The sequence below is a fragment of the Athene noctua genome, chromosome 13 (assembly GCF_965140245.1).
Source record: "Athene noctua chromosome 13, bAthNoc1.hap1.1, whole genome shotgun sequence".
In the NCBI taxonomy this organism is placed as follows: domain Eukaryota; kingdom Metazoa; phylum Chordata; class Aves; order Strigiformes; family Strigidae; genus Athene; species Athene noctua.
The window spans coordinates 1271613-1399064 of record NC_134049.1 but is presented as its reverse complement, the minus strand read 5'-3'; the positions used below and the strand labels follow the sequence as shown (position 1 = coordinate 1399064).

At 42.8% G+C, this 127452-nt stretch overlaps 3 protein-coding genes across 11 annotated transcripts; 1 reads left to right on the top strand and 2 right to left on the bottom strand.

Annotated features, from left to right (window-relative positions):
* Nucleotides 1-8662: 8662 nt before the first annotated feature.
* RFX7 (regulatory factor X7) lies at nt 8663-60630 on the bottom strand. Its single transcript, XM_074916764.1, has 9 exons — nt 60243-60630; nt 38292-38325; nt 30150-30232; nt 29188-29310; nt 23002-23118; nt 20703-20787; nt 19837-20044; nt 16864-17159; nt 8663-15925 (listed from the first exon to the last, which is right to left on the bottom strand). Exons 1-9 carry the CDS (start codon nt 60386-60388, stop codon nt 12611-12613), a joined length of 4407 nt encoding a protein of 1468 aa, XP_074772865.1. The 5' UTR covers nt 60389-60630; the 3' UTR covers nt 8663-12610.
* On the top strand, nt 59319-111062 carry TEX9 (testis expressed 9). 9 transcript variants are annotated; one of them, XM_074916766.1, is made up of 12 exons: nt 86506-86671; nt 86723-86802; nt 87718-87781; nt 89309-89379; nt 92896-92944; nt 93968-94053; nt 95557-95735; nt 99547-99629; nt 102002-102175; nt 106396-106530; nt 107015-107149; nt 110926-111062. In XM_074916766.1, the coding sequence occupies exons 1-12, from the start codon at nt 86621-86623 to the stop codon at nt 111001-111003; spliced, it is 1185 nt and encodes a 394-aa protein (XP_074772867.1). In that variant the 5' UTR covers nt 86506-86620; the 3' UTR covers nt 111004-111062. The 9 variants fall into 9 exon arrangements, with proteins under 9 accessions (XP_074772872.1, XP_074772873.1, XP_074772875.1 ...); XM_074916774.1 differs by having other exon boundaries at nt 86392-86802; XM_074916771.1 differs by lacking the exons at nt 86506-86671; nt 86723-86802; nt 92896-92944; nt 93968-94053 and adding exons at nt 59319-59875; nt 85764-86002.
* Nucleotides 111063-112212: 1150 nt separating this feature from the next.
* Nucleotides 112213-120404, bottom strand: MNS1 (meiosis specific nuclear structural 1). Its single transcript, XM_074916765.1, has 10 exons — nt 120355-120404; nt 120148-120261; nt 119832-119959; nt 118839-118941; nt 117793-118022; nt 116837-117053; nt 116650-116757; nt 114947-115204; nt 113933-114058; nt 112213-112354 (listed from the first exon to the last, which is right to left on the bottom strand). Exons 1-10 carry the CDS (start codon nt 120355-120357, stop codon nt 112256-112258), a joined length of 1386 nt encoding a protein of 461 aa, XP_074772866.1. The 5' UTR covers nt 120358-120404; the 3' UTR covers nt 112213-112255.
* Between the last annotated feature and the right edge of the window lie 7048 nt (nt 120405-127452).

Genomic DNA, 127452 nt, shown 5'->3' with positions numbered 1-127452 from the left:
AGCTAGCAGGAGGCTCTGAGGAAAGGGAAGCTCAACAGCAGCATCAATTGGTGCATGTCCCTGAATATATGTAGGAAATCATCTATGAAGGATCGGGTGAGTGTCTGAGAAACTAAGTGCCACTCGGGCAAGTGTCTTCATAGTCCTGTTCGGCTATGAATGTGAACGGGTAGATTGATGTGAGGAAATGTCTTTTATTAGACCAACTGACTAAGTTTTGAAAAAAAGAGCCAGATAAAGTTTTGGGTAATTCAAAAGAAACAGCCCCCTTCTGTTTCTGGACTGAGCCTCTGGACACCCAATGTTTCTCTCCAGTTCCCTTCACCCAGCCTCCCCTGCAGCACTCTCCCAGCAGGAGTTTAGAGGCTCATCCACATTTAAGTGGGAGGTTCCTGGGTGACAGCCAAGCAAGGAAAACCCGTCTTAAATTACAGCAGGCACAATTTCCAGGTCCAGTTACTTTGTGAAGCACTTGTTTCTGTGATTGAGCCTAACGTTGATTAGTAAATTGTTCCTACAGCTTGCTAGAAAAAGCATGTGGGTTTGTGGCTGTCGAGCACGAGTATCTAGTTTTGCAGTGCTGCCTCTTACACTCTGCTACCATGTACAAAACATGTCAGACAGAAAGCATCAGACCCCCAAAAGCTTACGTTAGATTTTTTACAAAATCATATTTGTTAGTCTAATCAATTATACTGGTTTATTTCTCCCTATAAATCTCTCACTACAACGTTACGGTCACTTGCCTGAACTCAGCTCATTGTTTTTTCCTGTCTCAGCTTTTCTGTACACGAGAAGGCTGTGAGAAGCAACACGCTCAAGTATCCTGAAGTCCTGTTTAAAAAAGGTTTTGTTTGTGAATATTTTATTATCACATTATTTATTGGCCTTTTTTGTAAGATATCATAACTCAGATATTAAATTCTGAGTAATATGTCACTTCAATAACTCTGAAATAATGCACTTTGAAATTTACAGCAGGGCAACAGCATGCTCAATTTGTCATATTACATTTTTTGAGTAGCAGGGTGTAACGTAGCCCCAAATAAGATCTCACTGATTAATTTTTTGTGTGGAAAGACTACTGACTGTCCAGAACAGGAGTTACCACACTGTCAAATCCCAAATCCATAAGTAGGTGACCTGCTGTCAGCAAGGCTTGTGTGGGTTTGTTACCCAGAGGCATCCATATGCGAAGATGAAGTCTCTGCATTTTCAGGTGGATCAATAATTATCTTCAATATTCCAGCAAGACATCTAGCAGTTCACAAAAAATAGAAGAATTTTTAATTATTCTTTTACTTAAAAACAGGGGGAAATAAACCACAATCTGTTTGTTAACAAACATTCAGTTCTTATGTAAGATATATATCTCCAGCACTTAGTATTTTATGGTCTTATGCAATTAGAGACTAATAGCAGAAGAGAGCTCTTCGAGAGCTCTTCCTTTTTCTGCAAATAATTGATTTTCAGTTGCAGAGAATAACCTGCATCTGAATCATCTGAGTGCAATGGAACTGTATATCAAGACCATTAAAAACATATTAATATTTTATCTCATTACTCCATCCCAGTTGTGAGTTCTCATCTGGTAACAAAGAGGTTTGACTTCTCTTGCCATGTAAATCAACCTTCAGTCCCATGAAAGATGGGAAAATTACAAATGTTAAAAATATTTTCCATCTTTTACATGATGGTCTGCAGCCTGATAGACCCAATTTGTGGTCTGAATTGTATATACATTTACAATACTTGGTTTGCATCTTTATCATAAATGTTTTACAAGCTGAAGAGAATTCATACACTATAATATTGAGCTGCTTTGAAAAAAACAAAGTCATGTTTGTTCTTAAAGGAGGAAATAATGTGGAAAAAGGGGATTTGTTTCAGAATTCCAAGGTGTTATGATAATAAAATAATCTTCATTTTAAGAATATACATTAACTACAGTAATGGTTAAGTTACAAAAGCTAGCACATCAAGTGACATCAAAGTATGCTTTATCTTATTAAATATAGGATACACTTTTGCTACAGAGGATTTTAAATCAAATTGGATAAATTATCTTCACTATTCTTCCTCTAAACCAAAGGAGTCAGAAGTCATTTTAACTGAAATTAAACAAAAAATCTGGATTCAAATGACACCGAAAGATTTTTGTCCTATTGTCTTCTGTTCTACTGAGTCATACAACAGAAAATGTTATGATGAACCACTCACACTGTCACAGTGGCAGGTAAATGGAAAACTACTCACAAAAAAGAATTAATAGAAAAAAAATACATTGCTAGTGAGTCATTGCTATGACTAAGAGAAGTAAATACCTATTGATAGCCTAGTAATCTAATTTCTCTACTACCATGGCAATGAGTCACTAATGAAACTAATGCCAGAGATACAGCTAAGAGCCCAAGAATCAACACTCTCCTTGGCTCTGCAGTTACGTGCAAATACATGCTAGATCCTGGCGCTTAATACCGGATTTCAAACACCACGGTAACAAGGTGCAGAACTGACACAAAGATGACAGTTTACATTCTGCTGGTAAAAGTCCCCCCAGACCCACTCTTGTCTGCATTGCATTGCAACTGGACAACCGTTTGCTCACACTCGGGTTTTCGCCAGCCCCTGACTGCTCCTTTTTCTTAGTTCTCTAAAGTCCCTGGTTCTTTTTCCCTCCAATTTTCTTCTTTTCGTGCAAAGCATCATGTCTTCTGGACACACGTTGCTTTCTGCATTACCCGCTGCCAAGGCTCTGCCTTCAGCTCTCTCAGACCTTGCAGCCCTGCTTGTCCCTGCGGGATGACGGCAAGGGGTGACCTCACCCAGGGACACTCACCAGGTGTGAGCCACTGAAGTAGCTGTTTTCAGGGCAGCCTGCAGATAAAATTGAACAGTGCTCTCGAAGCGTGGGTGTCTGTTCTCAGGCACTCACACCTGTCCCTGGGCCTGCTCCCTCTGCCCCTTGCCCCGTAGAGATCCCCGTCCCCCAGGAAACCTGCGGAGATCGCCAGCTCTCACAGGGGGAGGCTGTGAGAAGGGGAAGATGTAAGAAATGTTTTTCCTAATTTCTATGACTAGTATAACAGTTTACAAGCAATTTCTTTTGGAAATGTCTTTGGCTTGATGAGCAAACCTGCATAGTAAGAAGAGCAACTGTGGTGGAGGTGGAGAGTCACACTCATTTTGTGCATATGCATTTGAATGAAGTGGTAAACACTTGACTGAATCACCACCACTCAGATGTCATCTTTCTTTCCCTATTTTCAGCTTGAGGGGGAGGAGAGCTGCCAGAACAGAAATTCGGAGATGCTGAGCTCCAGTCAACTGCTGTCACACTATTCCCAGCTTAATTCACCACCAGTGATCCCATGGTTAACACAGTCATTGTGGAGATCTCTGCTAACAGCTCAACCCATCGCAATATTACAGAAGTAAGATCTTTCTGAGAATAATGTTTCTGGGCTTGTCTTCTTTAAATACCTTGAGATTATCATTCTCCATATATGTATGAAGTAGTATGTGCTAGATGCTGTTCGCCAGTGCCTAAAACATTGCTAAGACCAGAGGAAGCTAATCCTCTGACTCGGCCCGTGACTTAGGCGCACTCATGCACTCCTGTCTTTGTGCCTCTCATTTTCACACAAGACCCTCCTTCTCATAACATATTATCCCTTATTCCGATAGGAAAATGGGAATAGTAAGTAATTGCCATTTTAAATTGGTTTTAATTACCTGTGAGATTTTTTCAGTGTTACTTTTGAGTACACAGATTTTCAGTGTGTTGTCCTTGGACTGCTGATTGGTTTCCAATGAACTTGAAAGTGTTGCCACTGGGAATTAATTACCAATAAAGCCAAGCTAGACATAACAGCACACCATCCAAGAAGCGTCCACACATCTTCAGGTCTGGCTGGCATAGAAAGTAATCCCACAACAAAGTACTCCTAAAGAGCAGGGTGACTGACGGGGATGTAGAGCTTTGTACATGCTGTAAGGGGATCTCTATTGGTGAGAAGACTGTCACCTCTGCCAAACAAAGGGAAATGCAAATCTCCTGTATTACGTGGCTACCTTTGGTAAATGTTATTTATAAAAAAATGCGACTTCAGATAATTCCTAAAGCAGCAAAACGTTTCTGAATTTATGTGCAGCATAACAGGTCTTCAGCAATTCCTTATTAGTAAGCACTGAGATGCCCTATTTTGTTCCTGCAGAAACAGCCATTTTAGGCCCCAGCATTTGTTTTGCTTTCCACAAGTAATCCTTGTCAGAGCAGATTTTAGTTATGCCACTGGCACAAGAACCTCTGAGCACGGGCTCTTGGACACGGGCACTTCATCTCCCCTCTCATCTATATATACGTAGCAGGAGAGATTGTTCTGATTTTCAAAGCAGTTTGAAATAGAATCAAATAGCATTTTGTTCCAGCCTGAAATAATCATTGTTTATACACAGCTTTTTAAACAGCACATTTCAAAATGCCTCTTCTTGTCTCAGAGCAAGGAGGAATTGGGCTGGATCTCTCTGGAAACTGATTATCACAGCCCTTGGAACAAGCAGCCTGGTGAAGCACTGATACGGAGCAGGCAAATTGAACACTCAAGGGTATTTTTGATAGAGAAGGGAGATGAGTGAGTCCTAATCAGTTAGTTTATAATGTAATACAGTTATACAGCTGTGTTTTCTCATCCGTACTAAAAACCGGAGAAGACTATTTGAGAAGAGGGAGCCCAATAGCTCTCTAAAGTAAGGATATGGAGAAGCACAGATTTGCAGTGATGTGTAGGTCTGCTGCCTGAGGATTCTTGATTCCTACTAACCACCCAGCTCCACAGAGTGCTCAGAAATCCTGAGGCTACAGCTGGACTCAGCCACAGCAGCAGCCAGGTAATGCCCTGCTGAATTTAATCTTCACAAAAATCCACTAGCACCAAGTTAATAACTGGATATAAAACTATCAACTCCTGAATAAATTAAGACTTATTTTCGACTCCTTTTTCCTATCTTCAAGGTACATAAAGGCTTTAAAAACAAGTTTAGAATATTTGGTATAATTCCTGTACTACTTTGAAAATATTTCTACCAAAACTGTATGTGTAGGTAGGTTAAAATGCAGCCTTCTCACAAGCTCTGAGACTCATTTCCATCCTTGGACCAATTTTTCAAGTACAATTTTAACATTTGTGTCAAAAAAACCCACATATGCAACAGAATATGCTCCAGATCAGCAGCATACTGATAAGATAATTTGAATATTATTTGAAACAGCAGTTTGAGATCCACTGAAAATTAGATTCTATTAAGCATCATCTAATTAGGTAGTGTGGATAGGCAAAGTTCCAATGATACGCAACTTATCATCATCCATACGAAAGCAGTTTATTAAAAGGAAGCTGACAACAGAGGAAAGATGAGCCACAGGGACAAAAATGGACCTTTTTAATGATTGCAGAGCTGAGGCATTACCAGATATAGAAAACTGGTAGGCAGGCCCAGGAAGAACAGACTCAGGAGGAGCCACGACAAAGCCGCTGGAGAATAGATATGCAAATGTTGCAAAGCAACACATCTCAAGTATTTACATCACTAGTAGGGTAGCTCCTACATATTCAAAGCACATAGCAGGAATGTTATGATCTATCAGGAAAAAAAAAATCACTTGGTTATAGATTCTGCATTATATCAAGGTGGTCTTCTGGTTTGGGTGTTTGAACACTGCAGTCTGCAGAATGAAACTGTCATCTCTTTAGTGCTGTGTGTTTCCCAAGCAAATCTCTCCATGTTCTCAGTTCACTTTCGACTTGATTGATCTGGCCTTGCTTAGTTCATATTTTACCCCTCTTTTCTTTAAGAGGTTGAGCAGAAAAAGCAAGAGAGACTAAAATATTTGCAATTTTATGAGGTAACGTTAATTATAGACTAGGAGGTGCTGGCTTGTTATGATAGCGGTAACAAAGGCACTCAGATTCACTGAAGGACTGCTTCAAAAGCCACTTGCTAGAGCTAGCACTAGAGAGAGGACAGCACAGTCAGTCTTACAGCCTTTAAGATCCCTCAGCTACGCAGCACTGAACAGGCTTCTCAAGCACATGCAGATCCTGTCAGGGGAAAGGTCACCTCATTTCGGTTATTTGAGCTATCTTAGGATTTCTTTACAAGAAAACAACTCTGTTCAACATTTCTACTGTCAAGCAGAAGGGACGTTCACACAAGAACTTCTTGCTGCACTTTCAGATAAAGGTGAGGCCACACCAGTGGCATAATGGCCGGCACTGAGTGGGAGGTGCCTGCAGTCCTGGCCAACCTTACCCTGCAGCCTGGGGACAAGCACAGCCCAGCACAGGGACAGCACAGCGCTGCAGGCCCGGGCCTATTCAGGTTAATTGTTAACTGTTACGTGGATCACTAATGCCTCGATGCTTAATGGTCTTCTGGTCTGGGTGACTGCAGGTAACTATTAGAAATACTATGCAGATTGAAAGTTTTACATGAACCACTAAGCTGGCAAGTTTTATTGCACTCCCTTACAAGCATTACTCGAATATCTTAAGTGTACCATCAGGTCACTGCTCATTTCTTAAGTTTGGAATCACTTTCCAGAGCTATTCCACAATTTGTAAGCCTCACTATACATTTTTCTTTTATTTCCTCTCCTTATCCAAGCTTAACTCGCACCGTTTGTAAGAGGGGGAGAAGGGCAGCAAAATCCAAGCATTGGTTATCTCTGACTTACGTATCAGAGGAGGCCTAGATGATTAAAAATTTGCTGTCAAATGAATGTGATAATCATCAAGTATTATCCATAAACTTTACCTGAGTGAGAGCAGCCATGCTACAGAGTCAGACCCAGCTGGGTTACTGAACTCTCCAGCCTTGATGCACACGCTGACAAAGTGAGGCTGGAAGGGAGCTCCAGAGGTCGCCTGGTCCACTCCCCCAGCTCTAACGCCTTGGGTTCGGATTGATCTTCCAGCTCTTGCCTCTAGGAGAGCAGCTTGCGCAGAGGCAATTTATTCCGCGACCACCTAATAATGCAGGGCTTTTTCCTCTGGAGAAGACAGCAGCTATGTCTCCAGAGACACTTGTATAGACTACACGAACCACCGGCTAACTCAACACAGCAGTCCTTAGGACCCTGGAGGGGGAATTGTTTACCAGAACACCAGCTACATTCACACATGGGGATTTACATTTCTGAAGATGTAAAAACAATTCTAAGCAGTTGTTTAGAATTTACTCTTGATGATTCAGTAAATATAGAAACACCTATAGAGGCACTTAGTCTTTTTGAAACCTACAAACCTCATGGCTTCCACATTCTGAGGTATTTGGATCATGCGTTTAGTTTCGACATTTCCACCTTAAGTCTTTCTTGTTAGGTCATTTCCATTAAGTCAGATTTGTTTGTTCTTGTGACCCTTTTTATTAACCATTAAGGCCAATTTTTTCCAGTCTACAGCTGAAAGGTTCTGATTAAAACCCATTATTACTTCAGATGAACTACTGATTTCTAAAATAGCCTTCTGTATCTCCTACACTATATTCCATTTCATTCCTTGGGAATTTTTAATTTGCATTTTTTATGACTGTGGAATATGGAGAAAGCGTGTCTGTAAATAGTTCACTGAGAACTCTTTTTAGAGCACCTGAATTTAGAAGCCAGTGAGATACATTAATAGCATTCCCTCCAATGTCATGTTCTGATGCTCTTTCATTCATGTTGTCTCATTTATGTCTCCCCAATGGTTCTTTTTCTTTGTTGACAAACGTAAGTGATTTTGTACCACCATCAAATCTTGCCCCCTGCCAGCTCATCTCAGCACCTCTGTAGTCTGGGATGGAGTCTGTAAACCAGCGCTCTTTCTGGCAGGAAAACCTGAGTGTTTTCTCGTAGCCAGTTTCTGCTTTGTGGCAATACTTTTCCATCATGTTCACGTAGACTGTGCTGGGAACACTGCTGGGTTTATGTGCAATTCTACAACCCAAATAAAGGACTCCATAGATCAAACCAGAGCATTTTCCCCTTTAGAGCAGCGTGCCAAGCTGTGCTGTAAACTACCCTGTAAGAGTGCTTCACTGGCATCCAAGAGCAAACTGAGCCAAGCACGGCCGCTGCGGATGGCTGCACCTGCAAGGGGACGCTGTACGTCCCACCAGCAAGAGCCACCTCCCAGACATGAAACGAACACTTTGACCAGCACCCACGCCAGGATGAATGCAGCACAGAGGAGCTGCACGTGACAACAACTCTAACCAGCACAACTACCACTACCATGTTCTGAAGTACAGCCTCAGCCAATGCACGGTTTGAGCGTCTGATGGCAAACTGGAACTGTCAGGTTCAACTGCAGGCTGCAGCTGCTTTTATCTCCCAGATGTAATAGTCTCACCGCACAAGTACTTTCCATGTAAAAGGGATACCTAGAGAAAGGGAATATAAAGTGAATGGTCAGAAGCCCACTACCACTAAGGTCTCTCAAGAGCCCCCCCTGAGAGCAGAGGCTGACCAAGGCATGCCAGCCAGGAAGATTCACCTTCTTGCTCAGCTTTAGGCGTATAACTGGGGTCTGTCTTTGCACAAATCAGAAAGCTCTGTATTTTAGGTCAACCTTAACACACGTTTTTCCATATGAAGAAATAAACTCCAGAAGTAATTTTAATATAAAATGTTTTTATTGTTTTTGAAAACATTTAAAAAACAATTTTTGAGCACTTTCAATAAAAAAAATAACTGAAATGCTACTGCAATATTCAACTACTGTAGTTTCAGCAGTACAACAGACAACAAAACACTGGGGAAGAGGGGAGAAACTGGATTTCCTGCACTAAATGAAAACGTGGAACAGGGATATTTTTTTTTTTTTTCCTTACGGTGCAGTAAATAAAGCACAGTATAGTACAAGACTATTATATGAACCTCAGATGCACTGCACAAGAAACGCTTTCCTTCTTTTCAGTTCAGAAGTCAGTGCTTATTGCAATTATTTGCAAATTATTTACTTCATGAATTCTTATCATGATAAAATGATGCAAAAATGATTTTCAACACCAGAACAATAAAAAATAATCCAAGAAAGGAACATATTCAACAATAACTAAGCTGAATTAGTTAACATAAAAAAGTAAATAACTTGTGAATAACTATGCTCACCTGGTTAACACTGAACCAGTTTCAATACAGCAAAAGAATAAAAAAAATAAAAGTGGTTACAGGAATATATCTAGTACTGTACAAGATTAAGTCATTAACACTCATGCACGTTTTGTGATCATGTATTAACATGGTGAAGCAAACTAAACTTAATTTTTCCTGCTGTAATATTCTCATGTAAGAGAATAAGAAATAGAAATATCTCATTGAGATCAATGCACATTGCTACATAAGACAATTTCACCTGTCACTTTTAATGACATTTTGCCTTTTAATAATGAAACACATTAAAAAGTTTTTTTTTGTTTTGCCTTTTTTTCTTCTTAATCTGTGGGCCGTATTTGTTGCATTTATCCTAAGGAATGTGCCTGCCACAGGTTCAACAGAATTTTAGTGCAATATATGAACCCAGAAAGTTTGCTGGACTAACCAACCAACCAAATTTAAGGTGTTTGCTGCAATACTGTACACACAGTACAAATTCACTAGTTTGTGTACTTTAGCAAAAACTGCTATCAAAATAATTTATTTCTCATGTTAGTAGGAAGCCAATAATGTAAACAAGGGGTCAGAACTGTCTCAAATTCTTAGTTTTGGAGTATCTGACACAGACAGGCTTCCATTTGTTAGAATCACAGAATTTTCCTTTGGGTATTGCATACTTTGGTGTGCAGTAGTGCTCCGTCTCAATGTATAGTGAAGAACTAACTAGCACTAAGTACAGGGACCTAACATTATTCATTATAACACCAACACACAAACACCTCTAAAATAATACATACCAATGTACAAAGCTGTGCCTGTGCCTTGGCTTTTGGGATTTTACTTGAAACAATCCTTATCGAATTTAACACCTCTTAAATTAAACATATATTTGCCTTAAATCCACTGATTATAGAATATTTCCGCTAATTAAGTCACGTCAGGCCCAATGTAACACTTGTCTTTAAAAATAATTTTAAACACACTTTTAAAAACCTTTGGTGACGGCTGCATAATTTAGAACGCATCAGCTTTAAATCGACTCTTTTCTAAGAAATGTTCTTAAAACCCCCGTGGGAGTCAGGCAGAATCTTCTCTCCCCCAGGCTCACCCCGGTCTGGGTGTCTGCAGAGGCACAGGCTGCTGCCTGGCGCGTGGCCTCCCACAGTGCCAGCGCTCACCCCCTCCCCGCCACTCTCCATCGAAGGAGGTTCCACCCAGTCACAGGAGTGCTGGCACTTCACACGGGGGCAGGGAGGAGAGGTGCTGAGTGTCTCTCAGACCCTGTGAAGTCAAACAAGAAAGAGGATGTTCAGCACATCCCTGCCAAAAGGCCTCAGGCAGGTACAGAACTCGAGCCCTGCTTTCAGCAACTTCAGTCTACAAGAAAAATGGTTCAAGCCTCACTGACAGACACCTGGCAAGGTAACAAGAAGGCTACCATGCAGCTCTTAATCGCCTCCCCATTTCCTTAACAAAACCTAAAAGGGTCAGTTGGTCTTAAACGAAGCAAAGCAAACTATTGCACGTCCACACGCTTCAGTGAGGGATCTGAACTCTCCAAGTTTGTTCCTGACGAAGTGGTAAAACTTCTAATGCAAGCACAGTGAAATCAGGCCCCCATAAGGTGCTACAGCTTGGCACAACTGTTTGTCCCTGCAGAAGAGGCCACAGACTGGTGATGAATGGGGGCAAGAGCAAGAGAAGCCGTGGTACAGAAGCACCTCAAGTGCCAATGCAGCAGCGCAAGTTGAATCATCAGCACCGCCAAAAAAATTGACCAGTACTGGGATCTCAAGTCATTAGCAAAAACTAAAGAAACAGAAGACCACCAAGACAAACAAAAAACCACTAATCACTAAAAAAAATCTGAGCATCTTCCCCTTAAGTAAATCTAGGGGGGGCTTATTGTGCCTCTCCCTTCCTAAATTCATGACCGCTCAAAGAAATAACGCAAGAGAGGAAGATGTCTTCTGCTGTTTTCTCATTTGTAAGTGTCAGTTCACAGGAGAAATAATCAATCTTATACTACGCTTGAGGGATGGTATCCTAGCACCCTCAGTGCACCATTCTTTTGTAAAAGCTGCCTCCACAAGTCCTCTTTCCAGTATCCGTGCCACGGCCAGTGAAGTCCCTCTCTCTTTTGACCATTAGAGAGATCCATTCCATGCTGGTAAGACAAAAGGTCTTTTTTGGTTCAAGTGAACTAATGAGGCAGAAGTCTAAACCTTATTTTCCAGAGGGGCAGCTAAGGAACTTCTAAAACAAAATAGATTCACCAGCCCTGGCAAATCACTTCTGAAAATGAAATTCAGTCTTCTAAAAGAGTACGTACTTCTTTTAAAAGAAGCTTTACCAAAAGAAAGATCACATGTCTTACTGTGTATCTGTAAAGTGCCTGGCAGTGTTATGGCTCTATATGAAATATTTTTAGATCAACCACATTTTCTAATATTTTAATTGTCTTTTGTTTGAGAGAAAGAGAGCAAGCAAGAAAGACAGAAAGGCTCAACCTACTGAAATACAGAGAAAAGACATCTTCCTACACCCTCCACTAGGTTAGGAAACTTAAAAACCAAATCTTTAAAAATAGTACTTTAATGAGCTCCAGCAGCTCCTTTATTTAAAAGAGAGGGAAAATATCTCGTTCCTTCTCTAGCATTGATAAATAAACAGTACCTATCACTTCAGAATAGGGTGTTATGCTTAGATTAAATCTCAGTGCTCAAAATCTTTTCACGTGAATTTTACCTAATATAAAAACACTGAAGTGAGAACTAAAATATCAAGTAAGTCACGAATATTAATGGATAAAATAACTACATAGATTTAATTCTCTTAAATAAAAAATCTAGTGCATCTTTCTTTTTCCTTGATCATTCTTGTTAGTTTTTCCTAGAGATGTTAATGGCACCAGTGCTACAGAGACTTCTCACAGTTCACCACTGAGCAGTGCTCAGGACAGCCACGCAACGGTCAGGCACCTGCACGTCACCTCGTTCACCTGTACCCAGTCCCCACCACCGACCTATTTGCAGGCAGCCTGCATTTCAAACCTGAATGGCAAAGGTCAGCAAGGATCATCTAGTAAGAAGTAACAAGCAGGACAAAGTATGGAAAACCTACCAATGAACTTGGCTTAAAACCCTCCCAAAGCCTCAACCATAGCTGTCATTGCTGGCTGGCTATTAACCACTTCATCATTTGCTACAGTAAGAAATGTTGAATGGGAAACACTATAAAATTTTAACTTTAATACTGGCTCTTTGATAGCCCATCACCTTCAGAGATTTGTTTAAAATTGGTAAGACTGCCTTTTCCCTGCTGAAGAATGAGCAACAGGTACAGCAAACTTTTTAAAAAATGCCACAATACATAGCAAGTGTTTCTGCTGCGGGAGGCACTTCCATTAAGACAAATACAATACGTCTGTCTTTTAGATACAGTGTGCTACATACATATTATAAAACAAGATTAACCCAACATTTCAACAGCAGGATGATCTTTACTCTCCATCCACTCAAAACCTGATGTATTCATTGAGTTAATGGATTCATTGCAGATTTGTTGAAACAAGGGGTCATTTTTTAATTCCTCCAGTGTAGCATCATCGTCTTGTCCCTGCTGACGACCTGGATCAAACAGTAGATTTGTGTCTAAAGTGTTCAGATCATTAATGCTGCCTGAGAGCTCGGAAGACAACCTGATGTCGCTGGGAAAGACAGATGCAACATTACTGAGATCTGATGCCACCTGATTCACCAGCTGCTGGTTTGTTGGCAGACTGTCCTCCCCTAAAAGGTCTTTTACAGTGCTGCTGAAATCTAATTGCTGCTCTCCGATGTCTGATTGTGCTTGGTTATCTCCAGAAGAAAAACTGATCTGATCGGTGCTGCTGTTTTTGGTGAGGTAATTTGGTGTTTGGAATTCATAAACCGAAGTGCTGGAATTGATCATACTTTGTGGGTTGGCACTAGGAAAAGCGGCGGATGTCTCTAAAATCTGCGTGAGATTCATCCTGGCTGTGTAATTTGAGGGCATGTTGTTCACTCCCAAACCTCTCACTGCATCATCGCTATCAGAATCGAGTTTGCTTAACAACACATTGGTTATTTTTTTAGTGTTTGTTTGTTTCTGAAGAGACGGGAAGGCCGTCTGCATCATCACAGTCAAGGGGACTGACTGGCTTCTTTGCGCTATGTTATTGGCACTGGTGTCTGCATGGATATTAGCAAATACATTGTGAACTTCGGGAGTCACTGGACTGCCAAAAGGTGTCAGGTTAGAGCGTGGTATATTCGAGACAGGGTAGACAGTGCTTCCGCTGAGATTGCGCTGGCGATGGACAGCAGGGCTCACGCTCCGGCACCTCAGGCTGCTGTTGAGCGAGGAAGCGGTCCCTTTGCTGTCCAGGGGCGCAGGAACAGCAAAGCCCTCCTGCTTGGCGGTGCTGCTCACTGGGGCTGCCTGGTGCTGCACGGGTGACACGGGAGTCACGCGGCCGAAGTGGGTGTCGTGGTGGCGCGGCTGGGACTGGTACGACTGGCCGGGAACGGCGAAAGCGTGGGGCTTCCTGAAGCGATCTTCCACCAGCTCCTGGTAGCTGGTGAGGATGCCGTGGTTGGCAACCGAGGAGTTGCCCACGCCGCCATAGCCGTTGTTCATCCACTCGAGCTTGGTTTTGTCGGGGTGGGTAGCCATAGGCCGCTGCATGGGCTTCACGGGGCTACTCGATATGATGCTGGCGTCGTGGTAAGCCATGCTGGAGCTGATGGGCGTGAAGGCAAAGGGGTTCCGGCACTCCACGGGGCTCGGGGGGACGCTGCTGCTGCAGTTGGAGTGCGGCGTGCCGATGGGCGTGTGCCGGCTGCTCCCCAGGGCGCTGTCCACGGGCGTGGTCTGAGCCAGGCGCGAACACGGGCTCTCCCGGGACACGTTCTGGGAGCCAGCCATCATCTCGGAGGTGGGCGTCGGGGTCGGGGTGGGCGTGGGGGTGGGCGTGGGGGTGGGCGTCGGGGTGTGAATGGGAGTGCTGTTGTTATGGATCGAATGGTAAAAGTGCGCGCTGCCGGGGTGGGATGACACGGGAGCTCCTTGGGCTGCGGCCTGACTCTGGAGAGCCATCCCTAGACAACCACCATACGGGTGGGAATTATTCATGGACATTTGCTCCTCCATGAGCACCAGCTCCTCCACAATGCTGTCCTGAGTGAGGTCATCGTCAAATGAAAAGAAGTTCTCGTTTGACTGCGGGACTGTATGTTCAAACTCCTTCAGCTCAGACTGCAGAGGTAACTGATTTGAGGACTGTGCTTGCATTTGGCCCAGGGAAGACTCCTGGATCTGGCTCTGCAGCTGCTGGCTGTAGGCATCCTGCTGCATCCCTTCACAGTGCACCGGCTCCCATGCCGATTCCTGTAAGTCACTGGAGCCAGGCTGCCCCGCAATAGTCATAACACTGATCTCTTGCTGCTGTTCACAGTTCACAGATGCGAAGTCGGAGGTTTTGGTGATATGGTGCCATGTATTTGGGTTAAAGCTGCCATCAGATTTTGAATCATTTTCTATGATAAACATGTTTCCTTCCAATTTCACTTTTATATCTGGAGATGGTGCTGATGCAAGCTGCTGTCCTAAAGTAGAATCACTGGTATTTAAACTGGTGCTCAAAGAAAGGTCTGTTGCTAAGCTTGCTGCAGCTGCAGAAGGTACAGGGACCTTCACAGGTACGTTGCTGGGTATCTGAGCAAGTGTTGCTGTATTGTCACTGTTAGCTAACGATCCAACCTTTGGAGACTTCTTAACACTGTTTCCTTTTTGACCCTCCACAGCATTACCAGCCGAAAGCTGCTCCACCAGTGGTTTCTTTACAGGTGGTACCTGGGAATCCTGAAGTGTAGAAGGTTGTCGCTTTCTTGGGCTTTTAGTGCATGTCTTCTCTTTAATCGTAGACTCACCAGTAGGAGGTGAACCGATGCTGGTGCTGGACAAGTTCTGACTGGCAACTGAGAGCTTTAGAGTGCTTTGATTATTGCCTGCTGAAGAAACTGGTGTGATCTCAATAGACTGCGTTTTATATTTGGTCCCCGCCTCTTCAGGTTCCTGATCACAGCCCTTAACTGGTTTTACCTCCATGACATCATCAGCTGAAACCTTCAAGGTTGCAACCTCAAAATTAATTAGTTGAGCAGGAGGCACGTCAGGGGTTGCCTTCCTGGATTTAGTCACGTCAGAGCTCTCTTGGCCCTGTACTGAGTTCTCATCCAGCAATGCTTCTGGTTCCATTTTGATCTTGACTGCAGGTGCAGCCACAACAGCGCTAGGCTTGGATCCTGGAGACTGAAGTGAAACAACAGATCCGTTTTTGATCTGTGGACCAGTCCTCCCTTCTTCCGCTGCTCCCGCACTACTGCCAACTGAAGGTGTCTGTCTGACGGGCACACTACTGCTGCTTGGGGCAAGAGATATTGCTGTCATTTTTACCACGTTTAAGGAATTCACATGTGGAGCGGGCACAACAGTCTTGATTGGGCTACTGGTAAAGAGCACTGTCGTGGGAGAGCGGATGGTGAGAGCGCTGGTGTTTGCTGGCTTCGGTAAGATCTGCGGGTAGCGATGCCGGGCAGAGCGGTCACCGACTGGGCTGGCAGGAACGTTCTGGGGAGTCTTTGGTGACTGCTTGACTGATTGCATGTGCTGAGTGACCACCTGAACGTTGAGCGGCAGGACCTTGCTATCAGACGATCCCATAGGACTTGGGGACGTCACCAACTGCCTGGTCCTTGGCACCTGCGGAGAGAGACAAAAGGCATGGTGATGAAGCAGGAGGTCCCCAAAGCCCACAGACCACCCCATCCCCAAGTGTTTCAGAGGTGAAGCACAACACGGCTCAAGACACCAAAGCGAGTGAATGTCAGTTTGAAACAAAACAAGCTCTTCAACCATATACAAGACAATTTCTATTTTCCTGCCTAAGAATTAGTAGACAGATATATGGCCTCAATTTTTAAGGCATGAGGTGCTGGGCTACACACTACTCTGACCCTTTCATTAGCAGAAGAGCAGTCTCATACAATCCTTCACCACATGGACCAAAAAGACAGACATACAAAGGTTAAAGAGGAGAGGATGTGCTCAAAACACTGCTCATTGTTAAGGTTTCAAAAGCGAGTTAAATACAAACTCACTATCCAGGCAGAAAAACTGGCTTACCTATTGAAATCAACACCACAGATAACATCTTAAAAACAAATAACCTTCCCCCCCAGCCCAGTTTTGTATGGCTGAAAGACAAAAGATGTTCCATACTATAGACATTCATGCAAAAATAAAATTGTTGCTGCCACTAAATGTGCTGGGCCAATGAAAGGCAATTTAGATTCCTTATTAGGGGCTCAGTGACCCACAAGACTGCTATGAGCACACTTGTCTGGATAAACTTCATCTCAAGGACAATTATTCCCACACAGAACCTTAATTATTGCTCGCTGAAATCCCACTGTCAGGGACTTCAAAGACAAACTTGGCCTGTGCTATGTGATCAGAATGCTCCCGCCTCTGTATCGATCCTGTAACTCAGGGGTATGTCACAGTCACTGGGACAGAAAACCATCAAGGGACCCGAGCCCTTCAATGAAAACCATTTTTCTGTCCCCCACTACTTAGCTACTGGCAATTTAGAACACATTTTAAGGTGGTTTCTCTAGAGATTTGCTGGAGAACATTACCGGTATTGGGCTGGGGACAGCTGCCACAACAATGCCAATAGGCGGAGGAGACAGAATTGCAGGACTTCCATTAGATATACTGGTCACGCCGTTGGTCGTGGTGCCTTCTGTTTTCTTTGCTGGAGACTCTCCTGGCAAAGGAGACTGCAGTTTCTGCTCTTGCTGCTTCTTCTGGATCTTGCGCTGCAGCTGCTGCTTGGCATCAACAGGAGATGGCAGAGTCTTCACTTGTGGTTGAAAGGAATTACTTTCAGCAGTAGGTATAAAAGCTGAGGGCTGGGGGATCCCTTTTATTCCTGAATATAAAAGTAGTATGACTATATATCTAATAAATTATCTATAACATATATCATTATATATAATTATTATAATCATTATATATAATATATAGTAATAAAAGAGGAAGTGTGAAACCAGACATACCCTGTCTGCCCTAGTGGCACTTCTGTATCTAACCACACAGAATACATGGAAGGGATCTCCACAAGCATTCTGGGAACACCTCCTCCGTGAGGTGCTCCCATCCACTTCATGCTCAAATCTATTCAGTGTTTCAGTTTATTTCCACATTTGTGGAAAAACCTCCATCTGTTAGACAAGCTGGGCATTAGCTGCTAAAATACTATATACGGGCATCTTGTTTCCAGTAATCCCAAACTGCAACTTCTTTGTCAGCAAAATCTAAAAAACAATGCATTTCATTTCACTGACAGTAGAGGGCAGCAGTTATGTTCTAGATGAACCTTCAAAATTCATCATCCGTGTTTTTGTTATTTCTAAGGTAGCTTTAAAAATGAAAAATCCTTCCAGAAAGCTGTGGGTCTGTGTCACAGAGGAGCATCTCTAAGCAGATATTATCTACTAGTCAAGGCATTAAACACAATGCATGTAATATCAGAACGGATCCCAACCTGTGTGAGATCAGGAATAATGGCGAAAGAAGGGCAAGAAGAGAAGTGTTCAGGAAAAAAGAAAAAAAAGGAGAAAAAGGTGAAACAACCCCTATGGAAATTAGAACAGGAGAACATTTTTTACTGGAGACAATGCTTTTTCTCATCACAAGGAAGTGGTACTTCCAGGGAGAACAACATGGAGTTAGTCTCATCTGTGCAGCTGGAACCAATCTCCCTTATAAAAACACATCACATTTATGATCTTTTGTTTATTAACAGTCAAGAGGAGTAGCATGCTCTCAGTGACCAACTGACCCTGCTGAACTGCCCTTCTCAAAATGCTTTAACACCATTTACTTTACACTTTGAAGGTTTCACAGCTTTTAAAATAACTCTTAATTATAAATTAATCAACACAATTTTAGGGGCAAGTATTTGGTTTTAGATACCCAGTACATGCCTAGGAACTGTGGTGTGGGAGCCCAGTCTCTCAGCAGAAGTCAGAGCACTGTGAGAGCCTGAACACTCCAACATGTCTCCACTTGCACAATTCCTTCTTCACAGAGCAGTGAAATACACAAATACATATTGCCATTAACGGAAAACAATCCATCTATGTGGGCTGAATACTGAAGGCAGATTTATGAGAAAAAAGCTCCACAAATTTTTCTTTGAGGGTAAAAGTATGCTTTTTCCTCAGTTAAGACACAGAGACACCGTAGCTCCTCGCAATGAAGAGGAATGGGAATATTTCACCATCTAGAAAGAACCTCTCCTGAAATGACTCCCAAACCAGAGGCGTGCACTGGAAGTAGCTGTCTTTTTCCTTGAAGGAAACCATCTTCTCTTGAAGGAAGTAAAGGGGTGAAGTTATGTGAGTTGAAGACCCGTACATATACCCAGTGTTCCTTCATGGCAAGCAGAATCAACAAAGCCAAGCAACAACAAGTAAAACAGGAGCACACAGGCAGCAAAACTTGCTGCTGCTACCCCTCGGTTCCAAGTTGCAATAAGGGAAAGAGAGCTTGAAGGAGAAAGAACGTGATCCAGAAGGGGATCACCCCAGCCTACAGCCCTGACCACCAGTTTCCATCTGAAACTGCCTGTCTCAACTCAAGAGATTTGCCTTGATCCAAACGCATTCTGCTTGACAGGCCTGGGCAGAACCTCCCAGAGGGAAGCCTGAGGGGCATACTGTGGACCTGCACTTCCCCCCTCATCCGTCATTTTTTTGTAGTTTACTTCATCCACAGCCACAGAAAACCACTTCAAATTATTAAGTGACTGATTTTGAGCATGAAGAGGGAAACAACATAAAAGTAGATGTACAACCAACCACATCAAACGTAAGCTTTCCCAGGGATTGAATAGAACAGGAATTCATCTGATGTAGCAAAACACAAAATAACTCCTGTCTTTACCTCGATCCTTAATGGAGATTTGAAATCGCGTGCTGGAACCTCAGTCACACAACTGCCCCTGGAGAAGGCTCTCCTGTCCCTCTCAATGCTCCTCAAGCTCTTACTTCTAATGTCATCAGTAACTGCAGCAGCTGACGTGCTTGTACTACCTGACACTGACCAAACATCTCAGGAAAATCTGCATCTGACATACCAGAAACGCCTGTAAGAAAATCTGCTCTTGAGAGAAAATTAAGACAGACAATTGTTTCCAAATTAGGGCAAGTTATCAGACAGAAATACAACCACACCAACGGTTTGTCTACAAACCAGCACTGTACTGGCACTAAACTCCTGAGCAAAGCACATAAATCCAGCACAATTACTCACACGGCCTGAAGTGCTTTAAAAGACATGGGTCCTCACTGGAGGGATGGGAGAATCGCAAACGAAACCGGAGAGCACTGCTTATTTTCAGATCCCTCTACCCAGACTACCAGCAAGAAAAGTAATTTGCAACAATGTGGCCTAAAATCACATAAATACATGCTCAGTGCTCAGAGTCAGCATTTAACATTTGCCCTGAAGTGCTTCCCCAAAGAAAGATGTTATTACTCTTTACAAAAAAAAAAAAATAATAAAAAAATCTGTATTTCATTGATTCAGCGTTATCTCATTACCTGCTGGTGCCCCTGCCATTACTGTTAAAGCTGCCATTGACTTGGTACCAATATAGTGACTTTTGACAAGGAAACGAGCCAATTCCAAGACTGTGTCAAAAGGCTGGCTCAGCACTTTCTGGGCCCATTCACAAACAAGCCGGCAGGCCGCAGAGACTACTTCCTCATCAGCACTTTGCAGCTGCCCAGTCGGCTCTGCCCCATCCAACTAAAACAAACAAACAGAGGAGGAAAGGTTACTTCAATTATAACGGGTCATTAAGGCATGAACACAAAAATAGAGAGCAAATGATGATCAGAAACACACAAAAAGTTGAGTACTATGTTCAGTTTTTTCATGAAATACGGAGAATGAGAGATCACAACATAATATAATTCATCAAAATGAAATGTCTTAACATTAATCTACTCAATGTTTCCAAAGGCATTATGGAATAAAATTGTAGAGAGAATCCTAATATCTGGACCACCAACGACTGATGCTCCCTGCATCCAGAGTCTTGTCAACTCAGCTGCCACTGCTACCCCGGAACTGCTTCTTTCACTGGGCTTCCTCTTCCTTAGCATTTACTTTTTAAAAAAATATATATATACAATAAAACCAAACCAGAATCAGAGTGAAAAAGATACAGCTTGTGGGTAGCAACACTGTGAAAGTGCTTCACCTCCTAAATTAGGTTTTTTTAATAGCACTGCAATTTGTTCTGAACTTTACAGGAAAACATCAAACTATGATTCAGAACATAAGTATTGTAAAGAAAACCTTAAAAACTACACAGCTCTTTGTTTTGAAAGCTGCGGACAGAAAAACAACATAAATGTTAATCTGCAGAAATAGATATAAAATAAGCAAATACATATCATACCCCATCTCCAGTTTTATGAAAGTCAAGGTTGGGCAGTGTTGGCATATGCACAAAAGCCTTCTTCCTCAGTCCACTGTAGCAATATGTGAACAAGAATTAAGGTCTAAATCATCTCTGCTTGTTAGCTGGGGGATAGGAAGGAAGGGCAGTAACTCCTCCGATACCCCTCACAGGCTTTGTAAGCAAACTCAACAACTGATCCAAGAGTGACTGTTGCTAACGCAGTCGCACAGCCCGCCAGAATCAGGCGGTTCTGGGGCAGGGCACTGGGCTTTCCATCCATGCAGAGGAGCAAGTGACCCTGGGCACGATGAACTCCACTTGATGGCTTCGGAGAACCACTAAACCACGCCAAGTAATCTCAACTAGCTAGTCAATATTTAAATCACTAACATGAGTTTGGACTAAATTCCCTTCCTAAACCAGGCCTAAAATCAGATGAAGAATGCATTACCAAAAGTTAATTACTATTAAAAAATGTGTTCCCAAATTTAGGTTTTACTTAATCGTGAGTTGTTCTGTTTTGCCTCTTTTTGCTAATTTTCGTAACATTCCCTTCTCCTAAGGGACTTCCACAAAGCGAAGAAGTTCCCCGTGACAGGATAAAATGACTGATGAGGACATTTCTTCCTAAGATTTCACACAATTTCTGTGGCTCTCTCCCCACCTATGATAATTCTTCTGTAAAAATATGGACACAAATAACCAGATTTTTTCCTTACCTTGATCTCATCAAATCAGTATACAGAAATATACTCCCTCCATTACCCTTACTCACTTGTTTATTGGTCTAAAACTCAAACCAGCCTTTTTTTCTCTCCACAGCATTACTCTAGAAGTTCACATACAATGTCTCTTCTCTGTAACAGGCAAATCCTTTTCAGGATCATTAATTTTCCACGTACTGTAAATACGTCTGTATTTCTCTTTCTCAGACCATGGAGTTTGCATTTGCTTGTGCTAACCTGGATGGAGCATAATTACAATAAAATAAATATAAGTAGGCTAGGTATTAAGGTAAGCCTGAGATAAAGCCCATTTTAACCATCCTGAATTAGAAACTTAGGGGACAATTCAAAGAGATGCCCTTGGTCAAGCTACAATTACATCATGTGATTTCTTCCTTAAAATTTCTCTAGCTCTACCTAGAACATCACTACCAAGTTTTGGACTCCACTGCTAGATAATCCAACACTGTATTTTATGAAACAATTTAACTGACACGTAACTTCTCCATTTACTACTGCACGGAAGGTTTTTTCCCCTCTATGGAAGACAAATAATTCTGGGCTACCCGCTAGCCTTTAATTCTCTCTGTAAGTGCAGGCTTCGAGTGAGACCTCAGCAAAGGCCAGTATTACAGCGTGCCCGTATCATTACTGCTACTTCTTTGGAGTGCTTTGTAATTAGAGCCTACGAGCACCTTGATGCCTTTTGCCCTTTTCATGCCCTCCCTTCCCTGCTTACTGCAGTGGCTTTGCCCACTCAGCCCATCAGAGGAGCAGGAGTGGGCCCCGGGGGATGCAGAGGGTATTACACCCCTTGACGATGGTTTCTACCATGAGTGATTCTCCACTTGGAAAAGACAAAATTCTTGCTGATGAAAAAACTTACTTTGAAAATCACTATCAGTTTTTCCTTTTTAATGGAACACGTCAGCACGCTAAAGACTAGACAAACTGCAGCTGAGCCTCAGAAAACCCTGAGAAAAATTCACATCCTTGTAGCCTTTAGATTTTATTACTGCATTCCTTTCTCAGCTGAGCTTCTTGCCTCTACACTGAAGCAGCAGACCCACCAGTGATATGAGCAGACTCTTTTGCATAGCGTTTGCCTCAAGTCCTTCACAGTGGCAGTCTATTAATTGATAAACTAATCTGTCCCAAGATCTGTGTATCGTTCAACTAACTTTTAGATTACTGGTGGGCACAAGTATGATATAAAAGCAAGAAATGTTCTGATAATTCTGAGCTGTACGGCAAATAAAATACTAGTTACTACACATATATAAGGCAAGTTCCTTTATTCCAGCATCTCCCTTTGCACTAGATGATAAAGCTTCTTTGATTCCTCACCGCTGTGACAACTGAGCATCAGAACCTAAATTTAAGTACTTGTTTCCAAAGTTGTATCTTGCAACCTAACACTACGGCAATTAATAATTTTTAAAGAATGTTGGGAAAGTGTCTGCATTTCTTATTTAACATTACTTCTACATTGAGCCGATAGTTAAGCTACAATGACAGATGTTCTCCAGGCAAGTGCAGAAGTTACTGAGAAGAGTTCTAGCAAAGGATATTTTGATTTGCCTCTTGTGCCTAGACGACGGGCCTTCATATTTGGAAAGACATTTTTCATGATCTTTCCAAAGTCAGCAGCACTTAATGGGTGGTAGCCAAGATTGTCACAATAGCTCCTGCAAGAGAGAGAAAGAAAGCGTGAATGGAATCAAAGTCAATACAAGAGGCCAGCCTGCATGCTAGACTCCATCAAAGGTTTTCAAAAGAAAACACTTATATCCATCCATATTTAGAACCACATTTAACATTAATGAAGCTATCCACAACGAATTGAATGCATTAAAAATGTATGAACAGAGCTATTAATACCACGGTTTTTGCCTTGTTCTCTACCGAGTTCAAAGACAAGTCATGTGGAGACATAACAAGTAGTGGCATTATCTAGAGCACAGTTAAGATTTACTCCACAACTTAGTTTGAAGCATATGTTTCAATTCACTTATTTCAGGGCATAATAAAAGCCGAGACATTGTTCTAGCCCAAAATATAGCTTGAGTGTGGTAAGGCCTCAAGTCCTGCAGCAATATTTTGAAGCAGTGGGTAAGAGATTTGTCAGCGTCCAGAGAAACATTCTAACTACACACCTTCTGTTCAACGGTCCTTAACAGAAGTAAATTTATAAAACATACCTTCCCAGGGAATCCGCTTCACCTTTATAGGTGTAACAAACACGTACTGAGGACCTAGTCCTGTTAACACAGCACCACTACTGAACTGCGAGAGCTGCTTAATTATAGACATCCTTATAGGTATTCATTAACAGAACTAAATTAACAGAGATTTCACCTGCCTCCACAAATGTAGATCTTCATGTCACTGGCTACACAACCTGGTGATGTAGGGGAGGGAGCAAAGCAACAAAAGGTAATTATTTTGCTAATTTTACTTATTCTAGAAAAATGGGCACTGTTATCTGTCTTCAGTTCTCAAAAACAGCAGAAGGAATTTTGTTTCAACATCTATTCACATGTTTCAACATCTGAGATATTTTAAAAATATCTCCTTGAGGCAGAGAACAAGAATTGTTGATTTTGCTGCAAAACGTGAATGATCTGGAAAAATCACAAACATGTGAAAGCAGAGGAGAAAACCTGGAACTGTTGTGGAAGATTTACCTACACAGCAAGTGCTTAAGGCTGCACAAAGGTATGAATGCCATGCTGCCTTTTGTTCAAGTGCCTCGTGGTGTTTCACAGATGTTGATGTGCCCAAAACGTTAAAGCCTTCTCATTCAGATTTCCTACAGTCAGAGTCAGCAACAGATAGCAATGATCTCCTTTCCCATGAGAAGTCCCACCAGCAATACACAAAAACAACCTGCCTCCGAAAAGATGATTGTGACTGTACACGACCCTGTGTGGGCATCAGCAGGAGAGCAGAAAAACAATTCATACACCACGTTGCCTGCTACTCTAATCAGGTACATACAGGCAAACAAAGACGGACACAAAGAAAAGACAAAGCAGCATTCCTGAAACAGATGTTTCATTCCCAGCATCACCTAGTAAAAACAGTAACAATTAGCAATGGCATTTGAAGCCAAATAGGTCAGTCAAAATGTCTTCTCTGAAAACTGCAGCTCTATAGAAAGCAGTAAATATTTCCTGAGATACTTCCACTGCATTTATTTCTCTGTAAAAATACTGGTTATTACCCAGCCTTTACCTTGGCTGTATGTAGGTACCCTCCGCTTTGAAAGTACCACCACAAATGTAATGACTTTGATGATGACAAACAGCCAGTTTTATGCTATTTGGTTCTGCCATTCCCCTGCAGAGCTTGTGTACACCCACCTCCCCCAGTTACCCGGCCAAACCAGGAGATGCTGCCCACAGCCTGGTGTACAGCAGCCATTAGTCTGGTTTCTGTACGGGAGGGACATCAAGGTTTTTATCCAATTTACACACAAACATGCTTCATTTCAATGCATCTGTCACAAAATCTGGATTCTGGACGTGTCCGTTTGAAGTTAATACAACGGAACACTTCTGCCTTGCTGCACTCTCTTAGGAATCAGACACCAATTTACATGTAATAGAGATCTCTCTGTGCGTTTTTTTCCCCTTGCATCTTGCCAGGCTCCAATGGATTTTAACTGGACTCTGAAAATTCCTAGAAGGTGGGTCATTGTCACTTGCTGATGCTGATTACAGGCCTTTAAGTCTCAAACAGCATGCAAAGGAGGGCGCTCTGAAATTCTCTGCCACAGTCAGTAGTATCTTTGACTGAAAATCAACATCAGTGAAACAAAAAAAACCAAACAACAGCAAAACAGGATTAGGGACTTACCAATCAACTTTAAAGTTAAAATTATTCCCTCCCTAGGAGAAAATAAATAAAAAAGGAAAAAAAAAAATTCCTCAAGTCTAGCACATCTGTTTCAAGACAATTACTTGCTAGCAGCAAAACACAGTTACATGGTCCCCTCGTACCCACACTGGCAGCTCCTGCAAGCTTGTGATTTCTGAGCTATTATCATGTAATTTCAGTTTTCAGACAGATCATCCCATACGGCCCCTCCTCCTCCTGGCTCGGCTGAGAACCCGCCATGTCCATCTGTGGTCTCTCATTGACTTGACAACACATACCAGGAGTCTCTTCCCTGGAGCTCTTCTCTCTGCTACTTGCACTCTTGGCACATCTCTGAGCCCAGGAGCTGTTTTGCTTATTTGAAGGGTGGGTGGAAAAAAAACAGGGGAGGGAAGGTCTGCACAGAGACAGAAATGACAATGGACATGCGGTTGCTTACGTTCCTTTGTACAGAGCTCCCCTACGTGATAAGAAGAAAAGGCCTTTTTGTTGTTGTTGTTAAGAATTAAAGATACTCAAGACATAAAAATACTTGGGAGTGCACCTGAATTAAACCACAAAAAAATATTAACCAAAAGCCAGTGAAGACAGCCAGGCTATGCAGCCCAGTTTACTGGGCTGTTTTCTTCCTGGGCAGAAAAATCCTGATGAACAGCAAATGATAAAGGACCTATTGCATGAAACAAAACCAAGATCTTGGCTTATCCAATCCAGCAAAACAACTGGTCTCTTAAAATGGGTTAAGGAAACATAGGGAGAGGGAGGCTCTCATTAAGCTGATGAGCAATGCCAGCACAGAAATGAGTCCTAAAAATCGGGTAGGATGGAAACCAGATGTCTGAAAACCATGAGAGAAATGAAATTGCAGGTCACACTCCCAAGAGCAGCAGCAGCAGAGGTGAAAAACAACTAGATAGAGTTTGGTTGGCTTTTAAAAGGAATATATAGGTGGTTGCTTATGAGAGAGAGCTGGACTTTACAACACGATAGGTCCCATCCTTTTCCTGTCAGGGAGTTTTATATAAAAACATTGGTTAAGTGCTATGAAACAACATGAGTATGTATCTTGTGTCTTATTTAACAGACATGGTACTCATACACCTACCACCCTCTCCTGTGCTAGCTTCTGAATATTCTTCTGATTTGTCAGTTAACATTCTTAACACTTAGTGCACATCAACCATGCGTCAGGCGGCACCGAGTGGCCCGGCAGGCAGTAAAGCACAGATTAATGATTTACAGGCTAAAGGGAAGAGATATGGGATGACTCAAAGATCTCCTAATCCATATTAAGCATATCAAGTGAATCTTCAGGGCACCAAACTTAAATATGAATGACTTCTCTTCCCTGCATCACTGCAACAGAAGCGAGATAAGAGGCCCCAAGTGTTTACTGGAGGCTCAACAAACTATTTTGCGGGCAAATGGGGATTTTGTCTGTGTAAGCACTGCAGGATTGCATTTACAGAAACCCTAATTCTCTAAACTCAGGTCATCTACACCTGGCTGACTCCAAGAGGGTGTTTACCAGTAGGGAGAAGATACCCAAGTAAAACTGACTTACAGGAAAACACTGAAAAGATTCGACGGAAGGAGCATCCACTCTCTGCAGGGTAGATAGCACGGTAGGCAGCGCTGCATGAGTTCCCGGATTTTCCAGACTGTATTTGCCCATAACTCCCAGAGGAAGCTGGCAGAAGAACCGTGTGTTCCCAACAGAACACAGCTTCTTACAGCCCAACGTATTCTGTCAGTGCAAGTGGCATCACAACACCAACAAGAGAGGTGAACTAGCTCTCATCTACCTCCTTTCTGAAATTCAGCTGCAAGCTCTCAACCTTCCCAAGTGCTACTGCCTTATATTATGATGCATTTTTCATTCATTTTCTTCCTTTCAAAAGGGAGATGAATCCATTCACTTTTATCCAGTTAGAGATGTGAATTCACAAATTAAATAGAAGAGTAAGAAAACAGAAAGAAGAGTTAATCACTGTGTTGAATAAGCTCAGCAAGAAGAGGCTACTGGAACACGGAAACACCATCAACACTTGCCAGCAGTGGACTTGTGTGGGGTGTAAGCTTCTGTCTTTCCCTCTTCATAGAAATAAAAAAACATGAAAGGTGATGCAGAAGTCCAAGTAGTTTTGCAAGATTTATTTTGACCAAAATTTACAGCAGGAATGGAGATGCTGGTATGATGCAGCACTTCTGAAGCCTGGTAACTTTGATTTATACATGCGGAGTGCACAAGCTTGCTCACTGTGAGCTCACGTAACCTCTATCTTTGCACAGAGGAGAGAAATGCTAACTTGTTAATATGACAGAAGTGAGTTTTGAGAGGTCTTAACACCCTTAGGTAAAGAAAAATGACTTATCAAAACTAACTCTCTTATCTATTTATATGCCTGTTCCCCACCTCCCACTCCAAGACTACTTTTCCTTTGGTGTGCAAGAATAACTCATGAAAATATCCAAAGAAACTGAATGTTTTAAAAAACAGAGCAGATGCTTTCAAAGGAGAACAGATTCCAAACATTTGATATTTTCCTGAATATTTGCTTACCACCCTTATTTTGTTAGGGGAAAAAAAAAAAAATACAATACACAAATACTTGATGCAGCTACATACAAAAGCCATCCAAATTTCACACTCCACAATCTGTAGATGATGATTTTTCCGGGCATCTGCAGCTTGGCACAGCATGGAAGCCAAGCAGATTTGTTGCTGAAGCAGGCCATAAATTATTTAATAAGAAATATATTTAAGAATAACGCTCCCATCTCTCTCCTGCACAGCAGCTGCCGCTGTTGCCGTGTCTGCGCGAGCGGCTGCTGCGCGGGGATTGGCCGCTGCGGCGCGTCCGTGTCATTGGCTGCGCGTCCCGCCTGCGTCACGCTCCAGGCCACGGCCAGATTTCAGAAATAGGTGTGTGCGTGTTTATCAACCCCAGGCAAGAGAATGCCATCATGTTTCAGCTCAGTCAGAGTAAAAAACTTGACCGGAGAGTTAATTAAAAGGAGGTATTCCCAGAAGGCAATCCTGCAGCAGCAGCTACTACGGGCTGAATCCTGTAGGCGCTCAGGGGGGGAAGGGATTCAGCTCGTTGCAAATTACTGTAATCGTTCAGATTATGGAAATATTCATACTAGATCATAAATCTGTTATTCATCTTCAGGCAACTGGGCTGAGGATGATTATTTCCACCCCCTCCACGGGGAACGTTCTGTAAATGAATTCCAGCTTCCGTCAGACAGCTCCCTCTCCCCTCTCCCCTCCCTCTAATCGCTCGCTCCTCACACGGTAGCTCCCGACACCACAACACACCCTCACGGTGCCCGTGGTTACTGTTCTCATACATATTCAGACACTTTGTGTCTCTGCAGAAATCAGGTTTACTGCAGGAAGGTCCAATATTTATGCGTTATTCTGGAAAGAAAGGTGTAATGGGCTAGATTGTAGGGGCAAGACAGCTGCACTTCCAGGGGGAGCAACTGAACTCCTCATCCTCGTTAAGGGAGTCACCTACACGTGTACATACAGTGGGCCAAAAGGGACTGTAAGACAGTAAACTGGTGCTTTTCACCTGTGCCACTCTGTCCACAACAAAAACAATATTCATCCAGGTATTTACTTGTTAAAAAAATACCTGTACCTTTCCTTCAGCCTATGTCTTTCACAGTCTTATTTTCCATGGCAGAAATAACGAACACAGTTCCCCTCACTGTACTCACTGTGTTTCTCAGGGACATTAGTGTACAGGGCCTCGTTCTGCCACATGCACTTGTACATCAGTGGAGTACCTGTAGAGCCAGTATCACAGAACTCTCTCTGCTCACTAAAGCCCTGAGTATGGATCCAGCTTGTGAGCACTCACTTGTATTCATCATAAACCTCCTGCTTGGGAAGGGACGTCTCAGGGTGCTCTTCCAAGGTGTTCCGTATCCAGGAGAAGGCGTGCATCTGCTGGGCACGGCTGGACGACATGGAGAGCTGATCGCTAGGAGGGAAGAAGCAGCACCAGTGAAGATTTCGCTCCACAGCTCCTCCTCAGTTACAAGACTTAGTAACTGTCTGCCCACACAGGTGGAGAGACAACGAGGGCCAGCACCTCACACACATGGCTACTCCTTGAGGTGTGGGCAGCAGTTATCTCCCTCTTCCATCCACAATTTAACAAAGCAACTCCACACTACAGCTCTTGACACGTAGCTGTGAGTAGACAGCGATGGGTCAGAGTTCACCCACTTCCTCTCTGAAATTTGTCGTTCCTTACTGACCACCTCTAAGCTTTTGCCCACTCGCTTTGCCAGTTGCCCTTTGGAGACACCCGACTTCCCCAGCAGATGCTCAGAGTGTTCCCGATGGCACCTGCCTGCCCATAACCACCCTACTGGGATCATGTAGTAATTCTGTGACGTTGTGATCTGCAGGTTGGTTTTCTAGACCTTCCTTCAGTCAAACAAACGTTACCAGAAATACCATTAGTTCCTTCTTTCCCCCACCATCACATTTGTGTTTTTATATTGTCACTTCCTACATAAAAAGTGAAGGAACGATTACACTTAGGCTGCGAAACACTTTCTCTGATGACTCTTGCATTTTAGGTTTATATTTACAAGCTATTCATGCACTAAAGATTCCAAAGTTTAAAAAAAAAAAAACAAAACAAACACCAAAAACCCGATCTTCAGGAATAGAAGACTCCTTAATGTTTAATAAAGGCTGCTTCTGCTACCAAACACATCACGTGAATGGCTCCTCAGCAGCCAAGTGCCACAGGAAGCAAGGTTAAGTTTTCAGTACTAGCTGCTCACATTTACACACTGACACACTTACCTTTTGTCTCCATTGTTGGGACCCGAAGGCAGCTGAAGGTAGAGGTAGAGTTTCTCTAGGTCTGTAAACTTCTCAACTTCTTGCTAGATAACAAAGGTGTTTTGGTTAAAAAAAAAAAAAAAAAAAAAGGGTGGGGGGAGGCAGAGGGAGAAAAAGCAAACAGTAAGAGTTGAGCTTGACAGCTAAAAACTATTACCCAACAGTCTATTCCTAAATAATGTAATTTTAACTGAGAAAATATATACTTATGTGAAAGAATGTGACTATGAGCACTCTGGGACTTGAAGCTTGATTCTTTTTTTTATTTGCACACCATCAGACACTAGAAAGCACTTGTCACCATTACAAAATTCACATGCAATGGAAGCAGAATCTGGAAAAATGTCAGTAACAGATCACTTCTGTAACCAGACATGTAACATGAAAACTTTATCTTTTCAGAGTACACATGAAGCACCTCTGAAAATGCAGCATCAAAACCCAGCTGTGCTGTAACACAACACAGGAGGTCATATCTAATCCTGTGATCTACTATAGATTAATAGTTAAGTGTCACAGACTCCAATGAAGACATTCTTTTAAAATCCATCTATATACATATGTACTTTTTTGTTTCCTTTGGAGGTCACAGTTATTTAACAGATACTGAAGACAAGCCATTCAGTGAACATGAATCTCAAGGCTGCCGGACTCCCTCCTCCTCCAGAGGATACCAGCTGAGGGGAGTTTTACCTGGGTATGCAAACAGTGATTGCTTCATACAAACTAGCTTTTGGTCACCTGAAACCAGCTACATGGCCTTAGAAATACTGGGCAAATCAGTTGTGTCAGTGTGCTCAGGCCTGCTCAGCAGCAGTGCGAGCAAAGCCATGCATGCAGCAAGGAGCAAGCGGGTTCTCCGTCGGGAAGATGCTGCAGAAGCAAGGCAGGGGGTGGGGCAGCATCAGTACCGAGTCAGACTCACTGGATCCCTTTCTAAGTCTGAGTACAGCTTCTGGACCACAGTTCATTCTCTTTCCCTTCACTGGAGTCTCACTGCCAGTGTCACCTCTCCCAGAAGGAACAGAATGCAGAGAGCAGGACCAAGAGGCAGGGAGGGATCCCTGGCTGTTTGCTTCAGCAATGAGCAGAGCAGAGCCCGGGGAAACTAAACACCTAGACTTCACTTCAAACCCGGCTCCCCACCCACCCGAGACTTGTGCGGACCCACCTCACTCAGCTGGCAAATCTAAGAGCAGTAGTGGAGGGAGGGCGCTCCCCCGCCCCGCTCCCTGACCCCAGGGCCGCCGGGCCGGGCTGTCCGGGGAGAGCACGGGGCTGCCAGCCCCCCCGCAAGCCTGCTCCCCACGCCTGGGCCCCCAGCGGTGTGACAGACTCGCAGAGCCAAAAGAAACACCGCCAGCAGCAGCCAGGTAACACTCGGGATTTGTTGCTTTTATAAACTGCAGCAAACCACAACATTTGGGGTTTTTTTACTCTGACAAACGCCTAAAATTTGCTGACACCGATTTCTGCGTGGCAGCTTACACAGCAGCGGTGCTCAGACCACCAAATATCCAGAGAAACACTTCTTAATGGGTGCATTTTGTCAAATTCTCTGTTCTTTCTTTCCTGCATACATTACACCATTTGGACTGGTGGGTTTTCCTTGAACAAAGCCATTATTGAAACACTCTGCAAAGAGAATTTACAGAAAATTGATCATTTATTTCTGAAAAGATAGAAAATTAATTGTAAGAAAATCTGCACTTTTTTATTAGTCCTCCTTTTCTTCGAGGAACTTAATTGCTTTTTGTTTAAATGGCAAATGCCAAAGCAGTACCCAAAGGACGGGTCGGGGTGAGGACACCCCGCATGGCAAACACTAACCCATGTGGCAAATGCATCCCAGGCAAAACAAAAACACCCCCGGTGACTCTGACACTGAGGTGGAAGACAAACTCACACTTCCCAATCTAACGTGCCAGAGTGCAACACAAAACGGGCAAGGTTTTAGAAGGAACATTAAACCTTTCAGCTAAAACCACTCAAGTACTCTCAGTGCCCGCTGCAGGTGAAGCAGCTTCTGCTGTGTCCTGGCAGAGGGAAGGGGCTGGGCGGAGGGGCCCTGCCTGAGCCACAGGGGCTCTGCTACACAGGCCCCATCCACCAAACCGAAACAACAACAAACAGCAAAAAAACCCCAACAATATATGTGCAGAGAAAAAAATTTGACTGGGATTATGTAAGCAGAGCTTTTTCCAAAGGATGCAAGCGATCCAGTGACACTCTCATCAGCAAAACTGCAACCCTAGACCTGAGGCAGCTGAAGATTATGGCTTCCCTCACATCCTCAGCAGAAGCAGCTGGACAGTGCCGTTCTCTGTGTTTTCACTCAAACCCATTCCTCTCCACACCTGGCCCCAGACAGCACTTTTTCCTCAACTCCTCCAGCTTCCAGAGATGGCTGCAGGGAAGCCCTGGGCAGACAGGACCTCCCTGAAACCAGTTAACACCCAGCCAGGAGTCACAGGCAGTTCACAGAGGTAATCCTACCTGGGTGGTAATTAGATAAACCTAAGCTTGTTAGATGAGGCTGAATCTATTTAGAGAAAATAATCTTAAAACTGAAGAAGCAGCAGCGAGGAGATGGAGCATGAGAGTCAGTGCAAGCAGATTCAGGAAGCAACGTACTTACATTTTTAAACTAAACCAAACATAGACTGTTTTATCTATAATTTCTAAAACTCAAAACTTTATAAAGGTTTACAACCTTGGTAAGTACAATCTCTTCTTCAACCTCAGCTGACATCCACTAGTTCAGTGCTAAAGGTCTGGTGAATTCCGCAGTAACTGTTACTGCAACTGCTCAGAGTATCACTTTCAAATGAACTTTCAAATTCCTTACTGCAATCAGAAGAAAATTTGGGAAAGAGGAAGAACACTTCAGCTGGCCTACTGACTACTGACCAAGAAGAAAAAGATTAATTCATCCTGAGTTTTCCTTTGTGCTAAGCTGGATACATATGGAAATGAATAAAAAGAAACAAGAACACAAAATATACCATAAATTTTCTCCACCACCACCCTCCAAATAGGTTAATGGTGTGGAAAAAATAGGTCAATAGAGTGGAAGAAAGTCACAGCATCAAGAGGAAGACTGCAATGCTGACATCATCTTGGACAAATTCCCCTTTGTGCAGCCCATCAAGACTTATGCTACAGTAGTTTTAAAACCCATACAGAAGGTAAAATGTCTGGGGAATCCTTTTCCACTACTTAAACGGATCTAAGTAAAAATTTTGCTTCAAGTTTCCTGACCTTGATTGACTGGTTCTATCAAATCAGATAAAGACTGTCTAATTCTCCAAAGCTATTTATAAACCATATTTCTTGAAGCTGCATTAGAAAAATGCATAAGCATGCTCAAGTGCTTGCAGGACTGAGGTGCAAAGCTATCACAAAGCACCACCTCTCTTACTCTTGGTCTTCACACGTTATATTTATCTCCTGTAATTGGAGCCACATTAAATAAAGGAAGATGCAGTGAAGATGGGGAGCAAGCAGCGTTCAGTTATTTTCACAACTTGACTTCAATTTAGCCAAAAATATATCAAGAACGCAAAATATCTGAGTGATCTTGTATTCTGAGACAGAAAAACTAAGGACAAAGAATTAGAAACCTCACAGCTAAGCAAGGACTTGCAGTAACACATAAAGGAGCAGAAATCTCTTGATATTTTTGTTTTGACAGTTACCAAATATAGATATAAAGAAATGCACCAAGTATGTACCAAACAAATTAAACCGGAGATCCATTTATATCTGTGTTATCAGCGGCCACACAGACCTGCTCCAGATGAGTATGTCCTTATGCTGCCTAAGACAGACACGGAACAAGGATCTCCTAGGAACAGATGCAACTTTCTCATTCTAACAAGCATTCTGATTGAGCAAATAAACAGCTGTGAAATAAACCAGGGTGGCCAAAATGTGTGTGGTTTGGTTTGGGTTTTGGGTGGTTTTTTTTTTTTAAATAGCAGGTTTTGACATCTGGTTCCATTCTGACAGACACTAACTAGACACTGAAACTTTTCGTAGCACAAAAAGACAAGGATCAGTTCACCACAGGCTGTGGTTAAGGACTTAATCCGTGCTACGGGAAACATGAGTTTATTCATGTTCCTTCTTGAAGCAGAGAACCTTGAGATCTGAACGCGGGTCCCCAGAATCACAGAGTATCGTTTAAGGTTTCATGACCTTGGTGGATTGGTTCTCTCTATCTGGGTTTCTCTGACTGCTGATCTACTGTCAGGTCATAAACCTTAGTGACGTTTCATACTAAAGTTGTCGAAAGGGATTACTGTGGGAAAACTCCAGGGAACGTGCTTTTTTTGGATTGTTTTTAAGAAAACAGTATTTTGTCAGGCCAAACTTCAAATAAAATAGAGGAAGAAAATACTAAGGAACAATTAACAGAGTTCCAACTTCTGTAACAAACACAGTGAAAAACAGCATTCAAATCTGAACTATTTCATATTTCCACAATGAAGACAGAATTACAGGTTATTTCTGTCCTTGAGTTCTGCTGAAGGCCAGGGGCACTGCCGCAAATTTTTGCAAGACTACTCTTTTAGGGGACGTGGACTGATCTCTGTATTTCTTTCCACATTTTGAGTATTTATAGATAACTATAATCAAAGGAAAAAAAGGGTATGCCAATGGCAATGTAACTTGCACCTACTGGCAGACTGGTTCTAAAACTTGTCATACTTCAGCAGAACAAACATCTATTATTTAACAACCAGACTAAGAATAGCAACGTAGTCAAGCAATCATCTCCCCACTTTGTGAATAGAGAAACAAGAAGCAAAGGTTAAGTAATTTGCTCAAGGTCGGGTGGTTCATTGGAAATATGATCAAGACAGAAAACAGCTAGGACTTGAAACAGAACCTACTATCCTAAAAAGCTGCCAATAAATGTATTTCACATGCTTTATCTGAATGAACAGAAGCAGAAACATATTTCAGGTGCTAAATATTCCAAACAAGCCCTAAAGCACACGGCAGCTTCGTACTGACAGTGTCCCAAGCACAGCCGCCAAAGCTCCCCGGAGCTCCCGTAGGGCCAGGGAGAGAAGCGCGGAGCTGCCACCTTCCCCGCAGCCAGACCACGCGCGTGTGCAGCTCCTGCACCTGCTCCAGCCACCAGCACCTTCCGTTTCCTCGGCCACTGACCCAGCACGCGCTCACCAGCGCCGGCCTCCTTTCAGAGAGCCAAGGAAACGTTCTTGCTGAGCGATTCTACAGAGCAAACCATTTTAAAAATCGGGTTCAAGAGTTCACTTAGTATGTGGCAACAAATATAACAAGCGAAGTCATAAGAGAATCTACTGCTAGACGTGTTTACTACAGTTAAAAAGATGTTATAATGAATTTTTAATGGCTGTTTGCACCACAATTCTTGCTAATTATCTTTTTTGGATTGCACAGCACACAATGATTTTCCTACTGTCTTCCAGAAACCGACAGCCTGTCGGAACGAGAGCGGTGCGGGGTAACAAACAAAGGGCAGAGAACTTGGGTCTCCTCTGTGAGCAAGTGCAGTCCCCGTGCCCTGATACTCGCCGTTCTCTGCAGTCTGCTGCTGGCTCCACAACAAAGACTGCTGCCATCACCTCTGCTGCTTCTTCCTACTCCTCTCTCCCCTGCTATCCCGTGATGAACGAGGCACTCTGTGTGCGATGCACCTGCGACGCTGCTGCCAAACACTAATGGCAACAACCATAGTCTGACTTTTCTCTCCTGCTGTTTTTTAAGATTGCTAGCAAACTGATCACGTTTAAATGCTTTAAGGTATCACTGGCACCTCCCAACAGAGCTGACAGCTAGTCCCAAATCTCCTCCTTACAGTGAGGAGGGAGACAAGGGACAGACGTTGTCCCTTTATGCTTCACCAGACTGATTCGAAGGCCCTGGAAAGGGTTCTGTCCCAACCAAACCTGCAAGAACAGGCACTTAAAGGAAATGTTGTGACCTGCCCCTAAGTTGGAGTCGGACTCTGCAGGCAGGTGGTACCCCAGTCACAGGGCTGTGCTGACAAACCCATACACGCTCCACCAAAGAGCCAAGCCTCTCATCTCCCTTCTGCAGGACAAAACTGGTCAGGGCTGCAAGGAAGCTCCAAACGAGTTATTCAGAGGTATACAGTCACGGCCATTTAGTTCGACATACTTGTAGGTTCTGTCTTGCAACTCACAGCTTTCCAAAAGCATGTAAAAATGCAGACACCATTTTTCCAGAATTCAGCTTAATTTTTGTTTCCTGAAACTACTCTGACCTTGGATTTTTCTTTCTGAAACTACCTGAACAGCATCAGATGTACCTTTGCTGACCTAGAGGGGCCTTCCCACTGTTGACAGGACTCCTCTGAACAGCAGGACAGACAAGGAGGCACCTGGAACAGAAACCCAGCCCATCCCACACCGCTGCCCTGCTCCCAGTCCGGCTCCGCAGGCTGCTCTGTGTCCACGACCACTGTTCAGGAAAGCAGCTTGTCCACCCAAGGGATGAGACCTACACAAATGAATGGACTCGAACAAACTAAAAATCCCCACCTCAGTATCCTAGATCCACAAATCTGCAGAATTTAATGCAAGAACAGTTCATTTCTTTAAAATGGATTTCCAAGTAGCTGATGACTGGTTACCTCCTATCCACTTCCTCCCTCTCTGACGCTACTTTGGAGCACCTACCCCGCTTCCCATCCCTCACCACAGAAAAGCCTCGTGTTAAAAAGAGTGCAATTCTGCAATTTGCCCTTTTGCCACTGAAGATGACTCACAGACAAAAAATTTAACATCTTCAGACACGTGCTTTGTGTCCACAAATGTCAATGAGGAATAAAGTGGACAAAAAACACATTTTGCATTATTATTTCAGTTGGATGCATCCAGGAATTTTTAAGCACAGGCAAAACTGGGTCCAAAGTTTAATATAACAATACAGCTTAATTTACTATAGTAAGAGGTTTAAAGTAAGACAACATTTTAAGGAAAGAGAATTCAGTGTCACCTGAATTAGTCTTCGATAAAGATACTTTAAGGAGTATTCTTATTTAGCTCAGCCATACAGCTGAACAAATTCTATTTGCTCATATCCAGAGGGCTGTCTATGTCATCTTTTGATCTTACCCACTGGTACTTCTGGATAAAATGACAAAGGTAGAAAGTCAGAATAAGCAGTCCCTTCCAGTCTTCAGATTTATGAATTCAGACTCTGATTTAAAGAAACTTACAATTTGCTCACTATTAAAACAAACAAATTAAACCTCTGAGTTAGTGCTCCATATTTGCTTCCCAGAAATAATCTCTTTGTCATATCACTTTCTAGATCCTGTAATTTTAATGCACAAAGGAAGATGATATTTATGCATTTCAAAGGCTTTACTTCTTCAAAAAATTATTTATCTCTCTGTCCTAAGTAGTACACCAGAGCTAACGGGACCTATAGTGTTGCACACTTCTGGGAAAGTACCTGAGACAGTATACAACAATCCGAGGTTAACAAGATTTAAAAAAACAAAAACAAACCAACAACAAACGAACAAACCAAAACTCTGATAATTCTGACACCTACAAGAATTTCACAGGCCAGGACATTAGTTTGCCAGGTTTTGTGCAAACATGCAGTTCAATCTAGTTCCTTCCTTAAAATGTAGTACTGGCCATGAAGTAACTATTTCAAGGAAACAACAAAACAATCATCATTGTTGTTAACAGCCTAAAGAGCCAGAGAACTTGAAGGTACAGTTAGCTTCTTGCATACTCTGATCCGTGCAATACAGACTCCTGCATTTAATCGATCACGCTTACAGAAGCAGTAAGTCATCTTTCTGTGCGTATCTATACTGACAGTTGTACAAGTGGCAATCGTGGCCACTTGCTGCTGGCCATGAGAAGTCAGTACTGCCACAGAAACAAACACCAAATCCACATTATACATTTTTTTTGGCAACAGGAACTAATTTTGATCACATTTAGTGGTAGTACCTTAAAGCACTTCTAAGGAAAGGTTTCATAATAGCTGTCAAGTCTCCAGAGCCATCTATTTTGGTCTTGAAGTTTATTAAATATTAAAAAGCATTCTGGGAGTTGTACTTACCAAAATGCAGTCCACTTTAGATTGTACAGTTTTGCTAGATGCGAGGGAAGAAAGAGAATAAAAATCTTGAATTAATCTAAACAGCAACAACAAAAATATTACATATTAGAATTTCTATCACTGTACTACAGGCTTAATCTCCTGCTGTTAAATATCCTGCCAGTCTATGGAAGTCTGGATTATTTTTTTTTTGCAGAAACTCACCTCAAGCTTAACCATTTGTTAGAATTCTTGCTGTTCTGCTCTTTTATAAGAACTGTATTTTTAAAAAATGAAATATCACTGCAACTGGGACCTATTATCCCAAGTTGCAAAGCAGGCAGAATGGATGTCACTACTGTTATTGTAAATTCTTCCACAATTCAGATGCATTTTACTTGTTCGTCTGTAAACACAATTAACACTCCCCTCTCCCCACACTTCAGTAAATCCCACCACTTCAAGACATTTATTTATAGCTTTCCAAAGGGCTTCTACAAAGCAGACAATTGGTATCCCACTGGCAACTTAGGAGTTTTCCTCGTTAGTCTCACTACTTTCCTGTTGGCTTATTAAGATGACACTGGGTGGGGACTGAATTAAAGTATGCTATAAATGACCTCAGTACGTGTGCCAAGGGGTGCAAACGGTATGGAACTTATTATACTTCATATAAACACACCCATAAGCAGCTTTTGTGTTTAAGGCTGCTGCATTTCACATGCTCAGTCTGACTGCATTAGCTGAAGGTATTTTATCATTGACCTGAGGAGGGGCAGGAGCTTTAACATGCAAAAAACAATAGTCTTTGCTGCTGGTCATGTACTGAACAAGCACTAAACAACGGGGTTTGGAATTCAGGGAGCAATTCTTTTCCTAGTAGAATAAAACATAATGCACTCTCCTGTTAACACAGCGAAACATCTGACTTATTTTACTTTTGTACAGGTGCTACCTGTACATAGAAAGACCAAGTAAGGTGTCTGATAGATATATTAAAATTGTAAGTAAGAAACAAGCAAGACAAACAGCTCTAGTGCCTGGTGGCAACAGGAACCAAGCTACTGAACCAGCATCTGCTGGTGCATCAGGTGCTCCAAGAGGTCGGAGCCTGGTTGTCCCCCTAGTTACAATACCTTATTTTGAAATCAGTCTAAAAATCTGTTCTGTAGGAACTGCTAATACGAATGCCCCTTCCCATACACGAATTGCATATGCTATAGTGACAGAATACAATAAAAAATTTCATCATGTAAGAATATACGACAAGTTCAGTGAAGTAGATACACCAGCAGACACTCCCTGTGCTGCTGCAGATCTACAGCCTCTCCTACAAAGCAGTGCCCGTGGCAGCAGGCAACAGGGCTCAGGTGTAAGTGCCCATTTTTGTACCTAAACCTTTTCTGTGGCTTCACACGAAAATGCAGAGAAGGAGCATGGAGGATAAGGTGATGCAGGGTACAGGCAGAACAAACTTAGCCCAGATACAGGCTCTACTCCATAGACTTGCAGACGACATTGTGCACGAGGCTTTTCAGGAGGACATGCTCCAGTCAGCATGGTTTCCCATCCTCCTAGGTCTTGCCAAGCTGCACATAAGCATGCCCGTTTGCATTAATATTTTCTTCTTGCAAAGAGAAAGAGGCAAGCTGCCAGGAGGCAGCCGGGCAGGAGATCCCTAGAGCTGTCCTTCTATCTCCAAATATCGGTCTGAGTCAGTAAATGTAAACTCACAAATTTAGTTCAGACTCTTCCAGTTGTGACCTCTGCTCCTGGAATACCAATCAACAGTGTCGAGAAGCTGCAGCAGAAGAGCTATAATGAGGCCAGCAAAGACAGTTTCTCTGTGTTTCCTTTCTGTCAGCTGGTGGCACAGAAAGGATAGTCAAGCTCATGTTCTCCAATCCGCAAGGAGATGTGACATTTTAAAGGGCAAAGGTCTTCAGCAGGGATAAGCGTGTTTTCCATCTCCTGCTCCACAGTATACTGGGAGGATGTCACTAAAATTCCAGAGTGGTAAACTGAGGCTCCTAACCAGAGCACAGGTTGTCAGGGCCCGATTCTGTAAAGCCAGCACCTAGTGATATAAATGCTTCCTATTGACCTTCCAGTGGAGTTGATCCATGTCAAAGTTAAGCAACGCCAACCCTGAGGAACCAGCCCTTTGACTGGGAAGGTGCTGGGACAGTGACCTTCTCACGGTCCTGAGCTCTGCCCAGAAACGCTCCATCTGGTGACACTGCAGGACACATCTCCAGCCAATCAGGAGATAAAAGGACAAGCGGCAAAGAACAACCATCCCAGTCACAATGTATTTGCCACCTGTTTATTTCACCCCACTTCCCTCACTAACAAGACAGATGTGTTTTGAAAGCTGAAATTTCATTTACAAATAAGTAAGTCTGCTTCTGTCCCTGTCAAATACATCCCTTACCCAGTTATTACTGCAATTACAGTAACTGCAACCAGCAATCCCAACAGCAAGGCTGAATCAGGCCTTACACAGAGCCGTTTCGAACTTCTGCAAGCTGCTCCCCACATGCTTTGCTACACATCTCAAAAGAGCTGCAGGAGACCCGTGGGAGTGATAGATGTTCTCCCTAATGAAAATAACCACTCGAATCTATCAGGGACCTGAGCCCATTGGAAAACTCAACTTAGAAACCATACTGTAAGGCAGGAGCCAGCACTGCTGCTCCTGGGGGCTTGCTGTGACTCACCCCCCACCTAGAAGCCCAGCTGACATTACTCTCTTTTGTGGCTCTTCATGCTGACTGTCTGCCTGAAGTTCAACTAGTTCACTTACTTGATCTGAAACTTAATTCAGGCTACTCCAAGCAGTTCCATCCAGTACAAGAAGGTGCCTTTTCTGATTCTGGTGGTAGCTGTCTCTTACCAGTGCTAACAAAGGTGGCTGCTGTTACAGCTGCTTGGATCTACCAGCTTGCACCAGGACACTGAGACACTGACCCACCACAACAACCTGGGAGCACAAAACTGTATCTCAAAACTTCAGAAAAAAAACCAAAACAAAACAAAACAGTGACACTACCACAACCAACGATGAAACTTCTGCTCACTGAATACCACCATGCAGACTGTTTGAAAATTAAGGCACACTGAGTGACTCAAGAGAGGCGCAGTCCTCTTACAGCAAGGCTCCTCCAAAGCGACAACTCTGCCCCAAACACCACCAGTCTGGATCAGCCTGCTCACATCGGAAGAGCTACCATCAGCCACACAAAAAACAAGAACCCAGCCCCTAGTCATCAGTAACACGACAGAGAAAAGGCCGTCTCTTCACCTGTGGTTTAGTGAAGCCTGGCAGGTGGCTCCCTGCGTTTCATGGAGACCCCCAGTGCCCTCTGTCCTCCCAAGGAACATGAGTTGCTGCTCTGGGTCTGCCGCAGACAGCCTCGCTGGAAAGCCTCCAGCCCATCTTAACAGTCCCAGCTTCTGACTTAACCTTTAGGCCCAAGACCTCTGAGAGAACCTTGAAGGTAACTTTCGAGGGCTGCAGCAATTGAAGCTCCTAAATGCTGAAGCCACGTTGACAAACCTGAAAGCATATTGGGGAGGACAGGGAGGGGGGAAATCAGACTAAAGCATTTCCTCAAACTGCTCTTCCATCTTATGCCAAAGTATGCATGTCTGCTTTCACTGACCTATTTTGAGTAGAAATACATAAACAGCCCCATTTTAACAGCCCCAACTTGGCACGGGCAGAATGAGGAGTGTGTTCTTTCCCCAGGTGTGCAGCTGGGTTTACTCTGCACTGAGGGAGAGATGAAGAGAAAAAAGCAAGGGGAGAAGGCAAGGAGATGTAATTTTTTTCAAAGTAGCATAAAACCAGACGCTGCCAAACTTCCTCTAAGCAAGCAGTACTTCACTGTCAGGAACAGGTAGCTGAACTACGCTGAACAATATGGGATTGTCACATTGTAAGAGGTGGTAGAATTCAGCTGCTGTGAGCACACTGAGCATTTCCTTAATGCTGCAAACAGCAGGAGCCATATAACCCCAAGGGATATGAGAAGCCTTATGCCTGTGAGACCAGAAGGAGGAAGGTGGCTGGGAGGGGTAAGAGAAAGCCCTCCAACTGCCCAGCTAACTCTAAGCCTTCTCATGGCCTGCGCAGCCACTGAAGCTAACCCTTAGCAGCTTTCCAACTGCAGCCCCCTGTGAAAGCCAGAGCACAACAAAGCCCGGGGAGCAGCAAACCCACCCGCTGCAGCACCCTCCTGCCCTGGGACACGCTGGGCACGGGAGGATGCCGACGAAGGGGCCGCATCCCCAGGACACTGCGGTTCTGCTCCGGCAAGGGGCCTGCCAGCCCCAAAAGTCACACGGGATGCAGCTCTCACCAGTCAGGCACTAGCAGCAGACTCAATCCTCAAATGGAGGAAGGTATCAGTAACAGCAACAAGTCCGGGTCAGCAGAATTCAAGGGACAAGCGGAGCCACAATTCATTGTGCAAAATGTCATAAAGGTTTGACTAGGGGGCCAAGCCCAGAGCAGTTTTTAAATGGTAACCTTCAAACCATCAGTGAAGCTGCCACAGATACTCTGTATCCCCTTCAGCCCAAGACTGCAAATATTTGCAGAAACTGGAACACCCTCCCGAAAACAGCCTCTGTAGCTGCATTTCGTACATTTTGGACAGCCTAGGGAAAACATTATTTCTGCCAAACCGTAATGCAATTTATGAAAAGGAACCACTTTCCATCGCTGCTAATAGCTGTGCCGTACATCAGGAAGACAGGACACAACTCCTGACCCAACAGCAAGGGCTCCCCCCGCAGGGCTCCCGCTTCCCAGTACTGGTGCATTATGCTACATTATTTCAGGATATACAGGACAGCAAGAAAAGTTGCAACTGGAAAGAAAAAACCCCGGTGTATAGCTACTTATCATTAGCACTGCTAACTAGCTACTATCTCAGATGGTAAACCACCTACCCTCTCAGACAACCAACTGAGAGAGAGAGAAGGTTTATAAAGTTCTAAAATAAGCTTTCTTTGGAGAAGGGGAAAAAACCAAAACCAAACCAAAATAAACCCTAAGTTTTTTCTCTCGAGAGTTCAGCACAAGGCCAGCACCAACTCAGCACAGCTCTGGCAGAGGAGCAGGAGCTGTTCAGGGCCACAGGAAACTGCTCACTCGTAGCCCCCGCGTACGACCCTAACGCTGTATGGCAACACACTGCAGCCCCAGGATTTACACTCAGGTATCTGAAAACAAGCCTTCTGTATGAGAAGGATACCCAGGACAGCAGTTAGAGCTGTCTGCCAAGGAAGAATTATTTTGGCCACATGGCCTTTTAAAAATTACTCAGGTCTGAAAAGCCTTCATTTCCCACTCTATCAATCAACCCCCCATACAATCTCCAAAGGTTGTTTGTGACAACAGGGTCTATGGGTTGGCTGGAGAGGCTGCTTCTATAGGGGGCAATACCACGTGAGCAGCCAGGCCTGCGTCTCCCAGGCACAGGAGGTATTTGGGTGTTGATAGCACCCAGGAGCAATTTTTCTTGTGCAGCATCCTGCTGTCTTTTTGCCTCTTGCAAAAACCCAGTTAGCTCCCAAGGAAAGCAAGTTAGACTCCACTGCTTAATACCAACAGTGACAGTTCTGGCAATCATCTTTCTGAAAGCCATATTAAAATAGAGTCATTATTAAACTGACCACACATCCTTTTGGGAAATTTCACTATCTGTTCCACAACTTTGATGACAGCAGGTGACATTTAAAAAAAAAAAAAAAATCTATTTACCCTGCATGCTGTGAGGAACCACTCAATGAAAGGATTACCAACCCTATTACAGTAAGTGGTACTATCAGGAAGGTACTATTATCACACCCTTACCACCACAAGCACTGTGTCCCAGCGGTGCCTGCAGGATTCAGCCCTTAATCCCTAATCTTACTGAATTAATGCTTCTCTTTCTTAGACTAACAGCTCTAAATATATCTTTATATAACCTTCCATTCAGAAGCACAAAGAAATGTTAAACTGGAGCCAAGGATCATCTAAGGAGAAAATTATGAAACAGCCGCCTATGTGTGCTGCTACTCAATTAACATCTTAACATATGCCATGTTACATTGTCTGGCTTGGCTCACATTGATAAAGAAGTAAAATGGCTGTAAAAGCATTTCAATTAAATATTTAGAAAGCAGAGCTGCAAAAGGTTGAAACATGTTTGAATTAGCGAAATGACAACTATATATACTGCTCAGCTAATGGAGGAAGAGCTGTCGCTAGCAGAGGTGACAGGGGAAAGCACAGCCCAGGCAGGCGCAGGCTGCCCTGGCAGCCCAGGGCCCGGGACTCGCTCCCATGCCACCCCGAGCCCTCTGGCATGCAGGAGCCAAAAATCAGGTGGCTTCTGATGCCACCTAGGGGCTCTCTCCCTGCCTGCACCTCTCCCCGGGGGATAACTCAAGTGCCGTGCCTCGGAGACAAGGCACTTGAACCTAGCGCAAACACAAGCAAACAGAAGCAAAATATTTAATAGAAGACAAATTAAATCTTCCAGTACCCAAATGCTGATATATTCTTCTCCAGATAAAAGCTACAGGGTCCGTAACTGCATCTTGGAAGCACATGAAGTATTATTTCCCTAAAGCTTAAAACTCACCACAGAATTGTGTCCACTGGACATGCAGAAAAGTATCCAACTCTCAGGCCTCAAAGTAAACAAAGCAAGTATTCACCAATTTGTAAATATTGGCTCTTTCAGCTTGAAGGCAGACTCCTCCTCAATCCAAGTCAAACCACTCTTCTCAGAAAAATAAGGAAGCAAAAAGCACAGCAAGCCAGTAGGAGTGCAACAAGGGTGAGCTGCAACCATTTCACCTTCCCTGCAACCTCATCTACCTCCTTCCGCTCGCTGAGGAGAATAACCCAGAGCAGTTTTCCACCAGGCACACGGAGCAATGTTGCATCAGTGCTGGAAACAGTAGTTCAGCCTGCCATGACATTTTAAGTTAGTGCAGGTAAAAAGGGTCAAGCACACGACTTCAAGACTTGTTACTAAAATAAATGCAATTAAAATATTTCATATAGGATAAAAAAATTAATCCCTTCACCATTTCTGACACTATGATGATTTTATGAGTAGTAAATAATGCCAACTATACAAAGAGCTGAACAAAGAAGGAAGATAAGGCTGCTAATGAAACGCCCAAGTCTCAAATGTAGCCCACTGTAATGACCTGCCAAGAAATAATTAGCCGGCAGACATCAGAATACCTACGTCTGAAATTTAGGTCTATAAACATCTCTTTTAGCTCTCTGAAGAAAATTAGCTGTATTCAGCATTAAAGGCCTGTTTTACAATTCTTAAAATAACCGAGAACAACTTGCAACAACCATACGCTGCCAGGTGCTCTATTCCAGCAACAAGACAGTCATTTCAGATCTGGGGTTTTTTTCACGTGTATTTAAATAGACTATTTTGCCACAAGTTACTTTAATGAACTCTCAGAAGAGACAAAGAAAATGCTTTGACACAGCTCTCACCCTGGTTCTTTCAGCACCGCTCTGAATTAAAATCAGTGCATATTGTTATATTCAGCCAGGACTCTCTATTCCAAGAATGCGATGCCCTCCACACATTACGTGGGAAGATAATGACTTCAGAGAAGCTGCATCCTGTATTTATTACTAACCATCTACATGGGGCACTGCAGGGTGGTGTTGTAAGATCGGTCTGCAAGGATCAATTGCCTAGAAAGGCTAAAAACAAAAAAAGCACAGGGTGATCTCAAAGTGACATGAAAAAAAGACTGCTGAAGTAGGAACTTAATCTAAAGTGTGTCCCACTAAAAGCAGAAAGAATGGAGACAGTCACCAGATAGGCAGGTTTGTGGCTAAACAGCAAAGCATCCACTGCAACGGCTCACGTATTTCACAACAAAAACTTCTGGTTTTAAAACCAATTATGCAAAAGCAAATCAATCTTCGGTTGCTTCTGAATTCAGTCTATAGAAAGCCGGAAGATCTGCTGTGGTATCTTCAGCCACGGTCAGCAGAAGCCTAATCACAACATTACTTCTAAAGGCTACTATTTCTAAGGGGTCTGGAGATGTTATAAAACGTGAGGAGAATTTCCTCAAGGCTTTGTTCCACGTGGTTCTAAGAAAGGGTGCCTAGTGAAGCTGAAGGGGTGACACTCCTCAGCAGCACTTCAAAAAAAAACCACAGGAAAAAAAAAAGAAAGCACACCAACAAAACACGTGTGCTCAAAATTGTTTCACTTCCATGTCTGCAGAGCCAAGACGACAAGGAGGAGGAAGGCAGCACCTCACTGTGCATCTCAGCCCACAAGGCACAGACCTGGTCCTCCGCTGCCTTGCCCTTGGGAAAGGGGGGCTACAGAGGGCTCCCAGCACTGCGAAACAACACTCATACGAGAAAACAGGAATGGGCCCACACTCTGCTTACATTTAATACACACCCATAAATGTACAAATCTGTATAGGCCTGTATGACTATTCAGCTGTATTACGCTGAATCCAGCGTAAAAGCTACCAGTGTTAGGAGCTCCACAGCAATGCTTTCCTACCACACACATTTCCCAGCACTGGCACAGGTGCCTGGATGCCAGAATTAAGCCTGCTGATAAAATGTGTGTTGCTTCTTCTTTATTTTTATTATTCCCTTCAACCTTTCCATGACGCACAGCCATCCTTGTTACTTTCTGTTAACAAACAGGTTTGCTAGTGGTTGTACCTCTTCATTACCCTATTAATTTGGTACCCAGGGAGGTATCATCTGGTTCGCAGTGCCATAACCTTGTCCTATCCTCTGTGGCTTTACTCTGAGCAAGCACCAGCCTGCAGAGCGGACCAGACCCTCCTGCACAGCCAAGCCCAGCGCTGAGCCCCACACACTGCTCCAGTGCCACCGAGACAAGCCAGTACTCAGACACCCCAGGCAGCCGTCCCCTCTCCAAAACCTGCAGGTGTCCCGTTGTCAGGCAGGAAAAGAGCCCCAGCGTTCACACCATGCTGTGCGGGGCCAGATACACCCTAGGAAGCAGAGCAATGTTTCAAGGGCTGCAGCGAGGCTGGTTAAGCCCTTTAGAGAGGCTGCACTGAGGAGCTTCAGCTTAACCCGCAGGGCTTTCCCAGCACAGGCTTTGTCCCCCTCCATGCCACTGACATCCATCTCCGCCACACACACTGAACAGCTCACCCATAGGCATCGGACTGTCTTTCTGCAAACAAACCCAACTTTTATCTAGCCCCCTTCTCCCGATGCTGCCTGCAATATTCTATTACCGTCTGCACATCTGAATTCCTCCTCCTCCTCGCTCCCACGACTGTCCACCACCCAGCTCCTCCACGCCCTTTTTTCCACTTGAGGAACCTCTAGCCGAGTGCTGACCCTGGTAACTCCCAGGGAATGCAATCCATGCAATCTCTTAGGTTTCCCTGTGCTGAGTGATGCACTCTCCAAGTGTCTGCCTACTAAAAGGGTCACTTCTTCCATGCTAGTTGGGCATGGCTTCACCGCCACAAGAAAGGCAACATCTCTCCCTGACCTGTGCCACGCTGCTCACTGGCACATCCATCCCATAACCCTACTCCTGTTCTTGACTTTTTTGTAGAAGTGAAAATTTAAAAGCTGACTGTATGCAGGACTGACACAGCACTGCTGCCTGATGGCAACAGCCATACAACCTCCATCTCAAAAAATTCTTCCTTTTTGTTCAGCTGCGACAGGTTCTTTCAGGCCTCCATCCTTCTGAGTGCCCTGGGCTACGAGCTCTGACCCGCTCCAGGCACAGAAACGGTCGGTCTCTGCAAATAAAAAGCTGCAAGTAGCCAGCAGCCTCTTGCCTACCTCAAAGGTCAGTTCACCGAATACTAAAGCAGTATAACCCATCAGTCTTCCACCCTCTGTTTCTGGGGGTAAAAAAAATAATCCTAATGGAATCTTTTAAAATGGTTTTAATCCCTAACCTAGGATGTTCAGAAAAGTTAGACACACGCTACTCCAGTTTTCAAGGATTTAGTTTGGAAAGTTTGAGTTCCCCTAGCCTGCAACCCAGGTGAACTTTACTTTACTTGCAGACTCAAGAACTTGTCTAAACCTGTAAACTACACTTGTTTAAAATTAAAGCTGCACAAAATTTAATTAAGTCATATAAGCTCATACCTGCATGCATCTATTTCAGTTTGCACCTACAAAGCTGGATTTGAACACAACTGCACTCACTCCTAGGTGGTAGCTTAACGGTGTCAAAAGAGCATCTCAGAAGAGCCTGCCCTGCAGGACTGCCTGCTCCCACCCAAGGTGACTTTACTGGCTCCGGGGCTGGGGCATCCATCAGGCCTGCAGAGCTTCCCAGCAGCCAGGCCAGGCCACTCCACTGCCAGCGCTGTGCGAACCCCAAGTGCAGGGCAGAGGAGCATCACTCCCTCAGCCACCTCCACTCCACCGCTGGCTCCTTCACTGCGAGGCTGCCTCTGCAGCCCTGATGAATGAACAAGCAAGTCCATCAGATTATTTCTTTCCTCTAATTTATGAATGGAAATTACGAACAGCCCCACGACTTCAGGGTTCAGAACTCGGTCTCCTCGGAAAAGAGGACGATGGATGCAGCCCGCGTGCTGCAGGCAGACTGCCAGGCCCGGCTCTGCCACCACCTCTGACTTCTGTAGGGAACCAGACCCAAAACACTGAGAACTCGGTCACTGTCCTCTCGAGTAACACACCTGCTTTGCAGGCATGGCGTTGTCCATAAGCATTTTGAGATCTGTTTGTAAGTTTTCGTATTGCATTGGTTTTCTTTTGAAAACATCGCAGAGGGCACGTGATCTGCCCGTCCTAGCACAAAGCACCGAAGCCCAGCCATGCTGAGTTTAGCTCCCTGTTAAGACAACACGCAGAACACCCGCACGGATTCGTTGTTCCTGATAAGCTCAAACGTCCGAGGGAACTGCAACGTTACACCACAACTTAGTGAAGTAGCCAGAAACAGAAAAGGCTGTCTTTGGTTAAGTCTAGAACAGGTTGCAGAAAAGCTGCATTAAACTTCTGACTTTCCAAAAATCGTAACACCAGAGAATTATATTTAAGATAGATGTAGACAGAAAGCTCCTAAAGCAATATTCCGGAGATGCCCGCACTGTTGGAATTCACCTGTAGGCTGCAGCATGGAACTGCCTAACAGCTTTCAGCATCTAACAATTTACTGAACCATGCTTCTGTAAAAGCCTCACACTAACGTTACCCACCATTACTTGTCTGATGGATCCTTCCAGAATGAGACACCCTCTAAGGGCACTACAGAATCGATCAGTCTGGGTTTTCACTCCTGTGAACCGCATCATGTGTAAACATGCCAGTGGGAGGGTAGATGTCTGCGTGAGGGAATGAAAATGTCTTTTCCTGAGTAAGTTTGATTTCAGTTTTCAAGGTGAACTGTATGCTGCTTTGCCACTCCCTTACCCAGCAGCTGAACTAATCAAGCCAAAGCTGCAGCTCACGTTTCTGACTTGGAGGAATTTAGGAAGGACCATCTCGTCCAGAAGAATGCAACATACTCAGGCTATCTCCTGATCCTACCCTGGGCCTCATTTGCCACAGAGCTACTGGTATTTAAAGTATTCAGGGCTAAGTAAGAACTTCTCTGAAGTGACAAGAATCACTGTGAAGTGACAACAATTACTGGGTTCTCCACTGCAAACACTTACCCATTACAAATATTTTCACCCTGAACATCTGGAGCTATGGATTGACAACATCCAGTACACACACGTGTGTCCAGAGAGGGCTTCCACACACCGAACCACTGTATACACAATCCACATTTTTTCAATTAAGCTACAAGTTTCACTAACTTGAACGTACAAACCATGATTGGTACATTAACCTCACATTCATAATTCCTCCAATAGTAGTAAGCTCCTAGTAAGAAAAAGATGGGGATGTGTGCAATGAAACCTGAACGGGGACTGCTTAAACCTACTGATATGAAACAAAACAGAAAAATTAACTTGTTTCACTTTTATTCTCAGCCTGAAAGATCAAAAGTATTACCAATTTTTAGCTGTTATTAACCAAGAAAAAAGATTACTCATAGTGCGCATCCAAGCATGTATCTACAAAGTAATCAGACACCTACTTTCCACTCAGAAATAATCAATAAGAGATAGCTGCCTGACTATCTTCATGGACTTAATTATATAGGTTACCAAATCTTCAGAGTCAGCATTTTAGCATTTTTTGTATGATAAAACGATAATTTTCAAGACTAATTTTTAACTGAAATTCCACTATAAACTGCATTTAGACAAACTTTTGCCTGATGTAATGAAACACACGGAAACCAGCATTTCCAAATTGCTGTAAAAGGAAAAAGGTTTTCTTATGTCTCCAGCACATATGTTAATTACTTGGGATTTTTTTATTTGACTCGGTAAGCTATCTCTAGCTGTTAAATACCACCAATCGTTTCTGTTCAAAATATTCTTTTCTGTATTTTAAAAACTAGATTTGTCAATCCCACTTCATTCACTTGTTGAACGGAAGAGGCAAATACACTTTTCTCTCCACTGCCAATTCATTTCTCAACTTTTTATGAGTTAATCACTGAATTATACCATTGGAATCAAGCATAATGAAGGTAATTCTGCAGAATAGGCTCCTGGAGCCAAAAGCTGGCTTAGCTCTACAGCAAATTGTAGTTCCAGGTGTGCAGCTTGTGATTACTGACAGTAACTTGATGGTCTTTTAAATATCAACTAATTTATTTAGTTTACATGACCACTAATATCAACTGTAGGCCCTAACACAGCTCATCATATATAATGCTAACAGGCTTAATAAAAAAGAAAAATAAAATCAAACCATAGAGAAAATCGGCAAACTTTTTATGTACTCTTAATGAAAGAAAACTACACTCTGTCAGAGCTTGGATAAAAGGTTCCTGTGGCACAGTCTCTGACTCTTGCAAGATCATTTCAAAGCAATTTTTAGCCTTTGCTTCAGAGAGTCCCACTGCAGCAAAGAGAGCTGCAGCTTTTGGGCAAGGGCTGAACACCAGCCGCTGGCTCACAGGTACCTCACGGGCATCACCTGCCCCAGGAGCACGGAGCGATCATTGACCCTTCACTGAGAAACACCACAAGAAGCATAAAGCGCCTGAATCTGAACGTAACATGGGAGCTGGCAGTCACAGGCAGCGGACGGTGTTTAAGGCCCACAAGCACAGCCCGCCTCGGCAGGGTTCCCGTCCCGACGGCACCTGCTGCCTGCACGCTCTCCAGAAACTACTGCCTGCACGCCACCACCGGTCCTGCCAGAGCGTGTCCAGCCCCAAAGCAGGAGCCTCAAGTCCCCGTTTCAGACTGCCTCCAGACACGGCACTCTTCGGCATCCACCTCCACCTCGCCTAGTTCTTCCCTCAGCTTAATACGCATCCAAGCCCTCGGAGTACTTCACTGAATTAGCAATAAAACCAGCACATAGTTCTGGAGGAGGGAGTTGTCCCTATTTTTCAAAGCAGATTAAAAAAGGACTTAAAATTCCATCCACCAAAAAATATTAAATAAACATTAAAACTTTTCAATTTACAGCGCTTCAAACAGTTACCGCTTGTGGTACTGAGTAACTATTTTAACACGGTAACAGTTCTGAAAAGGAAGGGAGAAAGCACCCAGAAGTATTTTAACTGAAGTCACAAAGACTACTCCCAAAAAGTTTCAGGTGACTTCTAAACAAGGGCCAAAAAAAAGCCAAAGAAAATGCAGCAGAACAAATCACCCATCCGACTACCCAGCACAACTTGCTCACACGCTAATTCTGGTTTGTCCAGGGGATGCTCGAGGCAGACACTTCCAGGCAACCTCATACTAAGAGAAAGTTCCAACAGTCTGTTTGTATTGCTGACAGCTTTAAAAACAATTTAATTCACTGCTTTATAGGCAAAGTAATGAACTGTAATTCCTGCTGTCCAGCACAATCCAACTTTTTCACTGGCAGGACTCCCAACAACCTTATAATGGCACTTAGGAAATCTTTGACAAAGAAATACAGATTGCCTCCATGCCTGTGAGACCATCCATCAAAAAGGACAGCCATAAATCACGACTCTTGACATTTAACCACAAATCTCCTCTCAGGGGGAGATACAAATATGCCTCATTTAATAAACGAGTTCTTCCCAGGAACAAGATTTTCTTCCCAAACTTGAAGTACCTGACAATCGTGAAGCGATACCATCCCAGGCAGCTCCAGGGAAAAGCCAAGCAGGACCCGTGGTGCTGGAGGAGCACAGGTACGCCCCGAGAAACCCACGTCCACAGACACATCCCCCAAAAGGCGAGCCCAGCAGGCCTGCCACCCCCCAGGGCCCCCCCCAGGACTCCCAGGGTGCAAGTCCCACCCCCAGACACCATCCCCATCCCTGGTCCCACCCGCAGCAAAACCCGGCCTCCTCACCCTTGGACTGGTACAATGTCACTGCAGCAACCACAAGCAGTTAAAAACAAGCAACAGGGAAAATATTCGGGAAGTTTTGAGTGTTTTTTTCCACTGTCTTAATGATTAAACATTCAACAACAGAAAACACTTGGCAGCTTACTGAAAGCCTGTTGATGGCACAGCAGCCGATAACAAGCATCCTACTTGATGACAGATAATCCTTTTTCCATTAAATCAAGAAAGCATTAAAATTGAGATACTGGCTAACTCCATTTAGAACAAACCAAACCAAACCCTCAAAATTCCCAAAGATCTGAGGGAACAGAACAGAATAACCCAGCACTTCTGAGAATTTTTTGGATGTATTTAAGGGATTCTTCTCACTGCCTTGAAAGTACCAACTCGTGCTGGCTTTCTGGTTGGGGTCTTTCTGGTGACAAAGCACTGCATTTTCATCTATTTAATTTACCTTTTGAATCACCTGATAACTTTTCAAACACACAGTCCAGCATTCTACCTGGGCTGCTCCAGAGGCAAGCTAGAAAGCTACCGACATTTCCTCTTTGCAGTTTAAAAATGAGAAGTTCCTTATTTATATGTGAGGCTTTGTAATATTAGATATTAGAAAGGCTTGAACCAAAACTCCAAATTTGGATCCTGATCTGAATTTTGCAGCTCTGGCCCTTCTCCAAATACTTCTGTTTGGCAAGCAGCAGAGTGGAGTAACAAGAGAAGGCAACATACATAAGTTATGGGATCTGTATAAAAACATTAAGCTCAACCCCTGCTCTCAAAACTACATACACACCAAAAAAAAAAAAAGGACTAACAAAACCACCCCAAGCCCCAATCAATTAAAAGATTGATCAGTGCTTCAGTGTAACTCTGACCACTCAAACCCAAGCAGTACTGTCATCTCACCCAGTTACAGTATTATTTCTGATTAATTTATACGGCATACAGAAAACCTGAGGATGAAAATGGGAAATCCGAATTTCAGATAGAGATTTGGGTTCCAACTCGCCAACGGCATACAGACACGTGCAAATCACACAGAACTGCCCCAAATGGCAAGCAACCCAGCTACGGAGGCCTGGGATGACAGTCCTGCAATTCTGTGCTTATTAAGAACTAATTAGAAATGCTGCTCTGAATCACGACGTCACACCATCTGACTTGCTTCAACGAAGGGAACTCCTGCGGTGGAAAGTAAAATGTTTATGAAACAAGGACTTGCATATGTCTGATGCTGTGAAGTCAACAGTTGAATGCACTCCTGTGCATTTTAAATGAACAGCAGTGAAACTCAGCCAAATCTTTTATATTACTTGAATATTGGTTCTCCCCCCATACACTTTATTAGATCCTATTGTTTCAAGAAACAAAGACAAACACCCACAAGCAAGACTGAAAAATCCACTCTTCCTAAAAGCAGATTTACAAAGATCTTTTCTCTGCAAAGCTATTCCACCCAACTCGGAGCCAGGACATTCAATAAAACCTCAACTCCATTCTCAAAAGGTTACATAAAGGTCAGCATTCATTTTATTCAGGTTTATTTTCTAACCTTGTAAAAATGCCTGCAGACCAAATTGGCTTCCACACCTGCTGACCTAGAAACTCCACCACCGTGGTGGCCGTGCCCCGTTTTGGAAAGCTGCTTCTCCTCCCACGCTGGTCTGGCCCCGACGGCTGCGTGCCGCTGCCCTGCCCGCTCCCGGCACTCGGAGCATGGGGGAAGGCTTTCCCCACACCAAGGGGATGCACGGCACCAGAGAACACCAAATGCTTTTTTTAAGCCACTTTGGTGAGAAGAAATTCTTCTGAGCAGGGGGCTCCCTCCAAAAGGAGGGTTTCCTCCGTACAAGAACGTGCAGTAACAGATAAAGGGCGTACCCGGACCTCGTTCGAGGGAACGGAGGATCTCCAGAACAACCCTCGGAAGGCATGGAGTGACCAACCTTCAGGAAAAGGAGTCAGATCGAAAAAGGGACAAATGGTGTAGGATTTATTTTGTGCAATTCAAGAGATCTACACCACAGATGGTTACACCCTGGCACACGGTTTAAAATTTGTTTACAGTCAAAGAGAAATAGGCACATCAAGTGATCAGATGGATTGTTTGATGGAAATGTCTTCCCAAGGAGAGGGCCCTCAACTCAGAAGCGCGTTTTTCTCCACAACGGCTACGAAGGAGCTAACCTTGACCAACTCGTACAGAAACAGATGGGAGTCAAACGAAATAAATTCCACTTTCTGTTCCTATCCATTTGGGGAAGCAGAGTGTGAAGGAGAATGACATGCTGCTAAATGCTTTGCCCAAGGAAGGCTGACCTTCCCTGAAATCATCAAGAACTACTCTAAAATATGGTCCACAGCTCAATTTTTTCCTATGCATTTGACTGCTTATACACCATATTGGGAAATACGTCCAGGACAAGCAAGTCTCACCATCCCCTGTAAACAATGGAACCACAAAGCCAGGGAAAACTGGTTAGCGACAAGAAATTTTCGCAGTTCTACATAGCATCTCGTAGCTGAGGGGCTCAAAGTAGTTTTTCAAAGGAGGCAAACACAGTTCTGCTGTCCCATGTATTTAGTGAAATGAGTGCAGCCTGTATGCCTGTCAGTGATAATTAGTTAGTAATCTTTTATTGACGAATTCTAAGTGTTGTCTCCCACCTCCATCAATGAACTAACCAGGATGAAAGAAGGAAGGGATGGTGGCTGGTGCATTTTGGGTGGGGGGCACAGAATAACCACAAAGAGGCTGTAATCAGTTACAGGATACATTAAGTTCTCCACTCAATTCTGACAGACCTTTTAACAAAATATAGAGGCTTTTCGTTTTGGGGTTTTTCTTTGCTCTTATTGCCTGCCTCCCTCTCCTGAGCTAGAGAACTAAAAAAGAGCAAATGAAGATTAATCGAGTCTGACTCAAAAAATCCGTGTTTTAAAAAAATACATAAAGGGTGTTACAGGAATTTCAACTGCAGAAGAGAACTACCGAAGAGGTGTTTGCACCTGTATTTGCAAAGAGCCTGAAACACATACCCCTTGAGCTTCATTGCCAGGTATTTTATTAAAAATATCAAGACCGTCAATAATTTTTTTCTGCTGACCTGATCATACCAATAAGTAGCAATTCCTATTTATGAAAAATCGTCAATGGCATTTCCCAAATTGCAGAACATTTGCTCTGCCAACAGCTAAGTGATGATCCACACTTGCTGACAAAGCCTAATGAGGAGTGATGGATGCAACTGCGGGAGGGAACAGGAATGATGTAAGTTGTAAGAAAGAACGGAGCCTTCCAAAGATTAGAAAATATTGATGTTATAATCAGCTAATCTGGTTTTCTAGCATGATACCAAGAGGCCAAAACAAGCACACAATTCACCTCCTACTCCCCCTTCACCATGAGACAAACTGGGCCTTAGGACATATAATTTTGGCACTGCCCAGCCTAGCTCATGTGGTTTTCCAACACAACTTCTAGCTAGAAGAGCAATTTGAGGACAAAAATTATGGATCAGAAACCCACACCCACGTCCAACTGAAATGGCTGCAAAAGCAACGCTTTTGTGTTTGCCACTCCACGCCGCCTGGTCCTCAGCTTGGTTCACACACGAGATATTTGGGGGGGGAAGAGAGAAATTAATCTCTTCAGCAGAATTATTATATTCAAACCTAACAGATGCCTTTAGGACAAAAAGAGCTGAGATGAAGGCAAGGTGGAAGAAGCTGGGGCACAGATGCAAGCACCAGATTACTCTTTACAACAGTAAACAAGTACTTATTGAAGAATCATCACCAGTTATTCGCAACAGTGAACAAGAAAACAAACCCGTCCGTTCCTTCAACGTTCACAGCTACGGACTGGATTTTAGATTAATAGAGTGAGTGGAAGGATTAAATAGCCTAAAAGTGTTAGTCTTTTTCTTTCACACCAGCCAGAGCAGACTCTCAGCCAACACCTTCCTCCCTTGGTCATCTCCACATCTCCTTGTGCCACGCTGCTTTTACATATGTACATCACTGGCTGTCTTCAGCTATAGGATATTCTCTGGCAACTTAATGTAATATTGAGCAGACTCTGTCTTCACCACCATATGTTTGGCTGCAGAAATATCATATACAAATAAACCACATTTGGTAATACAGTACCCTCACCCGAAGAAAATAATCGAAACCCCATTAGTCTATATGCTCAGCCAGCTGACTGGGGAGGTTTTCCCGCCTCGGGCTCTAACGTCTGGACAAAAAGCTATTAATAAATATGAAAGCTTTAATGAATCTAAAGGGAAATAAAACCAGGCAGATTAAGGCCCAGTGTCCAGCCAAGACCAGGGCATTTACAAACCCGCCCAACCTGACACTAATCAGCCAGGCCGGGCTCCCAAAGACGTGTTCTCCCCGTCTAGACTTCTAATCCATCAATGGGAAAAGACATCTCATGTTATCTCTGCCTGGTTCATCAACACTGTAAGAACACATCCAACTGCCTCAGCAGCTCACATACACAACACAAAAACGGCCACCACTTCGCTAGACGCGTTCAAGTGGGGCAGACAGGAAAAAGATACAGTTAGACAGTGATGGATTTTAATTATTGTGACCAAATGGAAATTAAATACCCGTATGTGATGCTGTAACGCAAATAAATACTTCCTGACTTGTTTTTAAGGACAGCTAAGTAACTCTTATCTTCCCCTCCTCAGTCCAAACTAATGGTCACTTTTAATGCAAGAAAACCCCCAAAACCCCACAAAATACAGACTGGACTCCTAGCAAGCACATTTTTAAGTTTTCGGTACACATGTTGACCGTGCCTGCAATTTTAACCAGCAGGACCTAACCTATTGTTTCATTTTTAAGGGACTCCACATGTTCACAATTGCTTGAGCTACTTTTGTCAAACTACATTTTAATTTAATAAACCAAATAAATTAAGTATGAGTTGAGATAATGAATAACTCATTGTCGTACTGGAGGCCTACATCACACACTATATTTATATTTGTCTGTACAGTGGAAGGACAAGCACAGACTTGTTTGTGATCCTCAAGTCCAGTATTTGAGTAGCTGCTATATTTTGCTATACTACTATTTCCATTGACGATGCAATTTGAAGACTGAAACCCTTTTTTAAATAAAACAAAAACCACACACAATCAACTAAAAAGATCCATCCGCTATGCACAAACATGTAGGAGAAAAGAGGTGGAGAGGAAACAATACGGAAGAGTACTAATTTAGATGTGCTGAACCCTGTGGGAAGCAAAGGAGGAATTGAACACGCCAACCTGCCAGCACACACCACTGGCACAGCAGGGGAAGAAGGGAGGAAGAGGAGGAAAGGCAGAAAAGAGGAAGCTCTCTTCTGCACGTTACACCTAGTTCTGTTAACAGCAGAGCCCTGCCATTTCCACAACCTCTCCCACTGCTTCTCTGTCACCAGCACACAGCACCCACTGAACAGAACAGCAACTACAGAAGGAGACTTTCCACTGTTTACTCCAAGTGCAGCATGCACCACGTCCCTGGCAATGCTCCGCATCCTTGCTGCTCAAAAACAACCACCACATCTACATGGAGATGCAAATTAACAATAAACTCCAGCCTCAAATGAAGACTGCTTGATCACAATACAGAAACACAGAATTTACAGTGGTCCAGACAAAAGACTTGAAGATACCAAGGAAAAGGCTTTCTTATAAAAAATAACCTCATCTTCAAATACTGCATTTCAACAGTATGACCTGCAGGGAACAGATGCTGCCTGAAAGCAGCAGGGAAGCCCCAGCCTGGTGCAGGAGCAGGTAGCCCGGAGGAATCCTGGCGCGGAGGTGAGGAATGTCTGTGGCAGTACCAGGAGACAGGGCTGCAAGGTGCTGGCAAAGCCTCTGCTGGTCACAGGCGCCCGGCACCCGGCGAGCCCCTCAGGCCGGCAAAACGCTGCATTCCGTTGTACCAAACGCGGGCTCATCGACTTTACCTGAATCACGGAAGCAGCCTTCATCTAAAAGCCTAACACACGCACTCTCTTTCCTTGAAAAGAAAACCCATAATAAAAGCAGAGGTTTTTCTTAGTAGCCATTTTGTCTTCAACTTGGACGTGATACCTAATCTGAATGCAATGTAAACATGCCCTCTGAGGCTCGTCTCCAAACAGCACGTTCATGGAAATAGAAGAAAATATAAAAAGGCCATCACTAAATACTGTAATTAAATTAGGAGGGTGTGAAGATTTCATGATCTAAACAGACAGGAAATTTTGCAGCTCACGTTCCTTCTCTAGGTCACATTGCAGAAAAAAAACCCAACCAACCAACAAAACAAAAGGTAGCAAGTGTGGATTAAGGACAGTAAATTATTATTTACTGTTTAAATTAAAACCAAACAATCAGCAAACAATAAATGCAATTTCAGTATGCCATACAACAGAAGAATCTGAAGGTAAAATTATATTTCAATTCTTTCTTTTCCAATTACATCAATTCACACCACAAACCTAACTACAGTTTGAAGGAATACACAAGCTAGATCAGTATGCTTTTATTAGTATATGTATATCAATATATATGGTGTATATATATAAAGGAAAACATTATATATGAGTAACCTGTATTTCCAACTCTCAACTTTCACAATACTTTATCAGTCCCCACAGCCAAAAGTAGCTTTTAAAAACATACATAAAATACAAACGCTGCAGGTGACAGCCTCTGGCAGATATTATTTTAAAAAAACCCCAAAATATTTCATTTGCAGGGCAAGGTAAACACCTTTTTTTCCCAAAAAAAAGCACACAAAATAAATATTCAGTAAAACGCTAGCTTACTGTGAGTACTGTTTTAATCTTTAGGGGAAAAAAAAAAAAACAACAACAACAAAAAAAACCCAACAACAAGGTGGATTCCTGTGCAGGAACTTGCAAACCATCTTCACAAGTTTCAGCCAAAATTGCATTTCAATTGCCAGGCTGGAAACTCGGAAGCACAGAGGTTTACGGGGAGGCTGGGAAATGCGCCCTTACTGCAAGGCTCTGCATTCCCTGCTGCAGCACCGCTCCGTGCCGGGGGCTCCTCTGCACCTTCAGAAGCACAGACGGGAAACCAGAGGGGCCGCGTAAGTCGCCGAGTAATTAAAACGCCTTCGGCAGGTGAGATCGCGCCCCCCCGGCCGGGCAGAGCCGCTCCGCGGCGAGCATTAGCGCTGCGCGCCCGCGGGCAGCGCCGCGCACCCGCCCCCGGCACGCTGGAAAATAACCAGCGCCAGGCACGGCAACAGCCACGGGCCCCCCGGCCGCGTAACCAGCGCACCTGCCCACCACCACGCGTGTTTTCCGCACGGCCGCCCGCGCTGCGCGTCGAGGGGCGCAGCCCCGCGGAGAGGGGGGGGGGGGAGCCGCAGGCGGCTCCGCGCGCAGCTCCGCGCTCCCCGGCACAAAGGGGCCGCGCCCGCGCAGCACCCCCCTTCCCCCCGCGGAGCCGAGCGCCGGCCCGGGGGCGGCGGGGCCCGGCCCTTACCAGATGGAGCTGCGGATCTTGTGCTGCAGCGCGCTGGCCTCGCCGCCCGGCAGCCCCGGCACCAGGGCCGGCAGGGCCCCGCCGGGCGCGGGGGTCCCGGCGAGCCGCCGCGGCGGCTGCCCCTCCGCGGGCTGCTCCTCGGCCATGGGGCGCGGCGGGGACGCGGAGCGGCGGTGGCCGCACTAGGCCTCTGCCGCAGCCCTCGAGTGAGTCGCCTTCCCCCGCTGCCCCGGGGACATCACGGGCGGAGAGCCGAGCCGCGTCCCGCCGCTACGCCGCAGGATGGCGAGCCCGGCCCGCGGCACGGCGCATGGCGGCCCGGCCTCCTCCTCCGCCGCCGCCGCCGCCCCCGCGCAGGGTCGCTCCGCGCTCCCCCCGCCTCGCAGCACCTGGCCCGGCCCGCCCCGCGCCGCCGCTCCTCGCCCCGCGGCCGCCGTGCCCGCCCGGGCGCGCAGTGCGCAGGCTCGGCGCTGCCCGAGCAGACGGGCCGCCCCGCGCCGCCGCCGGGGAGGGGGCCGGGGCGGAGCGGGCCGCGGAGGGAGGGCAGGGGGCGGCGGCCCCTGCGGTAGCCCCGGGCCGGGCCCGCGGGGACTGGCGGGCTCCTCCCGGAGCGGCCCGGCTCTGCGGGGGCAGCCGCCGCTGCGCGACGGCGGCGAAAGCCGCGCGGGTGCGTGTGTGCGCGCGTGTGTACGTTCGACACGCGCACAGAGCCGGACGGCGCACGCACCCGCGCAGCATTCCGCGCGGTGCCCGAGCGCAGCGCGGGGACACGTGAGCCCCGCTCCGCAGCAGCATTACATCAGCTGCCTGCACCGCCGGGGCGCCCCCGGCACCCCCCGAGCCGGCACCGCTCCTCGAGAGCTCCTTGGTTCAAAAATAATAATAACAACAATTCCTCCCTGCTCCCACCCCCCCGGGGAAGCCAGCCGGGCCCGCCCTTGCCCTCGGCCTCCTCCTGTGCCCAGATGGGGCCGGAGTCCCACGGGCCTTCACCCCGGCGTTGTGCAGCTGCCCCGGCGGTGCCGTCTTCCCCCGGTCCCCCCAGTCCCGGCGGGATCGCCCTTGGCGGGGAGATGGGGGCGCAGCCGCCCTGTCTGGTGGTGGCACGCAGGGAGAGGGGAGAGACTTCTACCTCCGGGGGTCACAGGGAACGCGGCCTAAGGACGGCTGATAGCGTAAACACACACACGGAAACATGGCACCGCTAAATTTAGGAGATAAGTATTTGTAAATTGCTATGTCACCGACCAAAGCGAGACTTCTCAAAAATAAATCTTCACTTACGTTTCCACTGCTCCAAAATCAGAACGTTAAGGGCTATGACGATGGTGATTTTCTTCTCCTCGCGAAACCTCTCATCAGAACGCCAAGAACTAAGCTCTCATGTTTCTGCCTCTTATTAAAGCACGTTTTTCAATTTTAATTGCAAATTTCTGAAGGGCATCCAAAAAAAGAAGAGAAAAATACAAGAAAAAGTTGTAATCAGAGGTAAACAGAAAAGTAATCAATTTTAACCGCAATGCCTTTTGCAGGAAAACTACATCAGTATGCATAAAAACTGGCACAGGAAGACACAGGTGAATGTCCTTGGCGATATTTTCTAGTTTTGTGGCAATTTCCGCTTAATACCAATTGTATCAACGCAGCCAGGGTTGCCTCTGTTGAAAAGGGCAAGCTTAACCCACACGGATCCCAGGCACAAAAATACTCCGGCCAGTGTGTACCCATCAGTCCCAGGTTGAAATCGATGAGCCTACACAGCAGAATAAAGTTCAGCAGACGTGCATCACGTTTGCAGGATCATAGACTATTACAAAAACCCAGGTGTTTGAGGGCAGAATGTGAATAAATTGGCACAGAGATTAAATAAGTAGGCCAGACTCCCAGGTTGCATTTTTGTGGTGGAAGTGGTCAGTGGGCCTCAAAAGCTGTGTCTGTACTCCCATATCTCACCATCAATTCACCTTTTTCCCTAAAAAAATCTCTTTTTTTTCTGTGCTTTTTTGGTGTGAAGCCTTTCAGCTGTAAGCCCGTCTCTACTGCTGGGTGTGATTAGTAGGCCCAAAATGAGACTGCACAGAGGCCCAAAATGAGATTGAGGTCCCATTCTGTGTAAAGAAGAGATTTCCTCCTCAGGCCTAGCAGTAAATAAGAACAACATTTTCTTCCAGTAGGATACCTGAAAGAAATGGGGCTGCGTTGTGTATAGCTGCAGCAGAGGAGCCCACGCTCTGTCCTCCGAGAGCCTTTTTTGTACCAGGAGTCAGAGTCATTCCCCTCGGTGCTTTCCTCGCGTTCCCCCGGTGCGGCGGAGCGCGGGGTTTGGCGCAGGTTTGCTACGTGCGTGTTTTAACGCCGCCTGAGGAGTTCTTCCCTTTATGCGTTGGGTAGGCCTGGAAATGGAGGCCACGTTACCTGGCTCCTACATAACCAGCTGAACTTGCCCAGTGTTTCGTAAAGTCTCGGCACCTGTGCAAAAGGAGTGAAAGGAAAATGGCGGCATCTTACGTGCAGTTTACAGGATTACACATGACTAAAGCACAGAACTAATAGATCCAGAATAGCTGTGTAAACAAAGAACTTATGCTGACAGAATTAAGACCCTGAGGGGCATTATTTAACAACTAAGAGATGAACCTGAACTCGGACTGACTGGAGACCTCCAGGGAATGTCCACTGAGGACCACTGCAACCGTTTGCTGGAGTTCTTGTACCTAATGGCTCCGTACACCTTTGTTTGATGCAGAGATTGAGCTCCTCCTCAGCACTGTATAAAAGACACACACAAAGTAATACAAAGGAGTTAATTTTAAGTTCCGTTACTGTAAACAAAGGCATGTGTGAAGGTTTAAGCATGTCCAAAACCTGACCAGTATTTGGAGGCCCAGGACCTTACTTGTTCCTTTCCGTTTTCCAAATGTCTGTTTTTACTGAAAAGCGCAGCAGCTGAGCTCAGAGCAGGTACCTGGGGGCTTTCTCTACTCCTCTCCCTTCTTGCAGACAGATTTTGCTTGTCTGGAAACTGATGTTGCTGTATTAGCGATAAAATTCCTGTCTCTTCTAACTGAAGAGCACTGGAAGCCTGCTGCGCCGCACAGATATATGCATTAGGGGATGATCTTCAACAGAGAATGGAAGAGCCGTTTGGGGGAAAGGAAGAGCCGGCTGTCTGCATGAAGACAATCTCCACCGTGCGGCCCTGTGACAGGCAGAAGCTAACTCCATTTTGCCAGGTTAATTCCAAAAGCTGTGTTTATTTCTCCCCTATTTCTGGAGCTTAGGATCTAACACAAGCCCTCTGCGGGGAAAAGTTGTGCTTAAATACTGTCTAACCTATTTTCCAGGATTTTCTCAACTTTAGCCACTTTAGCATGGCTTTGTTTTGGTTTTTTGTCCCTGTTATGAAGTCTCTGATGTTGGGGAAGGCAGTGTCTCATGCTTTCAAGGAGGAAGGCCTCGCTGCCCTTTCTCCAGCTCACAGCCCACACCGAGGGGAAGGTGCTGGTCCCGCTCTCCTGCCAACAGAGAGGGATCTGTCACCTCTTGCCTAGCACAGGGCCAGAGACCTGCACGCTCAGAGACCAACCTCAGGTATGAGGCAGATAAATAATGAAATCTTGCTACCTTTATCCTCAAAGATAAAACGTATTCTGTGAGTATAACTGACTTTAAAGGCTTGCTAAAAAAAATACGCTTTCCAAAAGCTTTAAACACCAGTTCAGTGAACTCCATCTTGATGCCTCTTTGCAACTCTCCTTCCCTAGGGATGTCTGTCTCCATGTACCCACAGCTATGCCCAAGACATCTCCCTGTGGTTCTTTCTGTTTTGTTATCTCAGCTCATGTGTAGCACCTGTAAAATGAAAGTGCAGTAACTGCTAATTCACCTAACCAATTTTAACGAATACTTCAACTTTCATGGTTTCAATTATTTTTTTAAAAATCCAGTTTTTTAAAACTTGAAACTCATGTCATGCCAACTGACAGGAGAAACCAGGACGTGCTCAAACCTGGCAGTGAAAAGGAGGCTATTTTAATTATAATGAAAGCCTGCTTGACTAGAAGTTTGCCAAGCTTTGATGGGTCTTGCAGCATCTGTTTGGAGCAGGTGCAAGTGTTGTGTGGTGGGCAGTACGGCAACCTGGCAAATAACAGGAAACATTCAAAAAAATGCTAGGGAAGGCTGAGGTAGGCCCTGTGGTCACAAGTCCTTCTCCAGCAGAGAATGAGTATTAGCTACCATTGTGACTGGTTATGGAACCAGTTTTCTTTGCAACCACAGCTCCAGTTCTCTGCTTTGACATCCATTGCGTCATTTATATCTGTGCAAGGCAACTCTGAGGCTCTAGTGAAACGGGTGTGCATCTGTGCAGATGTGGATGATCACCAGGCACAGGACAGTGATGGCCCAGGCTCACACAGCTTGGCTTGAGCTTGCCATGGCTGGCCAGAAGAGCAGTATGGCATTTTGCTGGGCTAATGCACCGATCGTTTGCATTCTGTAAACCATGATAAACAGATTAAATTTCCAAGATCCGCCCAAGTTCTTTGATGATACAGTTTGAAACTCATTTCTGCAGACTGCCTCCTCTGTACAGCACAGTAAATCTTTTTCTCGGTGTAATGTCACATTGGCCCAGCTGCTGAGTTTGAAGACCTTCCTATGTTTCGTCGTGCTTGTCTTGAAGCTGAAAGAAGTCCATAAGGAAGAAAAAGGCACCAAATACTGCAGCCTAAGAAAACTACTTAGGAGAGAACAGTGGGTCTTGAAAATGGTGATTCAAACTGTCATGTACAGGGCTGATGAGTAGGAAGGAAGGGCTGTCACTTAAAAAAATACCGAAGTTTGATACTTGACTGAATGAGGTTTTAAACAGAGACATCCTTCCATTTTCAGTGTTGTTGAATATTTGATGCTCCTGCAAGTAGAAGTTAGACGGAAAATATTTTCAGTCAGAACCCTACGCAGGTGCCTGATCTCGTCAGCTGTTTCTTGTGCTGTCCCAGAGGATCAGTTTTAGGAAGATTCTGGCAGAATCAAGGCTAAGGAGAGAGAAATATATGCAAGTTTCATGTAACAAAGCAATCAACACTTCAGTCTTTCCTTGATTTTTTTTCCCTTTTGAGACCCTACCTGCAGGACGGTTCGAGTGCAAGGGAGGGCCAGCTGCAGCTCACAGGGGCCTTGCCACCTCCACAAAATCATGACCCAAATAATCCTCACACAGTAATGCAGTGGCTCCAGGTATCAGACAGCAGAGGGTGGGACAGCACCAAATCCCCAAATGCAGAACCACATGGTGCAAGAACCATGAATTTCAGCTATGCCGGCCCAAGCTCTGGATCCCCAGATGAACTATGGATGTCCTTAATCGTACTGCTGCCTGAAGGAATCCTGGAGGATTTCCAAGTCTTCTGGCCTCCTGAGAAATTTGTTTGCATGCTCTCCTGTATGCAAATGGGTAAGGCAGCGAGCCAGCGATACACAAGTACTTGCAATTATGGCCTTGCCCTTTGATTCCCCATATTGTGAGCAGGCAGTATCTTGAGAGATCAAACACCAGCCTGAGAACACATTAAGGGTTTTTGTTCTCAGAGAAGCTGCCCCTCAGAAATGGGGAGAAAGGAAAATGCTACCTCCACGTTGTGCCTCTACAGCAGACAGGTAAACCTACACAAGAGTACGATGCCATAGCCTCCCATTTTGTCTGTCTTCTTTCAGCTCTCTATCCCTGACAAGACAGTGGGGTGTCCCGTCAAAGATCAAAGCAATCGCATCTCATCACTACTGGTCTCTGTCCATCTGGTTTTAACACTTCAGTTCTCCTTGATCAAAAAACTCCAGCCCTTCCCCTGTTCATCTTCTAGTCGGCAGCTCCACCACCTCTGAGCACCACGTCAGGACCCTCTTGTCCATGAAGGCTTTTGCCCCAAGGGCTGCCTCAAGGGCTCCAGAACCTTTCTGCAGGCGTCAGTGCTCCCCCAGCGCGGGCGGCTGCTGCAGGCAGCGCTGCCTGTGCCTCGTCAGGGCGCAGCAGGAAACGTCTGGCCTCCGCTCCGAGACCATCTGCTGAAACCAGGCCTCCTCTGGCGGGAGTCCAACACAAAGTAAATAGAGTTTCACAGCCAGATTTCAAACAACAAAATAACAGAAATATGGCTCACTGCTCCTGGTTTTCAAATTCAAAACACAGAAGTCCCTAGAAGGAAAAATCCTTTATGGATCCCAAGATCTTCTGGATGCCAAATGGGTCCATTGTGGCTAACGCTAGGGAGAGAGTGCAGTGATGTAGCAGTTTTAGTTAGCTACACCTAACTAGTTCAGTTTATGCATTTGCTAATTTTTAAGATGATTTCTTCCTCAAGATCACTGATGGAGAAAAATTAAATTGTCAGACTGGAGACTTCAGCTTGCAGTATTTGTATGGGAAGTTGTACAGAGATAGAGGAATTCTGAATCTTGCTACTGTATGATATTTTCATGGTACAGGAGAGAGAGAGAAGGACTCAATGAAGTGTGAATGATTTTTTAAGAGAACAGATTGCCACATCTTTTAAAATAGGTCAAGTTTTTGTCCTAGTTTCCTTTAGAGTGTCCCTTAAAGCAATGGGGCTTGGATATCCATGGTAGTGCCATTGCTTTTTTTTTTCATAGCCACATCTATGTCTGGCTCTAGTTGTAAGGCAGAAATGTTCCAGTGTAAGACTACAATGGCACAGACCACATGTCGCAAGCAGTATTTCTGAACAAGTTACACTGAACAGTGAAATCTCAGCAGTGATGGCATTTCAGCCTTATATGTAACGCTGTTCTGAAACAAGTGACTAAGAAAAAACAAACTATAAAAGAGGTGATGCCCAGCAAAGCCAACACCTGCAGACCCAAACCCTGTCAGACCTGACCTATTAACTCTACAAATTTCAGGAGGCTTAGCACCACTGTTTCCTTTCCATTTTTAAATAGATTAAATCAATTGATTAACTTAAGTAGAAAGTAGAATTACAATAATGACATTTAGATTGAAGATACACAAGATAAGATAGTAGTTATAAGATCAAGGCCACCTATGTTGAATGGAGACAAAATACAGTGGTCAGCTGTCAAAGCAAAAAGAGTCTGTATATGTACATTTAGATTCTCAAAAAGGATGTTCAAGATATTTAAAGAGGGAGGAAATTCTGCACGTGACATTAATTAATATAGAATAAATACCATCTGTCTTCTATATATGGAGCAGTCTGGTACATATATTTATGGATGCATCTTTGCTCTATGAACACAACTTAGGTATAATACACATGTATTTATGATGTTACATGGACTTAATTATTCAACATAATATGCATGCCAGTAATTGTGGTTGGCCTTGGTGCAGCTGTATGGAGTGAGGCAGGACACAAGGAGGATTTCCTCCACCCCAGAGCCCAGGAAAAAGGCCAGGTACAAATCAAGAGTGGTTGTGCTTGGGGAATACAAGTTCAGGACTTGTCACTCTACCTGCTCTCCACTGAGGCTACAGGGGGGAGCTCAGCACATCCTTACTAAGATGCAAGTTCTCCTCCCCACTAAGCTGATCCGTAAGAGATAGTGCCCTTCAGGCACAACCCGTTTACAATGCACCTTGTTGTGGCGAAACTCTGGATTGACCTCATGCGCAGCCAGTAATAAACATTAGTTGGCTCAGGGTGTTGTACAGTAATAAACATGCTGAATAGCTTGTCAGTGCATGCTTCAGGAAAGAAGTACAGTCTGGAACAACATCTAAGCGTACACTTGGAATATAAATATTTTGCAGGCTGTGGACATCATGAAAACTGTTTGTGATTCCAGTTAAGCTGTGAGTGAGGACAATGCAAAGGCTTGTCTGGTACTCATCCCGCTATGATGTGGAAAGATAAATCAGCCTTTAATAACGGAGACCGTTTGAAGAATACTTTTGTTTTAATGATTAACATTATTTTGCACTAAAATTTGTAGTTGTAACCACCGTCATGGACTGGAGCCTTTGTTTTGAACCTCATCTTACTCTGCCTCCCTGCTGAAGAACCAGCGTGAGCTGTTACACATGTGGGTTTTGCACACCTTTTGTGACATAAAAAGACTCTAGAAGGGGGAAGAAGATCTTTCTTTTTGCAGAATATCACTAAGTGCAGGAGAAGTCATCTAGAGAGCTTCCAAGGATACTGATTTGTGAACAACTCTTTTTCACATATTACTCCCACTACTTCCTGTGAGACAAGAATATTATGCACACAGATCCAGTTTGAGTTTTCACACTGGCAGTTCCTCCCAATACTGCTCATATATCAAAATGGCTTTCAGCTCCTAATAGATTGTAAATTCTTCCAATAATAATTCTAGGAACATTATCTTTGTCTGCTACACTCTAAATAATTAATAAAGATGCCAGGCAGATTTGTGCTGCATTTGATAAGTAGCAGGAAACTGTTATTATCTCTGCAATGGCCCCACTTCCAATAGCTGGCAAAGACTTATCCTGCAAAGAATCCCACTGAAAGGTCTTCCTCAGTGTGAATATGTGATTGCAGAATTACTCAGTAAGGACTGGTGGACTAAATCTCATTCATTTGCAATTTGAATCAAGTTGGGAAAAAAAAAGTCATATTATCTATTTGCATTGAATAGGTTTATACGTTTCACAGGGAATTTTCCTCACCAGCATATAGCTCAGTGGAGCAAGGACATTATTTTTTCTTACCAGGGTGAAACGTAAGAAACAAAAGACTTTATTTATGATACTATACATAGGTCCAGATTCTTAATGCCTTCATCTACCTGTATAAGGAAGGTTCCGCTGTGTGGTTCTGAAGTCAGCAGCACATTCAAATTTCAGGTGCAGAACAGAAGCTCTGGGCAGAATACCTGTTAGAGGGAACATACAGGATAGTTACACTGCATGCTAAAGTAAGGCAATGGGCTTAGCTGCCTGAAGGACACAATTTTATTCTGTTGGGCTGAAGCAATCTTCTGTGGGGTTGGAGCCAAGAACATCAAAAAGAAAATGTTGTTCCTAATCCATCTGGCTGAAATCTTATACTTATCCTATCCAGGCACTGGATCTAGCTCAGAGCCAAAATTAGGCGATCAGGAAAGGTACCACTGAGATGGGGATGAAGCCAGAGAGCTGTTGAGGGAACGTGGTCCATAGGCAGACACCAACCTGTGGACGGGGGTGGGAGGGAGCGGGAGTGAGTCGGCAGTGGCGGTTACAGCCTTCTCAGGACCCACAAGGATCTCTGCAGCCTTAGCCAATGTGTTTGGGTTGGATGCTCAACCTAGCAAAAAACCCAGTCCAAATCAGTTCAGAGAGAAGAAGGATGGCATCCTTTAACAAGATGCTTTGTCAATGTCTTAATTAGTTGGACTGTTACAATATCACTGCTCTTACAAAGCAACACCACATGCAGCCAAGAAACAGCCGTTCCCATGCAATCAGGCTTCTAACATCTCTCGAGCAATTCAGAAGAAAAACAGACTAAGACACAAGCTTCAGTATGCGAGAGCACTTCATGTCCTCTATTTTAAGTGAACCTAAGAGATGATTGATGTATTTAAATAGCTTTTTAATAAATATTATGTGTGAAATTATGGAAATTTAGATAAAAGCTGCTGTTTTACAACTGATACCATCTGTGGAAAGGAGGAAAGCGTGGGGATTGTAATTGATAAATTCCTGGACTTCGCTGTTTGCAATGGGGCTCAGAGTTTTTCAGCAGTTTTCATCTGAATAACCTCTAGTGGAGCAGCTCAGTTTCCAAAGCACTGCACTTTGCAGCTGGAGGTCTTATATCACCATGAGAAGAATAAAATAAATAAATCAGTAGGCCACCTTCCTAACTTGATTTTCCTGAGGCAGATCATATTCTTTCCTTCGTGAAGCAAGGAACAGATCTCTTTCAACATCAGGAAGAAAGGAAGGAGGAGCAGCTTTCCCTCTGCTCTTCGTTTTCGCTTTAACTCCTAGACTGATTTGATCATATTTTGTTCATTACAATTTCCCGTGTTTTGAGGGACAGGGCATTTGTTTGCTTGTTTGTTTGCTTCTTTTCTTAATTTCTCCCTTTTCAGGTTTTAAAAAGTCCTCTCCCCAAATTCTAGCAGATCCCAAGCTCAACAATCTGTCTAACCCCAGTTTAAGCATATTTCTCTTGACAGAGTGCTGTAAGGGCCAATTAGCCAAGTGTGACATCCACTCAGGAGTAAGCCTTTTCTCTGATACAGGCTGCGTTCTGTCCACATTCAGGAGATAGGAGCAGTTTAGCCCTTTTACTAACATAGCAGGCACCCAACTTAGAGCTGTGCCTATTTAGGCTTCTAAAAACAGTTTGCACTGAACATGCCCTCTGGCTTCCTGGCAGTGCTACTCCCATACCAGTAACTTGATATACTCACTCATGGTCACCATAACACCAGCCAAGCACATGGAAATAAGAGCATCTTTAGAAAATACCTCAATGGGTTAAAAAAAACAGCGGGGCACAGCTACCAAAGCTACTTCTGAGATTCTTCCCTCTGCAGCAAAGAGGGGGCTCGATACCTTCTGGGTGTTTGCTACTGAAAGAGTAAAAGGATGATTGTGCAGATGGCAACTTCTTGCATGGAAAATCTGTTTCCAGAATTGCAGCAACTGCCTAGTTTAAGTCACTTCATTCCTCCAGCACCGAGGTAGGGGAGCGGGCAGGGAGGGATGGGCTCTGCTAGTGGCATGCAGGATGATGAACTAAAGGCTACAGGCCCAGATCCTGCCCTCATTGTACCAGTGCACCTTATAGCAGATGATGCAGTTGTACAACCACGTTAGAGCACTAACACTGTCACGGCAGAGGTACAGACCTTTATCACTACTAATGCAACTGTCACAGGAAACAAGATACTGCATAAATGCCTGAGACGTGGTTAGAAAAGATTGTGTTTTTAACCTTATCCACAGTATATTTAATCTCAAATTACAGATTACTTTTAAACGTAGCAGACTTGCCTCAATTTTAAGATATTTTGGGGGGGTTTGTTCTGAATTTTTTTCATTTTGAGGGATTTGGTGAATAAAAAATTCTACAATCACAGCACACAGTTGCCTGTTGTAAAAATTACTACCCTGCTTTTCAAATTTCCTCCCTTCCTTTCTTGAAAAGCATAAACAAATTAATGAAGAATAATCATAGCTTAGTCATAAAACCAATTTGTCAATATTTACATGGTGCTCTTCTGTTCCTTGGTCTTTCTTTGCTGGTTTGATACTTCAACTAAGCCCAGTATGCATCACCAAGCCTTAGATCGAGTAACTTGGAAAGATGATATTTTGAGATGCATTTGCATTAGTAAGTGAAAATCCAAAGGGAGTGAGGAAAAGTGTCCTCAGCATGATTCACAATAATTGTTGAATGAGAGGTCAGGATATAATAGCATGGGGAAAAAAAAAAAACAAAAAAACAAAACAAAACAAAAAAAAACAACCCAAAAAAACACCCAAACCAAGCAGGCAACTAGACTCCAAGTAGTGAGTTGAGCTGCTCTGTGCAGCAGAGAAGTCCTGTGGGCATTTGCAACTTCCTCAGACTGTAAAACTTCAAATAAAGATGCAGCTAAGACATAGTTATGTCAGGTCAATTTTAAACTCTCCTGCTCATCTGTGGTTTTTTGATACCACTTTTTAGGGGGTCTAAGGAAATCCTTTTGAGAAAGAAGAGAACTGGGGCTTGACAACTCCCAGCTACAACAGCTGGTGCCCCAGGCACCGTCTGGAAGAAAGAACAGTTTAAGAGCTATCGGATTGCTTTTCCATCTCATTGGCATTACAGCTTCATAGTTCTGACTTACTGGGGATCAAACTTGGATATTGATAGATATTTCAACATAAATATGATTTCTCACACCAGAAGTGTGATGGGAGCAGGCACACTGCTTTAGCAAGGGCATCGGAGCGAGTGAATGCTCTGGCTGTCTCTGTTTTGTTGCAACTACATAAGCACTCCTGCTTCTGAAATCCAGTTGCTGTAGTATTGCAAATAATTCAGAGCAAGTATGAAACCAGAAGTACTGCCACATAGATGCAGCATATTTCTTGCAGAGGGTTTCTACCCAGAAGCATGATTGTTAGCTATAAAACTCTCATTCATGCCCTTTTTTTTTTTTTTTTTTTTTTTGGCATTGCTCTGACAAACCTGCAGTTTGGAAACTAAGCAGATAAACTTTATATCTGGAACAGCTTTATCACAACTGATTAAATTAGCATCCTCTCTCTTTCTTCACATTGAAAATCTGTCTTAAGATTTTTACAGTTACTGGGGCTGGCAGTACTGCACAGTAGAGCAGGTACCTGGAACACAGCACAGTGGAGGTGCTTTCAGGGTCAGCATACGTGACTTCACCTGGTGACGTGGTTGTCTAAATCCTCCGGTTCAGGGAGCAAAAACATGACACAAGACATCCCAAATCCCATAAATGGTTGCAAACAGTTTGTTTTCCAAACATTTCCAAGTGGTTTTCTTATTTTGAATTTCTCAGACACTTATGGATGACATACTCTTAGCATCAAATTATTGCCAAGTGTGCACAAGCTTTCTTCCCAGAAGATCTGGTTTGGGGGTGAATAATGTACGCTGTGCATTTGCAACACAATTACTGCGCAGAGCACAGTGCGTGCACTGCCCTGCTCTGCAGTTTGCCTCAATTCAGACACTCTCACTCAAGCTACTCCACTAAAAGCTTTACAATTTTCCCTCCTAAAAATGTCCCACATCAGCATTCTTACTCCTGCAGCTCCACTAATGCTAGCTAGTGTGGGAGGGCTGGCATTTTTGGTACAAGGATATTTGGACCCTCTCTACAGTGTCTGCTCTGCGTCCTTGAATACATTTGCAATTAATCAGAAGAACATATGACAAAGGGTGGTCTGCTGTGAAAGGTACCCAGTGCACTTGGACTTAATATCCCCTCATTTCATGTGGATAACGATGCTCTCTCCCCCCTTGCACTCCTTTTCCTCAAAACTGCTGAGCAAGGAAGACTAGAAGTTGCGTCTGAGGAAACTGAAAATACGACCTGATCTACTTGTGAAAAGTGCTGTAAAAGAGCCAGGGTCTATATTATTATAATATCTAATATACTGTTATAAAACATTATTAAAATTGAAGCGGTTGAGTTAATTTTCAAATAGGTAATGTGTGGAGATGAATGTTCTTCATATTATCCTCATCAGTACTTTGAGATGTGTTACACTGATTTTCATATAAACATTGTATGATCTTATGTGGTATGTAGTCAAAAATAGCTGGAATCCATTAAAACCATGCTCCAGCTGTGCAATCACTGTCCTCGCAAAGATACATTTTTACATGTGGTTAATGCCAGGAAGAACCCACAGCTTCAATTATGAGAACATCAAAATATGTTGTTTATTGCAGAAAAAAGCATTTGCAGCAATTTAAAATACCCAGTCAACACCACACTGCTAAATCTAGATAATAGAAATCCTGGAGAAATTTGAGCTAAATCTGTCTGGATTATAGCTGTGGGATTATCTGAATGCTAAATTACTGTATATGTTTTGCTCAGAAACATGAGCACAGACAGCATAGGAAGATGGATGACTATGCAGATCACAGTAAAACCCATCCCCAAGAGACTTTTTCATACACTAGGTAAACAACCCCTCTCAATTTATCAAGCACTCTGGATTGAATCAACACTGTCATTTACTTTGCTGTTGCTGTGTAGAGTAATATGGTTTAACTTGACCAGCTCTTTTAGCACCAGAAAAACAACAAAGGTTTTCTCTGTGCATCCTTCACAACACACAGAGTGCAGGAATATTAATGGGCAGCTCTGTTTGTATAACTGAAGAAAATACAACTATAGTTCCGTGTGTAATCAGAAAACCAAATTATATGCAATATTGAAAGAAAAGATTAACCCTGGTTGTCTTGTTAAACCTTCCCTTCCCCTCCCCCGGTGTTTACATAGCAATGTTTCTGGCTCTCTAAGGCCGTACAGCGAATGAACCTGGATTGACCTGACACACAGCATCTCTCAAACTTCCCCCTGAATAATTCACAGATGCGTGAGCTGTGACCAAAAAAACCCAAAACCAAAACAAAACAAAAAAACACCGCAAAAAGGAAAAATGTAGGGTATTGTACAGGCTGAGTGAATTTGAAAGAGGTGATAGTGTCTGAGCGTGCCATGCCTGCGAGTGCACAGCTACTGATTACAAAGGCACATTCCTTCAGTTGCCAGTTTAGCTCAGTTTGACAACTGCAAGTGAAATTACCTCCATGCAGGAGTTATTCTAATTCCTATTATTCTGCTCACGTGTCTTGGTTTCTATTGCTCTCTGATGCTCCTGTGATACCCTGAGTGGCAATGCTGCGTGTCCCTGCAGCTCCGTGTACAGGAGGCAGTCGGGAGGGCTCTCCTGGGTGAGAAGGCTAGACAGTAATTGCTTCCTGTGAACAGCTACCAGCTGATGTAGATATGGCCACTTTCGTTTCCTTTTTTCTCTTTCAAATAACATACGCAGCTCTGTAAACAGATTCAATACAGTTTTGGATCCTGGGAAACTGTCAGTGTAATCCTTTGGTCAAAGTACAAACAAATAAAAGAATTGGCCATAGCCAGAAAGTTCAACTGCGTTCAGACTTTCAGATACACAGTTTTCAGCAGAAAACATATTCGGAAAGGGCACCAGAAGCTTGCTTTTTTATTGAGAAAGAGGGACTATTATGAACTGATGCCATGGAAATTTGGGCATGAGAGCTGTTATTCTCAAACTGTGCACATGTGCTAACATAGCACTCTGGTTTGAGATAACAACACGGGTTCCATTCTTCAGTTTTTCTGCCTCTACCAAAGGCATAATTTCTCACCATTTCGGCTGCTATTTTGTCTGCTTTTGTGATTAATGCCTGAATACTAGTTGACCTAGAACACAAATGCTTGGTTGTTGCATGAACTGTCTGTAGACTAATGCTCTCACAGAGCTGAATCAGAGGTGGTAACAATGAGATATTTTAAGAGTAAAAGGTTAAAGCCACTTAGACACAAATATCACAGCACAAGTGGAAAGCTGAGTTAATAAGCTCAGGTCTACCCTGTGTCCATGACTGCAATGCACACTGCAAAGACTCCAGACCACACAGCTTCACTCCCTAAGGTGGCTTCTGCATCATACAGTCTGCCATAAAAATAATATGAAGAATAGAAAAACTTGAAAAATAGGCAAGGCAATTGAAGGAGTACAGGTGGAAAGGGCTAACATGAATGCTTTTTTAAAAATCAAGCTAAACTCAAGTATAAAAGTAAATTATAAAAGAATTTGGAAAGAGACAGTACGGTTTCATACTGTGTTACTAATTTAAGGGATAAATAATTTGAGGGATTGAAACATTAGGAAAAGGTTTAAAGCAAAAGAAGAATTCTTATTAATCTCAAACAGTACAGTATGCCCATAGATCAAACAGTAAAATAGGGTGCTTCATACTACTTGCAGGAGTCACAGATATACTTCTCCCATCTCTTATACACTCATTATGAAATCTGTTCTACTGTAGCCCAGACATAATTTAAACTATTCCCTCTGCCAGGAGAAACCAAACTTTAAAAGCAAATATTAACTCAACCAACATGTCTTTCTGGAAAAATAAATATGTTTTGATTAGCATGAGCAGTATTTCAGAAGATGGATCAATTTCCATTCAAAAGGAGATGAAACAAATTTAGAAATCTGATTCAGCAATGCAGTTAGATAACAGCTCACATGCTTAGCACTATATATGAGCTTAACCACTTCCCTGAAACAGAGTTCCAACATTAGAATAAATCTCCAACAAAACTCAAATCTTTGTCAGATGAGAGCTACAAAAATATTATGCAAGTTCGGAAAGATATGTCCTCAGTTTTACACAAGTAGTGCTTTCTTCAGTGTGTCCCACTCAGATCCACAACTGCCATTGTCACGCAAGGTCGTTTGTAAAACCCCCCCGACACAAACCTGGGTGCTGCTCTATATCAGACCCACCAGTGGTTGGCACTTACCTAACGGTTGTTCAGTGCGGCCCAGAAAAGAGGTAGCTTAGTTTTCATTTCCTACTGGACAGCTGGCCACATAAGGAAAAACACAGCCTGGAATAACATTATGTGCAGCTTTATGGTTAATGTCAACAGAGTTGAAAAAGCTGCATGGAAAATAAACCACAACCTTAGTGGAGGTGGTTTCTCTACTGCAGACCAGAACTCAGTCATGGTGCCAGAGCAGCACAGGGAAAGGATGCATCATTGCTCTTCATGCTGTACTAACTTCGAAGATAAAAAGGAATTTATTTTTCACAGCCGTTATTGGCTGTTTTTCCTCTTTCACAAGCAATACGTTACAAAGATTTTTCCAGTCCTTAATTTCCCATTGTGTGCTGATTAATTGATTTCTTCTCATTGCCTTTCCATGGGCTTGATTTGAAAGACAGTCACCAGACAAACCTCCACTAACTTTGCTCATTGTTCCCTCACAACTGATGTGCTAGGCTCAACGGCTCGCTCTTTGCTGGCACAGTTTGACTTTGGAGACCCTTTCTTTAGATCATTCACCAAGGCTTATATCAGCTCTGAGGCCCCTTTCTGGGGATGTTTTCCTTTTCCTCAGTTCATGTGATCTCTAGCATCATCTCCTAAAACAGAGAGTGAAAGTCCCTTCTCTGATTTCCTCTGCATGTGGGACAGACACCGTTTTACTGTGCCTCAGGCCAGTGAATGATCGGAGCAGAACACCACATGTGAGTTACTCAGGCCTACACCAGACTGGTTATACAGCAAGAGAACAGAAAACGAATGTCGTGAGCAAACCCCTGAGAGTTCAATACTGTCTCAGAAACCCACAGTCCTCTGCTAAGAGTTATTAAGAAAATATTAATATTATTTTATTGTATTAAATATCTTCTTAAAGTGATTTCAAATTGAAGCTATTCCTCTTCTAATTGAACTCATTCATCTTCTAATACTTAAAATAAGGAGAAAGATTAATAGACTTCAGCAACTTTACATGACCAGCGTCACACGTCACTTTTAACAAGATAGTCCCTAAGAAAAGCATCTCAATATGTTTGTTGTCACTGAATGCCTTAAAATTAATGTCAGAGATAATGACTTCCTCTATAAATAATGCCTTCACAGTGAGTACAGCAGCTTTTCATGTTTCACAGTATCAGCTGTGTGGGTTTTTTAGTGCATTTTTGGAGTTTAAGTTTGCACCTAGACTATCATCTACAATATAGCTGTTAGTTCAGCCTGGTTAAGAAATGATGAGCAGGTGATCCTCACAGAAGTGAAGTCACCATTCTAGAGGTATGACTTAAATTTATGACAATTTCAGTCTAGAATTTGATTGTTTTAAGTTGTAACTCTGCTTAAGTACCTTTTAAGACTCAATATACGATGAAAGGAAGCATTAGAGAATCACATTTATAACCAGGGCTGTTTAATATGCTGATTTGTGCATTAAAAAAATTATTAAACAGAACTTTACACTTAATGCTTAAGTGTAAATTTTTTTGATTTACTGATACCAGCAATAGTTTTACAAATAATATTTTTACTACTCAAGCTATCTGTTTACAGTGAGAATTCAACTTTTCTTTGGTAGCAAACGTTTGCTTTCACCTTTGCATCTGACTTTTCTTTTCACATGCTTCTTATGCAGTGGTATGATCTTGCAAAATTGGAGTTGCCAACACTGGTGAAGAATGTCCAAATCTCAGTAAACAAAATAGCTGTTCTAATGGATCTGTTCCTTTTGATCAGGTTTTAGGGAAAAGAACCCACAACCTAGTCTTTGAACTTAGATGCCTTTGGAGTGCTTTTTTTCACTCAAGACAGCCAAAGGCATGAAAGTCGATTCATTCAAAATTAACATCAGCCAGTTTTTCTTCTCTTCTACCTTGTTAACCAAAGGTTCAGGGCATTTGAACACAGACATTCGTTTAATAATGCCAATAAATTACTTCACAAAGAATTTTAAAGGAATGCACAGCCTTTTACCTGCCACTACATTTCTCCTATAACACTCAATTAATACACAAAACCTAAATTAAAGTAGGGATTCAACTTTATTTGGGAAAGAGGACAGTAAGGAGTGATGAGGCAGAAGCAACAGCATTTTCCCACTTTGCATAAGCAACTAATACATTTTGTATTTATTTTTGTCAGGGATTTGAAATCTTACATGGTTCAGGGTTTTTTTCAGGCCTTCTCAGTTATCTGTTAACTGTTACTTGCTGAGGCATGAATCCTGGGAAAACTTTAGCTGCTTTAAGGGAAAAATAAGTTGTGACCACACAGCAGAACCCTTTAAATCTCTGTCAGATGGACCTAGCCTAGGAATTTAGCTCAGTAGTCAGTCCAGAGTTATTTTTGCCACAGGTAGTTTCTTCAAAAGACAAATATTTCGCTGTGCCTGATTGTCCCACAGTAGTTACGTCCAAATCTTACATCTGCAGTCCCCGTCACAAAGCAATTCCCATCAGAGAAGCCCTAGTTTAGTGTAAGCTAACCTGCACATTACTAAGGCCGACTGCTGTGATGATACCTAGGCAAAGTTTATGAACACAGGCAGTATATGTACCTTTCAAAAGACTCAGTCCAGTTTGGGTTCATGTATAGAAAACAACAGCCTCTGTACTTTTCCTGGTGGCTGTCCTCACATCAGAGATGTTCCCTAACGTTGTACTTGGAGGTTGAACCTGAGGGACTCATTACAGTGCTGTGGGGCATCCACAGCAAGAGATGGCTTCAATGGCAACTGGGGGGGGCTCAGCATGCCGAAAAATTAGGCCTTGTATTTTTAAAAGCTATCAAAAATTCTGTTGTTAAAGCAACATCTCTTTTTGGTGCGACAGAACAACAAAAAGAAAACCCTACCAATTTCTGCTGGCTCTGCAATAATAACAATTGTTGTTGACATTTGTTTATGAAAACAGGCAAAAGATAACAAAACTAACGTTCTCCCCTAGCCAACACCAAGCTACGCATCTTTTACTACAGTTAGTGAAAAAATCTGTACCTCCCCTAAGCTGAAATAATTCCCCAACAAGTCAAGCGCATTCATATTGGCGATTTACACAGGGGTGTGTACATTGACTTTCAACCCTCGCTGTTACACTGGAACAAGCTTTCTAACAGAGAGCAGGCATGAGCAGGGAAGCCACGGGCTGAACTGACAATATAGACTGAATTAGCATTTCTTTATCAAGCAACATAGAATGAGCAAATGCCAAAACATGTGTTATTCCAGTTTAAGGATAACATTGAACGCTAACACTGACACATTTAAAATGTTAGAACTTGTTTGTACTTGTTACATAATATTAGTTTGCTTGGTGATGCCACACTGTATTCACTGAATATTTTAGAACCATGATGTCTTACCCTGCGCTGAATGAAAAATTAATAAAAATATGCAAGTTGATAGTAAAGGCCAGATCTGTTATGGTGGTGTCAACACAGCAAAATAATTCTGAAAGACCTCATCTGCATTCACTCTTGATATGCACACTCAAATATACAATGTGGCAAGCCTCATGAAAGCAACAGTACCAAAGCGTTTCCTAAATGAATTTTATGCGATGTAGCAGAACATAATCTTCCAAGTGAAGAGGAATTGGATACAAGTGATGACACACCTATGCAAATAAAATATTCATGAAAAGAGCAGAAAAGTATTTGGCTCTTTCAGGCCCTAGGGTTTTTGGTACTAAAGACACGACTGTATTTCTTACAGACAACCGCATGGACAGGAACAATAAATGCAGTCCAGGAATGAAGGCTGTGATGAACAGGAATAGCATGAATAGATTTGCACTTGCTCCTGTTATAACTGCAGGGCTCTGCATCTAGGTGACAAGGTTGTTTCTTTTTCAAAATCTGCCCTGTCAATAGCATGCCTCTCTGTTGAAAAGAATGATTTCTTCGTAAAAGCAGCTTGCTACCTCTCTCAAGTGAGATGGGGTTGTTTTCTTCAGACAGAGATCTAAGATGTAAAGTGACAGCCTTTAGGAATCCCACTGATCAAATATAGGGAAAAATATTTAGCCCATTTTTATTTCTAGTTTGCAATAAGTAAAATGAAACTTGGGAAGGAGGAGTCACTGATTCGTTTCAATTTATGTAGCCTTTGTTTGAAATAGGATGAGGAAATAGTCTCATTTAGGAAAAAAAGGGTATACTTCCAGAATAGACCAATGAACATTTGACAAAACTATCTGGCAGTAAGGTCTAAGGAGCTGATTTTGGTCTATGGATGACATACAAAATTCTTTTTTTCTAATGTAACTTTGGACATTTCAGTATTTCAGGAACTAATGCAAGCTTCCCAGTTTCAGTAGAACAAACTATTACTTTGTAGCTTTGGGAACAAACTAGGAAAACAGCACTTGCGTATGTTGCTGCAGGCCTTTAAGGGGGCCTTCCTGAGAAAATGTTGTGTCTCACACAGCTGGAGGAATTTCCATCACCAGCGAAGGATATTTCCCTTTTACTCTGACACTGCTGTGTTCTGAAATCCTCTGAACCACTCTACTGGAGGACCATGTGCTTTTTTTTATTTTTTCAGTGTGGCAGACTGTTGCATTGATAAACGAACTTCTGTTTTTTCTAAAAACACCAGCTACTACTACCAAAAAAAAAAATAAAAAAAAAATCATACGTTTGTCATAACAACCTGTTAATAGTACAGTGGCCACTTTGAAGAGTGGTCTGAAGAGTATTTGCCAAACCTTTTGATCCCTAGTAATCAGAATAGAAGTGCCCAAAATCCAGAGATTAAAGGATTAGGCCTCAAGAAAGACTTGTGGTATTTCAAGAAAATGTGACTGATGCTCACCACTTATTTTTTACAGTGCTGATGAGATTTAGTGTTTAAGGTCCTTTCCTGTTCAGACATAAAAGCTGCTGTAATCAGAGTATTACTAGGGAAAACTACTCTGGTTGAGGATTCAATATGTTTAAATTGTTGAGCCAAGGTTATTGTTTGGATTAGGTTAGGAAGGATGACACTGAAATAAGTAAACCCCAATAGTGCAGCAATGCAGAGAAGAACAAAGAAAAATGTTGGCATTTTTAAATAGCAGTCTGGATAGCCTAAGTATGCTGGTCATAGCCATATAAAAAATAACTTGGACTAGCCTAGAAACTAGGTATTGTATATGTCTACACAGCTACTAGAAATAGAATAAACATTTCCATTGCACCAAAATCTGTATGAAAGCAAAACTGGAGACACTGGAGATGGAAGAGACTTATTAGGTCAGCTTGCCCAGCTCCGTTGTCCCTCAGAATCTACACCCTTGGTTCCCACAGGGCGCCCTGACTTCTGCCACACAGGACCTGACACCAGCAGCTAACACCCATCGGGGTCATTCTGCTAGAAAACAAAAGATAAACCAGCTTAGGATATTTGTCAGTCACGTCTAAAGATTTTCTGCAGACTTCATCTATCTGAACAGCCAGCAGCTTTTTCATAAGAAATACACGGCTATTAATGATACCTTGTCTTCTTTGTATTTGAGGGAGCCGTTAGAGATGTGTGAGGAAACAGCAACACCAAAATCAGTTCTGATGTACAATCATGGCATTTCAAACACCACTGGATTATTATTACTGATTAGGGGGGGAAAAATCCAACAGCTGTCTGGGGAATTCCCTCAATGTCTGGATTATTGATTTAATAGCCACACATTGTCTAGACCCTACCACTCCACTGATGTTTGAAAATGCTGTGCATGAGTTTATATCATTTTTTTTCCTATTATTGCACAAAAATTACGTATTTCAGTCTGATTTTTAGGTGAATTCAAGATTAGTTGTTACTTCCACTCCACATAATAGGAATATGAAATATCAATTGTATCTTTTAAAGTAAAAAACTAAGATGAGTATTTAGAGAAAAAAAAAAAAATCCACGTTTTCAGAAAGCTGCTAAGTATTAAATTTCACCTACAATTCATTCCAAAATTCTGCTCTTCCCTCTCTCCCCTCCAGGAAATTGGAACTAGAAAAACAAAGCAGAAATTTAAGGTCGGGAAACTATTTCAGAGTGAAGGGGCTGTAATTGTTACAGTTGCTTAGGTTACGGTGATATGCTTTGGATGCAAGTTTGACACCCTCTCTGGTACATTTAGAATAAATAAGTAAACAAACAGACTACTGCCTGCTAGCTTTAAATTCTTTGCCTTCATCTGTGGGTGCTGCAGTCAGCCTGTCTCTGGTTTACTTCCTTATGAGTGGGTCCAGCCTGCGCAGGCTGTGGTTTTTGTTCTGCGTGAGGCGCCCTGGGCATGCCCTGCCCGTGGAGGCCGCCCGGGGCATGCCCTGCCCGTGGAGGCCGCCCGGGGCATGCCCTGCCCGTGGAGGCCGCCCGGGGCATGCCCTGCCCGTGGAGGCCGCCCGGGGCATGCCCTGCCCGTGGAGGCCGCCCGGGGCATGCCCTGCCCGTGGAGGCCGCCCGGGGCATGCCCTGCCCGTGGAGGCCGCCCGGGGCATGCCCTGCCCGTGGAGGGCGCCAAGAAGAGCCATGGTGCAAACAGCAGCTTATGTCACATGGAGCACGAGATAGGGCAGTACTGTGTGGCACACTGCTGCCACAGAGGCAGCGCCTTTGAGTGTGGGTTGGATTGCTTTGGATTCTTGTGCCTAAAAAACACAGGTGGTGACTGAGAAAAGGAACATCTTTCAGACTTGAGAGTGTAAATGCGGTGCAGTAAACAGTCTCCCTGTGACCACTTAACCCAGAGCAGGGTAGTCTAAGCAGTACAGACTGTCCTGGACCAATAAACTAGCATAGAGGGAAGAATGACACACTTTGTGTCATACTGCCCCAGTGAAGCATCCCTCTTTCCTAGGATGGAGGTAGCAGGCAGAAGCAAGTCCTGCAAAAGACACTTCCTTCTAGAGGTGGAAAAAACAGTGGTTATACTTTACTACAGGCCTCTCTCATACATATGAAAGTTTAATTGAATTTAGTTCTATCACATACTAAAGACAATACATAATGCTTAACATGATTCTTGGTCTAAAAATAGTAAGCATTTTTGCATATATATAATGTTATTTATTTGTTTAGCATGTGCCCTATTAAAAAAAAAAAAAAGAACAAAAAACTGAGCAAAGGTTATCTGCTGCTGTCTGTTTGGCATGATACATTTGCAATGATTTTTATAGAAGAAAATGTAAATGTTGTCTTAAACCACTACTGTTCCTCTGTTTCTGACAAGTAATGCGATAAATACAGTGAAATCCTGTCCCTTCCTACAAGATGGGCTTTGATAGTATTCTAGGTCTCTACTAAATGTCAAAATTTTTATGAGGAGCATGGAAAATTCTATATAATGAATCTTTAACCCAATAGGAAGATATTATGGACAAAAAAACGTGTCTAGAAGTGTAAAGATAATAGCTTAATACAAAAATCTCATACTTTTATATTGTTCTTGGGGGAAGAAAGCGAGATCACGAAATTTGTGCCTGCAGAAGGAAGAAGGCCATAGGCCACAATTAAATAACGTGTGTTCTGTGGTCTAATCAAAGTTAAGCACTGTATGTTGACCCTCAGCAGTCTTCTGTAATAAACTATTCTACCATCATACCATCTATGCAAACCTTTCTGTCCTGCACCACTCCTACCAGCTATACTGATAGAGCTGCTCTGCTCTGTGACCCACCTCCTCCTTCACTGGAAGAGCAACAGCGGCAATGCAGTGAACCACCTCATTTGGAATCTAACTTTTCTGACAGAGCCATTTAATTCTGGGAGCTTATAATCCTAAAAAAAAAAACAAAGAAAAACTGAAACACTTGGAAAATACAGAACAATGATCTACTACTCTAATTATGGAGGTCCCAAGCAGTAGGTCCCAAGTACAGCTCTTTATGATCACAAATATCGATCTGTTTGAAATCTGCATCTAGTCTGATGCAGTCTTCATTTCAAAATGAGAAAAACATTTTGATTTTACAGTCAGCATGTTTGACTCAACTTTTTAATAATGATTAAATGGAAAATGGGAATCTGCTGACAAATAATGTTGGCTAAATCTTATACTAAACCAATGCTGTGCTTTCAGATGCTTTTTTTTTTTTTTCCAGATAAACACTGAGATAAATTTTCCTAGCTCCTTATGTATCTTGCTATTGGTTGTCATCTCAAATATAAGCCTATTCTCTACCCAGTTACCAACTATGTATTAGAGAATTAACCACAACTGTTAAGGTCACATCAGGTCAACTTTAAAGTGATAAAACCTTAATGGAGTAAGGAATCAAGAATGTAACTAAATCTCTTATTTCTGTTTTCTACATCTCAGGAGAAATACTTTAAAGTTCACTAAGGAATACTTATCTAAACATACTAATCTTGTCATATTATTTCAAATATAGGTAGTTGAATTCTAAATTTAGTTGATAAATATTTAAATAAAAATCATATCAAATATCGTGCTGTGAATTTCAGAAAAATTGTGCAAATATACAGTCCTAATGTGTATGTATGTTGTTATTCCCAGAGAGGTCTAAACAAAAAACCCCTTGTGTTTCTGTGTTTGTTAACGTATTTATTCATTTATGATATCATAAATTACCCCTCTTTTAGTTATTAAGACTTAGCTAAAAACCGGCTAGAAAACCAGTGGCTCTAATCTCTCTAATCTCAACCAGTGATGTTGTTGCCTCAGTATCTAACCAGCAGAGATCCTCTAGCTAATACTTTTGTTTATTTTAAGGTGTTATGATCTTATAGCTATATCAGACAAGAACTTTAAAAATGGTAAGAATATTACTAGGATGGTATTTTAGCTCTGCAAAAAGAAATAGTACTTCTATTTTGAAAAAAATTATTTGTTGCTGTTTTGAAAGAGAATGTTTCTCCTTTTAGCTTTCATACTGCCAACATTGTTTCCCTTCTCCAGCTCCTCTGTTTCTCTTAAAAACCCCCAGAACCTCATTAAACCTCTTTAGAGAGGTTTCTAAAACCTCACTTTGGTTATGATGCTTTAAGCTCTCATGGAATCTACAATTTATTTCTTAACAAAATCTGTCTTTCCCCCTGTGGAGGCTTGGTTTTTACGATTGACCTCGCCCTTTCTTGTTTCTCCAAATCAAAAGCATAACTGATGGAGTTAAATTCTGCATGTCTTTTTTAAAAAAAATCTCTTGCTATTATTAGTAGTAAAAAGAAAAATAAATTATTGTAATGTACTAACTTCTTGGCTGACATTTTTTTCAAAATCTCCATAACCTTTTTTTGTAGGCTCACTATTTTCCCCCTTTGTGTCAATACTTTTGTATCAACATTACTGTTAAGCACTTCCATTTTCTATATTGATATTTCTATTTCTGCCTTCCGCAAAGCACATTTATCCCGTCTTTCATTTCACCTCCATTTATCCCATTACACTCCCATGTCTCAGTGCTCAAAGTTAATCTCCTCCAAGCATTTCTTCTGTTTTGCAACTAATACTTCTGCAGAAATCCTTCAACTACGCACAGACCTTCTACTTCCAGACAACTAAGTCCTCCTGATTTCCCCTGTGCAAATCTCTTCATTAAAATCATCCTCAGCCCATGGCACTCGGGGTACACAACTGTATCACTCTTGCTATGTAGATGCCCCGCTACCTACCCGGGCACGGAACAACGGGGCCGTGTCGGACAGAGGGGCAGCATCTGCTGGAAACTTGGGGAAGGAAACCAGAGTGAATGAGCAGGTGAGTGGGAGAGCGATGGATGATGGAGCGAACGGGCCCGTGGGTGACTGTGAAGGAGAAATGTAGCAAAATCAAACAGTGCGGGGGTGAGAGACAAAAATAATGGAGAGATTCAAACACATGGCAGAGGACAAAGCTAAAAACAGACAACAATCACAGAAAACTGGAAACACAAACTGCAGGGAGACAACAGCACCAAGGAGCTGTAAATAGGGTGGAACAGTTGCTGTAATACTGCAAATGCGTGAGTTCAGTACACTGCAGGGGAGGGATGGCGGCGGGACACTGTGCAGCAAGGCCAAAGGGCCCCAGCAGGAGGGCTGTAATAAATACTTAGCAATCAGAGTAATTAGTGCCACCTCAGACCTTATCGCTCCGCCTCACCCGAAGCCGTGGCGGTGCGGTGCGGGGCCCGGCGGACCCCGGAGCGGGGCCCGGGGCTCCCGAGGGCCCTCAGCCGGCAGCCAGGCGGGGCTGGGCCGGGGCTCCGGGCCGCGGCGGGAGGGAAGCGAAGCGTCCCTCGGCCCCGGGGACGGAGGCAGAGCCGCCACCCCCGCGGCGCAGCCGGTTGCCCTGGCGAAGGAGACGCCCCGCAGCAGCCTCCGCGCCACCGACAAAATGGCGGCGGGCGGCGGCGGCGGGGCCCGGCGGTGCGGGGCCCTGCCCGGGGTGAGGCGGCGGGCCGGGCCCACCCCGCACACTAACTCGTCCTCGGTGCAGGTGCGGAGAGCGCCCGGCGGCCCGCTGCCGCCCGCCGCCGCGGGGAGCGGCGCCTTGCTGGCCCGGGAGGAGCAGTACAAGTAAGGAGGCGGCCGGGCCCTGTCACCTCAGCCTCAGCCCGCGCGCTGCTGCCTGCCCTGAGGGAGTTCGCGGTTAATCCCTGCATGCGAGCCCCTCAGCTCGGCCCCCCAGGCGGGCAGACCAGAGCACCGAGAGCGAGGGCTGAACCCCCCCGCCCGCCGCGGTACAGCCGTCCTGCCGCCCCTCACACGGGCTGGGCCCGCGCTAGGCCTCGCCTCCACCCCACAGCGCTGGGCATGACGGTTTTCTGCATTTAAAACACTGACGTTACTTTTAAATTATGAATATGTAAGTGCTTAAGCCTGTTAAAAAAAAGCTTAAAAGCCTTAAAGCTCGTGACCGATGCAGTGAAAGCACATTTAAAAGCACTCGCTTGGTTACCTGTCAGTTCTCACCCCGGTGAATGGTGAGGCTGTACAGGGAGCCATCCCGCAAACTCCCCGAGTCACACTGCATGGAAACCTGGCCAACAAAGCTCGCAGGAACACCAGCTGAATCGAACCGGCACGTATGTACCCGTGTGTGATCAAGCGGGGTCATCCTCCGTGACTCCTTCCCCAACCCCTGCTGCTAAAGTACCTGAGGTAGAGACTGTGTTAAAAATGGAAAACGCTGAGGAGATAAAGACATAAAATGTGTATTAAACAATGACATGGCCAAAAACAAGGACATGCTTTACCTCTCAGAATTGTAACCTAAAAATTACTGCTTCATGGCTATGGGTGCCTTATTACTATTGATTTGACAGAAACACAGGAAAACTGTTGAAACCTAACTTTGTTAACACCCTGAAGTGTATTTTGGTGGTCCTTTGTAGGAGTTATTAAAATTTCACATAATTCAGGCAGATGTACCGTCACGTTTACATTTATTTCTTCTAAATCTTTCAGTGACAAGCATTCTTACTCTTTCAGGCGACTGAATGCAGAATTAGAAGCAAAAACAAAAATACTGGTGCGTCAGGCTGAAGAAGTAATGGTGAGTAGGTTATGCAGACTGTTACATAATTTAGCCTTGATTCACAGGCACACAGGATCATGTTTCAAAAGAAATTATTTAGACCATGACAACTTAAAGTATTTTGGTTTCAAATGCAATCTAAGCTTTTAATTTCTTTTTTCAAAATTGTAAATTTTTACTAAAAACACACCCAAAAATAGTTTTTATGTAATTTTATCAGGTAGGTAGAAGTTCACAAAATGCACTTGTGCAGATATATACATAAAACTACATTAAAACTTGTTTATTTGTTTAAGAAAAGTATCTGTAGGTGGATTTATGTTTTAAATACAAAAAAAAAGTATTTGAAAACCAGATACTGTTACAGTAACCTCCTAGTGCAATAGGATCTACATTGTTCATGCTGAAATACAAAGAATAAGCAACATAAATAGAAAATATGTAGTTATTAAGACAGAAACTTTCTTAAAGCAGAAAAAATTCTTGTTTATTGTCTTTTAATATTGGTGTGGCTGTGTACCAGATTGAGTCAAGTTGTATGAGAATTGGACAAATTTTAAAAAGGGGATGGGGGAGGTATGATTTATGCTCCAAACAGTTTGGAGAAGGTGTTCTGCATATTAGATATATTCATTGTAAATGCACTCAAATAAATAAGGCTTAAAAACCAAATTATTAAGTCTTCTGGAAAGCTGTATTGTACTCACTTTTCCTTCTGTTGAAACTTCATTTTTATGTCCTGTGAAAACATATTCATCTCTTGAGCTGTGACAAGCTGAGGCCAACTGCTTGGCATTTGAACAGAAGCAGATGAAGCGGCCAAAATAGCATCTAGTTTCTTTCCTTTAAAAACCAGCAACAACAAACCCACTTTATTTTTTTCTTCCCTAAATACAGCAGAAGATCAAATATTCTTAGGACACTTAATACACCACATGGCACTGCCAGATTGCACAGATATACATTTAACAACAAAAGAAAAACAGTCTTAAGTTTAAAAAACAAAAAAACCCACCCCAAACACCAAACAGGATAACTGCATTTTGTTCTGGATTATGCTTTCTAACTGTAACTTAGCAACATAGAAGCTATCTGAACATTCAGACCGAATTTTTCCCTGAAGTACATACAATGTCCAGTTATTGTCATATTAGATGAATAAGGATTTATTTTCAAGGCTTATTGTGCAATATGGAAAATTGAAAAACTGTTCCACCTGCTGTGCATTTGCTACTCCTATATTTCAGAGGAAAAGGAGGGAGGGTAACAGCATTTTGGATGATGTGAACCTGGGCCAAAGTTTTACGGTCAAAAGGCAATTACATGTTGTGGAGCAGAAATAAATGTTGGGGGATAGCAATGGCATTTCAGTTTTTAGCCATCTTTTCCTGTGTTTGAGAAGTTCTTTTCCACAGTAGACTATAGTTTCCATTATTTTCCATAGCAGACTGTAGTTGTTGTGATCTGTGATTTATAGATATTTAATTCATCTTTAATGGATTATATCCTCCCCAAAATGACCACCTTTTTTTTTTGTAAATAAAGAAATGCCAACAGGAGATACTGTCTAGACCAGTTTCGGTACAGAGTAAGTCATGTGAAGACGACAGACAGAGGTATGTGCTTTACAACTGCTGCATCTAATTTGTGGGAAATCTTTCACCCTGATCCTGCACACACTGACTTGCACCCTAGTCACGCTCCTGTTTTATGCTGCACACTGGATTAGTTTTTCCTATCCATTGATAGTAAGTGTAGTTCCTTGTTATTTCAAAGAAGTCTTCATTTTGCTGGAACGTTCTATCTAGGATGCTAAATAGTGCTAACATCTGTAAAAAAGCAAGGTAAGGTAACAGGTTTCTTTGCAGTACAGAACAGTAGACGCTCAGCAGTAGATGGTTTTTAACCAGTTCAGCTGACAAAGCAAAGAAATAGACACTGGTTTACATTTAACTTGGCCTAAATGTTCCCGGGACAGGAAAAAAAAAACCCAACACACACACACAAAACCCTAAGACAGACAAACATTGAGCTGCCACCTTCTGGAACTTGGGTATCATTACACTTCTGAGGCCGACATCCCTTCGGCCTGTGTGAACACACAACTGTGGGGATTGGCCTGCGCGTTCAAACCCGTTACCTCTGATGCACAGGCTGTATTTACTGAGTTGTTCAAGGGTTTGTATATAGTTAGTACTGGAAGCGGGTGAATTTACGATAGACTGATACACAGGGTATCAAGCATCTCATCTGGTAGGTTCCTAAATTTATGATATCACTGATCTGGATAACAAAGATACGGGGCCAGACTACAAGGTGCTTCAAATCTTAAGCTGCAGCTGGGAAACCATTTTTAAATAGTATCTATAAAAATCTGCTAGAGATGATCAAATAATTACTTCTGTGCAGAGTAAAAGCAAAAACAAGAAATGAGGGGGTTTTATGGACATAGAAGGGTTTTTCAGTACACAAGAAGGTGTGACAGTAAGTCTGTGATAGAAGCCTGGCTATACCAGCAAAAGTTTGCTATTATAGTTAAGATTATTCCTGAGCTATTTTAAAGCTGTATCTGTCAGTTGTAAGAGGGGGTAAAAAGAAACTCCACGTGTTATCAGTATAATTATGCTTTGCAAACAAATTCTGGATCTTGCTTTAGTTTTATGTTCAGTTAGATGGATTTTGAACAGTAGACAGAAGATTGTCAAGAACTTCAAACTGGAGTTGAGTTACAGGGCTGTTTTATGAAGTAACATGATTGAAGGATTCAGCCCCACAAAGGGAGTTAATAGCTTTGATGGTATACATCTGAAATAAATGGGAGTGCTGGAAGAATTAAAAAAAAAAATCATTGGCAATTAGCTTGTCAGAGTAGCAGCTGATCTACACAAATTAAAACACCTTAAAACAACCACAGTCTGTGTTCTGGTAAATGTTAACGTGAGAGAATTGAAATCCCTGCTGTACAGAAAAAAATTAGAAATGTGTGCTAGGAATTAGGCAAACTGATTATCCATGAGTGAACATTGAGGCCATTCAATTAGATTAGTTCCAAGTATTTAATATTTAATTAAAAAAAAAATTTCTTTCAAAACTGTTCAAGCAGATAGGCTATAAATCTAAAGGAAGCACTTGAGAAATTTCTGAAATATCCATTTGAAAGTTCCATTGATTCCTTTAAGAAGAATGAATACTAAAGCAACTGAAAAGAAGGGGAGAAATGGAAGCAAAGAAGTAGCAGGGGGAAAAAAGGTTAAGAGGAAAAAAAAAAAAGAGGAAGCAGAGAAAAAAAAAAAAAAGGCAACAAAGATTAAAGTCGCTCTCCAAGTCAGTATATATTTTAAAATAAGCGTTCTGGAGTTTTTATAGCATAATTTTTGCAGAGAAACTTGAATTACGTGGAGACAAAGCAGCTGGAGTGACATGGCCCTGCAATCAGCTTTTGTTTCCACTTCTCCCCGCGAGAGCACTGCCAGGCCGCTGGCGCCGGGAGCCGAACGCGCATGGGCGAGCGCCGTAGGCTTGGGGAAGGGTTAGCGAACACAAAGGGCTTGCTCAGGCACATGCATCTCGTGTTTACGTGCGGAGATGGAATTGTTAAACATTAGCTTCTCTTTCAGTGTTGCCACAGTACTCGTAGCTACTTATTTGTATACCTTTTCAGGATTTACACATTAGTTTCACATACAGAACAACTACAGAATTTTATTATGAGGTTTTAAAAATGGGTGGTTGTGTATGGGGAGGAGGAAAGAAACCATTAAGATTAAACAAGTTTGAGGAATTTAATGAACAATGAGGGGTTTTTTTGTTTGTTTTTTTTTTTTTTTTAAAAAAAGAAGGCCCTGAGACAACAGATACAGTAGGAACAAATCAGTCTATTGATGGAAAGAACATTATTGTTTTCTTGAGTATACATTGTTGTATTTCAGAATAACATGCAAGTGCTATTTCTGTGGCAGCAAATCCTCACCTTCTGCATGCTCCCAAAGCTAGCCAATAGGAAGGAAGCATGAGGAAAATAGGGTAAATAGACAAAAACTAATCATCCTATTCTTGAAGTCTGTTGCCAACCACACACAGATGATTTCTGCAGGTTTTTTTGGATTAATAAAATATGGAGCTTTGTGCAGATAATTCTTGCTGATGAATGGATGTCTGTAAAATTTTTAAAGGCAAGATCTAAATATTTGCTCAAATCAGCTGGGCAAGAAAATTGAGGTGACTTGATGTGCCCAAAATTTAAATTTTGTTCCAGATCTTTTATAAGCCAGCATTTTAATTGAAATAAAAATTTTAAAAGGGTAGTAAAAAAGTAGCCTTTCAATGTAATAACACAGATTCACATAACTCATTCTGGAAGCAAAAAAATTATGTATATCACAAGAAACTTGACCTGAATAGCACACAGCATGCTAAAACTTTCTGCTTGTTTCCAGCAGATTTTAAAAATAATCATTTCACCTGAAATTCAGTTACTAAGAAGCATGGTTTTCAGCCACATAAGCAGATAAGAAAGCTGCTTTTTTATTCCTTTTTTTTTAATCTGTAAAATGGATATGGTATTTGTAATATGTATTTCAGAGAAAATTCTGTGAGGCTTATTCACTTGATAGTCCCTGTCAGTTGACTTGACAACAGTCTGTCTACAAGCATACAATTGCATTCTGTCTGAGGATGTAGAAGACACTGGTTTATATCTTCATTTTCTTGGTATTAATTCAGGGATTTGTATGTCAGGTAGGCATATTAACCACTGAGCTGTTGGTGATCTTTGGTAACAGATTGCCAGTCTCTCTGGTTGAAGCTGATAATAAGTACTCCCTGGTACAGGGAATCAGTTCAATAAAAACTAGTGGTGGCAGCAATTGCCTGAATTGCAAGAGACAAGATTGAGATTCTGGTACAACAGTAAACTGTTGGATTAGACACGCTAACTCACCAGGTGATTTAGAGAGCAAATGAGGTAGAATGGAAAGACAGAGAACGAGACTGAATTTATGACTTAACTTGGCATGTGTTCCCACCTTATCTATATTGTTTACTCTGGACATATAAAATGTTATTCTTCTCATTCCGATAGGGGAGTTGATTTTGTTATACAGGTTTAGTGAATTTTTAATTCCTTTCTGCAGAGATCCACTCTGTCCTGAAGTTTCACCTCTTACACGCTCCCACGCCAAGGTATCAAAGTCAAAACTATCCTGGCTAATTTATCTTCTAGTATAATTTCCACGTACTACTTCTGATTTTGAAGCTGTGCTAGACTGGGGACTTACATGGATGGATGGGAAGCCAAAAGGGAATGATATTCAAAGCAGTGCTATAGGGACAGTGTTACCAGGGTTTCTCAGTGCCACTGGTAGTTAATCAGATGTAATTTTTGTGTTCTAAGTTTCCTCTTCTGTAAAGTATTGACAGAAGTGTTCATTGTTTTGAATGTCAAATTAGGAATTCCAAGTGCAAAATATTAGAACAAAATTAATTTCTTCCTTTCTCCCCTTCTTCCCCCCCCCAGTGTAATACTAAAGGCAGTACTACTGTCTTTTAGATGTAATAATAAACAAGTAGTCAAAATAACTGAACACATGAAGGGAATTATAATGGAAAAAGGAGGTTGAGATTAGGAACAAACTCAATAGTCTTTAATTAAAATGGCATTGAATCTTTTAGGAGGTAAGCTAAAGCTTCCAAAATACTACCTTCAGTTATTTATCAAAATACGGTAGAAAAAAACCTAATTGTTGAAGAATATTTACATGGGTGAAAGTAACACAAATATTGTTAGATCTTCCTTCTACAGGGAATTTATAAGAATAATACATAAAAATAGCTTTTTTTTGGAAGGTATGGTAAGCATTTTTCAAAGATATGCACTCTCTTGACAGTTTGGTAGTTAATATCTTGATAATAGCTGATACAAGCCTTGCTTATGCATGAATTTATTATGGGTATGTGTGCAAAAACTCCCACAAGCAAATAACGGGCACATGGACATAAAAGTTGCAAGATAAAGACAAATGCAGATAAAACTGAAAAATTGTGCTTTTGAAAGTTTGAGAAGCATAGTTTGAAAAGTATCCTTGAGTCTGAATATATGAAAAAGAAATTTTAAAAACCCAGAAAAAAACGTAGAAAAAAAAAGTAATTTCTAGCTAATTTAAAAAAAAAAAAAAAAAAATCACTACTTTCTGACAAAATTTGTAGCTAGCAAACAAGAAGCAATGTGCTTCCATGACCATGGCTCAGAACAGACCGCACTCTGGAAGTAAGGGAAAAAGAACAACTTCAAAGTATATTATACACATATCTCTGTACTAAAATATTGTAGGTGCTATTTTTGTCTATCAGATTATTTTTATTCATGTATGCTGCTACATTTATATATATTTGTATAAATAAATGTGTTGAACTTTTGGTGCTCCCCAGTCAGCTCCACTGTGTAGTTGTTTACTTGCATAGAGCACCAAAAATTATTAGTGAACATATGTGATTGATATTACAACAATGAAGCTGTTGCTTTCTGCACAAGCACTTCAGGGCTGACAGCTAATGTTAACTCCTTCAGTGAAAAGATGCCTAACAAGATACATGTGGGAAATACATCATCTGAGGCAGCCTGAGAGAGTACACGGTGGTGGTGCAGACTGATTTGTGATCAGGCTTGTGACAGGAAACATGAGGCCCTTGAGGGTCTCCCCTATTTTGGTGAATTCTTGGGCTCACAGCACAAGAGTGAGTCAGTAATAGTACCACAACTTTTGGGAGTTTCAAGCTGAAAAGCTCCAGCCGTGTAGGTAGCAAATTCAAGCTTGTAAAAGTAAGAAATGAAAAAATGGAGATCTGGGGGGGCGGGAAAAAAAAAAATGCTTAAAATCCTGGGAGCAAATTAAAACTGCCACAGGATATGGACAAATACAAAATAGGATGCAAGGTGGCAGAACATGGAATTGACACAGGCTGAGGTTGTTTTTCAGGACTGAAAGTCACTCGTGGAGCCTTTGGACCTCCCTTGGGCTGTTCAGAGGAGGCTGTCACGCTGGCACCACGTCATGGCCTTTAGAAGGGGAGTTGTGCAGGTACAGGACCTGCAGGGTGAGCCCACAGCTGTGGGAGAAAGTAAGCAGCTAGGAAGAGTTTGGAGGCTGCATTGCAATGAGGATATATTGGAATAAGAATTTAGGAGCTTCAGATCCTGTGGGAACTAATGTCATCTTTTTATCAAAGCAAGCTGAGGAGATACCCGATGCAGCAGGTGTCACACACCTTGGGTTTCAGCTCTATGAAATCTGTGGTATGCAGCTTCTAGGATCAGTGAGGTTTCCTAGGCCAGGCAGAATGATACGGAAATTGTGGTAAGGCAGAAGTATAGCTAGAAAGGACAGAGTTTGAGAGGTTAAATGCGGAGGGAAAAACAGCAGAATTTAAGGCAGAGGATAGCTAAAGCCAAGAAAACATTCCTCAGTTTCTTTCTTTTACTTCGACTTAGTTATGAAGTTGTTGGATGAGAAGACCATGCCAAAATATTCTCTGTAGAAAATGGTGCTGGTTTTTCTGCCTCCTACATCATAATATGTAAAATCCTGTAGTTGTTTATGTGGAATTTGGTAAAAGTATGCTACATAAAGAAAATGAGAAATTGCCATCAATGTATCTTTCATAGGAACACGAGCAATGAAGCTGCATTAGCGTACACAGAGTACATAGAACCCTGTATACTCTTAAAAATAGCAAATACACTAAATTTTGGATTTTTTTGTTGTAAATTTAAAATCTAGAGTTTGCTTTTTTTTTAGTTCAAAAATAAGAAACCTGGAAGTACAAAGTGGTGATGATGTTGCAGTACTGGAGGATTGCACAGATTTTTCTTTAGCAAAAACTATAAGCAAAATTGAAGAAAAACTAGAGAAAGGAAGCTTACCAGATTGTCTAGATGATGATATTATTCCAAGCGTTGGAAATGAAATTGGAGCAGGTACGTTTCCTCCCATGGTTAAGTACTTTTATTCTTGCTTCTTCCCTGTTAGTAATGGGTTCTTCTGGGGGGGGAAAAAAAAAAAGAGTTTCTGTAGAAATTACAGGGAAAGTTCTAAAGCTCTTAAAGGAAAAGTACAAGAAGGTTTTTCTTCTTTATGTAGTCCTAGAGGAAGACCAGGTCACATACAAATAATCATGGAAAAAAGTGAATCTTTATCTTGATTTCCACCTTCGCAGGAAGATACCTGGATGGCTACATGTGTTGGATATGTGCATAACATTTGATTCATTTCACTGGGGAGACAGAAATACATGATGCTAAGCTTGTATTTCCAAAAAGACAAGTTTCAGTCCTCTGGACAGATTCTGCCTTTAGAGGAAAAAGCCTTTCCCCAGATCAGTGCTGTGGATCTTAGTAAGTGGCTTAAATGAAGTAACATTTCAGCTGCAGTGCTTGAATGAGAACCCTCCAGATACTTTCCCACTCCAAATGGTGTGTTTATGTTTATCCTGGAAATAACTTAGGAAAGGGGATTGCAGCATTTGCCAGCGAAGCTAAAGGCATGATGCACATCTGTCTTTTGGCTCCGGTGTGCTAAGAGTGAGTTTATGTAGTTAGTTACAATGCTAAAGCAGGCATGAAGGCAGAGATCCACTGCAGTAGTATAAAATGCCAAAAACTGCTTTTAATCTAACAGCTGGATGTCAACAAGCATGCCAACACAGAAATAACTTGATTTCTAATCGTGTGTAATCCAGTGCACACCTTTCGTTAATAAGTGCCCCCAAACAAATCCTCAGATACCTTTCTTTACAGTTCTTCTTCCTGAACTAAAAAGAAATTGCTTTGCACTGCACTGGAAGCTTACACCAAATAAATTCAAGGTAACTCAGTAAGAGTTATTACTGCTGGACCAAGGGCACGCATTTGAGTATTGAGAACTGTCTCTGTAACTTTAATGATGAAATGAAAATACTCTGGATTGACTTTGCTGTCTAAATTTGATATGTCTCCTTAATGTGCTGAGTAAGTTACTGAAGAGCATGCAAGCAGCATCAAACTCACAGAACCGTTACAGTTTTCACAAAGAAGTAGATGCAGATACTAAATAGGCCTTGTTGTGGAGTGGGCCAGTCCCTTAGCTGGGCTCTCCTAGTAAGGGGTTCCTGAGGCTTATGCACCCTTGCAGGGCTTCATAGGCCAAGGGGCTGGTAAAGTTCTAGAGCATCATCATTTCCCTGAGCATCTTGCAGCACTGTTCCTGGACTTAGGTTCCATATCTTTAGTTCATGAGCACAGGTTATGACAGGGCAGGCTTTTTCCTGCCAACACAGTAGCTTACACATTATTTTTTCAGGGGCTGTTTTTGTGTGTTATAACTCAGCTCTGCAGTAACAAGCAATGGCAGAAATACACAGACATGTAGAAGGCTGAAAATAAAACTCTATTTGTATCAAATGTACCCACACACATAAAAACAAAAGAACTGTACTGTTATACTTCACATTACCTCAGGAATTCAAGGTACCTCATCTTCCTTATAGGGTATCAGAGTTTCTCAGATATCCTTTTATTGTTACCATTTTCTTAAACTGTTGGTTACTTTATAAGCTGAGGCCATCCTAATTAAGTGATATCCCTCCCTCTCATCAAGTGATTAAAATTAACCAATTAGGAAGCTAATTGTTTAATTATCTTTACCTCTTGTGAGAATTCAGACCAACTTTGGATCGTAGCCACCTTCCAAGGCTGATCTGGTTCTAGCTGTGCTCTTGGATTTTCAACAAGTTTTACTACTAAGTGCCCTTAATGACACAAAGCTGTCTAAGAAGAGATTTGTGGACTAGTGGCTGAGTAAGAGGAAACAAAATGGTAAAAAGAAACAACTGTTTTTCACAGGCAGTGGTATAGCCCTAGAGTGATCTGTCATGGAGTTTACATTGTTCAATATACTGAAAAATAACCTGGAAAAAAGGAATGATAGATGGTAAAGAAATTTGTATGTGAAACAATGATTTTATGATAGTTAAAGCTGACATTGAAGTGTTGTAGAAGAATCTTGTAGTACTGAGTGAGGTGATAGAACAGAGGTTTATATTTAGCATTAAAAAGTGCAAATTAATGCTGACAGAAAAAACAACTCCAGTTACACTTAACTCCTCAGCTTGACTTTGTTTAGTTATTACTAATTAAGATGTCTCCAAAAGCATAAACTTCTTGCTTGTTCACAGTGGAAAAGGCAAATTGATTGTTAGAACTCCTCCAGAAGATAACAGAAGACAAAATATTGTACTGTTATCATTATGCTGTTATATAATGGATGCTACCTCATCTTGTGTATGACTCTCAGTTCTGCACACCCCATCCCAAATCCAGGATGTAGAACTAGGAAAGATACAGGAAAGAGTATATAGTAGCAATTAGAAGTGTGGAACAACTTCAGTTTGAATCTTCAGTTTGAAAAAAAAACATTTGAGAGCAGCATGAAAGATTCTGCAATGAAAACAGCAGTGGTAAAGGGAGACCTCTCTTTGCAATGCAAACACAAGTAAATGCCACATTAAATTGGATTTAAAGCAAGCTATACAACAAAGTGTTGTTCTTTCACACAATGTATAATTAAATTAGCCAACTCATTGCCACAGGATATTGTGAATGCCAAAGTACAATATGTTTTATGAAGAAAATCAAACAACGTAATAGAAGTACCGTGAAAGAGTATTAAACTTGATGGCTTCAATATGGTCTCCACCTCAGGGTAGCCACTAGGTACCAGGAGCTAGCAAGGATAAACAGAGGAGAAAAGTAATTCTGTATCTTATTTTTTCATGGTGTTTTCCTAAATCCTACTTATTATTGGCCTCTGCAGAGCTACAACTTAAGATGCAATTGACAGTTGATAAGGGAAGGTGGGTGAAATGAAAATAATTCCTATTACAGCAAATGAACACATGTGCCCACCCATCCCTTCACGTTCAGTTCCAGATACATCTCCTCCACTTTATTCTTTCCCCCTGGTACCTGCTGTGAGGAATGTCTATCCCTGTGTTGCTCAGCTTGGTTCTCATACTGTTTCCATGCTTTGTGCCTGTGGCAGTTCAGGGGGAGTTCCTTGGGAATAATCCGGGGAAGAAGTGGGCAATAGAGAGAAAAAGAACATATTGTTCACACAGAGCTTTTTTTCATAATAGTAATACGTTTCTTAGCCGTCCAAGAGCAAGAAAGTACTTCATCTGGAAAAAAACCCCATCTGATTACCTTGATTTAATTTTAAACTATTAATTGAATAATATTACCAGTGTACTTAAAAAATGCATAGACTACCGTGTGGGAGGGGTACTTCCTAATAGGAGGGGTTTGCAATATACATTTAATTCCTTGTTGTGAGTAGTTTAAAAATACTTTGGGTCTAACTACAGATTTTGCAGCTACAGATTGACTGTAATGTAGACATACCCTACAACATATTTTTCTTGACTTCAGTCTCAAGGAATGCTGTAACGTGTAGCATAGTCTGACGAAAGTTTCCAATAGGTGTCAATTTTGAGAATTTTGAGTCTTTTACATTTTAAAGATGTTGAGTTCAGGCATTAAAATGAAAAATCTGTACAAAGATGTGCGTAAGAATGAGAAACTTGCAACATTTATTTAGAAATCTTTACTTGCCTATTTTGCTTTAATAATTATAAACAATATAGTGTTTTTAAAAACAAGAAGATGGAAGTAAGTTTTTACATCAGTCTTGCTTCTTTTCTGCATTGAATAATGAGTACTTGTGGATATTAAATATCACTTTTTACGTTCACAGAAGCTCAAATCCGGTTTCTTAAGGCACAGTTACGTGTTATGCAGGAAGAGCTGGATAGTGTAGTGTGTGAATGCAGGAAAAAGGTAAGAGCTGAGTTTTCTCATCTGTAGAATGTTCCCCTTTAACAAATAATCACAACAGAATTCCCTCAAGCTTTTCTTTTCAAGAGCTAATTTTTTTTTTTTTTTTAAATTTCCTAAAAATTTAAGAGTCAAGGGTAGCCATTTCTGTATAAATGAGATATTGGGCTAAAAGCTTGTGAAATACACTTCATGAAAAAAAATGTGAGGCAGCGAAGCAGCACTGGGAATGAAGATGTGCCCTAGGGACGCTGTGGTGCTGCGGAGTGCCCCAGCCATCACTGCTGGGGAGGAGAGCATTACCAGAGCCCGAGGAGCAGGAGGAGGGTACAGCAGCGGGCAAATACAGAATTCCCTATACAGAGAGAAGATGAGTGGTGCCCAGGGCTGGGTGATGGACGAGGAGGCATGTTTAGGGCAGAATGAGATCTAAAGCAGCTTTGAGAGATTCAGTCAGGTGCTTTGGGTGTCCTTGGTGGAACCAAGTGTGGAAACAGCTGACCTGTGATCCACTTTAAGTGGAATATTGTAATCAAAACGAAATTAGGCTTTCTCAGTTCTCAAGATAACACTTGATGTGGAGGACTGTGTTTGGAATTACATATTTGGGCAGATCAGACTGAAGTTAAGGCATTGTGAAGCTACAGTGATATTTTACTGTCAGGGTGTACTACAAGTGAGATTGATGATCCGCACTCTCTAGCAGTATGTTTTCAGGTGATGCTCAAACATCTCTTGAACTGTAAAACCTTAAATAGTTTGTGTCTGTCTGCCACAGGGATCACCTCTTTTTCATGCATTTGTAATCAAGCAAGTTTTTTGCACCAACTTCCCATTTTACACAATCAGATTATTCGTAGTTGTGGTCTTAACTTCAGAATGCTTTTTTCCACCTATTCCCCAGGCCCAAATGTGATGATGACATTCAGAACATATGGCAAAACCACCTATAAGTTTTCTCTCAAAATTTTAATTTAGAGTTGATATTAAATAAGTTTTTTGAGACGGGTTCCTGGAGAAAATCTTTAGAAGGAATTATATTTTGATATTTTATATCTATGTACTTTATTTCATTTTTATAAATACAGGTGCTTCTGCATTTAAATACTTCTACGATGTGATCAGAAGAAAGTTGTTACAGTAGATTTTAGAGACATTTTCATTTTCAAATCAAATATAATTTTCTCAGTAGCTATTGAACTTCATCATTCCATGCCAAAAATACTACAGAATTCAGTTCCTATAGCAGATGACAGAAGACAACCTGGTACCTATTCTTGTCCTGCTCCCATAGCACTCTATGTAAATGTATCACTTTGGGTACTAGTATCTCTGGTGTGAAAATAACTTTATTACATTCAGAAGGTCACCAAAATTTCATATTGGCAAAGCCTTGAGATAGATTCTGGGTTTTGTTCCAATTCACAGTCCAATTATTCCGAGGAAGCAGTAAATCTGTTTTAAATATAAAGTGGGAATTTCTGAGGGGCGTGCAGTCACATGAAACTTAGGGTAAAGCACATATATTTCCCAGGTGAGAAGTATGTGTTCCAGGGGCTGAGAGGACAGGAGAGAAAGGCTCCTTCTCATAGAAAAACTCCACTTCTGTATGTGCCTTGATTTATTTTTCTTAAAGAAATGAAGGGCATAATGTATCTCTGAAATAACCTACATTAGTATTCACTTAGAATGTTTAAAAGGTTATAAAAGAAAAATGCCTTGAAATTCTAATGCTTAATGTGGGCTGTAATTGCCAGTAGGTCATGAATCTAATACAGGATTCACTTGATGTTAAGAGAATCTTGAATTTGAATACTTGATGTATCCTGGATTATTAGCTTGCTTTTAAGTCAAAACCACATAATCTTCTAAAACATAATGGATTGATTTATCAGTAATTATATTCTCTTCTTTTTCTCAGAATTTTTCCTAATGTGCGCGTTTAGCTATTCTCACCAAAATGTCACAAAATATATGTGCCACTGTTATTCATATTATTCTATAACATTTTGATAGTTCTCAAAACCTTTGAACTATGAGAAATTAAATGTTTTATGTACTGCTACAGGACAGTTCCAAGTAAAAGACTGCAGAAAATTACAATGAGAAAGTTGTTACTGGTTTTTGAAATATTGTCCTGGTAAATGGTTTTGTTTTGTTTTCTTTGTCTTAGTAGTTTTCTTTCTTAAAACATTTATGAAATCCATCATGAAGGATCTAAAGATTTAAAAACAATATCATTTTTAAAAACCTTTATCTCCATATCTACAATATGTATATTTTTACTGCCTTCTATTTAAGAAACATTACAATTGCATTATTCTCCTGCTTCTGTGCAATAATTTGGGTTTTTTTTGTTAATTACTGTCAAATAGGATGATGAAAATCAGAATTTAAAGTCTAAGCTTAAAGATACTGAAGAAGAAAACACCAGACTGCAACGAACAATCCGTATGCAACATTCTCAGACTGAAAAGTACAAAATGTTGTCACAAGAAGCAAACAGCAGAAGTAAAGGGTTACAACAAGAGGTCATAGCACTGGGAAAGGTATTGCAGATATTAGTCTCATTTGTCTCACGAAAGGGAAGACAACACATCAGATCGCCCTCTGTACCTTATTTGATAGAATTGTATCCAGTGATCCCCTTAGCATAGTTCTAGAAATTGTATTTTTTTAAATGGTCTAGTCACTTTTTAAAAGGAAGAAATAATATATTTTACTAATTGCTTTTGTTCTGCTTCTACAGTCATATATTTCTGTATTTTAAAATTAAATTCTTGTGTAAAAGACCCACAAGAGACAAAGCAACCTTTTCAGAAACTGCTATCAAGTTCACAGAGGAATCTTGAAAAATACAGGGAAATTTTATTTTTCTGGTTTTAATTATAATTGTTAAAAATTACTGCAGTAATAAGAGTTTTATTGCAAACTGCAGAACCTGTTTAAAAAAACCACCTGCAGCTTATATTAGTATCTTATGCAGGTAGAGGAGAGATGTGTCGTTCTTGAAAATGGACTGTTTGAAAACCAGCCATTCCAGTTTGGATGAATCAGAATTAACCTGGCTCCTGCTGGAGGCCACATATGCAAAATTGTATATGTGCCTAGTGTAACAGATGGCCTGCATACACAGCTTTGTTTGTTTGGAACTTAATCTAAGAGCAGCATGTGTTTTTCTTTAATTACTCAGAGCTAGCGAGGTTGCCTTCAAAATCATGTAATACGATTTATATTTATATTATCATGTAATATGATAGTATTGTGTAGTACATGTAATGAGGAGAATGTTTCACTTAAAAATTTTGGGGAAAACAGAACACAACTCAGCCTAACAAAGTCTCGTTATACTTCCATTAAATCATACTATGCATTTCTATAGGCATGCTTTCATCTTAACGTTATGTAGTTCTGGCATTTTAAAACTAAAATGTTCTAAGTTTGTGTGTTCTTTTCATGCAGATACTTGGAGGTTTTAAGTTCTCTTAAATAAGTACCCGGATTGTTGATTCTTCAGGAAAAATACTTAGTAGTAGTACTCATACTACTCATCAGCTCACAGTAAATAGGGCTGAGAGATTTAGAGTCTGTTCTCTTAAACCATCCTGGGCATGTTTGTTTAACCTGTGCTTAAAGCCTTCTGTGATGGCACTTTCCATAATTGCCTTAGTGGGTGCTGGTTCTTGTACACAGGCAATCACAGAAACTTTATCCCAGTATCCGGGAGGTGTCTGTTGCGATGGAAAGTTTATTCACTTCCTCTGTGCAGCAGCGACCATATCCAGTATGGTCACTTTCCTCACTGGTCTTTGCTCTGGATTGACCGTCCTCAGTTGCTTCAGCTGTTCCTAATAGGTTCTGTTTTCTAAAATTTCTCAAGGTTACTGATCAGATATGATCATGACAAATAGTGGTAGTTCTTTAAAATACTAAGAAAGCATGAAAAAGGCAAGTACATGTAATAAATTATTTTACATTTTTTTTCTGATACAAAAAATTATCTGACTGCCAAAAACATGCATTTAAAAATAATTTTGCAGTAACTGCTTAGATCTCCTACAGACTTAGCAATCTGAAAACTTTCATTCTTTAGGTATGAAGTATTATTCAACGCTATAGAATTAACATAGTTGTAGATTAATTCTAGACATACGCTTAAAAACAATTTCCTGTGAACGCAGGCCTGAATTTGTACTGCTGTGCAGCTAAACTCACAAGACTGATGCTTTCAGTCTAGAGAAAGTTTTCTGTACAGTTGAGATAGCACAAATGTAACCTCGGATTTGGGGGGGGTTTGTTGCTTGTTGGGATGCAACAGAAATGGTAGACGTAAGGTGTGATACATGCTGTCCCAAGCTTCCTTAGATTATCAACAAGTTACACAAGTTCATTAGTCCCCCAGCTACGTTTTTTGTAGGTGCCTAGGCAAAGATTCTCACCAGGTTTTCACAATTTACCTGATAGGTGGTAATTAGTTTGTTATTTTTACATTTCATTCTTGGGTGTTTGGTCTCTGTGACCATTTCTGCTGGAACACCCACCTCAGGCAGCAGGTGAATTCTGATGCTCCCCAAAACTTCCATCCTCTTCTTTCCAGCAGTCCTTCTTTTTTTTTTCCCCCATCTCGTTTATCTAATAACTGATACTACCTCTCCTGTCTTTTTTCACCACCTGTCTACAGGAACATTCCTTCCTCTGTGTTGTCTCATTTGTTAATTCAATTTACCTGTAATGTCAGAGAAAGGTCAGCGAAACACCAAAATTGTGCTCATTCCTTTTAAGGCTTCGTACAGGGATTTTATAATTCGCCTTGAAGAAGGGTTTGATGTTAGGCAAACATTATCTCTCCATGTTTTTGGGGGTGGACAAGTGCCGCTGAGCTTTCTAAAGATAGAAGTACTGTGTATGCTTGCTACTTGAGGAAAGAAAGCCTGCTGGGTGGGAGGGTTACTCATGGACGAGCTCTCTGGTATCACAGCCCTTACTGATATTCAAGTGCCTCAGCCATGCCAGAACAGTGGAGAAAACCCCAAGATTGAAACGGGATGCAGTTTTAGAACACGGTAGTTTTTTCCCCTGCTCTCAGAGAAACATTGTATGACAAAATTAATTCAGCTTTTATTTGAAAGTATTGAAGAATTGGCAGAAACCTTGCCTACTTACAAAATAAAATACTTATTTCAGGCATTTTTAAGATTAAACACTTGGAGTTGAATATATTTAACAATATACCCTTCACTGGATGACTTGCAAAAAAGTCCTTGATAAGGTATTACGTATGTAAATGTCAACAAGCCCTAAAGCAATTATTAGAATTCTGTCTTTAGATGATGTGATTAGCTGATATGTAATTTTTGTTGTATGCAGACTATGGGTTTGGTCATTAAATGCTTGAAAGGCGATATTCCAAAGCTTTTCATACTAATGCAGAATAAAATACCTGGCACAAGAGATTTAGCTGACTATTCACAGCTCCATCATCTTGATACAAGACAAAGAGTTTTGCATGCTGTGCAGCTTGTTGTCTTTGGAAACACGGGGGTCGTTTTCCAGCAAATGAATTTGCATTCCCTGACAGTGGATGTGCCGGTGTTGCAGGGAGGGGCTCAGCTGCCCTACTAGCCAGGCTTTTACCCAGCTTTTTTTAATCTGTCAGGTTAGTGACAGTAAAAATGTTGAAGCAACATCTGGTTTTGTTAACTCTTGGAGGAGGCACATTCACCAACAGAATTTTTGAGGATTAGTGAGATGCATCTTACTCTCCTGTTTCCTTCATCCATTTTGGAGAAGATTTAAAGCTTTCTAGAAATAACCCGTTCCAGTCATAACTTCACCATAATGGCTTTGCTGCATACACTTGCCAGTATGTATTTCTTGGGTAAGTGATGTGGAAATCATAAGTAACTGCCACAAGAGCTGGTTTGGAATTGAGAAAATAAAACAATTACTCAGAAATAAGGCAGCCTCAGGGTAAAAGGTTAATAACAATTCCCCCTCTCTCCCCACATTTGGGTAAAAGAATCTTTCTGTGCCCATTACTAAAAATTTGACAGTCTTTTAAAAAAAAAGGTCTTAATTCTTTTTCATGAATGACAAGATGTGCTCTTTCTGCCAGAATTGTTTATTTCTTCTACTTTGTCTCTTATATATATTCCATGATCTTTAATCTCATCATTCTGTTCCTCAGTTTGGTCTCTTTTTCTGATTTCCTCACAGCACTGATACACCAGCATCAGAGACAAGAGGAAACTGATTGTTGCCATAATCACTTGAGGAACTATTTTCTGCTAGATGAAATAGTTCCTACCCTCAGCCGCCTTCAGTAGGCCTTTTTAACTTTTTGCTGGTAATTGCATGTAGTAATCTCTGGGGAAAAGAGGTGAAAGGAAGAGGTGGGAAGAAGCAGCTGGGAATACCAGCCACCGCTCCAAAATCTGCCACAGAGTGACATACCGACTTTTTTTCTCTTTTTCTCACTGAGCACACAAGGCTTTTAAGTCAATCCTGTGGTCTTATGTGATCAGCTCCACAATTATACTGAGAAAACAAATATGAGGAAGATCCCTTTTCAAGATTTCAAAGGAGAAGGGGATGTTTTAACAGTGGAATTAATTAACAATCTTTGAGACAGCTTCTAGCTGCAGGCCAAAAGAAGTCTGCAGACTTCAGTTTTCAAGGGTGAGCCTTGCTGTAACCATGTTGTCTATATGGGAATCATTAAAATACTATTATTCATAATGGTTGTTTTTATCCTTTGCTTCTTAAATAGGAATTGGAGAATCTAAAGTGTGTACAGAACCAGGCTGCAACCAGTCAGAGTGCAGTAAAGGTTCGCTTAAACAGGGCCCTGGAAGAAGCAGAAAGGTGTAAAGTGGAGCTGAACAGACTGAAGCAAAGTAACAAGGTACTGTGGCTTAGGAAAACAGGCTCCAATCTGGAATGACCCAGTGATGCTAGAGGGAGACAAAAGCCTTGATCCAGCTTTGGAAGCATCGTGCCTCTTACAGACAGCCCCAGAATTACCTTAGAGCGAGTCACCAGACAGCTTGAGAAGTTATCTTGGACAACACTACTGCAACCTGTGCAGGAGGAAGAAATGTCCAAATAAAGTGATAGCCTTTCTGATTTTCTCCATTTGTGTGGAAGTTAGATGTGCTTAGAAAAAGGGAGAAGTACATATACACACCTCATATATACACAGACAAACCATGCGTGTTATCTTTGAGATTTTCTTTCCTTAACGTTTTGATGTGGGAATATTTTGATTAATCCTATTTCTTTTCAAAAATGTCGCGTGTGGCTGTCGTTCGTTGTTATGTAATGAAGGTTTCATCAGTTAAAGCACCACTTTCATAACTAATACATTTCTCCTTTCCTTCCCATGGCAGGATGTAGCTAAACAAGAACTCAAAACAATTGAAGAATTAAAAACAGAAAACAAGAAACTGCAGAAACAAAAAGGAGAACTAATGACAGGCTTTAAAAAGCAGTTGAAGTTAATTGATATTTTAAAGAGACAGAAGGTAAGGACCAGAGTACTGATATATTTCAGTTAACAACCTCTAGCTAAATGTGCCAAGTTAGATAATCATGTCAACTAGAGCCCCAAGACTGGGAAGTTTTAATGCAAGGGAGCAGCAGCTGCCTCACTTTTATTAGTGCATGTTGCTCAGGTTTTGCTTTATAGCAAAGGCTGCTCTGCTTTTGAATTGACTGATGACTTGGAACATACCCTGTCGTGGTGAGATTACTGACAAGCTTTAGGACCAACAGTATCTGTTTGTTCAAGAACAAACAGTGTTCAGGTAGTGGCAGGAACTCCCTTTGTTGGTGCTGTGTCAGTAGAATCCATTTTAGCATGTGAGATACTTCTTTTCAGTTTCACCCCCAGCATGTTGTGTGTTGCATGAGCAGCTGTACCAGCCTGCCCTCTCAGGAGGGAGCCAGTCCATTTTAGACCTACATTCTTCCTGGATTCTCAAAGTCTGTCCTTCTCTATCAATGTTGCTTAGTTATATTCTGAGGTGTTCTGTACAGGTACAGTTCTGTCCAGGTGCAGATCTCCTTGTGTGTCAGACAAAAAAAAGAAAATAAAAGAAGAAGAGAGGGTACTTAGCCTAGGTGTGAATTTACTAGACTGAAGTAGGGGAGTCGATCTCCATCCTTCAGTATTTGCTGGAATATCGTGCATACTTGGAATCACACACAGTGGAGTAACATCTGCATGGGTGTTCCCATCCCCACTGGCACACAGCTCGTCGTTTGATTCTACATTCATTTTGTGTCTCCCTCGGAGCATAAAAGGGAGGGCAGGGGCTACTGCCTCTCAATTTCTCCAGCAGCTGCAGTTGAGTAGAGGAGAGGGAGTGGAATACTTGCTGACAATTCATGCTGAACACTTAGCAACACAGCTTCCATAGAAAGGTGGTCTAGTGAAAAGTGGATGAATGCTTCAGATAAATACACTTTCAGCTATAGTCTAACGATTGTATTTGGTAAAGCTATACTCATGTCCCAAAAAGGAGGGGTGTTTTACTTGGAAACTGCAGACGCTGCAGAGCGGGTAAATACCTTTTATTTCTCAAAATATATTTTCAGCATGGACCTGTCAAATGAGCTTTGATGGTGCAAACTGAAAGAACCCGAGTTTACATGAAAGGAAATGAAAGTGAGAGGAGTGTATACTAAGGGGTGTTGCCCAAATCAGTTTTCCACTTACCGATGCATTTAGGTCTCACTAGTTCTACCACACCTTTCACTTACGGAATACTTGGGACTGTGTGCTGTCACTTGGGTCAGTTTTCCTTCTGAGGCCGCCGGAGACACAGGCAGGGCTATGGGCTTCACAACGGTCTAGACGGGACCTTACCATCACAGAGGGGTTCACCTCCCGTTGCTTCCTCTGCTCAATCTAAGGGGATTCTTTTCGGGGCGGAGGGAACGTGCTTTGTTTTGCACTCCCAACCCAAAGCTCAGAGAGCTAAAGCAAGCAATGTATTATTGAGCAGAAGCACCTTAGAAGGGCCAGCCTTGGTGATAAGAAGCCAGGACATTTTATTTACCCTTTGAGCACTGCAGTAATTACCAAACGTTTTGTCAACACTTTTGAAGCTGTTGAGCCCCCACAGAGGAAGAATACTTCTGTATTAAGTGGCAGCTTCATGGAACAAAATACACATACTTCTCCTAAGAACTGGGAATTGCAATATGGAAATGCACCCGTGAATTTGGAACAGCTCTCCAACACAGGCCAAAGGAGGACAGGTACCTGGACTAAGAGGAACGGGGGCTGCTCCTGCATTTCCAGGGGAAGAGAATTTCCTGCAGGAGATGCTGGGGATTCCTCTAACAGAAACAGTGCTAGCTTAGCCTCTGCCTGGCCCTTCCACCTCTTCAAGGTTATTTTCAGAATGAACAAATACAGCATTCACTCAAAATATCCTCTACACATGAGGTAGCTCATTGTTCTCCGGAACGTGGATTCACTAAAACGTGTGTCAAAGAGCAGTATTTCTGTCTGAGCATGAACCAAAACTGTAGTCTCAGATAAAAATCACAAAACTTCATTAAACATATTTTTAAAAAATTATGACTACTGTATCAGAACTACAGATAATAGAGGAAGCCACTTACCTTTTCTTACAAAAAATGGTGTAATAGAAGAAAGATGCTGTCAGTTTTTCTGTCAGAACAGACTATGATTGGAAGAACCTAAAAGAGAATGGGCCCTAATTCTGCCTTTTATACGCTTCTGGCAGAAGGCACAGGGGAAGGGCAGCTAAAGCTCATGTGCACTCAATATATGCAATCACCTGAACGAAGAACTTCAGGTCTGCTTCACGTGAGCCTTTTGTGGAATGCACGAGGAAAACCTGACGTGGGCTGTTTGAGTGGTATTTGTGCCGCAGAGCCAGACGCACAGGGCAGCAGGGCTATCCCGAAGGTCAGGATATGCTACGACATGAACAATGACAGGGGAAAAAAAAAATCCCCCCCCCAACATTAAGTATCAGTAGTAGGATGAGTTGCAGCTGGCAGCAAGTAGTTGCTGGTGTTCCAGCTGGTCTCTTCAGACCGTTCTCTGCTTGTCTCGAGAGAAGCAGTAATAGAAAATCTTAGTTTTAGAAGGGATTAAGGGAAGTTAGTCTGAGCTTTACAGAGCTGGTGGGTGTTACACTGCTGTGAGAACCACAATACACTTTGTTGTCATTTTGAACTGACAATATGTCTATACATAAAAAAACCCCCCCTCAACAGACTCCTTGTAGACATGAATTTTTTCTTGTTCTTCAAAACGTAACTATTTGATTGAAATTTGCAGTAAAACCTGTTCAGCTGGGACCCTTTCCTTTCCACTTCGAGTGACAATAGGTGAAGAGAGTATGCTGTGGGGTGGTGGTGAGGACACTAGCACAGCTGTGACATCAGCTGGAACCCGGGAGCTTTCGGGGCCCCCCACCTGCTGCACCTGTGTGAGGGGCAGCTCTCTGCCAGTACACGGCCCGCTCAGTACTGGTTCCCTCATCAGTGATGGTCTTGATGACGCTTTTCCAAGCGGCTGCATTATTTCAACAGAAAACAGCCTTGGTTTAAGTGAAAAAGTTCTGCTTGTTCCTTTCAGCGTTCCATTTAAAATAACGCGCTATAGCCTGTGTAGTGCAAATACACATTCCAACACACACGCGTGTGCCGTAAGGGACCGCAGATGTGGGGTGTGGAACCTGGCACCACAGCTGCTGCTGCTCAGCTCCAGGAACTCCTCCTTACGGCGAGTACAGCCACTCTGTTTATGCTGATTGATAATTTTTAATGGTGTTATATTGTTTTGTTCAAATCCTCATGTAATATTCAATGGGGCATATTAGAAGTGCTAGCACACGGAATCTTAGTGATATATTTGATTTGTAACAGCTTAAAGTTAAGCTGTATAGTGATCAGCTTGAAAGAATGCCTACGTGACACGTGCTCTTTAGAGGTGATGAGAGCTGTCAGGGTTCCAGTAATTTCCATGCCTCATTAAAAGGGAGATATTTCGAAAGCAATGTAAGGAACTAAGAAAAGCTATTTGTCCTGGTTTACTAGAGCCAAAGTTGCAATGTTTAGCATGACATTTATCACGTTATCCCTGCACTGTAAACTTTTGCAGAAAAATATGAATAGCACCTTAAGCAGGTGAATATCCATCAAATCCACAGTACAAAAAAAAAAAAAAAATTTGAAGCCCCTTCACGCAGGATTTTGTATTGGTCATTCACACTATTTTACCTTCTGCTCCTATTTTTTTTTTTTTCTTTTAAAGATGCATATTGAAGCTGCGAGGATGCTTTCTTTTACTGAAGAGGAATTCATGAAAGCTCTTGAGTGGGGAAATTACTGATTCCATTAAAAAGCAGCTTCTGTTTGAAGTACCAGTCAGACGGACCATGACTGTGGCACTGTGTATGAACGCTTTTTAACAGTTAATAACTCGATATGCCAAGTGAAGTGATTTTGTTGATTTTGCTTATGTTTAAATTGTTAAACTTTTATAAGCCTGATAGCTTGTGTTGTAATATTGTATGAAATACAAATTTCTACTGAAGTTTCAGTAACGAGCAGAGAAGCAGAGACCGTGCAAGGAATACTCCAACCAGTTACCAGCCTGCTCTGTTTCAGCGTTGAACACGACACCTAAAGCAATGTTCAGCCCCAAGAAGCCAGGGTTTAGTCTCCCATAGAGACTAATGGCTGGTGAGAACACAGCTGGGACCTGCCCCTCCCTGTCCTGACTCCATAATCCGATACACCTGTACTGTCTAAAAATGCTACTTTAGTCAAGGGCAAAGTATTAAATCTTTCCCTGGGCACCAGCTGCTGCTTTGGGATACAGTCAGGAGTGATGGCTCCATACTCAGAGGTGCTCCACAAGCATTACCTCTCTAAAGATTTCATCACGTCATCATTATAGTCAAGACCTGGAGGGAAGTTTGAGTGTAGACAAGCTGAACATATAATTTGTACATTAATGGACAGGAGCAATAAAAGCCTGAGCTGCCTGCATGAACCTCTGTCAAACCTCAGCAGTTTCAATGGACTCTTCCCCCAGACCAACTGAATAGGAGCATGGCACATAAATCCTAAGTTTATGCACTGAAAGAAAAGTATAAATGGTGATTGTGATCCCAAAATGGAGAAGCATCTCTGCCTAGATCCTACCAGCAAGGTAACCTGAACTAACAGTGAAACAAGTAACTCAGACCTACCCCTCTGAGATGAGACAGACTACACTTGGATTAATATTTTAATAGTGTGATGCCAGTACAGATAAATCTTGAAATTACAGCAGAAATAGACCTTTAAGAGAATTTTATACTGAAATACACATGTGAATTCACACCAGGAGAGCTGCTGGAGAAGACATTTTTAATGTTGCTGCATCACTGAGAATAACTGAGAGGTCCATACAGTTTACTGATGAAAAATGCAGTTACAACATAACAAACAAAACCAACTGCTCATCAGCTTGGAGCTGCAGTCTTAAAATGGAGACTTTATGGCATTAAAGAGGAGTTCCTCGCTGTTAACAGGAAATTTTCATCAGAAATCAGGTGACACCTAGTGGCAAACCAGGAGATGAAATGGGGGAAATTTCAGCTCTCTCCTGAAAATTCATTACCTCTTCTCTTCTGATAAGCCAATCTAAATTCCTGTCCAAGCATATTAACATCATCTTCGTCTTTGAGTATTCCCTGCAATAGGGGGAAAGACACACGTGTCAGAGGGCAAAACAAGGCAGAGAGGTTGTTAGGGCTGGCTGCGGTTTTCTCTGAAGTGAGTAACAGCTTGGATCTGTGCTGGGGCTGCCCTGGGAACTGTCACACGCTGTCAGGGTGCTGGGTGCCAGCCTGGAACCGCCTCTGCTCTTCACCCAAACCGCACCGAGAGCCCCGGGCGGGAGGCAGCCTTCATCTGCTCTCTCTTTCCAGGAAGGGACTGTAGCCAGCACAGCACGGGTGCAGGGTCAGAGAAATCCAGCAATCGCATGGAAAAGAGGCACTGCCTGGGGTGGGGATCTATCGCCACCTTTAGTTGTGTCGATGAACACAAAGAAATTATTTTGAAAATTAACTGAGATGGAACAACTTAATCAGAAACTATGTTTTGGGGAAGAGAAGCAGGGGAAACCAGAAATCTAAATCTCTAATTCTAAACTGATTTTATGGCTAAAAATGGGAACGATTCACAGAGCATTTCTTGCAGCATTTAGGGAAAAAAAAAAATTACAAATTGCGTTTATGTTGGAGACTTTACAATTAGGTGGCACTTTTGTATTTAACCGTTTTGAGTGAAGCAGCGTGATGTCTGACCACAGGATTCAGACACAGGGTTGAAGCAGAGAAAAGAACCAAGGATCAGTATGAACAGGTACCAGCCTTGGGTACTCGGAAATAACCAAGACTTCCTACAACAGGAAATTCAAACCAGAAAACTATATCAAATATTGCTAATTTGAGTTATCGCTTAATTAAACCTAAATTCCAAAAGAACTCAACATTTTACAAATGCATGCACCAAATGAGCATACTAATATTTGAATAAAAATTACTCTGCTGTATTCGCAATGTTTTCCAGTACTGCAGAAAATAATTTAAGTAGTTGAATAATTCCTTCCCTGCTGTAAATGCATTTTTACATCCCTAAGCAGTTCTCTCTTCATCCGTGTACCATCAGCTGATCTTGCTGATTATGAAGTATAATACAAAATAAATCGTAGTTTATTCCTATTACAATAATTGCTTCCATCTTTTTAACTTTTAAAAGCCCAAGGATGAGCAGAGTGAGCTTTGGAAGGCTCCCGGGAGCGCCGCAGTTCCTGGCGCTGCCAGAGGCCTCGTTTCCACGGTAACAGAGGACGGAAGACAGCCGACACTAAGAAACTGCTCCCAGAACCCCAACTGAGAAATTCGGGGGAAACCGGGTTTAGATCCAGTGGATCCCTTTCTGGTTAGAAAAGCCCTGCTTTAGAACTTACTTCCACGTTCTAAAAACGGGGCGTGCAAAGCACTGGGGAAGCTTTCAGCAGGTTCCGCACAAGGCGCCACTATTGCGGCAGAGCCCAGAGCCCCTCGCGCAGCAAGAGTATTTCTGTAAATTGCTTCCCAACTCAAAGAGAAGAAAAAAGGGAAATGTGAGCATCGGAGAGCTGATACAAGGACACTCACTGACTCCAGGAATTTACACAGTTCTGCAACTTCACCTCAAACTATCCCAGAGAGAACTGATTTCCAGGACGAACACTGAAAGCATTTACAATACAATTCACTTACTCGAGGAAGATAACCCAATAATTTCGACGCATGCTCCTTCAAGAGTTTCTGTCTCTCTTCTTCAACAATTGCACGGATGTTTTCTTGTCTTCTCTCATCTAACTTTCTTTCTTCAAGTTCACGCTCCTACAATAAGCAAGTTTTCGTAACTGTTCAGGTTCAGTTCTGTGAACATTTGTTTCCACCATAGTATAAAGAGAAAATTTTTTTAGTGGAGTAAATTTTAAACTTCCACCGATCAACTCCTCATTGCAGGAAATTCATTTGAAAATGGAAAAGTGTATGTAAAAAACCACAAAGCAGTGTTTAAACAATACATGTTTGGTAACTAGAAAAAAATAATCTCAAAGGAAAAGACTGAATGGCAAGACCAAGACATGGGGCTCGTCTGCTACGTGTTCTGTCTCATAGTAGAAGCCCTTTCTAAGGTAGTTAAGTGATAAATTGTGGTTCCTGCTTGGCTGTCAGGCAAGTTAGTCTGTTCCTACTGCTCTAATCCAGGAAAGGGAGAAACAGGCCTGTGTTCTCATGCTGGTGACTTCCATTTCACGTTACACACGTGAGGCATTCCCCATAAACAGGTCCAAAACCTGCAGGATAGGAGCCCGTGACTTGTTTCCAGGCTGGGCCTTCCCCTTCTCACACATCATGACCAGTGCTGCTGCTCCCACGGCTCCTGGACCGCAGAACCCTTTAGGTTGGAAAAGACCTTTAAGATCATCAAGTCCAACCATAAATAGTTCAGTCCCTGAGGAGGTACTTGCAGAGCATGTCAGGTATACAGGGGCCGAGGGACGGTGCTGACTCACCTCTTGAGCTACAAACTTAGCTCTAAAAGGACTTTTTTCTTGTCAGCACACCAAGACCAAGGCCTGCTTCTGCCCTGCACATTTCTGTGCAATTCCCCCTCACCTCTCCCTAGTAACAACAGCAGCCTTGTCACGTAGGACAGCAGAAGTGTTCTCATATTGGAACACTCTGCCTCAAACCAAAGGCGAGCACGAAAACTCTTACTTTATCTGCAATAAACTGTTTGCGACGGTCTTCAAGAAATTTTTCCACAGCCCTTCTGTGTTCGAGCTGTTTCATTCTTCGTTTCTGAGCATTCATCTGTTCGACGCGATCATCCTCTGCGAACTTGGCCAACAGCTGCTGCCTGAAGGCTTCTTCCTCTCCTCGCACAGCTTGCTGCACTGTCTGCTTGAAAGCAAATTGCTCTTCGTATGTTCGCCTCAAGTCTAGGCGTTGCCTTATTCTCTTTTCAATTTCTGCCTATAAAGGAAATTTAATCAAATGCTGTATTACTATTGAACAGACTTTGGAAAGTTTTGATCAGCAGCAGCCATCTACTTGATTTATCTTAGAATAAATTTATTATAGCTGCTACCTTCTAACGTAAATGACTGCAGCAAACACTCCGTATCTGACAGTGCTCTCCAGTGTTAACCACTTTGACAAACGTCTCCCGAGTCTCAAAACTAAGTCCAAAACAAAAGATTATTTTTTTCCAGTAGCACGAAGTGAATCGAGACAGCGGCCTGAACCACTCTAAAAATAACAGTGTTGGGTATCTCAGCCTGAGTTACATTTTGGTTGCCACCCAGAGCAAGGTAGGACTGAGTGTGGGTGGGCCCACAGGAAAAAGCAAACTGATATGCAAAAAGCAAGCAGTTTATTAACCTACTTAGCTTAAACCTGAGCTTGAAAGTCACCAGCATTCTCCTTCACAAGATAAATAAATGTATAAGGGAGATCATAAGGGTATTAAAAACCTTCAGTTGTCTTCCTGGTTGAAATTAAAACATAAATGCATTAGGAACAGCAAAGGAAACTCAAAGGACAAAATTTTCCCTCCAAAAACTAAGAACCATTTAAGAATTAGTGTTGAAAACGGACACTTTGTGTCAGAACAAAATTGAAAACAAATTCATTTAATACACCTAAACCCATGCCGGAATTAAGCTTTTTGCTTTGGGAGTCCAAAATGGGCTCAAGGAGCCCCTCAGAAACATCCCAAAGTCACAGATAATGCTGCAGACTTGGCAAATCCAAAGGGGGGGAAAAACCCAACCCAGGGCAGCCCGTGAACAATCCTGCCAGCTTGTTAGAGGAAAAGCCGTGGAAAGGGGAGTTAAGTGGCCTCCGAAGAGCATCCTCAGAGCAGGAGGAACTGCATGGGGCACTCTCCACTCTCACTAAATGTCCTTTAAGCATCACAACCCCAGTGCCAAGGTGCAGAGACAGGAGTGCTGCTCCATCACAAAGGCATCAGAGGAAGACTCTATAAAATACCGACTCCTGCAGTCACTCTAGTACCTATTTTCTAGATCAGCAATTCAAAATGGTTTCATTTTCTCTTTAAATTTTCACACCTGGTCTGTTTAAACTAGATTAATCTACCCACAGCTAAAAGTGCTCCATGAATTAGGTTTTCCTGCATATATGCTACTATTTTTATTTTTAAAAAGCTTCTTCTAGACCAGCTCCACCAACCCGAACGTTCTGCAGGAATTACGGCAAGGTTAGAATACTCCTCTCCACTTGCACATCCCCTTAACAGTTTATGGCCAGGTACACGCAACGTACGTAGGACATGTAACAAACCTGGTATCTGACAAGTACCAAAACATCCATAAACGCGTGAGCAGGAGTCCAGGGAAGTGAACTGTTCCACCCTGCAACAGGCAGGTACTGCGGCACCTCCTGCCAGCCCTTACCAGCTCCTTCTGCCGTTCTGTCTCCGCTTGTTCCTCCAGATACAGCTCTTGGCGGAGTCGTTCCAGTTCCTCACGCTTCTGTTGTTCTCGTTGCAGATTCTGGGCTATCTATTACAAGAAGGAAAGATTTCTAAACGAAAGACAAAAAACGTACAGTATTTTTTTCTACAGGTTCAGTTTTTGATACCATGCTTTGAAGTCTTTGTTTTTTCTCCTCAGTCTCTCGAACTTTAGCCATCCGATCATCTTCTCTTTGTTGCTGAATGTTGGCAAACTCCGTAATTTTCTTATTTTCTTCTTCCATCTCTTCCAGTTTCCTTCTCCTCCAGATAGCTTGTTCTTTTTTAAATTCTTCAATATACATCTGAGTTGCTCTCATTTTATCTAACTTCAGTTGTTTTTCCCTGTAGAAGATGGAAAAAACCCGTAGTTATTTAGCATACTGCAGAATAACACTAAACAGACCGTGTACTCATCATTGACAGTATATTCCAGAGACTAAGATTTAAATGACTCCTCACCCATTCAGCTGGAAACTAGATACCTACACTGAAAATACTTACTAAGGAATTGTCCCAAAAAGGGAATCTCATGTCTAACACTTTTCTTCAGGGGGGCAGACTGTATACATAGGTACTCACTACTACTCTGGTTTATACACGCTCCATCAACACGGAAAGAGGAAGCCCCAAAGTCTCATAGCACCAGAATCTCCTAAACGATTTATTTAAACTCCACTCTTCCCTACCACTCCGCTACCACCTGGCCCTCAGAAACCTCCGTTCCTGTCCCTGTCCGGACAGGCCTGCAGCACCTCACGAAGAGGTCGGGACTGGAGGCGAGGCAGAATTTGGTGCTACGCAGCCATTTCCAACCCCGTGGGCGCCGTGGAAGCATCATCTCCTTGAGACAAGCCAGACCATATCTGGGAAACAAGGACATGAGACCGACTGGAACGACACGAACACTCTGATGCTTGAACAGCAAAACCCGGGCAAGTCGGTCTCGTTGGTAAAATGTGATCAAGGAAAACTAAAATGGACCTTAGTCTATGAAATAAATGTATACAAATTAGTTTTCCATACAACTACATGAGTTGTTTTGTTTTAAATTAATAAATAATAAAAATTCCAAGTAACTAACATTTGGTCTTCCTCATAGATCTTTCTTACAATCTCATCAATCATGAGTTTCTCTCTTAGAAACTCTTTATAAGCATCCTGCTTCTTCTTCTCTTGTTCCTCAAGTTGTTTCTCCAGTTCTTGCTGATACATTATTTTCTCCTCGTTTCGCTTCAGTTCTGCAGAACTTTCTTCTTTTATTACCCTCTCATACTCCTCTTTCATCTTTTGGGCTATTTCACGCTCACATTTCTACAGGGGAAAAGCAATGCAAGATCCCTTTTTACTCCCACTAATACAAGTTGTAATGAAAAAATACAGAGTCTAAAAAGGAATTCTACTATGCTGTGTTAGAGAAAAGGAATGTTTCCTACCCCAGTCTATAAATACAGCACCTTAATGGCTTAATTCAATAAGCAGAACCCTTGAGGAGAACCCTCAGTATCTGCACAACTTGAGGAGAAGTAGCAACACTTCAAGGAAGCTCTGTAGCGATCAAAGGCGACGCGAAGCGTTCGGCATGAGAGCGCCCAGCTCCCGTCAGCACAGCTGCACTGAGAACATCCTCGGTAAACATGCTGCTTCTACAGCAACTTGTGCAAACTAAATTTTGTGTAAAACATTAATGCAATCAGAATCCTCTCCTCGATCACCAATATTGTTCCATACATAAAAGTTGACAATTCTTTCTGAAACTATTCAAATATATCTTTAATAATAGTGACAACATTTTTAACAATCTGCTTCTGAGGTAAGGATTCACCACAACGAGCCCTCGCTGTACAAAACGTATCATAGATTTAACTTGGATAAATACTATAAAACCAGTAAAATAAAAACTGTACCCATCCATACAGCTGAATTCACTACTACTCTGATTGCAGTGGCAGGACAAACCTTCTTATACCTGGTTATTACCAGCTAATTAGTTCTTCTTAACACAAAACCTGTTTTCAGTAAACACTGAATGCCTGAACCGAACGATATTTTAGATAAAAAGGTCAGCTGCAAAGGAAGGATTTTCAGCAGAATCCATACAAAGGGTTACAGCGCTGTGAAGCTAATCACCGTTTCCTCGTGCTGTAGAGCTGCTTTTTCAGCGATCTGTGCAGCTCTCTCCTTATTCACGTAAGCAGATTTCAGCTTTTTTTCTAATTCTCGAAGTTCAAGACTGTGAGGGGGGGGGGAAAAAAAAAATTGTCCTATTAGTAAGTGCCTATGAGAAAAGAAATTGAAATTTCCATCACTATTTAAACACAACTGAAAAAATATATTTTTCAGAGAAAAACCCAATTTTAGGTGAAAAATACTGCTCTAGTAAAAGAGCGGAAAAAATACCTGTTTTAAAACAAGTCACGTGTATTTGTACATATGCTATCAGCAGCTCTGCACGCTTTACATCTAACTTCACCAATACTGCACATACATACACCCGTACGCTTAGAGTATGTGTAAATGCACAAACACACACAAGAATGTATTCACTTTGTGAATCAGAGGTTTTCTCTTATCGACAAAATTTCCTTAAAATTAACTTTTTATCATATCTTGATCTTAAAATAACTTTTCCTTCCAGGTCAAATTTCCACTTCTGCCACAACTTGCCCAAGGTCTGTCTCGTCTCCACCGGTCACCTCAGGCCGCTCAGCGCCACCCCCCTTCCCTCACCCCCTTCCCTTCTCCCCCGACACTTTCTGACGCTGCTCGCTGACACCTGGACACTCCCCCTGACCGCACCCCGCTCCCGGGCGTTTCTCCAAATCTGCCTTTTGTTATGATTTTTTCCAATCTCCTCCGCTGCACAAATTCAAAAAGTTAAAGCCGATTCTAAGGAGTAAATTAAGTATCTGGTTTTAGCACACTAAAACTTCCTCTCGGTTGCTTGAAGCCGCCATGGGGCAATCTGACCGCATCCAAGGTCCTGCCCACAGCGCGATCCGAGGAAAATAAAACCGAGCAGGAGGTGCACAGCGGCTGGGAACTGCTCTGAACGGACTTCCCGGCGCTGGGAGGGATTTAGGGGAACAGCCGAAGGAAGCAGCGAGGTTCCTGAGGCGTTACCTGTTCTCTCTTACTTGCTGCCTCAACTTTTCGTCTTTAAGCTTCTCGCGGTTCAGCCTCGCCAGCTCAGCCGCCAGCCTCTCCTCTCGCTCCAGCTGCAGGTCTCTCCGGTTTTTGTCCTCTTCTGCCTAATCGGAACAATTTCCGTACCGACTCTCCCCCACACGTTCGGAAGCGGCCAAACCGCAACACCACGGAGCCGGTGCGTCCCTTGCAGCGGCGGCGGCTCTAGGAAGGCCAAGCCCGGCGGAGCTCCCCGGCGGGACCGGCCCCGCCGCTCCGGGCCAGCCCCGGTCCCGCCGCCCCCGGCCCTTACCCGCAGCGCGGCCTCCTCCAGCCGCCGCTCCCGCTCCAGCGCGGCCCACAGCCCGCCGGGCCGCCTCCGCCCGCCGCGCTCCGCCGCCAGCCCCGCGCCGCGCCGCACGGACGCCTGCGGGCGACAAGAGAGAGGCGGTGGCGCAGGGCAGCCGCGGCCCGGGCCCCGGCTCCCCCCCGGCCCCGGCTCCCCCCCGGCCCCGCTCACCATCCCGCCGCCCGGAGCCGCCGCCGCGCTGCCATGGCAACGAGCGGGGCAGCGGCGCGACACGCAGCGGAACGGCTTTAACTTCCGGGGCGAGCCCGCCGCGCTGATTGGCCGAGAGGGCGACCCGACCCCTACCCGCGACCCGGGGTGGGCGGGGCGAGAGCAAGCGGCCGCAGGGCCCTGGCGCGGGAGCAGCGGGGGGGGGGGGGCACAATGACATGAGCACCTTCCAGAAAATACTCAAGAGCGTTTTTTGAATTATTACGGCAAGTGAACGCACTTTCCTCACCTGTAACCACAAAACCTCGGCGGCACCATTTAATTAATCATTTCTCTGCCTGGTAACCGGTAGGCGGGTCCCAAGCAAGCGCAGAGGATCCAGGCACAGGGCTGAAATCAACGGCCAGAACATTAACGGCGAACATCCCGGGGACACGTCGTTGGTCACGGCTCTGGCAACGCTGCTTGGTTCGTCGCAGCCTCGTTTAACTTGACAGGCAACAGGAAAACCCAGAAAACCCATCCCCGAACTGTCGCGGACACGGACCCTGCAGAGCCGCCAGGGAGGAAACCGCCCTCGGGCCACGCAGCTCCCCAAGCGCTGCCCGCCCGCTTTTACCACTCTTCTCACCTTTGTTTTCCCTTTCACATAGTTACGTGAAACTAAAGACATTTAAGCTTATTTAAAGCAGTATTTAAAATACAATAACGTCACCTACTTTACAAAACTAATAATAAATCTTAGGAGAAACACCCCTCAGGTAAAAAGTCTGCATGTTTCCATCAATTCTGTGCCAGATATGCCTATTATGGCCTATTTATGGGATGAGAATGTTCATTATTTTAAATCAGTTCCCAATCTTATTATGAAATATTCCCAAATTGGTGGAATTCTTTCTGAAGCTTTGGTTATTCCTTGCCCTTTTCATGGAAGAAAGGTTTTCCCACAGTGGAGGGTGGGGAAGTAGCAAACTATAGGAGACCACGTCTGTAGCTGGGATGATACAAGCAGAGAGATGGACAGAAAAAGAGCATAAGCTTTCTCTGCTGCTTCTTTCCAATGGCGTTACCACTACAGCGCACTCAAAAAAAAATTTCAGTTTCTTCAACAGCAAGCAATGAAACAAGCGAATGCCAAAGCCCCTATCCCCCAAGGATTCCGGGGTGTTGACCTAGAAAGAAGGAAGCTTTTAACCACCACACTGGCACAGCACGGGCTTCCAGGGCTCAAGGTTTGGGGGTGGTGGGGAGTGAGGGAATAAAGGTGCAAAAGATTCTTTTGCTTTCCCTTCTCCTCAATAAACAGCTACATGCTTCACTCCTACCAAGCAAAATAACAAAATCAGGTCCCCTCACCTCGCTTCTGGAAATAACAGCAAATAACCTTCAGATGTAAAATTTCATCTTTGCTCACGTGAAGTCCCCGTTTGGAACGGCAACACTAGAATGAGAACAGAAGTACGCCTTGATCAGCGAGTGCCCAGGACAGCAGGGCATCCAGACGGATAAGCAGGAGTAAAAATCCTTGGAAAACCACACATATACCAGAGACCAACAAGTCCGTTCTTAAAATTCTCTTTAAAATTAAGAGGTGGCTTGTACTTGCATGCAAACAGTACCTGTCAGCAGGGTCACAGAAGGGACTGAACACAACACTCACAGGAATTAAGATCCCAAAGGGAAAATATTTTGAGGTTTCCAGCCCTCAGTGCCTCGTTCTGCTTTTATTTCCTGTACGTTTCAGATTTGCTGCACGATGTTTAAAATGCAAAGAAAATGTAACCAGAGAATTCTTTCATTCCTGATAACCCTACAGCAGTCTGTGCTCAGAATCATACCTTTACTGCCCCGATTGTTTTCCCCAACATAAATCAGGCTGCAGGGACAGTTCAGTAAACACAGTGTGTGTGCGGATTCCAAGGAGAGGCAAGGAACCTTCCAGCATGTACAGTCACCCCTTGTAGAGAACAGGAAGAGGCAAATACCCCAGAAACTCCGTGGAAACAGCCAATATACCCTTGTCCTGCTCCTTCTGTTAAATCGAATGCTTAATATGATAAACAATCATTTCCCCCAATTCAAAACCAACCGCTGCTCTCATCTCTTCTTGAGAGCTCCCCCAAGAACTGCAGGCTCCTGTCCTAAAGCTTGGGTTTTTTTCCCCTTGCATCTACTTTATTATAATTTGGAAAAGAATGATCCCAGCTGCACAACTGCCGCCGAACTCTCGTGTCATCCAGCGTTTCCCCCTGCACAGCACGGTTACAGCGCACCCTCACTGACCTGCTGCTCCTTCTGTTTTCCCAACAGCATTAAACACTCCCAGGGCCTGAAAAAAGCTTCAGGTAACCAGCAGCCAACTGTACAAATGCAGAGTTAAACTCAGCAGTCCTTTTCCAGGGTTCACATAGCATATTAATAAATTATACAGTTCTCAGTCTCAGTCTCACCACCTACTGATCAACCCACGACAGCAGGAACAAGGCTGCTGAGGAATTAAAATTTCACTAATGCTAAAAATGATGAAATGGAGCATGAAAGGGAAAAAGAAAGTTCCCTTTATTTTAGGAGTTTAAATTGAAGGTGATGCAGGAGCACACAGCAGAAAAGGTCATTAAATGCAAATGGTGAAGTTGTTTTGCAGGTTTACCTCTTTTCTAGGGCATTTTACCAGATGATCATAACACGAGACAGTGACAAATGCATTCCAGCTGAGATAAGATATGTGGGTCATGCTGACTTTGCAACATTATAAACCACTGTTGGGGATAACACAGCTTCTCTGTGAGGTAATTTACCTTCTTTGGATGAAAAGATAAATGTGAATTAACAGCAAAGAGTCTGAAACATCTGAGCTGTGCTATTGATCTACTAAAGACCTAGATAAGTCACAGAGAAACTAATGCTAGCTTTGCTTGAGATCAGTGATGGATGGGACAGCAGATTTAGCAGCTAAGGGGCTATCACTGTCAAGAAAATCTTAGCACTAATTTTTTTTTTTAAACTATCCTGCAGTAGTAGGGAAAATATATGCCATAGCAGCAGTAGGCAGAAGTGATTTTTTACTTACGACATGATGGACTGTAAACAAAAATATTAGAACGGGCAAAAATACTCAGTGCTTCAAATGGTTCAACAAAAATACAGCTGTTCCCAATGAGAAAAATGTGGGTTTAATAAATTATTTAGCTGTAGTATTGAGTTGTCAGAGAATAAAGTGAATTAAAGGAGTGTCTCAGACCAGAAAGGATGTTTGTGCAAAGGACATGAACAGAAATTGGTCTTTTAGGGGCACCGTGTTCTTTGCTTTGGTTTTGGGCTTCCACCTCTGCTCAGCCCTACTAGTCGAGAGTAAAAGCTGTGAGCTGTGCATCTAAAGGCTGACACGTCTAAAACTATTGGAATGCATTTATATCCACAGCATCATACAGCATTTACTTCCGGGTAAACTCAGAGTTCTTAACATTTCCTATGAATCTTTATTACTGATTTATTCAAGTTTATAAAGCACCCACCTGCTCTTCAGAGGAGACACACTGTTTTTAACAACTGAATACATAAATTCCAAGGACCACAGATGGATTTTACTCCACAGTGACATTACACTGCAATGTTTCTTACAGAGGGTATTTTTGCTGGTTGGACATGAAATAATTGTTACTCTAGTTAAAAGGGCAGGATAACACCAAAACACACTCCTTAGGTAATTTGTAGAAAGTCTCTTCAAAAATAAAACCTGCAGTGTAGTGTGACTACACTAGATTCTGCTTCTGTGCAGGCAGAAGAATCAGACAGCCTCTTCCAGGCTTATGTGTTGACAAATCATTTTTCATCCCACAATCTCTTACCTCCGCACAGTCCTTGTCATGTCTTTGTTTCCACGCTAGCGATGCCAGAAAACATAAGCGCTTCCTGAAACACGCAGCCCAAACTCACCTGATGCTGTGAAACAAAGCCAGGGAATGAGGACACTCCTCATGCAGAGCCTCTCTCCAGCCAGCATCCAGCCTCCAGGATTTGTTCAGGGTCAGGATGGGAAGTCTCAGCCTTAGGCTCTCTGACTCTCTTTCATATTTTCTTTGGGTGCTTCTGTTTCTCTGCAGTTTCTGCCCCATTCCTATTACTCCAACCAATGCCAAGTTTGTGGCTTTCTCCATCCCTCCCATCTATCAACATTATTTACATTGTTTAGCAGTTTCTAAGTGTCCTAGATATTCTACAGTTTCTCATTATTTCCCTATTTTAATCTATATGGAAGTTCAATTGCTTCTAGATAACCTGCAAAAAGCTAGCAATTACACCATCAACATCAGCCAGATTTTGTACAAGACCCAACACCCATTCAGTGAGCTGGGAAATGAGCTTTTATAGCACCCAGCAAAGTCAGAGCTTTCTTGGCAACTGTCTGCCTGGCAAGTGGATCTGTTTGGGTTATGGAACAGAGCATCTGTCCCCTACATTTGGCACAACTTTGCTAGCATTCAGTGATCAAAAACCAATTAGAAACCCATGTCCACCACGCTGCTCTCAATCCAACCAGCAAACACTGGGGAGAATACAAGCTGCAATTACAAGGCTTTCTGCTTTACCTGTAATATATTTTTTGAGCAGATGTTCTAGGCACAGTAAATATAGTTCTACTATGTGAAGAATGTTGTAAAACCCTGCTATAACGCTTGTGGTTTGTGCAGCGAGAGCTTTATCCACTTACCTATCATAACCAAACCCCCGTCCCCTGGGAAAAATTGTAAGTTCAAGCAAAACGACTGAGTTTTCTTAAGAAAATGAACAGTGATGATTTTGAGTTGAGAATCTAAATGTTTATGGGTATGAAAGCTCTGTCTGTAAAAACTTTTCAAAAAAGCTGTATCTATTTAATCTGATTTTTACATGTGAGCTCTGATTTAATTATCTGTCAAAAAGTGTCCCTCAAGATAACAAGCTCCATTTGTAGTTTTTAATTTGGAAGCAGAAAGATTAAATACCAGACTTACCTTCTTCCTACTCTATCCTATCCTTGTCTTTCCTGTTTAGAGGAGACATTTGAGTAATCAGCCTGCAATGAGCTCATCTACTGGAGTGCCCAACGCAGTGGGGCAAAGGGGGTGTCTCGGAGGGAACCAGTCGCTGCCTCCAAACCAGAAGCCGTCCTCGCCTCGCTGATCTTGGCGGCCATTTAAGCACTTTACCCAGTCACAGTGTCCTTTTCGGTGTTTTGGATGCAATGCCATCAGGACATACACCTCTGGAAGGAAGATTCATAATTTCAAAGGCTGAATGAGATACTGAGAAAAAACTGTTAAGTACTAAGCTTTACTCTTCTCCCTGTGGCAGCACCCAGACTGGAGCACACACCAAGTAAAAGGGTGAGATGGCACACGCTCCCCGGACTGCCGACCCCCCTGGAAGCATCAAGGCCAGGTCTGAGTATATATTCTAACTTGAATGCGAAAGATCACCAAGAAACCTGCTTAGAAGAAAGCAGAACCCCTTTCATTGCTGCAAGATACCACCACACACAATTAATTCCAAAGAGGTCAGTTTAACATTTGTGAATAATTAAAAAGCTGAGGAGCTCCAAAGGGGAGCTTAGCGAAGAGTGGAAAACTAAGAAGGATGTCATCTGCAAACAACAAAGGATTTAACAAACTAATCCGTAACCATAACCTTAAGCCAACCTACAGAAAGGGCAGCTGAAGGGCAATAACAGAAAACAAACATCAGTGCCAGAAAGGGCTGTGAGCAATGCGAAAGCAATTCTGCTGCCTGTCTCTTACGCTGGCACTTCATCCTGCCCCGCGGCCTCGGCACAGCCCCGTGACAAGCCCTGGGCTGGCAAAGGCTCTGCACGGGCACGTGTCTGGAGGAGTCCTGGGGCATGTTCAGTAAAACCCCTGATGTTTTATTCAAGAGCCTTTAGAGAGGAGAAGAGCACACAGCGGCTAACGATACATTTCACTGCTGATAAAACAGCAATTCCGTGTTCCAAAGGGAATTCACCAGCGAAGGGAGGAATCGTCTCTAGTGCTGCGGCCCCACCTCACAGACTCCGGCCTGTGGGTGCTCCTGGTCTCTCACCTCAGCGAGGGTGGCTGGCTGGGACCCTGCCTGCCAGGTCCGCGGAAGGGGCTGCGGGGGGTGCGGAGGCCTTCAGCGCTCAGCACCCTGCCCCGCCTCGCACCAGGACGCGCTGCCCAGAAGGGGCTCACCCAGCCCTGAACGCCGTCTTCACCCCGCCGCCTCTCAGCTGGTCCCTCACTAGGCCCTTCCCTCGCTCCAAGGCTTCTGCTCTGAGCGGGGCCAACGGCAGCTCCTCTGGGCAGGGACCTTTGGTGGCTCTGCCCCCGGCACATGCTCTACCGGCGGCAAGGGGAACCAAAGCTGCACAGTGTCCCCCCAGGCAGGCAGGTCACTTACGTGACCTCCCTCAAACTGTCATAATCATACCGCTCTGTACTCCCTTCCTAACTGGCCTCCCTGGCATCCTTCAGAAACCTGCAGGCAGCTGCCTGCTCGGGGCAGGACCAGCAGAACCCCGACCGAGGGCTTTGCTGTGCATCAGTCCCTGTGACAGCTTCAAGAAGTGCTCACGTAAGCCAAGCTCCTTCTTAGCACTGATGTGATCACTGCACCAGCTGATTTTGGTCGCGAGCTACTGCAGGAAAGCTGGGCCCTTCTCCAGGTCTCCACAGAGAAAGAGATCTACTGTTTTGCTTGGAAGGAGATGGAGAATAAGGGAGAAAGCCCTCTCATTTCACTGAGAAAATTTCAGGTCACTACATAGAACTGTAAAAAGTAAAAAAGACAAGATTATGTAAGGACTGTCAGCAACATTCACTTCCAATTTGATATCTTAAGACAAGTTGTTTCCTTGAAATCAGGAAACAGCGTAGACACACGTACTGTAAAAAGTAACTACCGAGTTTGGCGGTGTGTTTGCCTTGCACAATAAGCAAATGCATCTGAAATGAACAGTTGCTCTGAAATGATATTTCTACCATTCAGAAATCAAACTTCATCTAATTTGCTACAGCTGGACACCACCTGCAGAGTACTGTTTAAGTACTCTGAATGTTACGCACTTATCTTTTAAATATT

Coding starts and splice junctions, on each gene's coding strand:
- RFX7 (XM_074916764.1), bottom strand. CDS start 60,388: ATGGCCGAGGAGCAGCCCGCGGAGGGGCAGCCGCCGCGGCGGCTCGCC. Junction 23,119..29,187: donor GAGGTTTATGATGAATACAA/GTGAGTGCTCAC, acceptor TCTCTCTTGCAG/GAGCTATTGTGACAATCTTG. Junction 15,926..16,863: donor CTGTCCCCAGCCCAATACCG/GTAATGTTCTCC, acceptor CTCTCTCCGCAG/GTGCCAAGGACCAGGCAGTT.
- TEX9 (XM_074916774.1), top strand. CDS start 86,621: ATGGCGGCGGGCGGCGGCGGCGGGGCCCGGCGGTGCGGGGCCCTGCCC. Junction 94,054..95,556: donor GGAAAAAGAACAACTTCAAA/GTATATTATACA, acceptor CTTTTTTTTTAG/TTCAAAAATAAGAAACCTGG. Junction 106,531..107,014: donor GACTGAAGCAAAGTAACAAG/GTACTGTGGCTT, acceptor TTCCCATGGCAG/GATGTAGCTAAACAAGAACT.
- MNS1 (XM_074916765.1), bottom strand. Junction 115,205..116,649: donor CAGAACGGCAGAAGGAGCTG/GTAAGGGCTGGC, acceptor TTTCCTTTATAG/GCAGAAATTGAAAAGAGAAT. Junction 114,059..114,946: donor AACAGTTTATTGCAGATAAA/GTAAGAGTTTTC, acceptor TGCTTATTGTAG/GAGCGTGAACTTGAAGAAAG.